The sequence below is a fragment of the Salmo trutta genome, chromosome 4, assembly GCF_901001165.1.
Source record: "Salmo trutta chromosome 4, fSalTru1.1, whole genome shotgun sequence".
Taxonomy (NCBI): domain Eukaryota; kingdom Metazoa; phylum Chordata; class Actinopteri; order Salmoniformes; family Salmonidae; genus Salmo; species Salmo trutta.
Window position 1 is genome coordinate 2,053,236 of NC_042960.1, and position 144,179 is coordinate 2,197,414.

General features: G+C 42.7%; 1 protein-coding gene across 4 annotated transcripts; it reads right to left on the reverse strand.

The window, feature by feature from the left end:
- Window positions 1-31,374: 31,374 nt before the first annotated feature.
- On the reverse strand, window positions 31,375-86,243 carry LOC115190777 (zinc finger protein 638). Of its 4 annotated transcripts, none has more exons than XM_029748828.1 (22): window positions 85,154-86,243; window positions 62,649-64,248; window positions 60,787-60,848; window positions 59,887-59,916; window positions 59,444-59,697; window positions 53,763-54,040; window positions 53,330-53,545; window positions 51,534-51,629; window positions 51,300-51,346; window positions 51,121-51,188; window positions 50,854-50,885; window positions 50,127-50,222; window positions 49,753-49,872; window positions 49,208-49,342; window positions 48,920-48,964; window positions 45,345-45,482; window positions 43,920-45,158; window positions 42,819-43,202; window positions 42,419-42,635; window positions 33,819-33,947; window positions 33,465-33,586; window positions 31,375-31,690 (listed from the first exon to the last, which is right to left on the reverse strand). In XM_029748828.1, exons 1-22 carry the CDS (start codon window positions 85,243-85,245, stop codon window positions 31,655-31,657), a joined length of 5,436 nt encoding a protein of 1,811 aa, XP_029604688.1. In that variant the 5' UTR covers window positions 85,246-86,243; the 3' UTR covers window positions 31,375-31,654. The 4 variants fall into 4 exon arrangements, with proteins under 4 accessions (XP_029604688.1, XP_029604708.1, XP_029604718.1 ...); XM_029748848.1 differs by lacking the exon at window positions 85,154-86,243 and adding an exon at window positions 73,617-73,731 and having other exon boundaries at window positions 62,649-64,460; XM_029748858.1 differs by lacking the exon at window positions 85,154-86,243 and adding an exon at window positions 73,385-73,595.
- Between the last annotated feature and the right edge of the window lie 57,936 nt (window positions 86,244-144,179).

The window sequence follows — 144,179 nt, forward strand, 5'->3', positions numbered from 1 at the left end:
GGAGACTGAAAGGATTTGTCATGGGTCCCCAGACCCTCAAAACGTTATACAGCTGCTCCATTGAGAGCATCCTGACCGGTTGCATCACCGCCTGGTATGGCAACTGCTCGGCATCTGACCGCAAGGAGCTACAGAGGGTAGTGTGTGAGGCCCAGTACATCACTGGGGCCAAGCTTCCTGCCATGCAGGACCTATATACCAGGCAGTGTCAGAGGAATCGCCCTAAAAATTGTCAAAGACTCCAGTTACTCAAGTCATAGACTGTTCTCTCTGCTATCGCACGGCAAGCGGTACTGGAGCGCAATGGCTAGGTCCAAAAGGCTCCTTAATTAATTAACAGCTTCAACCCCCAAGCTATAAGACTGCTTGAAATTTTATCAAATGGACACCCAGACTATTTAAATTGACCCCCCTTCCTCTTTGTTTTTACACTTCTGCTACTCGCTGCTTATTATCTATGCATACTTACTTTACACTTAATGTACAAATGACCTCGACTAAACTGTACCCCCGCACATTGACTCGATAACGGTACCCTCTGTATATATGTAATATCTGTCAACGACATACATGCTGTAACTAGTTTACAATTTAATTTTTATTTAACCTTTTTTACACCTCAATTACACAATTCACCCTTGGATTCTGGTGGACTACATCAAACCTATTATCTAGCCTCTATTATCTCTTAGAGAGCTCTGAAACAGGACAGTTTCCCAGCCCTGTGGAGGTAGAGGAGGGGCTGCACCAACCCAGTAATCACATTGATGGTCAAACAAATGTTTAAGGCTAACAAAAAGTCTCCAACATTCAAACAAGCTTTTAAAGGTAGAGTTACCTCATATGGAAGATAATTCACCACCATAGACAACATGATAATCAAAATGATCTTGAAGGCCCTCATTTTCATGTTATTTGTCCCCTCCCTCTCCCCTTCCCCCGGCCCGGGACATTTCAGAGTCCTGAGTACTGAGAGGCAACAGAATAGCTTCAACAAAAACAACATCAGAAGCTCACCCCAGTAAACATAAAATAAAAAATATGTTTCACTCCCAAACATAAGGAACAGACAGGACCCAAGCACCATAAGCCAGACAACACCACAACACCCCACCCTGTATCTCAGAGGTTTGTACTTCAGGTAGACAAGAGGGTGGACCACTGCCAGGTAGCGCTCCACACAGATACACCACTGGAACATGGGACGGCCTGTCATTAGAAAACCGAAAGAAAATACTATGATGTATGACACAACGATTGTGGGGTGGTGTAGCCAGATAAAATACAAGATTGAAAACAGGCTGAAGAGGATCTCAGACACAGCCAGGTTGAGAGCGAAGAACTCTGAAGTCATTGTCCCTCCCGCTCCGGTCAGTATCAGCCACAGAACGTAGATATTGGTGGGGAGACCCAGGATAAAGTTGATTGCATAGGAAGCAATGCTGAATGATTGGTCTTGGGACAAGTAGGCAGCAAATGGATATCCAGGCAGGGAAGAGTTTGCAGCTGAAGTTGAAGTATTCATCTCTTCGATTGGTGCAGTTCTGAAGTGTGATGGAAGCTGAGAGGAAGAGACAGACAGAGAGAAACAGAGAAGAAAAAAGAGAGAGAGAGAGAAATGCATTAACTGTCAACACCAGATCATACAAAACACATTTACATGGCCTTTTCATGTGTTTCATCAATAAACATTTCAAAGAAAATTCTTGTAAGGTTTTCCTTTCAAACATGCATGAATTATACAGTTATAATTATACCATGCAGACATTTTTTCTTCCATTAAATAATTTAGAATTTGGCTCCAGAGCGGTGCAGAGGTCTAAGGCACTGCATCTCAGTGCAAGAGGTGTCACTACAGTCCCTGGTTCGAATCCAGGCTGTATCACATACGGCTGTGATTGGGAGTCCCATAGGGCGGCGCACAATTGGTCCAGCGTCGTCTGCATTTGGCCCGGGGTAGGCCGTCATTGTAAATAAGAATTTAAATGTCTTCCCTAGTTAAATAAAGGTTTCACAACTGGGGAAAACTTCAGAAGTGAACAGAATACTTCTTCTTCAGAAACATTTCAGATTTTATGGAGGAAAATAACAATTTCAAACCTTGACTGATGGAGCTCTTCTCTCTCCTGGAAAGTCTGTGTCTGTTGCAAGAACTGAATGCTGGGTCATACACAACAGACACAACATAACAGGGGCAAAGCATATGGAATGGAGGAGGTACTTCCTAACCTTATCCAATGAGAATGCTCGACTTAGTTTTTTCCCTATTCAAATCATTTACTATTTGGTGTATGCTGAACTCAAGCTCAGTCTATTGGGCCCAACTTGTACACGTGTGAGTCACAAACAGGTGCAGCAGATCATTACACATATGAAAATTATTATGTTTGACAGGACCTCATGGCCATACACAGTCTATGATTGATTGAGGAGATTTTGTAAGTGACTGCATCTAGGGACAGTAGCTAGAGACAGGAGACTTACTAGCCATGTGACGTGGCCGTAAAAAAACACAACTCGAAACAGATATAGTTTATGAGGTGTATATACAACCAGGCAGATCAATAGGTTAGGATTAGGCATAGGGTAATTAGCTACATTTTGACCTAAAGTTAGGGGTTAGGGTTAGGCTTAGGGAGATGGGTGTTGCATAAGATGTTAACTTTAGGGCTACGTTTAGCGTTAGGTTTGGGTTTAAGGTTGGCGTTACGGTTAATGTTAGGCGTAGGGGGATTGTTGTAGCTAAAGGAGTTAACTTTAGAGCTAAGGTTAGGTTTGGGTTTAAAGTAAGATTAAGGGTTAAAGATAGGCTTATGTGGTTGGGTGTAGCATAAGGGGTTAACTTCAGGGCTAAGGTTAGGGTTAGTTTTGGATTTAAGTTTAGCTTAAGGATTAGGGTTAGGCAAAGCGTGGTTAGTGTAACCGCTATTTGGATCCATCCAAATCTACCAGTCATTAATATTCACTACCTACATTGTAGTTTAGTTATCTCTTTATTTCACATACTGTTAAGACTTGACATTATGTACAGTACACATTGGTACAAGTCCTATTGTTCTGGATCTTGAGGACTATTGTACACTGCTCAAAAAAATAAAGGGAACACTAAAATAACACATCCTATATCTGAATGAATGAAATAATCGTATTAAATACTTTTTTCTTTACATAGTTGAATGTGCTGACAACAAAATCACACAAAAATAATCAATGGAAATCCAATTTATCAACCCATGGTGGTCTGGATTTGGAGTCACACTCAAAATTAAAGTGGAAAACCACACTACAGGCTGATCCAACTTTGATGTAATGTCCTTAAAACAAGTCAAAATGAGGCTCAGTAGTGTGTGGCCTCCACGTGCCTGTATGACCTCCCTACAACGCCTGGGCCTGCTCCTGATGAGGTGGCGGATGGTCTACTGAGGGATCTCCTCCCAGACCTGGACTAAAGCATCCACCAACTCCTGGACAGTCTGTGGTGCAACGTGGCGTTGGTGGATGGAGCGAGACATGATGTCCCAGATGTGCTCAATTGGATTCAGGTCTGGGGAACGGGCGGGCCAGTCCATTGCATCAATGCCTTCCTCTTGCAGGAACTGCTGACACACTCCAGCCACATGAGGTCTAGCATTGTCTTGCATTAGGAGGAACCCAGGGCCAACCGCACCAGCATATGGTCTCACAAGGGGTCTGAGCATCTCATCTCGGTACCTAATGGCAGTCAGGCTACCTCTGGCGAGCACATGGAGGGCTGTGCGGCCCCCCAAAGAAATGCCACCCCACACCATGACTGACCCACCGCCAAACCGGTTATGCTGGAGGATGTTGCAGGCAGCAGAATGTTCCTCACGGCGTCTCCAGACTCTGTCACGTCTGTCACATGTGCCCAGTGTGAACCTGCTTTCATCTGTGAAGAGCACAGGGCGCCAGTGGCGAATTTGCCAATCTTGGTGTTCTCTGGCAAATGCCAAACGTCCTGCACGGTGTTGGGCTGTAAGCACAACCCCCACCTGTGGACGTCGGGCCCTCATACCACCCTCATGGAGTCTGTTTCTGACCGTTTGAGCAGACACATGCACATTTGCGGCCTGCTGGAGGTCATTTTGCAGGGCTCTGGCAGTGCTCCTCCTGCTCCTCCTTGCACAAAGGCGGAGGTAGCGGTCCTGCTGCTGGGTTGTTGCCCTCCTACGGCCTCCTTCACATCTCCTGATGTACTGGCCTGTCTCCTGGTAGCGCCTCCATGCTCTGGACACTACGCTGACAGACAGAGCAAACCTTCTTGCCACAGCTCGCATTGATGTGCCATCCTGGATGAGCTGCACTACCTGAGCCACTTATGTGGGTTGTAGACACCGTCTCACCGCCAGCATTCAAAAGTGACCAAAACATCAGCCAGGAAGCATAGGAAATGAGAAATGCTCTGTGGTCCCCACCTGCAGAACCACTCCTTTATTGGGGGTGACTTGCTAATTGCCTATAATTTCTACCTGTTGTCTATTCCATTTGCACAACAGCATGTGACAATTATTGTCAATCAGTGTTGCATCCTAAGTGGACAGTTTGATTTCACAGAAGTGTGATTGACTTGGAGTTACATTGTGTTGTTTAAGTGTTCCCTTTATTTTTTTGAACAGTATTTTAAGGTAAAGTGCAATATTCTGGCAATTAAGTCCTTTATTAAACCCCAGAGTTATATGAAGTCATGAATACCACTTTTATGTCTCTGCGTCCAGTATGAAGGAAAGTAAAATAAAATTAAAATATATATATATATATATATATTGTATTGTTCACACACGTGTTAACAATCTGATGGCCTTGAGATAGAAGTTTTTCAGTCTCTCGGTGCCAGCTTTGATGCACCTGACCTGACCTCGCCTTCTGGATGATAGCAGGGTGAACAGGCTGTGGCTCAGGTTGTTGATGTCTTTGATAATCGTTTTGGCCTCCCTGTGACATAGAGTGCTGTACGTATCCTGGAGGGCAGGTAGTTTGCCCCCGGTGATGCGTTGGGCAGACCGCACCACCCTCTGGAGAGCCCTGCAGTTGCGGGCGGTGCAGTTGCCATACCAAGTGGTGATACAGCCTGACAGGATGGTCTCAATTGTGCATCTGTAAAGGTTTGTGAGGGTTTTAGGTGACAAGCCAAATTTCTTAACTTGTTTGCTCTAGGGGGCAGAATTTGGAAGTTTGGATGAATGAGGTGCCCAAAGTAAACTGCCTGTTACTCAGGCCCAGAAGCTAGGATATGCATATAATTGGTAGTATTAGATAGAAAATACTCTAAAGTTTCCACAACTGTTAAAATAATGTCTGTGAGTATAACAGAACTGATATGGCAGGCGACAACCTGAGGAAAATCCATCCAGGAAGTGGGATATGTGTGTAGTTTTCAATTGAATGCCTATACAGTATGTAATGGGTTAGGGCCCAGATTGCAGTTCCTATGGCTTCCACTAGATGTCAACAGTCTTTAGACATTGTTTCAGGCTTGTATTCTGAACAATGAGGAAGAATGAGACCATTTTGTCAGTAGATTGTAGAATGAACCAGAGCTGGTTTGCGCGCATGACCTATTGCGCGCCCTTCGTTGTTTTTCCTTTCAATTGAATACGCTACTGTCCGGTTTAAATATTATCGATTATTTAGACAATAGACAACCTGAGGATTAATTATAAACATCATTTGACATGTTTCGACAAACTTTACCGGTATTATTAGGATGTATTCATCTGCCTGTTGTGACCGCCTTTAAGCCAGTGGATTACTGAACAAAACGCACCAGCAAAACTGAGTTTTTTGGATATAAAGAGGGACTTTATCAAACAAAACAAACATTTATTGTGTAACAGGGACTCTTGTGAGTGCAACCAGATGAAGACCATCAAAGGTAAGTGATTAATTTTATTGCTATTTCTGACTTTCGTGACTGCTCTACTTGGCTTGAAAATGTTTGTATGCTTTTGTAAGCGGGGCGCTGGCCTCAGATAATTGCATGGTATGCTTTCGTCGTAAAGCCTTTTTGAAATCTGATAAAGCGGCTGTATTAACAAGAAGATAATCTTTAAACCGATATATAACACTTGTATTTTCATGAAAGTTTATTATGACTAGTTCTGTCATTTGTATTTCGCACTCTGCAATTTCACTGGATGTTGGCCAGATGGGACGCTAGCGGGGCGAGAAAAGAGAAACTGGAAAAAGCAGGAAGTGAGACATAAAACGCTGGAAGGCTTGAACAAACAAGACAAACTGGCACAGACAGACAGAAAACACAGGTATAAATACTCAGAGGAAAGTGGGGATGATGGGCGACACCTGGAGGGGGAGGAAACAAGCACAAGGACAGGTGAAACAGATCAGGATCGTGACAGTGAACATGAAATACACTTTTTTTACCCATGTATAATTATGCCATTTATCCAGCGCTTGTACCAAAAGTGACTCACAGTGATGTGTGGTATCAGACAAAGTAAGTCTTATCATCTCATCTCACTACTAGATACAGACACAAAGGTGAAAGCTGAAGCAATAAAATTTATACGTAATCTTCACAGATAAGAGGGAATTAATCAAACCCAACAGTGTACAATTCTGGAATTCCTGCTTATACCCTCCTGATTCCAGGAGTCTTCGACCAGGATTTCTGGAAAACCTGGGAATTTGGGGATATTACCAGAATCGTGATGTTATTTGTCCCCTCCCTCTCCCTCTCCCCCGGCCCGGGACGTTTTAGATCCCTCATAACAGAGGCAGCAGAATAACATGCATTCAAATAAGAATTTCACCTAAAGATGCATAGTATTGCCAGCATAAAATTAAGACAAAACCCGATCACAACCAACCAGACCAACCCAGAACATGCCACCTTGTATCTGAGGAGTTTGTACTTCAGGAAGACCACAGGGTGGACCACCGCCAGGTAGCGGTCAAAACATATACAAAGATGAGAAAACCAATACAGAATGTTACTAGAGCAGGGAGAAAGGAAATAGGGAGGTGTATGTAGACATAGACTTAGACAGAAGACAGGCAGCATAGGATTTCAAATAGGTTGAGAGAGAAGAACTCTGAGTTCATAATCCCTCCGGCTCCGGTCACTATCAGCCAAAGGACTTACATTTTGGTGGGGAGACTGAGGATGAGGTTGACTGAATAGCAGGCTGTGCCGATAGAAGACCATGCTCCGCATAGAAAGAGAGGACAGGGGCCCCATTGTTGAGGATCAGCATGGCAGATGTGTTTTTGCTGTCAGCATATTTGTACTTAATAGTGAAATGGGCCGATAATACCCATATTGTACAAGGTTTTTTAAAAATGGTGTATACTACATGTTTACTTTGTGTTTTTCTTCTTTGGATACTCAATAAATAATTGTTCTGAATTCCACATGTATCCTTCTTTTACTTGTTGTAAAGCAAAGAAAACATTCAGACCTCATTACTATACTACTATAACGTTAGGAAGGTACAGCTAACAAAGAATGGCAAAATTTCAGAAGACACTGTCATTAATCTCTGCATACAAATGTTAGTCTCTTTACAATGTTTTGTCTACCAGTTAGCCTTGTATACGACTTGGTAAATTACATCCATTTCTTCTATTTCCATCCATTTCTTCTTCTAATCTAATTTTTTAATTGTTTTTGCTAGCATATTGCATTTCCCAACTCTGCATTTAACATCTAGACCTTTAGTAGCAACAGCAAAATCCTCATTGTTCATATTGGTAGTTGTTCCTCTCACACTAAGGAGAATATTTGCATGTCGTGTTGTCAATGGTTGTAGCTACAGAGGTTTGAAATGTTATGCCACACAGGTGTGTAGACAGGTGTTTGCTATAGATGCACCATCGAGAGCATCCTGAGAGCTTCCTGACCGGTTGCATCACCGCCTGGTATGGCAACTGCTCGGCATCTGACCGCAAGGCGCTACAGAGGGTATTACGTGAGGCCCAGTACATCACTGGGGCCAAGCTTCCTGCCATCCAGGACCTATATACTAGGCGGTGTCAGAGGAAGGCCCTAAAATTGTTAAAGACTCCAGTCACCCAAGGCATAGAGTGTTCTCTCTGCTACTGCACAGCAAACGGTACCAGAGCGCAAAGTCTAGGTCCAAAAGCCTCCTTAACAGCTTCTACCCACAAGCCATAAGACTGCTGAACAATTAATCAAATGGTCACCCGGACTATTTACAAACTCAGAAGTGAACTGAATACTTCTTCTTCAGCAACAGTTCAGATTGTTAAGAGAAAAATATATACATTTTAAACCTTGACAGATGGAACTCTTCTCTCTACTGGAAAGGCTGTGTCTGTTACAATAACTTAATGCTGGTTCTTATACAACAGACACAACATAACACGGTCAAAACATATGGAAATTGAGGAGGTAATTCCAAACCTTATCCAATGAGAATTCTCATCTTAGTTTTTTCCCTATTCAAAACATTTTCCATTTGGTGTGTCCTGAACTCAAGGTGGATCTATTGGGCCCAGCTTGTACATCTGTGAGTCACAAACAGGTGCATCGGGTCATTACACCTATGCAAAAGATTGTGTTTGTCAGGACCCAATGGCCATACACAGTCTATGATTGATTGATGAGGTTTTGTATGTGACTGCATCTAGGAACAGGAGACTTCCCAACCATGTCACTTGGACCTAAAAAACACATCAAAAACAGATATAGTTTAAGAAGTGTATATTCAATCAGGAAGATCCAAAGTTTAGGATTAGGCATGGGGATCAAAATGTGTTAAATTTAGGGCTAAGGTTAATGGTTAAGGTTAAGCATAGGGGGATGGGTGTAACATAAGGGGTACATTTTAGGGCTAAAGTTAGGTTTGGATTATGGTTAGCGTATAGGTTAAGGTTAGGTTTAGGGGGATTGCTGTAATGTAAGTTGTTAACTTTAGGGCTAAGGTTGGGTAAAGGTTTGTGTTTCAATTTAGCTTTAAGGTTCATGTTTGGCAAAGCACGGTTAGTGGAACCCCAATTCCGAACCACACAAAATCTGCCAGTCATATACATTATATTAACTACCTACAGTCTCTTCATTCCATATACTGTTAATAAGCTATGTATAGTACACATGGGTACACGTCCTGTTGTTCTGGATCTTGGGCGCTAATTGGACAGTGCAAGATTCTGGCCATTAAACAATATATTTAACCCCAGAGTCATATGAACTCATGAATACCATTTGTATGTCTCTGCTTCCTGTAGGAAGGAAATTACAGGTTGTTTGAGCGTTAGCCATTCTGTTTGACCTCCAGTCATTGCGATAACGCTAGTTAGCATTGGCTCAAAAAACTACCTCTAACTTCCTTCATACTGGATGCAGAGACATAAAAAATGGAATCCATGAGTTGCAGGGCAGTTTCCTGAGGCAGCAGGGCAGTTTCACAGCCCTGTGGAGGTAGACGAGCGACTGCACCAACCCACAGAACATCAGGAGGAACATCCTGAGGGCATCAGTCAAGCAGAATACTTCAGCTATGTTGCAGTCTTACAGCAAGTAAATGACCACTGTCGGACGAATGTTGATTAACATTAATGCCAGGGTGACTGAGACAATCGTGAACTCTCTCTTCTTCATGGCATTTATCCCTTTTTTCTCCATCTCCCCTCCTCTTCTCTCCATCTCTCCCTGCCTCAGTTGTGTGCGCTTCAGGACACAGATGATGGAGAGGCTACAGAATAGACTGACCAATAGGATGAGCAGGATGTAGCTGATGAAGCAGTGGATGGGGAACTGAGGTGCGTAGAGGGAAACAGCCGTCCCTGTGAACATCAGCGTGACACCCCAAGCCCCGGCCGCCCACCACACCCTGTACCTTGGGCGCCAGAGTGGCGCAGCATTCTAAGGCACCGCATTTCAATGCAAGAGTTGCACTACAGTCCTTGGTTCAAATCCAAGCTGATTCACATCCAGCTGTGATTGGGTGCACATTTGGCCAAGTGTCGTCTGGGTTTGGCTGGGGTAGGCCGTCATTGTAAATAAGAATTTGTTCTTAACAGACTTGCCTAGTTGAATAAAATAAAACCTTAAGGATTTGTACTTCATGTTGACCGCAGGGTGGACCACCATCAGGTGGCGCTACACACAGATGCTGCACTGGAACGGGCGGCTGAAGACGAGTAGATAGACTGAGTATATGATTACCGGGCAGTGTTTTTTCTTTAATCAAGTCATTTATGGTATCTATGTCTTTAGTTTTCCATGTGGACCAATTTATCTGTGACTTCTGAAAAGCTATCCAAGGATTGTTCCATAAGGTTGTGTTTTTAGGGACTGATTCATGTAGAATACGTTTAATTCGTCCGGCGGGCCACCAGTTGGTGAACTCTGTCCTATTCTTTACAAACATCTTGTCATCAGAGCCATTAACACTGAGTTCACAAAACATTAGGAACACCTGCTCTTTCCATGACATTGACTGACCAGGTGAACCCAGGTGAAAGCTATGATCTCTTATTGATGACACTTGTTAAATCTACTTCAGTCAGTGTAGATGAAGGGGAGGTGACAGGTTAAATAAATATTTTTAAGCCTTGAGACAATTGAGACGAACATTCTGCTTTTCAGAGGGTGAATGGGCAAGGAAAAATATTTAAGTGCCTTTGAACAGGGTATGGTAGAAAGTGCCAGGTGCACCGATTTCTGTCAAGAACTGCAACGCTGCTGGGCTTTTCACGCACAACAGTTTCCCGTATGTATCAAGAATGGTACACCACCCAAATGACATCCAGACAACTTGACACAACTGTGGAAAGGTTTGGAGTCAACATGGGCCAGCATCCCTGTGGAACGCTATTGACACCTTGTAGAATCCATGTCCGAAGCTGTTATAATGGCAAAAGCAATATTACGAAGGCGTTCTTAATGTTGTGTAATGTCAGTGTATAGGGTGCCATTTGGGATGCTGACCACAGCCCCGACAAGAGGACGGTCTGCTCCCTGTCTGTCCCCCTGCCTACCCCCCTGCCTGTCCCCCTGCCTGCCCCCCTGCATCCTGCCTGCCCCTCTGTCTGTGCCCTGCCTGTCCCCCTGCCTTCCTTCCTAAACACCTGTGTGCTGTTTCAGATTGCCTTCGACCTAACATTCAAACAGTGGCGTGTATTCATGTATGCCAAGAGAAGTTAGGCTTCCCCAAAACACTGAACAATAAACAATAAAAACATAATATAATTTATATTTTGTTCTCTTCTGTGTTTCATAATTTTCCTTCAATTCGCAAGGCTGAATGTAGCTCACTGGTGAAAGCATACGAGCAAGCGAAACTGGGCACCTGACTCTGTATTTATTTGTGTTTATTTATTTTATTTAACCTTCATTTAACTAGGCAAGTCAGTGAAAAACCTCTTAAGGATCGGACAATTTTTTTTCAAACTTCGCCTATAATGACATACCCAAATCTAACTGCCTGTAGTTTAAGACCTGAAGTAAGGTTATGCATATTCTTGATACCATTTCAAAGGATTAATTTTCTTTTTTTTTATCATCTTTGAAATTCATGAGAAAGACCAAAATGTAACATTCCAGGTTAGGCACAATTAGATGTTTGCCACTAGAAGGCAGCTGTGTATGTGCAAAGTTTTAGACTGATTCAAAGAACCATTGCATTTCTGTTTAAAATGTTGTATCAATACTGCCCAAATGTGCCTAATTGGTTAATTAATTACTTTTAAAGTTCATAACTGTGCACTCTCCTCAAACAATAGCATGGTATTATTTCACTGTAATAGCTACTGTAAATTGGACTCCTTGACTGGACCCAGACCCATCTAAGAGACCCAAATGTGTATGCACATTTTTTTTTTTACGTTTTCTGAATATATCACTGGTTGATTTTCTATGCCCTACATAAAGAAAAAAACAGCTACATGAGTCATTCTGCACACATATTTATTAAATGTGAAGGATTCAATTTTTTTTAATGTAGTAAACATGAAATACACAAGATTTAACTGTTGTTCAAAGTAAGTCTTATCGTTCCATCTCAACATTAAATAGTTTTCATACATAAAGCTGCGATGTGAAGCAAGAAGATCGATAGGTAATCTTCCCATATAAGAGGGAATAAATCGAACCAAGGCATGCAAAATTCAGGATTTCCTGCTGATTCCTTTCTCATGCCAGGAATATCCCAAACGGGATTTCAGGAAAACCTGGGAATTTAGGGGAAATTACCGTACTTTTGCAACCCTTATCAAAACACAAACATATTTTTGCTGGAGCATCAACAACTATCAACCTCTTTACAAGCTATCAATTAACAGGTGGAAACAAACAGGTTACAATTGACCATCTGTATCAGGTGAAACTTTGACTATCAACTCTTTTAAAGACCTCTGATACAGGGCAGTTTCCCAGCCCTGTGGAGGTAGAGGAGGGGCTGCACAATTCCACAGACCACACCGATGAAGACACAAACATACATGGCTGAAAGGAACTGCCCCAAATCTAATATTCCAATGAAAGGTAAAATCATTACCCATGGGAGGTAGTTCACCATCATAGCCACCATGATAATCAAAATGATCTTAAACGCCCTCATCTTCATGTTATTTGTCCCCTCCCTCTCCCCTTCACCCGGCCCTGGATGTTTCAGAGCCCTGAGAACTGAGAGGCAGCAGAATAACATGAATGAAATGAAGATCAGAATATCACCCAAAGCCACAAAATATATAACATTTAGGCTCTTTGCCAGCATAAAAGTAAGACAGAACCCGATCACAACCAACCAGACTAACCCAGAACATGCCACTTTGTATCTGAGGAGTTTGTATTTCAGGAAGACCACAGGGTGGACCACCGCCAGGTAGCGTTCAAAACATATACAGCACTGGAACAGGGTCCGACCATATATAAGAAAACCACCACAGAATGTTAATAGAGCTGGGAGAGGGGGGACAGGGAGGTGTATATGGACAAAGAAGAAGACAGAAGACAGGCAGTAGAGGATCTCAGATACGGCCAGGTTGAGAGCGAAGAACTCTGAGGCCATCGTTTCTCCCGCTCCAGTCACTATCAGCCACAGGACGTAGACATTGGTGGGGAGACTGAGGATGAGATTGACTGCATAGCAGGCAGTGCCGAAAGAGGAATCGGTTTCCACATAGCCAGAGAGGACAGAGGAATGGTTGGAAGAGTTCATTTTTTCAATTTTTACCAAGCTCAGTTTGGAAGTACCAGCTTTGATGTCCCAAGGATCACTGTGGAAGAAAGAGACAGATAGAAAGAGACAAAGAGAGAGAGAGAGAGAGAGGGGGGATAAATGCATTAAATGAACTGTCAACACCAGATCATACAATATGCATGTACATTTAAATAGCCTTTTAAGGTGTTTCCTCAATACAAACTGAAAATACAAAGTCATGTAAGATATTGATATCAAACATGCATAAATTATAGCATTCAGACATTATGAAATAATTCCGAATTCCAGAACAGTGGAAAACCTCAGAAGTGAACTGAATACTTCTTCAACATCAACAATTCAGATTTTGCAGAGGAAAAATAACAATTTCAAACCTTGACTGATGGAGTTCTTCTCTCTCCTGGAAAGTTTGTGTCCATCAAGAACTGATTGCTGGGTCATACACAACAGAAACAACGTAATAGGGGCAAAACATGTGGAAATGGAGGAGGTGATTCCTAACCTTATCCAATGAGAATGCTCATCTTAGTATTTTCCCTATTCAAAACATTTTCAATTTGGTGAGTCCTGAACTCAAGACAGATCTATTGGGCCAAGCTTGTACTCTGTGTCACAAACAGGTGCAACAGGTCATTACACCCATGCAAAAGATTGTGTTTGACAGGACCTAGTGGCCATACACAGTCTATGATTGATTGATGAGGTTTTGTAAGTGACTCCATCTAGGGACAGGAGACTTCCCAACCATGTGCCGTGGCTGGTTCAAAGCTGGTTTTTGATATGAATATGAACTTGATTGAACAAAACATGCATGTATTGTATAACATAATGTCCTAGGAGTGTCATCTGATGAAGATCATCAAAGGTTAGTGCTGCATTTAGCTGTGGTTTTGGTTTTTGTGACATTATATGCTAGCTTGAAAAATGGGTGTCTGATTATTTCTGGCTGGGTACTCTCCTGACATAATCTAATGTTTTGCTTTCGTTGTAAAGCCTTTTCGAAATCGGACAGTGTGGTTAGATAAAGGAGAGTCTTGTCTTTAAAATGGTGTAAAATAGTCATATGTTTGAAAAATGGAAGTTTTCGGATTTTCGAGGAGCTTGTATTTCGCGCCACGCCCTATCATTGGATATTGGAGCGGTGTTCCGCTAGCGGAACGTCTAGATGTAAGAGGTTTAAAACCTGTTAGGGCTAGGGGGCAGTATTTACACGGCCGGATAAAAAACGTACCTGATTTAATCTGGTTACTAGTCCTGCCCAGTAACTAGAATATGCATATAATTATTGGCTTTGGATAGAAAACACCCTAAAGTTTCTAAAACTGTTTGAATGGTGTCTGTGAGTATAACAGAACTCATATGGCAGGCAAAAACCTGAGAGGATTTCATGCAGGAAGTGGCCTGTCTGACAAGGTGTCGTTCTTCTTGTCTCTGTTTATTGAAGAGTCAGGATCTTAGCTGTAACGTGACACTTCCTACGGCTCCCATAGGCTCTCAGAGCCCGGGAAAAAGCTGAACGATATCGAGGCAGCCTCTGGCTGAAACACATTATCGCCTTTGCCAAGTGGCCGATCAGAGGACAAAGGACTTAGGCGCGTGCCCGAGTCGACCCAGTGATATATTTTCTTTCGTCTGTTTACCTAATTGCAGATTCCCGGTCGGAATATTATCGCTTTTTACGAGAAAAATGGCATAAAAATTGATTTTAAACAGCGGTTGACATGCTTCGAAGTACGGTAATGAAATATTTAGAAATCTTTTGTCACGAAATGCGCCGTGCGCGTGACCCTTATTTACCATTGGGATAGTGTCTTGAACTCATGAACAAAACGCCGCTGTTGGAACATAACTATGGATTATTTTGGACCAAACCAACATTTGTTATTGAAGTAGAAGTCCTGGGAGTGCATTCTGACGAAGAACAGGAAAGGTAATCAAACTTTTCTAATAGTAAATCAGAGTTTGGTGAAGGCTAAACTTGCTGGGTGTCTAAATAGCTAGCCCTGTGATGCCGGGCTATCTACTTAGAATATTGCAAAATGTGCTTTCACCGAAAAGCTATTTTAAAATCGGACATATCGAGTGCATAGAGGAGTTCTGTATCTATAATTCTTAAAATAATTGTTATGCTTTTTGTGAACGTTTATCGTGAGTAATTTAGTAAATTGTTAGTAAATTCGCCGGAAGTTTGAGGAGGGGGAATGCTAGTTTTGAACGTCACATGCTAATGTAAAAAGCTGGTTTTTGATATAAATATGAATTTGATTGAACAAAACATGCATGTATTGTATAACATAATGTCCTAGGTGTGTCATCTGATGAAGATCATCAAAGGTTAGTGCTGCATTTAGCTGTGGTTTTGGTTTTTGTGACATTATATGCTAGCTTGAAAAATGGGTGTCTGATTATTTCTGGCTGGGTACTCTGCTGACATAATCTAATGTTTTGCTTTCATTGTAAAGCCTTTTTGAAATCGGACAGTGTGGTTAGATTAATGAGAGTCTTGTCTTTAAATAGCTGTAAAATAGTCATATGTTTGAGAAATTGAAGTAATAGCATTTCTAAGGTATTTGAAAATCGCGCCACAGGATTCAACTGGCTGTTACGTAGGTGGGACGATAAATGTGCTTCTTCTTGAGCCACTCCTTTGTTGCCTTGGCCGTGTGTTTTGGGTCATTGTCATGCTGGAATACCCATCCACGACCCATTTTCAATGCCCTGGCTGAGGGAAGGAGGTTCTCACCCAAGATTTGACGGTCCATGGCCCCGTCCATCGTCCCTTTCATGCGGTGAAGTTGTCCTGTCCCCTAGGCAGAAAAACACCCCCAAAGCATAATGTTTCCACCTCCATGTTTGACAGTGGAGATGGTGTTCTTGGGGTCATAGGCAGCATTCCTCCTCCTCCAAACACGGCGAGTTAAGTTGATGTCAAAGAGCTCCATTTTGGTCTCATCTGACCACAACACTTTCACCAGTTGTCCTCTGAGTCATTCAGATGTTCATTGGCAGACTTCAGACGGGCCTGTATATGTATTCTTGAGCAGGGGGACCTTGTGGGCAATGCAGGATTTCAGTACTTCACGGCGTAGTGTGTTACCAATTGTTTTCTTGGTGACAATGGTCCCAGCTGCCTTGAGATCATTGACAAGATCCTCCCGTGTAGTTCTGGGCTGAATCCTCACCGTTCTCATGATCATTGCAACTCCACGAGGTGAGATCTTGCATGGATCATCAACTAGATTCAGCCGAGGGATATTGACAGTTATTTTGTGTTTCTTCCATTTGCGAATAATCGCACCAAATGTTGTCACCTCTCACCAAGCTGCTTGGCGATGGTCTTGTAGCCCATTCCAGCCTTGTGTAGGTCTACAATCTTGTCCCTGACATCCTTGGAGAGCTCTTTGGTCTAGGCCATGGTGGAGAGTTTGGAATCTGATTAATTGATTGATTCTGTGGACAGGTGTCTTTTTTACAGGTAACAAGCTGTGGTTAGGAGCACTCCCTTTAAGAGTGTGCTCCTAATCTCAGCTCGTTACCTGTATGAAAGACACCTGGGAGCCAGAAATCTTTCTGATTGAGAGGGGGTCAAATACTTATTTCCCTCATTAAAATGCAAATCAATTTATAACATTTTTGACATGCGTTTTTCTGGATATTTTTGTTGTTATTTTTGTTGTTTTGCAAGGCACTGTACATTTACATTTAAATAGCCTTTTAATGAATTTCATCAATCAACATTTCAAAGAAAATTCCTGTAAGATATTCCAAACATGCATAAATTATACCATACAGACATTTCTTCTGCTATGAATATATCGTAGAATTCCAGAAGTGGAAAATTCTGAAGTTTGTTCTTCTTCAACAACAATTCAGATTGTTAAGAGAAAACTTTGACGGATGGAACTCTTCTCTCTACTGGAAAGTCTGTGTCTGTTACAATAACTTAATGCTGGTTCATATACAACAGACACCACATAGCACGGTCAAAACATATGGAAATTGAGGAGGTACTTCCAAACCTTATCCAAGGAGAATTCTCATCTTAGTTTTTTCCCTATTTAAAACATTTTCCATTTGGTGTTTCCTGAACTCTTGTACAGCTTGTACATCTGTGAATCACAAATGGCAATAAATGGCAAATGCAATTTCCGTATATACGGGTTCACTGTAACACCTCGCAGGGCAAACAGAGAACTGAAAATGACATCATAAGTTCTTCATTAAATACTCTGACAGAGATAGTTCCAGCTCACTGCTGGCCTGTCAGAGGGAGGATGAGCGTGGTTTAAACTTACTCATCCTATCGTTGGCGTGCAGGCTGGTCCCAGCCTCTAGACGCATCTTTGTTGCCAAGCATAGTTGTCTTCTAGCTTATCTTCGTGTGTGTACCCGAGAGTCAGACACCCAAGGACAGTGCCTGTTCTTGTGCCACAGCCATTCTCCCCTCTATCAGTTCCTCACATACACCTGTCCATGAGCGGCCCCACAACCAGGCATTGTGTGTGTGTGTCACGAGTCTACTCAGCCTACACTCCTACTAGCCAGCAACCCTCCAGTTAGTCATGTCTATTATATGTTGCTCAATCTATGTTAATACAATATAAACCTATTAGTGCATTACAGTCCATTCATACTTAGGCCTACATCTACTGTAAATGGTAATGCATCATATCTAATAAGTGAAATAAAACCCAACAATACTTATTAGCTTAAAGGTATAGGTTAAACTTTAACACCCCATTATGCAGGGCCAAATCTCACAATCCCCCTTTTGACACCAACTAGGTGTCATTTATCAAAAGAATTGAAAAATAAAAACAGAATTAGTAGAAAACATAAAAAGAATGAGTAAAAACGTAAAAATGTAATAAAATTTTGAGATTCCCCCTTTTGACACCTGCAAGGTGTCACAACCAAAACAATTGCTCCATCCCTTTAACCTTTGTACAAATTGGGCTCGTTGCCAATCTGGAACTTAAATCCACCTATAGGGAGAGCACAATTTATTCATCAATTTCCTTCACTGCAAACCAGGGGTCATCCTCGGTCAGCCCCAAGGTTCTACGGAAGTGAGACTCCGTATCCTCTGGGGCTATCTCTGTTACACACACATCAGTAAAGAACTCAACCCAGCTTTAGGCGGCTGTATTTTTCCCACAGTACACATACATTCCTTATCAACCTTGCCACCTGTCTTCTAATCTCCTGCCCACAAGCCGTTCCCAGGCCGTTGTTACTCTCCCTAACTTAAGGAGGCTTCTTCTCCTGTTCTCTTCCCAAGGTCGTCTTATCAACTCTGCCCTGCTCATTCTGGTAACAGTGTCTTACTCACACAGTATTGGAATATAGTTTTTAACCCATTATTATAGCTGTATTTCGAATACATTTCAACAGGTTATAAGGTTTCTGAGTGAAATCTTTTAGTCAAACCTTTCATTACATCCACCCGATTGGCTAAATATTTCACATACACTATAACACATCTATTTTTATTGGATTCAGAAATTTCACACAAAATCAAACTAATTCAGGAAACTCTAAAGATAGTCTCATCTTATCATGGGCTCCTCATAATTGAATGAATCCTCCACCAGGCTCGGCGGTAGGTATTTGTCGTCCCATTGGTCTGAACATTGACTCGGTCCGTATCTCACCATCTGCTCTGTTATCGATCTCTCTAGAGTTCTGGAAATGAGACCTCTCGCACAAGGGACCAAACAACAACCACACAACACAAACACACTCATACAGGTGAAAGCAGCCCATAATACAGTTCTTACAACACTTTTCCATTTCCCAAACATGAGCTGTGTTATCAGGAATGTACGTACAGCAATGAACCTAATCATTCTACCTACACCATCCTCTTTTGCCAGTAACATATCGAGAGTCAGTCTATTTTACCAGGTCACGAGGGAGGTGGCGGATAATTGGTCAGAGAACCTCTTTACTGCATCCCCGGTTTCATTCATGAATCTCTGTTGATTATAAAAGATGTCATTAATCCCATCCACATTTTTATTTATTGTCAACCACCAAAATAATGTAGTGTTAAAGCCTTCACATATTTGATTCATAGCTTTGTATTCATCTGGAACTTCCCTGAGGATGCCAATAGCATCCATCTAGACAAAGCTACTCCCATCCTGGTCAAAACTCCTCCTGTGCCTACTTTAGCCTCCTATAACTGGCCTCTGATGACTCGAACTAGTTGGACCTATAACCCCAGGGCGCAAGTTAACCACCCTTCGTGGTCATTTCTGTCGTATGCGTCCTTTGCTGGTACTAGCCCACCCTTCATCAGTTATAGGTGCTGTGAGGTTAAACATTTTCTATTCATCTTTCAAACCTAAGTCAGTCACATTCACGATTACTTTCAGCCATTAAAGTCATCTAAGTTCTCTGTGCCATTCTTGTATCTATAACACTGGTACTCATCAGGAGTTAAGGTGAACCGAGGTGGGTTGGCTGAGCACTTCAATCTGGCCAACCCCAATTCCTGTACAGTTGTCTGCTTCCCCAGGAAATTGTTTAATGTTTACCTTAAATCCTACATCTTGATCTTCTTTGATTCCTTATTCTGTATGTCACTCATCAGTGTATTATATAGTTTATCTTCTACTTCTTCTCAATGACAACGGTATCGTATGATTAGTACCAGAAGGTGGTGGATCTGAATGTATCAGAAAGATTAGACTATGATGCAGCTCAGAGTCTCTACTCTTCCCAAAAACCACCAACCCCCTCCTGCCCTTAGTGTCTCTGCTAGGTACCACCCCATACTCACACCTCTAGGAGCACACACAGTGATGAACGGTCGGGATAGGAAATCTTCGTTAAGGAGGTAACCCCCGGACCCTGTTGGTATCGGTTCTTCTCCTAACTCTGTGTGTGTGATCAACAGTGGATATGTGTACATACCTCCTTGCAGTGGGTAAAGTGGACCCAAGTGACTCTCTCAGCTTTTCTAATGGAGAAGGCAGTGGTTTAACAGAACCTGGTATGGGCCTTCCCAACGGTGTTGCTTCCAGTTTTTTCTCCTCAGGGACTGGATCCACACCCAGTCTCCTGGTTGGATTGAGTGAATCACCTTCTCCTGTAATTCACCTGTTGGACACAAAATCCTGGACATACGGGTTTGGTTAACAAACAGTCTTCTCATGTGCTCTGCTAGTATTTCTTCAACTTCTATGTCTACCTGTTCTGGTATCTCTAACTCTGGCATTCTATAGGCTCTACCTGATTAGCTAAACTGTCATCCATCCTTTAAAGAGATGGCTCTAGTAAACCAACTCTAGGGATAATATCTTAACCTAATATTCTAGCTACCATAATCATGTCCACCAAGTAAGTTGGGAACGCTTCTACCCATTTGCTATACTTATCTGTTATTGTTAAACACCCCTTCTTCCCCTCAATTCGGAATAGTTCAATAAGTCCATTTCCAAATGTTGGAATGGATATTCTACAACAAACAATTTGTTTAAGTAATTATCCTAACCTGTCCTATCGCCTCTATCGCCTGCTCTACCATACTCCCCCTGTTTATACATGGCTCAAGCCATGTATAAATATTGCTGCATATCTAAACAAATTATCCTTATGTCAGCCCTTCTCTTGTAGGATTGCCGCCTTTCATTTTCCACATGTCCAATTCTCCCTTGGGCATTCATCCTTAGCTACCCTGTAACAATTCTCTGTCAAGTGTCTTATTTAAGATTTATCTGTGCTGCTTTGTATGGTTTTAAATGCCTATGTGCTTGTCTGTGTAAATAGTCATATCTCTTCTTAGCGAATTTACCAAACATAAACTTAAAATCAAAACTAAAATACATGCCAAATGGAGCCGATATTCTCTCCATGAATTAATATCCTAACTAAGCGAACCAAACTAAATTCTCTTCCTATCTTCTATTCTTATTATGTATTTTCTGTCTGTCCCAGTGTTATTTCTGTCCTCACCTGTTTATAATTGAACTATGCTGGTCTCCACTCACTAACCGTTATCTAATTCTTCTATGTTACTTTTATCTTCTCTTCCTGGCTTATGCTCTCCTCCTGCTACTTCCAACTCATCAAGGTCTCAGTAGTGCAGGGGAGTACTAAATGTCTCACTGTCTTATTCCATAGCTACTTAAATTTATCTCGATACCCTCAATGATGCTGGATCACCTACAGATGACATATATTCCTGTCCTGTTGACAAAAGTCTACCATTATTAAACTTATTCACAACAAAATATAATAATACTATTATGTCAATTCCACAGCCCTGTTGTGTTAAATCTCTTCCACTGCTTACAACCACAGCTGACTTCCTAAGGGAAAATAAACATCTGAACTACCATAAAGGAAAATGTATGTACCCTTATTGTTCTAGGAAAATAGACTTAAGAAAGCCTACCCTTATTCTAAGGCTTTGCCCTTTTAGTCTTCTCATTGGTTAAAATTATCAATTGTGTCTAAGAACTTTAACTCATCATAATTATCAGTTATACAAATTCCCTTAAAGTCAGTATCACAAATGACCTTAAATTCACTATCCAAATGGCTTTTCAATGTGGCTGATCAGACCACACAGGGAAGCCACCAGAGGGGTCACAAGTCATACCACCCTTTCAAAAATGTGTTTCTTACTACATTAGACACATGAAAGCTAAGAACTTTATCTACATTTTGTATCTCAAGTTCCCAGAACATTCCCTATCAAAAGAATTTCACGTGTTTAATTAAAACTCAGAAAACAAAACTTCAAAATGCCATGTGTGTATACCCCTTTAAGATATCCTGTCCCTAGGAATTTTTCCCAAAGACAGCTAAGCGCTCCTTTTTCCATAAAATAACCACTTGGTCAGCGTTTCATCATACTACACCGATTCAAAAACCCAAAAGTTAACTACAAACAAAACCTAATAATAACTCCACTGTACTTCCTCAAATCATTAATCATTTGTTTTAAACTTCCTCAACGGCTCTGTGTACTTTAATTGAACATACACTACCCTTGGATAAAATATTTTACTTCCAATCTATGAAACCCCATAATTTAACGTACTATTTGACTAATTTGACCCAAGATTGCTTAAAACCCCTTCAGTTTGTCTGCAAACCGGCCCATTCTGTTTGCTAGGAATACCCTGCCATTATACACAACTGTGTTTAATGTGCACAGTCCCTGTAAAAATGTAATTAACTCTACCTGTAATTCACTTTAATGACTTGATATTTTTCCATGCAATGTTCAATTCACTGGTGTTACTAAACAATCAATACCACGAATCAATAACCAGAATTTATCACAAAACTTTTACGATTCCATTATTCAGACCAGAACCGCTTCCAGCCACATACTCGTAGGAAAAAATATTACCTCTTTTCAAACAGCGTTCTGCCTTTCCTCTATCGCTAGATTAAAACCAATGTTCCAACTGTATCTCTCTTTCGGCTTCACACTTATGAAATGTCTATGACCTTAAATGTACCATGTAAATTGCCAAATGTATAAAATACTTAATACAACTTAATACAACTCCCTTCAAACCTATCCGCTCATTATAATTAATTAGATTTCGGTAACTGTCTCTTCAATTTAAACTAAACAAGGCATCAAAACGTTCGGTTTATATCTTAAACAACCACTAACAACCGTATCTTTCCAGGCAAAACATACCAACAGTTGAATAACAATCAGCACCTAAAATTTGTATCCACTGATGCATAGACTGAGAAGCGAACCCGAGTCTCTCGCATTGCAGGCGAGACTTCTATCACTGAACCACCAATGCAATATTGAACTGATGGACAGTCCTCGCAAATAACCCTATTTATCAATGTCTGTAGTCGTACAATTAGGCACGTACTCCTGTGACCGTTGACTCTGTCTCTCTCTCTTTCTGCTTTCTTACCATTAGTCCCAGCTTTTCCACATCCAAACTTCCATCAAATTCATACTTCCTTCTCCACATTGGACCGAAATAAATATTTATTTTATAACATTTAACTCCATGTATCTCTCATCTCCCGTTAATTCCTGCACCTCCTTTGAGGATTTACTACCCATGTTTGTTGAATTACCATCGTAGTTATTCTGCTCCTTTAATTGAGCCTTCTCCATTGCTTCTTTAAAGTTTCCTTTACGCGCTTCCCCCTCCTGCTTCCACTCGGAACAGGTTTTGTCTGTTTTTCGTTTTAGCGTTTCCAATATTCTACCGGGCTCCCCGTCGACTGGGAGTCCGTTACTCAATTTGGGCCATATCTTGAGCTCTAGTAATTTGTTTTGTAATACTAAATTAATGGTCTAGTTGTTGTTTTTTTTAATAATCCCTTGTGTGACTGTAAACACTTTCACTCACTCATAAAATTAATGATCTGGTTTTTATTTTAATAGTAATCCCTTGTGTGACTGTATACACTTTCACTCACTCATACAAGCTCGCATTCGCCCAGTGAACGTATCTTATGTCCAATACACCTTGTTTCAAACAGTAAACTTATCTTATCTCCAGAATATTGTCGTCAAACAACTAGCGCTAGTTACCCAACTTAAATACTCTGCCGTTTACTTGAGCGAAAAACTTAATTTATCCCCAGAGTATTGCCATTCAGTTAACGCAATTTCCTGAACTTATCTTATATCCAATACTCTGTCGTTTGCCGCGGATTGTATTGCCGTTCACTGTTTCTTATTATCGGTAAACTGTCCAATACGTTCACGATTGAACCCTTTTAATGTCCAGCACCCCTCTCTGTATGTTGCCGTTCAATACGTTCACGATTGAGCTTATCTTATATCCAACATACCGAGTTAAAATCCTGTGAACCCGGAATATTGCCGTTCAATACGATCACGATTGAATTTATCTTATTTCCAATATTCCATCGCGCACAGAGGTTGTGCTGCCGACTACCCTCACACACACATATTCATTTAACTGTTATTCTCCTTTTACAGTTATTGCATATCTCATACATACATACAGTCAGTCTTTTAATAACAATTCAATCGCACACACTTAATCATTCATTCTTATTGGCCAATTGAAAATGCATTCACCATTGTTCCTTTATATTTTCTATAGAATTTCCATATACATATATATATATATAATTATATTGTAGGTTGGTTTTACAATTTTTAGCGATTTATACCAGACTGGTAATCTCACAAAATAAATTTGGATAATGCCAATATGCAGAATTTCAGTTATCACAAAAGGTATCTGCTTACCTGTTATTTGAAGACCGGTCTTTTTGTGAGAGGACCCCGTCCGGCAACAGCCGTGCCCAAAAGGCTGGTGTTTCCAGCAAGTTCCTTCAGATCACGTCGGGGTCACCAAATTGTTAAGGCTGCATGTGTTCGAATCTGATATAGGAACAAAGAGTCAATTATATTTTATATTAATGTCAGTATTTATTCAGCAGTTAATAAATGGCAAATGCAATTTCCGTATATACGGGTTCACTGTAACACCTCGCAGGGCAAACAGAGAACTGAAAATGACATCATAAGTTCTTCATTAAATACTCTGACAGAGATAGTTCCCGCTCACTGCTGGCCTGTCAGAGGGAGGATGAGCGTGGTTTAAACTTACTCATCCTATCGTTGGCGTGCAGGCTGGTCCCAGCCTCTAGACGCATCTTTGTTGCCAACCATAGTTGTCTTCTAGCTTATCTTCATGTGTGTACCCGAGAGTCAGACACCCAAGGACAGTGCCTGTTCTTGTGCCACAGCCATTCTCCCCTCTATCAGTTCCTCACATACACCTGTCCATGAGCGGCCCCACAACCAGGCATTGTGTGTGTGTGTCACGAGTCTACTCAGCCTACACTCCTACTAGCCAGCAACCCTCCAGTTAGTCATGTCTATTATATGTTGCTCAATCTATGTTAATACAATATAAACCTATTAGTGCATTACAGTCCATTCATACTTAGGCCTACATCTACTGTAAATGGTAATGCATCATATCTAATAAGTGAAATAAAACCCAACAATACTTATTAGCTTAAAGGTATAGGTTAAACTTTAACACCCCATTATGCAGGGCCAAATCTCACAATGTTATAGAGCAAACAACACAATTATAACAAACAGGTTGTAATATGTCTTTTTTTCTGGCTTGGCTTCCCAAGTGATTTTATCCACTCACCTCTACTGCATGTAAATAACCTGTTTACACTCTGACTGCACCCAAACCCATCTAAGAAACCCAAATGTGTATGCACATTTCTTTTACGTTTTCTGACTGTATCACTGGTTGATTTTCTCTGCTCTACATAAAGAAAAAGCAGCTACATGAGTAGTTCTGCACACATATTTATTAAATGTGAAGGATAAAACATATAATAAAGATGTAGTGAACACGAAAACAAGTTTCAACCAAACAACGGAAGTCTTATCATTCCATCTCACTAACAAATAGCTTTCATACATAAAGGTGCAATGTGAAGCAAGAAGATTGATAGGTAATCTTCCTCCCAATTCCCACCTGGGAATTTAGGGGAAATTACCGTACTTTTGCAACCCTTATCAAAACACAAACATATTTTTGTCAGAGCATCAACAACTATCAACCTCTTTACAAGCTATCAATTAACAGGTGGAAACAAACAGGTTACAATTGACCATCTGTATCAGGTGAAACTTTGAGTATCAACTCTCTTAAAGACCTCTGATACAGGGCAGTTTCCCAGCCCTGTGGATGTAGAGGAGGGGCTGCACAAACCCACAGACCACACCGATGAAGACACAAACATACATGGCTGAAAGGAACTGTAATATTCCAATGAAAGGTAAAATCATTACCCATGGGAGGTAGTTCACCATCATAGCCACCATGATAATCAAAATGATCTTAAATGCCCTCATCTTCATGTTATTTGTCCCCTCCCTCTCCCCTTCACCCGGCCCTAGATGTTTCAGAGCCCTGAGAACTGAGAGGCAGCAGAATAACATGAATGAAATGAAGAACAAAATTTCACTCAGACACACATAATATACAACATTTAGGCTCTTTACCAGCATAAAAGTAAGACAGAACCCGATCACAACCAACCAGACTAACCCAGAACACACCACCTTGTATCTGAGGAGTTTGTACTTCAGGAAGACCACAGGGTGGACCACCGCCAGGTAGCGTTCAAAACATATACAGCACTGGAACAGGGTCCGACCAATGATGAGAAAACCACCACAGAATGATACTAGAGATAGGAGAGGGGGAATAGGGAGGTGTATGTAGACAAAGAAGAAGACAGAACACAGGCAGAAGAGGATCTCAGATACGGCCAGGTTGAGAGCGAAGAACTCCGAGGCCATCGTTTCTCCCGCTCCGGTCACTATCAGCCACAGGACGTAGACATTGGTGGGGAGACTGAGGATGAGATTGACTGTATAGCAGGCAGTGCCAATAGAGGAATTGATTTCCGCATAGCCAGAGAGGACAGAGGAATGGTTGGAAGAGTTCATATTTTTATTTTTTTACCAAGATCAGTTTGGAAGTACTAGCTTTGATGTCCCAAGGATCACTGTGAGAGAGAGAGAGAGACTCATCCACTCAAAACTTAGACAAAATATGTCTTTTAAATACCAATTGAAAATACTAATTCCTGTAAGATATTCTTAACAAACACGCCTAAACTATACCAAATGTCTCAGAATTCCAGATATTGTACAGAAAACAAAGGGGAAAACCTCAGAAGTGAACTGAATACTTCTTCTACAGCAACAATACTGATGTTAAAGAGGACAAATAACAATTTCAAACCTTGACTGATGGAGTTCTTCTCTGTATTGGAAAGTCTGTGTACATCAAGAACTGAATGCAGGTTCATACACAACAGGGGCAAAACGGATGGAAATGGAGGACGTGCTTCCTACCCTTATCCAATGGGAATGCTCATCTTTGTTGTTTAACACCATTCAAAACAATTTCCATTTGGTGTGACCTGAACACAAGTCAAGTCTATTGGTCCCAGTTTGTACACCTGTTGAGTCACAAACAGGTGCAGCAGGTCATTACACCTATGCAAATGATTGTGTTTGACAGGACCTAATGATACACAGTCTATGATTGATTGAGGAGGTTTAGGTTCAGACAGCAGTCATTTGCTGACATGGCTACACTCGTTGTCATAATAATGACTGGTGTGTGCACAGTGGTGTAGGCTGATTGGTGCTTGTGCTTCCTATATCTCAGAAGTTATGTAATAAACTAAGGTGACAATAATGCCTTCCATGGATTTTTCCCAGTTGCTTTGAATGTACAAACTCATAGTGTAAGAACACTTTTAAATTATCAAAGGAAAAGATGATCCAAAGCCACTATTGGTCTATTTATTCCCTTACCTCCTTACTTCATTTGCACACACTGTATACATATTTTTTTGGACGCACTGCTTTGCTTTATCTTGGCCAGGTCGCAGTTGTAAATGAGAACTTGTTCTCAACTGGCCTACCTGGTTAAATAAAGGTGAAATAAAAAACGTACAAATAAAAACTTACAAATAAAAAGATTTGGCTAGCCACAACAGTCAACTTTCTAGCACATTCACTAATTTGTTTGTAAACAATTAACAAGCCAGTTAGATACCACTGTTCTTGTCAAAGCTGTCAACAGAGTAGCTAGCAAGCAACTAGATATGCCAAATAACAGTAAAAAGTGTTACTTAAGGGCAACAAAATCTGATTTGACTGCAACACAAGTCAGAAGGCCAGGAATCAGATTTGTATCTGATTTCAAACCACCTAAGAAGGTCGTTTGAAATGTGGCTTGAAATATCTGATTACATGTTCATTTTGGCTGTTCAGACTGCAGTACAAAGATCAGATTTGATCAGCGTCTATAGAGCAGCGTCTATAGAGGGCTTGCAGTTGTGTCACAATTCACAGAGCAAACACACCAAACTTCGGGAAGATTTCCCATGATTTAGTTTTTCTAAGAACCCAGAAAGATGAGGCAGTGGGAAAACCTATTCAAGTAAGTAAATATACTTTGAAAATGATAACCTATGTAGCTATTATTAGCTAGCTTGCTTGCTACATTAACTTTTTGTGAAGGCTAACTCAAATGAGCTGGGAGATGCCACAGTAATAATGAAGATGGTTTGCGTAAGACTGCCACAACAACTACATTGTCTATACTAAATGTGTTTCAAATGTAAAATACATTAAAAAAAAGAGTTTGGCTACAAGCAATGCATTGTATTCAGTGGGTCAAGACAAAGCAGAGATGACACAAAGTACTTTTCATTCATTTCACCCATAAAACAAAATAGACTATTATTAAATGACAGTAAGTTTACAATATAAACAATAGTATTTTCCATGCTGCTGAACAAAAATATGCACGCAACATGTAGTGTTGGTGCCATGTCTCATGAGCTGAAATGAAACATCCCTTAAATTTTCCAGAAACACAAAAAGCGTTTTCTCTCAAATTTGTGCGCAAATGTGTTTATATCCCTGTTAGTGAGCATTATCTATTTGCCAAGATAATCCATCTACCTGACAGGTGTGGCATATCAAGAAGCTGATGAAACAGCATGATCATTACACAGGTGAACCTTGTACTGGGGACAATAAAAGGCCATTCTAAAATGTGCAGTTTTGTCACGCAACACAATGCCACAGATGTCTCAAGTTTTGAGGGAGCTTGAAATCAATCCAGAGAATTGAATGTTAATTTCTCTACTGTAAGCCGCCTGCAAAGTTGTTTTAGAGAATTTGGCAGTACGTCCAACCGGCCTCACAACCGCAGACCACGTGTATGGCGTTGTGTGGGCGAGCGGTTTGCTGATGTCAACGTTGTGAACAGAGTGACCCATGGTGACGGTGGGGATATGGTATGGGCAGGCATAAACTACGGACAATGAACACAATTGCATTTTATCGATGGCCATTTGAATGCACAGATACAGTGACAAGATGCTGAGGCTCAATGTAGTGCCATTCATCCGCTGCAATCACCTCATGTTTCAGCATGATATTGCATGGCCAAATGTCACAAGGATCTGTACACAAATCCTGGAAGCTGAAAATGTAAAATCTTTAAAATTGTTGCTTATTTTTGTTCAGTATATTTTTAAAGGGGGCATTTTTTTTGTCATGACAAGATGAAGGTGCTCTCTATTGAAACGGCACAACAGAATCATTCAGATGGACCAAACCATCTTGTAAAACTGAGGGGTGTCTCCTTTCAAATCTGGAACAAGACAAAGTAGTAGAAGTAGAAACTGATGTTGCTGCAGCATTGCTCATCTTCACAGTGGGAACACAGTCATTATTTGTGTCTTGATAGAGGTCAGCTGGCGAACCTACAGTACATAAACAAATGAAAAGCACACCTGATGTTAAAATATCACTGCTTCAGGTCACCTACACTGTCAAGGCTCTTAATTATTGGGCTGGAACAACCAATAGTCAACACAGCAGGTTGCCCTATCCCATTGAGGCCTTTGTCCTATGCTATAATGTCAATACATTGTCATAAACACAGTTGTCAACAAATTATCATTGGGTCAGTGCCACTGTTTTTTTGTGTGACAATAATTACCTCCTCCAGGCTATATGGACATCATATTGTACAATTTGTGTCTTCCCTTTTCATGGTCATGGCTAGAAGGGATTCAACTTTTGTCAAATGACTGTTATATTTGACTTTTCATAGCAGGTTGAGAATTAGGTTAAGGTTATGAAAAGGGTTTGGGGGGCTTAGCTATAATACAAAGAAATACTTTTGATAACATGGTTGCATTCAAGACAAGGTTGTTTTTATTGCTCTATTGTCAGTCAGCAGAGTAGGCCTAGGCTACAATCTTATTGAAACATTCTGTTAAGACATCAAAATTGAATTAATACAATTTGACTTGTCACATGCGCCGAATACAACAGGTGTAGACCTTACCGTGAAATGCTTACTTACAAACCTTTAATCAACAATGCAGTTCAATAAATAAATATTTTATTAAATAAACTGAAGTAAAAAAAAGAACTGTAACTGTAACACAAGAAATGTACATAACAATAACGAGGCTATATACAGGGGGGTACCGGTACCTCGTCAATGTGCAGTGGTATAGGTTAATCAAAGTCATTTGTAAAGAGACTGCATAGACAAACAGCGAGTAGCAGCATAAAAACAAAAGGTGGGGGGGTTCAATGTAAATAGTCCAGGTGGCCATTTGATTAGTTTAGTTGTTCAGCATTCTTATGGCTTGGGGGTAGAAGCTGTTAAGGAGCCTTTTAGTCCTATACCTGGCGCTCCGGTACAGCTTGCCATGCGGTAGCAGAGAAGTTTGGCGAGAGAGAACTGGAGGCTTTGCCAATTTTTTGTGCCTTCCTCTGACATCACCTAGTATATAGGTCCTGGATGGCAGGAAACTTGGTCCCAGTGATGTACTGGTCTGTTTGATCACTATCAGACAATGCAACCTGTCAGGATGTTCTCGATGGTGCAGCTGTAGAACTTTTTGTGGCTCTGGGGACCCATGCATAATCTTTTCAGTCCCCTGAGGGGGAAGAGGTGTTGCCGTGCCCTCTTCACAAATGTCTTGGTGTGTATAGACCACGATAGTTTGTTGGTGATGTGGACACCAAGGAACTTGAAACTCTCAACCCGCTCCAATTCAGACCCGTCAATGTTAATTAGGGCCTGTTCGTCCCTCCTTTTCTTATAGTCCACTATCAGCTCCTTGGTCTTGCTCACACAGAGAGAGATTGTCCTGGCACCACTGCCAGTTCTGACCTCCTCCCTATTGGCTGTCACATCGTTGTCAGTGATCAGATAAATACAAAACATGTATTGTTTGTTTTAATGCATTTATATTGACAGAAATCAACTGCTGCAGTGAAGCAGTCACTGGAATGTTTAGATTTGAAATAGCTACTGTATATAAAAGAGCACGATAACATAACTAAAGCCAAGTCTAATATATTTCCATGTTAACAGGAGGTTAGCCGTTTTAGCACAGTGGTTAGCTGTGCTATTGCTGGGAGAAGCTAATGGTCCATGCATGAGTTGAACATGGAAATCAGTACATTTCTCTTGGTGCGTATGGAGGCCTAGGGGAAACCACACTGCTGAACTAGCAGTATTCAAATCAGGATGCTGCATAAGTAGATAGACAGGAATGAAGTTGTATTGAATAAGGGTAAAAGATTACTCTGGTAAACATATGTCTTCAAAGGATGGTTTCAATTACAAAACAGACAGCGATTGAATAAAACACTTTATTTTCATTGTACACTGGTTTCTACTTTCATTTCTCTCTATTGAATCACTTCTCTTCTATATCATGGGAAAAGAACTAACACAATGAAACAGTTATAGTTGTGTGAGTGAGTGAGTGTGAGAGGGAGAGATTGGACCCATGGTGAAGAAAAACAAAAACAAGAAGTGGGAAAAGAGTTAAGACATGAATGAAGTCAGTCAGTCAGTCAGTGGTTGGGTCACATCCAGTCAATATTTAACTCATCATCTCATCATGGAGAGTCAGTCTTTCTTCACTCTCCACTTCTCCAGGGATTTCTGTAGAAGAATAAAAAGACAATCATGAGTATCTTTGTTACTAGATAATGTGGATTCATATGCGGAACATAAGGGTTCCACGAGAGAGAGCCACTGCTGCCAAACTTAACTTATCTAGGGTAGGGGGCAGTATTTTGACGTCCGGATGAAAGGCGTGCCCAAATTAAACTGCTCAGGCTCAGAAGGTAGGATATGCATATTATTAGTAGATTTGGATAGAAAACACTCTGAAGTTTCTAAAACTGTTTGAATGGTGTCTGTGAGTATAACAGAACTCATATGGCAGGCAAAAACCTGAGAAAAATCCAACCAGGAAGTGGGAAATCTGAGGTTTGTAGTTTTTTTTCAAATCATTGCCTATACAGTATACAGTGACTTAGGGTTCATTTTGCACTTCCTAAGGCTTCCACAAGATGTCAACAGTCTGTAGAACGTTGTTTCATGCTTCTACTGTGAATTTGAAGCGAACAAGAGCGCCTGGAGTCAGATGAGTGAGGAAATGACATGAGCTCAGAGGCACGCGCTCACGTGAGTGTGAGCTGTGTTCCTTTTCTGAAGACATTGGAATTGTCCGGTTGGAATATTTATGTTAAAAACATCCTAAAGATTGATGCTATACATCGTTTGACATATTTCTACGAACGTAAATATAACTTTTTTTAAACTTTTCGTTGTGACATTTGCACGCGCTTCCTGCATTTGGAGTAGTGGACTGAACGCGCGAACAAAATAAGGTATTTGGACATAAATTATGGACTTTATCGAACAAAACAAACATCTGTGGACCTGGGAGTGCATTCTGATTAAGATCAAAGGTAAGTGAATACTTATAATATTATATCTGAGTTTTGTTGACTCCACAAAATGGCGGGTTTGGTTTCGTGTCTGAACGCTGTACTCAGATTATTGCAAAGTGTGCTTTCGCTGTAAAGTTTAAAAAAAATCTGACACAGCGGTTGCATTAAGGAGAGGTGTATCTATAAATCTTTGAATAACAGTTTAATATTTTATCAACATTTATGATGAGTATTTCTGTAAATTGATGTGCTCATTCACCAGAAGTTTTGGGAGGCAAAACATGTAAAACGGGGTTTTTGGATATAAATATGAACTTTATCGAGTAAAACATACATGTATTGTGCAACATGAAGTCCTATGAGTGACATCTGATGAAGATCATCAAAGGTTAGTGATTCATTTTAGCTGTATTTCTGTTTTTTGTGACACTTCTTGCTTGGAAAATGGCTGTGTGGTTTTTCTTGCTAGGTGCTGTCCTAACATAATCTAATGTTATGCTTTCGCCGTAAAGCCTTTTTGAAAATCGGACAACGTAGTTGGATTAACGAGAAGTGTATCTTTAAAATGGGATATAGAGAAATTTGAATTATGAGATTTTTGTTGTTTTGAATTTGGCGCCCTGCTATTTCACTGGCTGTTGGCAGTGTGTCCCGCAGGTGGGACGCTAGCATCCCACATACCCTAGTGAGGTTAAGCCTGTCTGGGGATGGTTTCCATGACAGGACACATTCCTTCATCTCCTTCCCCACTCCTGAGTATCAATGTATTAATAATCAAACACGTAACACCTGGACAATAAAAGCAAAAAAAAAAAAATACATAAAAAGTTCAATTCCGGAAGCAAAATGAAATTCAAAATTTGTTTTGCCAACTGAATTTACTCAATGGAATTGACCCCATCCCTGATTGTCAAAATGTTCTTTCTGATTGGAGGTTGACTTTCAGTTGTGGCTGATTGGTTGTTTTTGGTTCTCACCTCCAGGTTCTGATGGTGTTTGAGGGTCTTGCAGTGGTTCTTCTCGGCCTCGTCAGTTCCGCTGTAGAACTTAGAACACACCTTGCAGAAGAAGCCTGACTTGGGGACCAGAAACTCCATTCCTGATAGTGACCAAACAGACCAGAAACAAAACAAGATTTAAAAATGACGTGATTATACTATGGGGCCTACGTAAACAACACACACACACACACACACACACACACACACACACACACACACACACACACACACTTCTGATAATAGATAAGCTTGACTAGTTTATCATTAGAACTACACTAATCAATTTCAACAATTAGTTAACTGTCAAAAGCAGCATCATTTGAGTCTCACCGACAGGTCTGTCAGGGTTGAAAGGAGGGATGCTGTAGTCCTTATAAAAGAGGGGTTCCATCTTCATCTTCCGCCTCACTGTCTCCTCCTCTCTGTCCTCCTGAGATGTCCTCCTTCGCTTAGACTCCACTGAGAGATGAAAGAGAAGATGGAGGAAGGAACACGGTCATCACTGAGACTTTAGCAATGTTTGTTTTAACTGTTCTGTTTGTTGGTGTTTGTGGGTTTTCCTAGACCTGATAAGTCACCAGAATGTCCTTACAAGGAAGGAAAACAATTACATGAATCACAAAAAAAAAAAAAAAAGACACCTTAAAAACAATCCAACTAATATGGTTTCAGGCTGTCAACCAACTATATTTTTCTACAACTTCGCAAAGAACCCAGCTTTTTATGCCATCATGCCATGACGAGGAGAAGCATAACAACGCAAAAACAGACTGGTAACCAGGTTAAAATGCACTTGCTACCACCATTGATTTGGCTGAGTTCACCTCTTTTATCATCTAGCCGTATAGTGGTTACCATAGCTACCATTGATCTACATACTAGGAGTGTAACGGTTCACCAAACCCACGGTTAGGTACGTATTGCAGTGTTGGGGGGGGGGGGGGTCACGGTTCAGTTTCAGTACAGCAGGAAAATTAAATGCCAAACGTTTCTGTTGTTAACTTTATTTTATTTTATAAAAATAGTGTTGGTATTCCAGATTCCATATCTGCCAGAGAAGCCAGTGTTGAGGATATATTTACACGGGTGTTGTTAGGCCCGTGTCAAGCACCAGCTTTGAGGGTATTATAACCTTTATAAAACGGGTTACCAACATATTCAAATAATGATTTACATATTTTCATGAATGTTATTTTGATGAATTTATTCATACTAATTTTCATTTTTCCACAAGATGTAGTCCCGACACAAATCTAGGGTTGCTACTAAAGCCGGCTGGTCGTTCGTTCTATTGGTTCGGTTCCAGAGAAGTGACCCAGTTGTTCAGTCTCTTTGTTCTGTATCTATGGACACAATCCAGTTGTTTGCTCTAAAATGTTCCATTGCCATACCTGCTGGCAACGTTCTTAGCCGTAGTTGGCTAGCTAGCTAGCAAGGGATAACTTACAGCCACGTCAAAAAGTGCAACCAGAAAAACAGCTGCAGTAAGTAGCCGCATTTGAATAAACTGATTTCTAGTGACATTTATTTAGATGCATTGATAACAATGAGCTAATGAGGCGCAATTTCACCTGGCATCGAAAATATGTTCACTCTTCAGGACACACTTGTTCAGGGAAGCTAGCTAAGACAATCACTTCAAACTGAAGCTGGAAAGATTGCAAACTAGCTGCATTTTGTTTCATTTGACCTTTTCCTCAATTACATTTCTGTATATTAAAACTCAGCAAAAAAAGAAACGTCCTCTCGCTGTCAACTGCATTTATTTTCAGCAAACGTAACATGTGTAAATATTTGTATGAACATAAGACTAAACAACAGACAAACTGAACAAGTTCCACAGACATGTGACTAACAGAAATGGAAGTGTCCCTGAACAAAGGGGGGGGGTCAAAATCAAAAAGTCAGTAAGTATCTGGCGTGGCCACCAGCTGCATTAAGTACTGCAGTGCAATCTCCTCCTCATGGACTGAACCAGATTTGCCAGTTCTTGCTGTTAGATGTTTCTCCACTCTTCCACCAAGGCACTTGCAAGTTCCCGGAAATTTCTGGGGGGGATAATTCTAGACCTCACACTCCGATCCAACAGGTCCCAGACGTGCTCAAATGGGATTGAGATCCAGGCACTTCGCTGGCCATGGCAGAACACTGATATTCCTGTTTTGCAGGAAGTCACACAGAACGAGCAGTATGGCTGGTGGCATTGTCATTCTGGAGGGTCATGTCAGGATGAGCCTGCAGTAAGGGTACCACATGAGGGAGGAGGTCTTCCCTGTAACGCACAGCGTTGAGATTGCCTGCAATGACAACAAGCTCAGTCCGAGAATGCTGTGACACAACGCCCCAGACCATGACGGACCCTCCACCTCCAAATCGATCCTGCTCCAGAGTACAGGCCTCGGTGTAACGCTCATTCCTTCGACGATAAACGCAAATCCGACCATCACCCCATGTCAGACAAAACCGCAACTCGTCAATAAAGAGCACTTTTTGTCAGTCCAGTCTGGTCCAGCGACGATGGATTTGTGCCCATAGGCAACATTGTTGCCGTTGATGTCTGGTGAGGACCTGCCTTACAACAGGCCTACAAGCCCTCAGTCCAGTCTCTCTTATCAAATTGTGAACAGTCTAAACACCGATGGAGGGATTGTGCGTTCCTGGTGTAACTCGGGCAGTTGTTGTTGCCATCCTGTACCTGTCCCACAGGTGTGATGCATGTTTTTGTTTGTTTCTCTTTTGCACATCTATCACGGCAGTGTTAATTTGCTAAATTGTAATTACTTCGCTACTATGGCCTATTTATTACCTTACCTCCTTACTCCATTTGCACACAGTGTATATAGATTTTTCTATTGTGTTATTGACTGTACTTTCGTTTATCCCATGTGTAATTGTGTTGTTTTTTGTCACACTGCTTTGCTTTATCTTGGCCAGGTCGCAGTTGTAAATGGGAACTTGTTCTCAACTGGCCTACCTGGTTAAATGAAGGTGAAAAAAAAATAAAAATGTAATGTTCGGATGTACCGATTCTGTGCAGGTGTTGTTACACATGGTATGCCACTGCGAGGACAATCAGCTGTCCGTCTCCCTGTATCGCTGTCTTAACCTGTTGGGGCTAGGGGGCAGTATTTGCACGGCCGGATAAAAAAACGTACCCGATTTAATCTGGTTACTACTCCTGCGCAGTAACTAGAATATGCATATAATTATTGGCTTTGGATAGAAAACACCCTAAAGTTTCTAAAACTGTTTGAATGGTGTCTGTGAGTATAACAGAACTCATTTGGCAGGTCAAAACCTGAGAAGATTCCTTACAGGAAGTGGCCTGTGACCATTTCTTGCCCTCCTTGATCATCTCTAACAAAAACAGGGGATCTCTGGCATGACGTGACACTTCCTACGGCTCCCATAGGCTCTCAGAACCCGGGAAAAAGCTGAATGACGTAATTCCAGGCCCAGGCTGAAACACACTAGCGCGTTTGGCAAGTGCTCTATCAGAGGGCCATCAGACTGAGGCTCGTGCATGAGGGGATAGCATGCTTTTACTTTCACTCTTTGTAATAAAAAACGATTTCCCGGTCGGAATATTATCGCTTTTTTATGAGAAAAATTGCATAAAAATTGATTTTAAACAGCGGTTGACATGCTTCGAAGTACGGTAATGGAATATTTAGAATTTTTTTGTCACAAAATGCGTCGTGCTCGTAACCCTTATTTACCCTTTCGGATAGTGTCTTGAACGCACGAACAAAACGCCGCTATTTGGATATAACAATGGATTATTTGGGACCAAACCAACATTTGTTATTGAAGTAGAAGTCCTGGGAGTGCATTCTGACAAAGACAGCAAAGGTAATAACATTTTTCTTATAGTAAATCTGACTTTGGTGAGTGCTAAACTTGCTGGGTGTCTAAATAGCTAGCCCTGTGATGCCGGGCTATCTACTTAGAATATTGCAAAATGTGCTTTCACCGAAAAGCTATTTTAAAATCGGACATAGAGTGCATAGAGGAGTTCTGTATCTATAATTCTTTAAATAATTATGTTTTTTGTGAACGTTTATCGTGAGTAATTTAGTAAATTCACCGGAAGTGTTCGGTGGGAATGCTAGTCACATGCTAGTCACCTGCTAATGTAAAAAGCTGGTTTTTGATATAAATATGAACTTGATTGAACAGACATGCATGTATTGTATAACATAATGTCCTAAGATTGTCATCTGATGAAGATCATCAAAGGTTAGTGCTGCATTTAGCTGTGGTTTGGGTTTATGTGACATTATATGCTAGCTTGAAAAATGGGTGTCTGATTATTTATGGCTGGGTACTCTGCTGACATAATCTAATGTTTTGCTTTCGTTGTAAAGCCTTTTTGAAATCGGACAGTGTGGTTAGATTAACGAGAGTCTTGTCTTTAAAATGGTGTAAAATAGTCATATGTTTGAGAAATTGAAGTAATAGCATTTCTAAGGTATTTGAATAACGCGCCACGGGATTCCACTGGCTGTTGAGTAGGTGGGACGCTTGAGGTTAAGCGTCTCACAGTACATTGCAATTTACTGCCCTGGCCACATCTGCAGTCCTCATGCCTTCTTGCAGCATGCCTAAGGCACTATATAAGCTTGCTTATATAGAGCGGGAACTACCTGTTTGGTGAAATGGGTGCGAGAGGGCGAAGTTCGGAAACGTGGCTCGAACACTTTGACGAGGTGCCGAAATCTATTATTCTTCTCAACCACCGAGAAGCGGCGCATATCCGCCTCTATAAACATACCCATCACTCTGGTCATTTCTTTGGCCCGTTCAGAATAAGCTGTGAAGGGCTACTTGAATGCAGAGGGGAGATGAAAGTTGTGTTGTTGCAGCGCCGATGTTAGGAATACTGGGGTGTTTTCTGAGTAAATGTGTCAACATGTTTGAGCTTTTAGCAGCTGCATAGGCTATTCTGGTTGAGAAGTGGCGACATCGCCGGGGAAAACAACATTTTCCCAAACTGGAGATTTAAATATCGATGGAGAATCCTTTTGGGTTTTTCCACCACTCGCAGAGAACTAGTTCCCTGCTGCGCCTCACAATGTTGATTACAACATGCACATAGGCTCTAGCTGTTTTAACCGAATAGACTGAATGTTTTTTTCAGCTCAGATTTACTGACGCAGCCTAGGCATTTAAATGAATATATACAGTACCAGTCAAAATTTGACACACACCTACTCAATCACACCTACTCATCCTACTTATTTCTATATTTTTACTATTTTCTACATTGTAGAATAATAGTGAAGACATCAAAACAATGAAATAACACATATGGAATCATGTAGTAACCAACAAAGTGGTAAACAAATCAAAATACGTGTTATATTCTTCAAAGTAGCCACCATTTGCCTTGACAGTTTTGCACACTTCGCATTCTCTCAACCAGCTTCACCTGGAATGGTTTTCCAAACAGTCTTGAAGGAGTTCCCACATATGCTGAGCACTTGTTGGCAGCTTTTCCTTCACTCTGCGGTCCAACTCATCCTAAACCATCTCAATTGGGGTCGGGTGATGGAGGCTAGGTCATCTGAATTCAAGCAGGACCACCCAGTTACTCTCCTTGGTCAAATAGCCCTTACACAGCCTGGAGGTGTGTTTTGGGTAATTGTCCTGTTGAACAACAAACGATAGTCCCACAAAGCGCAAACCAGATGGGATGGCATATCACTGCAGAATGCTGTGGTAGCCATGCTGGTTAAGTGCTCCCGAGTGGCGCAGGGGTCTAAGGCACTGCATCTCAGTGCAAGAGGCGTCACTCCAGTCCCTGGTTTGAATCCATGCTGTATCACATCCAGACATGATTGGGAGTCCCATAGGGCGGTGCACAATTGGCCCAGCGTCATCCGGGTTTGGCCGGGGTAGGCCGTCATTGTAAATACCACACATGCAGAGATCATCCGTTCACCTACTCAGCATCTCACAAAGACACGGCGGTTGGAACACAAAAAAAATCTCAAATTTGGACTCAAACCAAAGGACAGATTTCCACCGGTGTAATGTCCATTGCTCATGTTTCTTGGCCCAAGCAAGTCTCTTCTTATTGGTGTCCTATAGTAGTGGTTTCTTTGCATTGAACTTATCCTCTGCAGCAAAGGTAACTTTGGGTCTTCCTTTCCTGTGGCGGTCTTCCTTTCCTGTGGCGGTCTTCCTTTCCTGTGGCGGTCTTCCTTTCCTGTGGCGGTCCATATGAAAGCCAGTTTCATCATAGCGCTTGATGGTTTTTGCGACTGCATTTGAAGAAACTTTCAAAGTTCTTGACATCTGTATTGACTGACCTTCAGGTCTTAAAGTAATGACGCACTGCCGTTTCTCTTTGCTTATTTGAGCTGTTCTTTCCATAATATGGACTTGGTCTTTTACCAAATAAGGCTATCTTCTGTATACCACCTGTAATGACTGGCCTGTTCGGGTCAGGTTACCGTGGACCATAATCCCACAGAGATATCCCTCACACCCATCAGTGGGGGAAGAGATCAAGAGGTATGGAGGTGGGGGATTTATGACACCTCCTGCCCATTGCAAATCTTAAGGCAGCTGACAAAATCCCTTTGTCCTCTCAGTATGGAGGAATGGAATGTATGAATGGAATGTATGATGGGCCTATGGAGAACCTACCTCAGAACAGTAACATGCAATAAATGGACTTTTGGACAATATGTTTCATCAGACAAAACGGTAGTAATGACGACAGATGGAATATGAAAATGTTGTTTTTGTTATTAAAAGTTAAATGATGACGTTATAATGAAAACATAACTAGAAGAGTTCACACAACATGCACTTGATGTTTACATACTGTACGTTGTGTGGAAAAAGTCCAGATCAAAGAGAATGTTTTTTTTTTGTTTTTTTTAAGATAAAATGTGAAGTTAGTTGTCTAAATTGGATATGTGTAAAATCCAGACCTTGCCTTGTAACTAGTTACACCCAGAGAACTTGCCCTAAAGGCTGAAAGGCCCATTTCTGACCCGAGGCTATAAAACATGCGAGTTAAGAATCAACATAACTAAGTGACCACGAGCTGCAGCCAAGGTCCGAATTAGTTGTAAACCCAAAATGCAACACGAGGTTGAAGAAGACAAAGGAAACTTTTAACAATCTATGCTACGGATGAGTAGCTGTGTCTAACAGGGTGAATTCATGCTGGACCACACTGTTATTCTCTCCAAGGAACCATGTGTCTACACTGCTTTCATTCTCACGCTGGAACCCCCTATATGGCTGATTAGCCGTCCTCAGAAGACCACGCTTTCAGAACAAGGGCGAGGAAACAGACCACTAAGAGAAAAGGACACAGACATTGTGTGGACAATCAGAGGGTTACACAACAGAAGTTTCGCCATCAGAGGAGGAGGAACTCGGTCCACGAGGAGACACCCCATCAGAGACCTTCAACACGTAATTACATCATTATATTCTGACCCATAAGAGCGGCAGTTCGGGGCAATGTTAGGGTTAAAATAAGAATAGTTTACAAATGTACCCAAATGTGCTTTTCTCTCGTGCACTCTCTCTTTTGAAATCCCCATTTTGTGTAACACGCTAGTGTTGGCACGCTAGGGAACTGTTTCATTGCACTAAGTTCTAATCAATAGTCTAGACTGCATCTTATATTATAATTTTAGCTTGTTATTTACTAATCAACTCAATTGGTGTGGTACAGACTTTTTAGTGAGACTCGGGGTTGTGCAGATTCACAGATTGCGTGACGTTCAGAATGAGACTGTAGAGGAAATTAATTAGCAACTGTTGTAAAAACAATATTCTGATAGAGTTAATTTGGGAAATAGAAACTCAAAGCCAAAACTTTCCCATGGTGCCCCAGGTTAATGAGTTAATAATTACCTGACTCATTAAATCACCTAATTATAAATGGTTAATAATTCGATGAACAGCAGTCGTCACATTAATCAATACAAAGTTACAACACACCCCTAATTTGTCACAACACAACTGACTAGCTCAAACGCATTAAGGAAACGCATTCTACAAATTAACTTTTAACAAGGCACACCTGTTAATTGAAATGCATTCCAGGTGACAACCTCATGAAGCTGGTTGAGAGAATGCCAAGAGTGTACAAAGCTGTCATCAAGGCAAAGGGCGGCTACTTTGAAGAATCTCAAATATATTTTGATTTGTTTAACACTTTCTTGGGTACTACATGATTCTATATGCGTTATTTAATTGTTTTGATGACTTCACTAATATTCTACAATGTAGAAAATAATACAAATAAAGAAAAACCCTGGAATGAGTAGATGTGTAAACTTTTGACTGGTACTGTATATACACACACACAGATGTCTTATTTATCTACTCATTCGGGTTCACAGTGCGGACCGAACTGAGGTCCCCATACCGAACGGTTCAGTACTAATGCTTGTACAATTACACCTCTACTACATACGGTTGGTTATCTGACCTCACCACTACCACTCCTCTACAATGACCACAACCACTAATTTATGTAAACCAGGATGCCATTTTTTGACCACTTAACAAAATGCGGGTGGCCAGCTCAACCACTACTATGCATTCAGTGGGCTGGCTACCATATCTCAAACAACATTCTACCTGTAGTCTTTTTCCTCCTGTGGCAAACCAGAGGGTAGTTACCTCAGAAAAAAGGGCACATCAGGTAGGGACTACCTGAACTTGTCCAATAAATACTCATTTGTTTTCCATTTCAAAACGTTTCGCTACTGAACACAACCCAGTTGACTTAACATAAAGTTTGTTTCTTACCTCTACTGGCCCGTTTCCTACCATATCTTACATTTAAAAAAATTAAAAAACGTTATACAGGTAAGCAGAGCAGAACAGATTTTATTTACAACGACAGGCTTTCACGAGACGAGCATAGCAGTGATATACAGTATGTTTCTTACCCGTCTCAGCAGACCTCTTCTCCCCGTCCTCCTCCACCTGTCCCACCTCGTCCACCGTCAGAAACGTCCCAATGTTGAGATCCTCCACTCGCCCACCCTCCTTTTCCTCTTCTCCAGCGGCGGCAGGTGCGTCTGTGGGTGTGGCCTCATCGTGACCTTTCACCTCCGACTCCTCAGTGACCTCGTCGCAGGTCGTCTTCGGCACAGTGACCACAGGCTGAAGGAGAGTAACGTTAGAAAAGATTGGGGTCGTGTTCACACATTAGAAACACTTCATTTTCTCCTTCCTCAGTTGAAGTAGTCTTCTCACCGATCTGCTCGTTGTTTAATGCTATAGGGTTGAAGCCTTCCTTTTAGGAAAGGGATTAGTCAAATTAGGAATGTGACAAGACACACTGACCTCTTTGATGATGTCATCCTGACAGTCTGGAACTTTCTCCTCGGTCACCTCCCCAGTTCCCTCTGCAGTCTTCACTGACCCCTCCTCTGTGGTTGCTGGGGACAACCCCTCCTTCTGTTCTCGTTTGTCCAGAGCTTCCTCCTGTACCTTCGCTGCCCTAGGCTCACCCTCCACCTCCATCGGTGTAGTGTCATCTGGTGCCTGCCGCTCCGCCTTAGAGGCTGTGGTCGCAGGGTCGTTGACGGTCACCTCCATAACCTCAGTCACCTCTGTGGTAGTCTCGGGGAGAGGACGGGGCACCGCAGCTACTTCCCCCACCTCATCCACAGTCACAAAGTCCGCCATGTCGAAGGGGATGTGCTTCTCACCTAACTCCTCCTCTTCCTGAAAGAAGACAGGGCAGTTAACAGTTAACTATAAAACCACTGTTTTCCTCAAAATGGCAAGTCATTCCCCAAAATGGTTGAAAAGTTGATATTGGCATTCTATATTCATGATGGGTATACGACACTCTGGTTCAGTGGAGATTCTCTCTCCATCCATCCATCCATCCATCCATATATGCACTGAGTATACCAAACATTAGGATCACCTTCCTCATATTGAGTTGCGTGCCCCCCCCCCCCCCACCCCACACTCTACAAGGTGTTGAAAGCGTTCCACAGTGACGCTGGCCTGTTGACTCCAAAACGCTTCCCACAGTTGTGTCAAGTTGGCTGGATGTCCTTTGGGTGGTGGACCATTCTTGATACACACCGGGAAACTTTGAGCGTGAAAAGAACTGCCACGCTGCTGGGTTTGACACAAACCAGTACGCCTGGCACCTACTACCACACCCCGTTCAAAGGCACAAATATTTAGTCTTGCCCATTCACCCACTGAATGGCACAAATACACAATCCATGGCTCAATTGTCTCAAGCCTCGAAAATCATTATTTAACATGTCTCCTCCCCTTCATCTACTGATTGAAGTGGATTTAACAAGTGGCGTCAATAAGGGATCATAAATTTCACCTGGACAGTCTGTCATGGAAAGTGTTGCTAATGTTTTGTCCTCTCTGTATATAGAGTGAATACCAACACACTAGCCTCTCTCCTACCTGCTGTTTCTCCTCTCCGTTTCCTCTCCTGGACTCAGACCTGGCGCCGCTCTTCCCACTGCGCCGGCTCCCCTCATACCTCATAGAGGACCTGGACCCCGGTGATCCTGATGACCGTTCCCTGTGGGACCACCTCTTCTCTCTCTCCCTCCTTCCTTTCTCCCTCTCCTCCTCTTGGGCCTTCAGCCTCTTCTCCCTCTCCTTCTCCCTCTCCCTCCTCGCTTTCTCCCTCTCCTCCCTTTCCTCCTCGCGGGTCTTCCTCTTGGTGACCTGCTCTCTTCCAGACTCCCTGTCTCCACTGTGGCCTCTTCGGTTTTCAGTGGATGGCTTTTGGCCTGCAGGGGGTGCCAGGTCCTGTTCCTTCCTGGCCTGCTCAGCGCCGGCCCTACTGGAAGACCGGACCCTGCACTCCTCCAGCAGAACCTTCAGGATCTCTGGGGTCACTCTGGGTAGAGCGGGGGCAGCCTGAACATCTGGAGTCTCCTTATCTTTTGGTTGTTTACCTGGAGGATTCTCAGCTGCAGCCTGTTCGGTGGAAACCTTGGTAGAGGATCTGTTCCTGCTCTCCTGTCGTAAGGCCTCTATGATGGCCGCCATAACTTTTGGGGCTGGGGCGGAGGTGGCTGTTGTGGAACTGGAAACTGACATTTTCTCAGTCTCTGGTTTAGCAGCTTGAGGAGCGGAGGAAGCATCCGAGGAGACTGGTTCTTCAGTTTCTTCAGACTCCGTTGTTGAAATTTCTGCAACTTTCTCTGTGACCTCCTCTCCACCCTGACCTCCAGGTTGGTTTGTGTTGGGTTCTGTAGCTTCTCTCTGGTTCACTCCTGCTGGCTGTAAGGAAGATGCATTAGGCTCCTTCTCTTGATCCTTTCTTCCTAACACTGGAGACTCCTTTGTGGCTTGAACCTCTCCTTCAACCTTCATCCCTTCATTTCCTGGCTGAACCTCCTGTCCTTCAACCTTAGTATCAATCGCTGTTCCAGACTCCACCTTTAATCCTGACTGAGACAGTGAGTCCTCCTGGCCACCAGGGGGCATAGCAGTCTCTGCAGTCTGGGAGTCATTGCCACCAGTTGAAGCCGTTGAGCCGGCAGCGGAAATGTCGACTTTAGGTAGATCAGTCTTGGGATCAGGTTTCCAGGAGAAGGCGAGCTTGTTGTTCTGAACAATGCAGGGAAACTTTTGGAAGCGGTTGAAGACACTCTTGGCCATGTCTGCTGTTCCCATCTCAAAGATGATCTGCATGGGGTAAAGAAAACAGGATTGGATGGATGGTGTGGAATTCCTGTAGGCAGGGTAGATGCAAGACACTTGAACACACAAACACTTAAACCCCACAAAAACAAACGTTCCTCACTAAGATGTCCCTCCCCTTGACAGACACTTGAGCACAAAGACACCCCTCCCCACCTACAGGTCCCTCACCTTGTCCTTGAGTGCCAGAGTCTGTTGGACTGTGCCGAAGCGCTGGACCAGTTTCTGGATCTCTGTTGGGCCGGAGGGCGTTGCCGGGATGTTACTGACAACCAGGAGACGGTTCCAGTCATCATCACCTCCCACCTCCTGCAGGACGTATAGGAAACATTGAAATGTATTCATCAATTACAAACAACTTTACTTGTACCAATTCTTAGAAGAAGCTCAACTTTATAAATAGTTGTTAGAAATTGTAAAGGGACTCTGCAATAATATATGCTCTTGGGTGTGATTCATTTCATTAGGTTAAATCATGTTTTAACATGCAGGTCTTAATCAAACCAAAATCAAATCAAATGTATTTGTCACATACACATGGTTAACAGGTGTTAATGCAAGTGTAGCAAAATGCTTGTGATTCTAGTTCCGACCATGCAGTAATATCTAACAAGTAATATAACCTAACAAATTCACAACAACTATACTTATACACAAACAAGTGTAAAGGAATGAATACAAATATGTACATACAAATATATACTGCTCAAAAAAATAAAGGGAACACTTAAACAACACATCCTAGATCTGAATGAAAGAAATAATCTTATTAAATACTTTTTTCTTTACATAGTTGAATGTGCTGACAACAAAATCACACAAAAATAATCTATGGAAATCCAATTTATCAACCCATGGAGGTCTGGATTTGGAAACCACACTACAGGCTGATCCAACTTTGATGTAATGTCCTTAAAACAAGTCAAAATGAGGCTCAGTAGTGTGTGTGGCCTCCACGTGCCTGTATGACCTCCCTACAATGCCTGGGCATGCTCCTGATGAGGTGGCGGATGGTCTCCTGAGGGATCTCCTCCCAGACCCAGACCTGGACTAAAGCATCCGCCAACTCCTGGACAGTCTGTGGTGCAACGTGGCGTTGGTGGATGGAGCGAGACATGATGTCCCAGATGTGCTCAATTGGATTCAGGTCTGGGGAACGGGCGGGCCAGTCCAAAGCATCAATGCTTTCCTCTTGCAGGAACTCCTAATGCATTGTCTTGCATTAGGAGGAACCCAGGGCCAACCGCACCAGCATATGGTCTTACAAGGGGTCTGAGGATCTCATCTCGGTACCTAATAGCAGTCAGGCTACCTATGGCGAGCACATGGAGGGCTGTGCTGCCCCGCAAAGAAATGCCCCCCCACACCATGACTGACCCACCGCCAAACCGGTCATGCTGGAGGATGTTGCAGGCAGCAGAACGTTCTCCACGGCGTCTCCAGACTCTGTCACATCTGTCACGTGCTCAGTGTGAACCTGCTTTCATCTGTGAAGAGCACAGGGCGCCAGTGGCCAATTTGCCAATCTTGGTGTTCTCTGGCGAATGCTAAACGTCCTGCACGGTGTTGGGCTGTAAGCACAACCCCCACCTGTGGACGTCGGGCCCTCATACCACCCTCACGGAGTCTGTTTCTGACCGTTTGAGCAGACACATGCACATTTGTGGCCTGCTGGAGGTCATTTTGCAGGGCTCTGGCAGTGCTTCTCCTGCTCCTCCTTGCACAAAGGCGGAGGTAGCGGTCCTGCTGCTGGGTTGTTGCCCTCCTACGGCCTCCTCCACATCTCCTGATGTACTGGCCTGTCTCCTGGTAGCGCCTCCATGCTCTGGACACTACGCTGACAGACACAGCAAACCTTCTTGCCACAGCTCGCATTGATGTGCCATCCTGGATGAGCTGCACTACCTGAGCCACTTGTGTGGGTTGTAGACTCCGTCTCATGCTACCACTAGAGTGAAAGCACCGCCAGCATTCAAAAGTGACCAAAACATCAGCCAGGAAGCATAGGAACTGAGAAGTGGTCTGTGGTCCTCACCTGCAGAACCACTCCTTTATTGGGGGTCTTGCTAATTGCCTATAATTTCCATCTGTTGTCTATTCCATTTGCACAACAGCATGTGAAATTTATTGTCAATCAGTGTTGCTTCCTAAGTGGACAGTTTGATTTCACAGAAGTGTGATTGACTTGGAGTTACATTGTGTTGTTTAAGTGTTCCCTTTATTTTTTTGAGCAGTGTATAAATGAGTGATGGCCGAACAGCATAGGCAAGATGCAGTAGAGGGTATAGAGTACAGTATATACATATGAGATGAGTAATGTAGGGTAAGTAAACATATAATATAAAGTGGCTAGTGATAAATTGATTACATCAATTTTTCCATTATTAAAAGTGGCTGTTGTTGAGTCAGTATGTTGGCAGCAGCCACTCAATGTTTGTGATGGATGTTTAACAGTCTGATGGCCTTGAGATAGAAGCTGTTTTTCAGTCTCTCGGTCCCCGCTTTGATGCACCTGGCCTTCTGGATGATAGCGGTGTGAACAGGCAGTGGTTCGGGTGGTTGTTGTCGATGGTCTTTTTGGCCTTCCTGTGACATCAGGTGGTGTAGGTGTCCTGGAGGGCAGGTAGTTTGCACCCGGTGATGCGTTGTGCAGACCTCACTACCCTCTGGAGAGCCTTCCGGTTATGGGCGGAGCAGCTGCCGTACCTGGCGGTGATACAGCCCGCCAGGATGCTCTCGATTGTGCATCTGTAAAAGTTTGAGAGTGTTTTTGGTGACAAGCCAAATTTCTTCAGCCTACTGAGGTTGAAGAGGCGCTGCTCTGCCTTCTTCACCACGCTGTCTGTGTGGGTGGACCATTTCAGTTTGTCCGTGATGTGTACGCCGAGGAACTTAAAACTTTCCACCCTCTCCACTACTGTCCCGTCGATGTGGATAGGGGGCTGCTCCCTCTGCTGTTTCCTGAAGTCCACGATCATCTCCTTTGTTTTGTTGACATTGAGTGTGAGGTTATTTTCCTGACACCACACTCCGAGGACCCTTACCTCCTCCTTGTAGGCCGTCTTGTCGTTGGTAATCAAGCCTACCACTGTAGTGTTGTCTGCAAACTTGATGATTGAGTTGGAGGCGTGCATGGCCATGCAGTCGTGGGTGAACTGGGAATACAGGAGAGGGCTGAGAACGCACCCTTGTGGGGACCCAGTGTTGAGGATCAGTGGGGTGGAGATTTTGTTACCTACCCTCATCACCTGGGGGGCGGCCCGTCAGGAAGTCCAGGACCCAGTTGCACAGGGCGGGGTTGAGACCCAGGGTCTCGAGCTTAATGACAAGTTTGGAAGGTACTATGGTGCTAAATGCTGAGCTGTAATCGATGAACAGCATTCTTACATAGGTATTACTCTGGTCCAGATGGGTTAGGGCAGTGTGCAGGCGATTGCGTCGTCTGTGGACCTATTGGGGCGGTAAGCAAATTGGAGTTGGTCTAGGGTGTCAGGTAGGGTGGAGGTGATATGGTCCTTGACTAGTCTCTGTAAACACACCAGCCAGCTGGTCTGCGCATGCTCTGAGGACGCGGCCGGGGATGCCGTCAGGGCCAGCAGCCTTGCGAGGGTTAACGCGTTTAAATGTTTTACTCACATTGGCTACAGTGAAAGAGATTGTCTGTTTTTCTACCTTTTCCTTGGGGTAGTAACAACGCTATTATTAAGAGCCTTTTAGGTTAGCTGAGGAAACAGTAAAATACTCACACTAACAGGATTCCTGGGTCCCATCAATGAATGGAAAAGTGCCACCTGTGGTAATAAAATGGAATGAAAAGTTATTTATGTCATCACTGAATCAGATCAGTGAAAAATAAGTTGAAAGTGCATAAACACTCTTTTCATAGTGAACATTTATCATCATACCCTGCAGCAACCACCTGGAATTAACTGAAGAAAACTGCCCAGAACAGAGGACGCTGGAGATGCACAGTTCAGGCCCTGTGCTCCACTAGGAGCTAATAGGGATCAGTCAGTCAAGCCACAGTATCTTACCGGTCTGTTGAAGTCCACCAGGAGGTTTGGAAGCAGGCTCATGTTCAGAACAGAATCGTTGATGCAGACAGGCATGTCGTTGTAAACTTTCACCATCTCCTGGGCTGACTCCACATCCTGCATGGTGACCAGAGCCTGGACCACAAACAGACAAACGGTCAGCAACAGTGAGTCATATTGGGTATACAAGTTATATTGTTTAAAATCGGTGAAAATCATGATATCGCCATTATACTGACTATTTTACCCAAAGCATCTGACAGAACATTGACACTGCCAATATATACAGCAGGTCCTATGTGGGAATCAAATTCCCAAACCTGGTCCTTCAGTACCCCCAACAGACATTTTTGTTGTAGCCCTGGACAAACATACTTGGTTCAACTCATTGAGGGCCTGATGATTAGTTGACAAGTTGAATCAGGTGTGCTTGTCCAGGGTGTACAGTTGGGGTACTGGAGGACCAGGGTTGGGAAACACTGCCCTAAGCCACATAATGCAAATCAATGTGAAAGTGAGTGATGTATTGTGGATAGCGTGCCTACCTCACTGGGCTTGGTGATGAGGAGGATCTTGACAGGTGTTCCGAAGGGCTGGGCCAGCTTGGCGATATCAATCTCGGAGCAGCCGCTTTCAGGAAGTCCAGTAATCTTGACCATGCCCCTCTAAAAATGGTCAAACCACAGGAGACAAAGACCGTCATAATCAAGACGTGGAGTATTCAGTGAGGTAACAAAAGAAAACGGTCAGAACGTTGTATAGAAAGATATCATGAACAGAGCTGAGTCACACAATTTCCTATTCTACCTGTCCTGACGGGGCTAAATCAAGTCTAATCTACATGATAGATTTCTATCTAAACGTTCCATAATGTAGCATCCCCTGCCTGGGCCTATGAGATATCAGTTCAGTTCTGCACCTTGTTTTCCCTCTGCAGTCTTTTGAGTCTCTCGACCTGTCCCGCTCTACAGCCCCTCTTCCTCTTCCTTGTTGGTTTCACCTGCTCCCTGTGTATCTGTTGGGAAACCCATTTAAATCTTACAGCTCAGACACCGCTGGCTGGCTGGCTCCCTGTTTTCTATTGTTTAAAAGTGTTAAAGACGAACTGAAACACTAAACTTCCCGACACCCAGGACCTATATACTAGGTGGTGTCAGAGGAAGCACCCCGCCCCCAAAATCACCCAAGTCATAGACGGTTCTCTCTGCTACCGCACAGCAAGCGGTAATGAAGCGCCAAGTCAAGGAATAAAAGGCTCCTTAACAGCTTCTACCCACAAGCCACAAGACTGCTGAACAATTAATCAAATGGCCACCCAGACTATTTACATTGACCCCCCCCCCCCCCATTTGTTTTACACTGCTGCTACTCGCTGTTTATTATCTATTACGTAATTTTCTTCTGTTACTTTTTTGAAATGATTTTTTTTAACTTTCGTTTATTTAGTAAATATTTTCTTAACTATTTCTTGAACTGCATTGTTGGTTAAGGGCTTGTAAATAAGCATTTCACTGCTGTATTCGACACATGACAACCGTCACTTACTTGTATTTTTGTAGATGTGATATATAATATTGAAATACTTAATAAAAAAAAATTGTAATAGACATACTGGCAAATAAGAGACAGGAACAAAAATAAAGCACCTCATTTGAATTCTTCTGACCAACGCTGGCTTCTGTGGGGGGAAAAAATGTATAATATTCAATTTCACAACTTATTGATCAGGTCTATCAAACATCATTAGTTGTATATTAATCAAGACATCTAAGGCTGGCACCCTATTTGCTATTTAGTGCAATACTTTTGAGCAGAATACATAGGGCGTTGGTGAAACGTAACGCACTATATAGGGAATAGGGTGCCATTTGGGATGCATTCTAAAAGAACATTAATTGTATGTTTTTTTTTACCTGGGCCTTTGATGGTCAAGTTGGCCTCGGTGGGGGCTGCAGGTGTCTTGGGAGCACCGATCAGTTCTCTATGGAGAGTAGTGAAATGTGTGAAGAATTGCCTCCGTAATAACACACAAGTGGCAAAGTTCAGGGGTCAACGATAACCCTAGTATATATAGGTAATGCATAATACTTACCCTTTTATAATGACAGGTATCGAGGAAGTAAGCTCCTCCTCACCATTCTGTAAAACAAAGAAATAAACAGATTCAATTTGATCAATCATCACTTTTTTCTTAATATTTAATTTTCTCCTCTTTCTGTCATTACTAGCTTCCTCACTACAAGGGAAACATGATATACAGTACAGTGGATGAATATCCAGCTAGAAGCTGATGTGGCTTTGGTACGGTAAGCAGGGAGGGACAAACCTGGTCAGAGACAGAAATGGGGTGTTCCCGTATGTTGAGAGTGAGGCACTCAGCCAGCGCTTTAGCGTCCTGCTCTTTCTGCATGCAAACAGTGGCCTGGAGGAACAGACACACCAAGAGGGGCAGAGGTTACACAGATGGATCCAAAACTTGTTTTATCATGGCTCTCTCTTGTACCTTTGCAGCAGACATACCGTGAGCATTATGTTTGGAACATCGAATCGCAATACATTTCGTGAGGTCCCTGGCACAAGAGCATTAGTGAGTCAGGCACTGATGTTGGACGATTAGGCCTGGCTCACAGGGGGCGTTCCAATTCATACCAAAGGTGTTCGATAGAGTTAAGGGCAGGTCTCTGTGCAGGCCAGTCAAGTTCTACCACACCGATCTTGACAAACCATTTCTGTATGGACCTCGCATTGCGCACGGAGGTATTGTAATGCTGAAACAGTAAAGGGCCTTCCCCAAACTGTTGCCACAAAGCTGGAAACACAGAATAGTCTAGAATGTCATTGCGTTAAGATCTCCCTTCACTGGAACTAAGGGGCCTAGCTCGAACCATGAAAAACAGCCCCAGAACATACCTCCGCCACCAAATTTTACATGTGGCACTATGCATTGGGGCAGGTAGCGTTCTCCTGTCATCCGCCAAACGGTAAAACGTGATTCATCACTGCAGAGAACGCGTTTCCACTGCTCCAATGACGGCAAGCTTTACACCACCCCAGCCGACGCTTGGCATTACGCATGGTGTTCTTAGGCTCGTGTTCGGCTGTCGGCCATGGAAACCCATTTCATGAAGCTCCCAACGAAGAGTTCTTGTACTGACGTTGCTTCTAGAGGCAGTTTGAAACACGGTAATGTGTTGCAACCGAGGACAGACGATTTTTATGCGCTACGTGCTTCAGCACTCAGCAGTACCGTTCTGTGAGCTTGTGTGGCCTACCACGTCGCGGCTGAGCCGTTGTTGCTCCTAGACGTTTCCACTTCACGATAACACTACTTACAGTTGACCGGGGCAGCTCTAGCAGGGTAGAAATTTGACCAATTGACTTGTTGGAAAGGTGGCATCCTATGACAGTGCCATGTTGGTAGTCACTGAGCTCTTCAGGAAGGCCATTCTATTGACAAAGTTTGTCTATGGAGATTGCATAGCTTTGTGCTCAGTTTTATACACCTGTCAGCAACGGGTGTGGCAGCAACAGCCGAATCTACTCATTTGACGGGGTGTCCACATACTTTTCTATATATAGTGTATCAGTGTTTCCGCTGCAGTCAATTATATGTAGTGCTGTGCCATGACAAAACAACATGGTCGATTTCAGGAAGACTTCAAATGTTTCTGCCTGGTGCACTTTGAAGATGTTACAACAGTCCACATTTACTTTTTGGAAGCTAACCAGTTAAAAGATCACATCTGAGATAATAGAACAAATGCAGAGGGGCAACCCAATGCTTCAGCCTATTTATTGAGCCCTATAAAATCAGTTGAAGTTTTTCCCCCAAATTCCATTTTCTCTCGTTTAGTTTTCCCAGGTTTCCGGTTTCCCCTGTTTTTACAGGTTTTCACTCTCAAAAATCAAACTTTTATAACAGGAAAACAAATAAACTGGATGTTAAGTCCAGAACAATGCTTAAAACGGAGGGATTTTGATGGGGATTTTGATTATTATGCAGGGCATCGACTCTAAGGGGTAAACAAGATGTCTTCATATTTATCAAAAAGACACCACGCTTAACATTAAAGGGTAGGATTCTTAAACTTGACACACTCTCACACGGTTATCTATACTCACTTTACTGTATTGCGGCTGCCCCTGTTTCCCCTCCCCCTCCTCGTTCCTGATGATGAGGACATTGGTGACCTTGCCGAAGGCCTGCACCAGTGACACCACTTCCTGGTACTTGGTATCTACAGGAAGGCCCGTCAGATAGAGCAAGTAGGAACCTGGAGGATTCTTCTTCTGCAGCGTTGGATTCGGCTTCTTCTGTGGCGCATTGGAGGACTGGACCTAAAATCAAGGAAGGAAAATGTACAAGCACTGCTTGGATGGGAGTGTGAAGAAGCTGCTATCCTTATAAGTTATTTCCAATTCAATTTGTGAAATTTCCCTAATGATATTACTACTGAAAGTAAATATTACTGATAATGAGGTTAATCTTAAGAGCCCTAATTACACTGTGCCTAGCAAACAAAAGATTGAACCAAAAGCTCTGCGAAGGGCACACCTCTGAGTCCTGTCCTATGGCGGTCTCCTTCCCGGACGCTGGCTTGGTGCCCGGCTTCGAGGAAGCTGGACGATGTGGCTTCTCAGACATGGACGCCGGAAACTTGCTGGCGGACGACAAATAGGACTCGCGTTTCCCGGACTCGTGTTTCCCAGAAACCCCTGCTCTGTTGCCGTGGCCACCAAGTTTGGCAGCTGAGGAAGAGCCAGCTGCACACTTGGCGGGGTCATTTCTGGAACGCTTCAGGCCTTCTCGAGAGGAGCTCCCAGTAGATATCCCTGGAGGTAGGGGTAACAGATGTCAGGTTATAATGACGTAGATATATAACAGTAGATATCCCTGAAGGTAGGAGTAACATATGTCTGTAATATTAAGAACTGTAAAATCTTGTTTCACCGAGTCGTGGCTGAACGACGACAAGGACAATATAGGACTGGTGGGATTTTCCATGCACCGGCAGAACAGAGAAGCTACGTCTGGTAAGACGAGGGATGGGGGTGTGTGTCTTTTTGTCAATAATAGCTGGTGAACAATGTCTAATATTAAAGTCTTGAGGTAAGTCTTGAGGTATTGCTCGCCTGAGGTAGAATACCTTATGATAAGCTATAGATCACACTATCTACCAAGACAGTTCTCATCTTTATTATTCGTAGCCGTCTATTTACCACCACAGACCGATTCAGGCACTAAGACCGCTCTCAACCAACTCTATAAGGCCATAAGCAAACAGGAAAATGCTCATTCAGAAGCGGCGCTCCTAGTGGCCGGGGACTTTAATGCAGGCAAACTTAAATCAGTTTTACCAGCATGTCACATGTGCAACCAGAGAGAAAATAAATACATAAATCAAAAATTAACTCGACCACCTTTACTCCACACACAGAGATGCATACAGAGCTCTCTTCCACCCTCCATTTTGGCAAATCTGACCATAATTCTATCTTCCTGATTCCTGCTTACAAGCAAAAACTAAAACAGTAAGTACCAGTGACTCGCTCAACACAGAGGTGGTCAGAAGACCTGGATACTACGCTACAGGACTGTTTTGATAACACAGACTGGAATATGTTCTGGGATTCATCCAATGTCATTGAGGAGCATTCCACCTCAGTCATCTGCTTCATCCATAAGTGCGTTGACGACGTCGTCCCCACGTACATATTCCAACCAGAAGCCATAGACTAGAGGCAACATCCGCATAAAGGCTAGAGTTGCAAGGAGCGGGACACTAATCGGAACGCGTATAAGAAATAAGGAATGACCTCAGACGAACCATCAAACAAGCAAAGCGTCAATACAGGGTTAAGATTGAATTCTACTACACCAGCTCTGACGCCCGTCGGATGTGGCAGGGCTTGAAAACTATTACGGAATACAAAAGGAAACCCACACTCGAGCCTACCAGACGAGCTAAATGCCTTTTATGCTCGCTTCGAGGCAAGCAACACTGAAGCATGCACGAGAGCACCAGCTGTTCTGGATGACTGTGATAACGTTCTCGGTAGTCGATGTGAGCAAGACCTATAAACAGGTCAACATTCACAAAGCCGCAGGGCCAGACGGATTACCAGGACGTATACTCAAAGCATGCGCAGACCAACTGATATTCACTGATATTTTCAACCTCTCCCTGACCGATGCTGTAATACCGACATGTTTCAAGCAGAACACCATAGTCCCTGTGCCCAAAGAAGCGAAGGTAACCTGACTAAATGATTACCACCCTGTAGCACTCACGTCGACAGCCATGAAGTGCTTTGAAAGGCTGGTCATGGCTCACATCAACAGCATCCTCCCAGATACCCTAGACCCACTCCAATTCGCATACCACCCCAACAGATCCACAGATGATGCAATCTCAATCCACACTGCCCTTTCCCACCTAGACAAAAGGAACACCTATTGTGAGAATGCTGTTCATTGACTACAGCTCAGCATTCAATACCATAGTGCCTACAAAGCTCATCACTAAGCTAAGGACCCTGGGACTAAACACCACCTTCTGCAACTGTATCCTGGACTTCCTGATGGGCCGCCCCCAGGTGGTAAGGGTAGGCCATAATAGGCGGTGTCAGAGGAAAGCCCATAAAATTGTCAGAGACTCACTCCATTCACCCAAGTAGGGATGAAACAGTTACTGGTTTCACGATAAACCATGGTAAATTTCAAATGATCATTAAAACCGTATTTGATTACCAGTTTGAAAAACTCACGGTAAATATCAACCAAAGTTAGCAACAGTGACGCAGCATGCAATGTGGGTTTCGTGTGAAAACACGGCGGAAGGCATTGACAGCGCTCTGAAGATTTTTATGCCTTCCAAGAGAACCAAATCTGAAGTGTGGTCGTATTTTGGGTTTTACAAGAATGCTGAGGGAAACTTAATCGAAGATGGTCAACCTGTCTGCAGAACATGCTAACTTTAAAAAAAAAAAAATGTATTGCTGCAAAAGGGGACAACACTTCAAATCTCTCGAGGCATCTTCGTGACCACCACCCACTACTTTATAGCGAATGCATGATGTGGGAAAATGTCATGGTTTGTCTGTCTAACTTGCTAATAGCTTCTCAATAATGTAAACTGAAGCATTCCCTGTTAACCACTCTTGTAAAAACACAACTGCTGCTGTATGCGTCGTGTGTCTGCAGACTCTATTCGCCCATTGCACATGATAACACGTTATATAGTTTAGTCGCCCAACCAACATATTTCATTCATTTAAAATCCGTCAGTCGTCGACTTGTTTGTAAGTGTTCCAACAGGAGAAACACTATATATTCCTATACAAGACTCCTGTATTTATGTCAATTGTTGGGCTCATTGCAATTACTATCACTGTCTTAAGACTCATTTGAAATTCTGTAAATTGTGCACGGGGTCATTGCATATACTCAAATGCAACACAGAAGATTGTGTGTGAATAATAATTATAACGTACCAATAATAATAATACATTTGCTATTCCCTTGTTTACAGAGTGGGTGTACAGCAGGCAAACCCACTGATGCTAATGGTCACTCCTCTACAGTTGTGACAGACACTCGAGCATGCATTTAAAAAAAGGCAGGCTGCTTATGCGCCCACATAAAAAAAATGGTCAAGATCTCACTGCAGCCCTTGCATATTACATTGAAAAGGACATGATGCCATTTCAAATTGTTGAGAGGCCTGGCTTTCTGAGGCCGATGAAGGTTGCCGTGCCTCACTGCAAAGTGACAAACATTTTCTACGAGTGAAATCCCAAACCTGTACAACCAGGTTTAAGCTGATGTTGTAAAAAGTTTGGCTTTAGGCACATGGTTAGCTACAACTACTGACCTCTGGACTGCTGAAAGCAGGAGTGGTCAACCCTACATCAGCTTCACTATCCATTACCTCACCCCAGACTAGCAACTGGAATCAAACTGCCTGGAAACACAGTTCTTCCCAGAAGATCACTCAGCTCACAACAGAGTGGGGGAATCAACAAGAAAGACCTAGTCTGCATAACCACAGACAACACAACAAACATGATCAAGGCTTTTGAAGAGTTCCCAGATCTGTGGCTTGGGTGCTTTTGGCCATCATTTGAACCTGACCATCTCAAAGGCTCTGAAAATTCAGAGAGGTGACAGCAGTCAAGGCCTGCCGTCATCTGGTCCAAGGCTTCTCACGGAGCTGGAAGAGAAGGGGATAACTGAGAGAAAAGCAAGCTGCCCTCAACATGCCACAGAAGGCTCTGATCCATGATGCGGTGACCCGATGGGGATCTACATACAAGATGCTTGAGCGTTTCCTCAGCCAACAGCAGCCAGTCTGTGTGACACTGGCTGGAGAAAGAGGAACACGGCATCTGATGTCCAAGGATGACGACATAAGTGTCATGGAGCAACTGTGACAGCTCCTTGAACCTCTGAGCAGGTTTACAGATGTGATGTTTTGGTGGAAAAGGATACGGAGCCATCCCTGACCAAGGAGATGAAAAGGGTAATGAGAGAAGACCTTAACAACAGATACACAGAGAAGGCAAAGAGATTCATGCACATGGCTTGTTTCATTGACCTCCGCTTCAAAAGGAGCTTTTTAGATGAGCCTGAGGCTGCAAAAGTTGACACTGACAGCTGTGTCCAGGAGGCCTTGAAGCTGGCAGCTGCACAAGTCAGGGAACAACCACAAAGCACCAGCAGCACCTCCACCACCAACACAGCAGCGTCGGCGGGGAAAGGCCTGGCTGGGTTGCTGAGAAAGATTCTCTCAACAAGGCAGCAGAGAGGTGAAGAGAGTCAGATTCTGACTACCCCAGAAGACAGAGTGAAAGAAAAGATCAAGTTCTACCCGTCTCTGCCACCTATTCCAGCAGAAGAGGATCCACTGGTGTGGTGGAGGGGCCATGCATCAGAGCTGCCTCACCTTGCCAGGGTTTCCTGGAAGCTTTTGTGCATCCCGGCAACCAGCGTGCCATCAGAGTGTTCAGTGCCAGCGGGCATATTGTCTCCAATCGCAGATCACTTGAGATTGAAATGTAAAAATGTCAGCATATTTACTTTGTCCGGTTTAAGTAGCGAACAAAGATGCATACATACAGGATGATAGGCCAGCAGCACCTTATTTCTTTATGAAGGAGAGAACAGACATACAATCAGTGGTGTTCATTTGATTTGTTTACATATTTTGTGTTATTTTAATGTCAACACCTGCACATTGGGTGTGTTTACATATGGTTGTACTGTTCTTACAAGCACATTGCTTTACTTGTGTTGCTTTTATATGCACATTTGATTTGCTTACTTAAGGTTGTGTTCATTAAAACCTGCACTAGGGAAACTTTTACCTCTCATGGCCACATGGTGCCATCTTTAATGTTCATGTTTTTATTTTAATGTTACAGCACACAAAAAGTGTCAAGTGCTGCTAATTTTACTTTTTATTTGTTGGTTTTCAATATAAAACTTGGTGAAATGATTTCAGTGTGTTTTAACATTTCCAGCACATCATAACAATACCGCAATAATACTGATAACCGTGATAATTTTTGTCACTATAATCGTGAAATGAAATTTTCATACCGTTTCATCTCTACACCCAAGTCAGACTGTTTTCTCTGCTACCACACGGCAAGCAGTACCGGAGCGCCAAGTCTAGGACCAAAAGGCTCCTGACCAGCTTCCAAGCCATAAGACTGCTGAACAATTGATCAAATGTCCACTAGACTATTACATTGACCCCCCCCCATTTGTTTTGTACACTGCTACTGTTACACTGCTGTTTATTATCTATGCAGTCACCTCACCCCTACCTACATGTACAAATTAACTCAACTAACCTGTACTCCCGCACACTGACTCGGTAACCTCTGTATATTGCCTCGTTATTGTATTGTGTTATTTTTTACTTTAGTTTATTTGGTAAATATTTTCTTTACTCTTCTTGAACGGCACTGTTGGTTAAGGGCTTGTAAGTAAGCATTTCACGGTAACGTCTGCACTTGCTGTATTTGGCGCATGCGACAAAAAAAGTTTGATATATTACAGTAGATATCCCTGGAGGTAGGGGTAACAAATAATGTCTGGGTTATGACGATGCAGCACAGGGCAGATATATTACAGTGCCAACAGACTAGCACTCCAGGAATACGCTTCATCTGGGTCTGGGAAACCGTGTCAACCACTAGCTCAGATTAGCATCTAGCCAAGAGGCTTACCTGAGGATTCGCTGGTTCTCTTCTCCGGCCTGTGAGCGCTGGAGGCAGAACCCCGATGGGACTGGGAGGGGCTGTGCCGGCCAGAGGTGTGGGGGGCGTGTCCATGGGAGGTGGGCGGAGAGATCCTTCTGCTTCGGTCCGGAGGGGGGGTGGGAGAGGGGGACCAGGACAGGGAACGGGAGACTGAGCGGGAGGGAGAGCGTTCTAGGGAATGCCAGGTGGCACAGGCATCCTGACCTTGAGACGGGTCCCTCCTGGTTTGGGGCAAAGAGGGGAGAGAGGAGTCAGAAGAACAATATGACATTATATGTGATTCAAAAACCCAGTGACATACAACACCAGAGGAAAATGATAGGTGGTTTGTCAGTTGCAATCCCAAAAAGGCACCATTGGACAATCAAGGTGAAAAATAGGTAGTCCTACATTTTGGGAACATCTCTCACCTTGGGACATTTGGATTCCAGTCTGGATACCTTTGGGGGGGAAAGAAGAGACATGAGTACATTGTCCTACACATTATTAATGGGTTATTGCTGAGTATTAATGGGTTAGTTAACCGTTGTGGAGGAGGGGTACTAAGCTAACATATGGAATTGTTTTAAGATGGTCATTCCATGGATCATTTAGCTATTTGATTCCGAATTTCTCATACCCCTTTAAGTATCCCAAAAAGCCTCCTATAGCCCACAGAAATGCATTGAATAACACATTCATAAATGGCAAAAAAAGGCAGTTAAAAAATGAATTGTAAAGAATACGGTTTTGAAGTGACTGTCCTATATCTAGAATATAAGAAAGCTCAGGAAATGTTTTGTTTTACTTAACCCCTTATTTTTGTTGGAACAAAACGAACTCCTTACTTCATTTGTTTGTAAGGGTTAGCTTCAGAAGGTCATGGAGCAAAACGGAGAACACCATCGTGTTCGTGAGTCACCCCTTTTCATAGTGGGCTCATAATATGTAGCTCAAATGGTTCAGACGCTACAGACAGTAGTTGGCACATCAGCGTTACCGACTTCAGACGAGTCACATGACACTTCTCAAACCGTTCGGACGCTAGACATTTTCGTGAGAAGACCGATTTTCGGGATGTCTCATGGTCTGATAAACAATGCTGTAGCTCGGCCACCTATCACGGATGCGGAAGGCTGACAGGCGGATGTGATGGATTGAGACACAGCCCATGCAACAACAAAAAAAACTGATATTTGATATCTTAAACTGATGGATTTTGATGGGATTTATTTTTTTTACTTAGACTGATGTACGGGTTCTTCAATAGACATAAGAATTTTAACTGCCAGCATAGTTTTAGCAATTCTTTTCTTTTTCTTAACACCCACTTGTTGCGCAGATCTCTGCAGCTAGCTGTGTGGTTGACTGTGTTCACGTGATCAATCCAGTCCTGTGAAGAAAAAAACAAAAGAAAATAAAGAAATAATGGTTAGATATCTACCAGAGTCCAGCAGAGAGATGTGATTGGTAGGATCACATTTACACCACCATAGTGCCTATGCTTATGTATGCATTAAGGAGAGTGGGGGAAATGTATTATGTATATTTAGGGGTATTGTTGATATGTATAGGTCTTCCACATCTTGAATGCATTCCTCAACAAGCTATCACAAATATATGTATTGATACTACTTGATCATGTACTAAAGAAAGTTTCAAATAGACACATTTTGGCAACAACCTGTAAAAAAACAAAAATGTAAATGCCAAAATTGTGTTTCTTGCAATATAACAGCATTGATAATGTTTTTGTACACTGCAGAAGAGTGAATATTGGGTAAAGTTAGTCCTCTTCACCACAAATAAGATTCAACTTTTGCAGTTATATCCATGTCTTCTGCAATCTTCATCTTCTTCATCTTCGACATTAGCAGTTTGGGTTAGGCTACTTTTTCGGGAGCAAATGTTTTTAAAATTTGTATTCTCCTTTAGTGTTTAGTTGTTGAACACCTCAACAGTAACACCAATCATACATGGATTTGCAAAATAATGGATTGAAAGGAGAAGACACTGTGTACGGTTAGATGCACACAATAATGTGATTATTGTGGATAGTCAGATCAATAAAATAGTTTAATAAAAATGTTTACATGCTTTGCAAGAAGAACGATTTCCCTAATAGTGCTGTTTACATGGACACATCTGGAATCAGGCTACCTGATGGCACTGATAAATGCAGAAAATTGCCAATCAAAATATACATTCTACCACAGCGACCATGTTATTTTTGGGAAGTATATTTGATTCTGATTTGGGACATATAAAGTTTGGATGTGAAAACTATTTGTAAAGATGCATACATTGTTGTTCCGAACTCACTTCACTCTCGCTAAAGACGGCGGCTCGCTCAGCTGGTGCTAGCACAACTGCAGATCACCGCTGGAATGCCGATTAAGGTATTTACATGTCCAGCTAATTTGAAAAATTGCTCAGAAAACCTGGTGTTTTAATCAGTGTAAGCTCACCAAATGTACAAACTGTTTAACCATTGCTTAAAATATGTCTGTTTTTGTAAGTAGAATCAAATATTATGTGATGTATTTCACTGTGTTTTATAAGTGGTTATGGTGTTTAAAGTAAAAATCCACCCTAAAAAACGTTTTTTTTCCCTTTCTTCATTAGTCCATTGTTGATACAGTCCCAAAAGGTTTTGCATCATCATGACAATGTGGCAAGAGACAATTTGCTTCTTGTAAGTCCAATATCTTGAAAACTTGACTGCTGACATTCAAAACACTGTGGTACTGTATCAACAGAGAACTAATGGAAACAAATACCAAAATATAGTTTGAGTGGATTTTTCCTTTAACTGCATTGGGCCTTTATAAAAGCTTAAAGGGATACTTTGTGATTTTGGCAATGAAGCTCTTTATCTACTTCCCAAGAGCCAGAGGAACTCATTGATACCATTTCTCTGTATCCAGTATGATGAAAGTTAGAAGTAGCTTTGCGAGCCAAAGACAACTAGCATTAGCACAACAACTGGAAGTCTATGGTACCTACTAGCATGCTAGCAGTTGCCAAAAACTTCACTATTGCGCTAACGCTAATTAGCAACTTCCTAACTGGACGCAGAGACAACAAATGGTATCCACGAGTTCATCGGACTCCAAAATCCTGAAGTATCCATTTAACAAAAATAAAATCTCTGCTTGGCGAACAACGTGTGCGGTACAGGTACGGTACTCACCTTAGCCCGTTCACATTGCATGTCGCACAGGGAGCAGGTGTGGGGATACAACTTCGGAGGGTCCGCCAAGAAATCACCTATCATGGTGGGTGTTGGGAGCCTCTTGGTGGCGCTAGAGCTGCGTTTGGCACCGGAGGGTCTGGTTGATTTTGACGACTCACTCCTGGCTTCGAACTGTGGCCTTGTTCTGGACCCTTCGCGCTCCGACCGAGATCTCGATGGCGGCTCTCTGACGGGCGTTCTTTTGTGCTTCTGAGCGTCGGGGATTGGGGCACGCCTCCTGTAGTCTTTGTCTTTCTTTGAGTCGGAGGAGTCGTCGTGCGAGTGGTGCCGCCTTGGGGATTCAGCTTTACGTTTCAAAGACGAACCGGTGGGCTTTGACTCTGGTTTAGTCACTCTCTCCTTAGGCGGTAGCTCGCGTTTGTAAGAGTCTCTACCCTCGTCCGCCGCCCTACTCGCGTGGCCGTAGTCGATAACTTTACCCGCCGTTTGCGTCACACTCAGAAAACTTGGGATGTTGGTCGTACATGAATGTGCAGGATGCCGCTGTGGTGGAGAAAGACTAGGCGGTGGCGGCAGGTTAGGAATAGCAGGGAGAGTTTGAGAGAACGCAGGAGGGCCTGTGTTTCTGTTTGTTTTGTGTATCTGTATGTCACGTAGGATGAAGGGCAGAGTGTCTGGAGTTAGTTGGTCATCAGGGTAGTGGCTGAGAACCTCCAGGTCATCGTTTGACAAGCCGAAGCCGGCCAGGATACTGCCTGCGCTCTCGGGTACGTACAGACCCTGCATGTTTCCACCCTGTGGACGACCCGGTTCAGAAACAGGAGCATTCCAACTTTGCATGCCCCCTCCTGAATGCCCACTGTTGGGGTTAGCATGAGAGTGGGAGGACTGCTGGAGGTGCTGCTGCTGATTGAGACCAAAGAGTTTACTGGGAGTCTGGTAGTTAGACCAGTCCACATCTTGCATCTGATTCTGCTGGTCATCGCAGGAGAGCGAGACAAGGTTGTTGCTGTTAGAATAGCCAGTCTCTGAACTCTCACCCTGACCATCCCCATGCAGGCGGGGGTCTACAAAATGCTGCCGGGAGATATGGGTATTCTGGTTGAGTAGTCGGTGGTCCTCGTCCCTCCCGCCCTGAACGCGGACAGAGATCGCCGACTCCAGCTCCTTGGGTAGCCGTGTTTGCGGCGGGAACTGACCCGCTTGGTAGCTGTTCATCTGGGCCATGTTGTTGCCATCCGTAGAGTGCCCCGGTTGTTGTTGTTGGTATGGCATGATCCTGGGCCTGTTGAAGGGCGCCCCCCGTTGCTGAGGCTGGTACATGATGGGGGCGAGCGGCTGAGCGATGTTGTTGGCAGCTGCTTGCTGGAGAAGGTTGAGCAGGGCCAGTTGCTGGTTGCCGTGGTTACTGGCAGCGGCGATGATGCTCAGTTGGTGCAGAGCTAGCTGGGCTTCGATCTGGGCCAGGCTGATAGCCGCGGCCGGTCCGAAGAGGAACGGGGTTCCCCGGCCTATGGTACCGAAGGCGCTGGCTGCCCTATCTGCCCAAGCTGATAGAGGGTAGAGCTGGGATCGACTTTCTGTGAGCAATGCGATACTGAGAGGTGGAAAGCAGAAACAGGATTACAGATGCTGGGCCTCCTTAAATTTGATTTACTTGTATTATTTCTTCTTTTAGTTCTCTTACAGGAGGCGGTCCCTACGTAGTGAGAAATGTCTATGATTTCACTGTTTTTGTTTCCTTTTAAATTGAGTGGTTAGGGGAGGGAAAATTCCATCATCTTCTCTTAAACATCTTGCAGTCATGCTCTTTTTCAGGGTGGAAAAGCAAAGCAATGTTAACTATTCAACACCATTAGACTTACCATCAATTTGATACAAAGGCCAATAAAAGAATAACATGTGTAAGTACAAAAATAAGTACAACAATGCCATTGGGTACCTTTCACTTGTTTCAGGCCCACCACACTGACAATTATCTGGGAGAATGTCTAAACTGAGCTGAAGGGTATGTTAAGATGTCCTAGAAGAATGGACCCGTAGCTACTTGTATTAGGTGTCACAGAAAACAGGCCATTACTTACACAATTCAATCTCCTAAAAAAAAATATATATATACACACACGCACACTTTGTGGCCTGCAAATGAATTATTTTGAATTGGATAAAAGACCAGCAACCTACTATAAAAAAATCAGTGGTATTATGAGATATTTAAAAGGCTGCCACTGGAGAAAACAAATTCCATACTTTAGAACAAAGACGGGGGAAATATGGGACCCCTTCATGCCATCTTTCCCTTAATCTTGCAGATACCCTGAGAAGTGTCATGGGTAATAAGAAAGAATGTTTATTTTTGTTCATGTAATAAAAACGTAATCATGTTATGTAATGTACAGGTAACTGTCAAAATAAAGTAAATTCCAACATAAAGTGTCTTAATAGGGCGGTGGACCACCACGAGCCGTCAGAACAACTTCAACACCATTCTTCAACAAGAAATTCCATCATTTGGTGTTTTGTTGATGGTGGTATAGAATTGGGTTGAGATCTGGTGACAGATGGCCATAGCATATGGTTTACATCGTTTTCATTCAACAAACCATTTAGTGACCAGTCGTGCCCTGTGGATGGGGACATAGTCATCTTGGAAGAGACCACTCCCACCAGGATATAAATTCTTCACCATAGGTTGACGGTGATCACTCACTCAGAATGGCTGTGTATTTATTGGCATTTACCTTGCCCCCATAACCTGTCTGGGCTAGGGGGCAGTATTTTCACGGCCGGATGAAAAACGTTCCCAATTTAAACAGGTTACTACTCTGGCCCAGAAACTAGAATATGCATATTATTAGTAGATTTGGATAGAAAACACTGAAGTTTCTAAAACTGTTTGAATGGTGTCTGTGAGTATAACAGAACTCATATGGCAGGCAAAAACCTGAGAAAAAGTCAACCAGGAAGTGGAGGATCTGAGAATTGTAGTTCTTCTTTCAAGTCCCTTTCGAAACTACAGTATCCGTGGGGTTACGTTGCACTTCCTAAGGCTTCCATTGGCTGTCAAAAGCCTTCAGAAAGTTGTTTCAGCCTTTTCCTGTTACTGGGCAGATAATAGGAGCTCAGTTACTAAGTGGACTGCCTGTGGACATGCGTGGTCACGCGAGCGCGCCGTTCCTTCTTTTTCTCCTTGAATGAATACGCTATAGTCCGGTTGGAATATTATCGCAATTTTACATAAAAAATACCATAAAGATTGATTTTAAACAGCGTTTGACATGCTTCTAAGTACGGTAATGGAACATTTTGACTTTGTCTCTGGTACCGCGCTCGCACGTTATGCCTTTGGATAGTGCTCTGAACGCACGAACAAAACGGAGGTATTTGGACATAAATATGGATTATTTCGAACAAAAACATTTCTTGTGGAAGTAGCAGTCCTGGGAGTGCATTCTGACGAAGATCAGCAAAGGTAAGAGAATATTTCTAATACTAATTCTGACTTTAGGTTGCCCCGAACTTGGCGGGTGTCTGTATAGCTTGCTGTGATGGCGAGCTATGTACTCAGCACATTTTTCAATATTCTATCTCTGTAAAGCCATTTTAAAATCTGACAAAGCGGTTGCATCCAGGAGTAGTCTATCTATAATTCTTTAAATAATTGTTATATATTTTGTCAACATTTATGATAAGTATTTTTGTAAATTGATGTGCACATTCACCGGACGTTTTGGTGGGAATACATTTTCTGAACATCACGCGCCAATGTAAAATGCTGTTTTTCGATATAAATATGAACTTTATCGAACAAAACATACATGTATTGTGTAACATAATGTCCTATGAGTGTCATCTGATGAAGATCGTCAAAGGTTAGTGCTTCATTTAGCTGTGTTTTGGGTTTTATTGACACATATCGTTGCTTGGAAAATGGCTGTGTGATTATTTTTGTCTATGTACTCTCCTAACATAATCGAATGTTTTGCTTTCGCTGTAAAGCCTTTTTGAAATCGGACAATGTGGTTACATCAAGGAGAAGTGCATCTTTAAAATGTTGTAAAATAGTTGTATGTTTGAGAAAGTTGAATTATGACATTTTGTTGTTTTTGAATTTGCCGCCCTGATATTTCACTGGCTGTGTCCCGCACGTGGGCCCACGTAGCCCATAGAAGTTAAGGGACTGTGTGGACCTAAACAAAACGTTCACGTCGGTGAACTGTTGGAATCATGGAAATGTATTATTCAAATTCTATAATTAGAATATAATAGCGGACACATTGAATACAGTGTTGGATGACATGGAAATTAACAAAAATGCCAGGGACGAGACAGGGTAGCAACCAAAGTGTTGATAAGTGTTTCCTAGGGGACCCTATAAATCTTTGGCTACATTTAATATTCTCTTACCTACTGCATTTAGCTAGCATACTCAGGCTTCACGTATCCCTCTGATTTAGAAGATACTGTTGCACAAACATTCTGATTTAGGTCTACACCATCACTGTTATTATCAGGCTGTATAGCTAGTTACATTTTCACTGACTCAGTACATTTATTAGCTAGCGGGGCTATGTCTGTGTGGAAAGCAGCACAGAGAGTGGAAAGAGATGACTCAAGTAGTGGAGTAAACTATAAAATGGACATTACACATGACGTATCAGATTTAACAAACCAAACATCGTTATAGAAGGTAATGTAAAAACGCAAACCGGTCCGTACACCAAATACCGGTATATTTGAGCAATAAGGGAAGAGGGGGTGTGGTGTATGGCCAATATACCATGGCTAAGGGCTGTTCTTAAGCGCGACACAACACGGAGTCCCTGGATACAGGCCTTAGCCATGGTACATTGGCCATATACCACAACCCCCAGACATGCCTTATTCTTGTGATATACCACGGCTGTCAACCAATCAACATTCAGGCCTCGAACCACCCAGTTTCTAATGTAAAATATGGTATACCAACCAGCCCTGTCACGTTTGTTTTCTGTTGCTTACGTTATGTTTTATGTAATCTTGATTCTTGCTTGTATTCAAAAATATGTACAATTTGATATGATGATAACCTGAAACAAGGAATATTAAGGGAAAAATTACTATACATAAATTCTATAGAACGCCAACCAGCATTATTTTTTACACCGATTTCAGATGATTCAATTGTAAAGGCGTCCGCATGCTTCTCAGCCGAAACAGTTCAGAAGAGTTTGTGCATGTATTATGATGACATTGACGTTTTTGTTAGTTTTGGACTTCAGTACAGTTCTCCGGTTGTTCGGGCACAGCCGAACAAGCCGAAGTCGGTTGTAGCCAAAGTCCACACTAGAGATCGACCGATTAATCGGAATGGCCGATTAATTAGGGCCGATTTCACAACAATCGCTAAATCTGTATTTTTGGCCACTGATTTGCCAATTTTTTTTTTTTTTTTACGCCTTTATTTAGCTGGGCAAGTCAGATTAACCTCTCTGGCGCATGTGGGACGAACTCGTCCCACCTACGTAACAGCCACTGAAATCCAGTGGCGCGATTTTTGAATCGTTAGAAATACTATTACTTCAATTTCTCAAACATATGACTATTTTACAGCTATTTAAAGACAAGAATCTCGTTAATCTAACCCCACTGTCCGATTTCAAAAAGGCTTTACAACGAAAGCAAAACATTAGATTATGTCAGCTGAGTACCCAGCCAGAAATAATCAGACCCCCATTTTTCAAGCTAGCATATCATGTCACATAAACCCAAACCACAGCTAAATGCAGCACTAACCTTTTATGATCTTCATCAGATGACACACCTAGGACATTGTGTTATACATTACATGCATGTCTGTTCAATCAAGTTCATATATCAAAAAACAGCTTTTTACATTAGCATGTGACGTTCAGAAAAAGCATAACCCCCGCAAACTTCCGGGGAATTTACTAACAGTTTGCTAAATTACTCACGATAAACGTTCACAAAAAGCATAACAATTATTTTAAGAATTATAGATACATTACTCCTCTATGCACTCGATATGTCCGATTTTAAAATAGCTTTTCGGATGAAGCACATTTTGCAATAATCTAAGTACATAGCCCGGCATCACAGGGCTAGCTATTTAGACACCCACCCAGGTCAGCCTCCACCAAAATCACATTTCCTATAAGAAAAATGTTCTTACCTTGCTTGTTCTTCGTCAGAATACACTGCCAGGACTTCTACTTCAATAACAAATGTTGGTTTGGTCCCAAATAATCCATCGTTATATCCAAACAGCGACGTTTTGTTCGTGAGTTCTAGACACTATCAGAATGCAACATCACGGCATGGCGCATTGTCGTGACAAAAAAATTCTAAATATTCCATTACCGTACTTCGAAGCATGTCAACCGCTGTTTAAAACCAATTTTTATGCCATTTATCTCGTAGAAAAGCGATAATATTCCGACCGGGATTATGCATTGTGCCTAAACAGCCGAATTAAATTTCTCCTCAGGAGCGAATCGTGCACGCGCCTCATTCAAAGGTCCTCTGATCCGCCACTTACCAAAGGCGATAATGTGTTTCAGCCTGAGGCTGCCTCGTCAACCTTCAGGTATTTCCCGGGTTCTGAGAGCCTATCGGAGCCCTGGGAATTGTCACGTTACAGCTAAGATCCTTACTTTTCAATAAACAGATGCAAGACGCACGACTCCTTGTCAGACAGGGTACTTCCTGCATGAAACCTTGTCAGGTTTTTGCCTGCCATAGGAGTTCTGTTATACTCACAGACACCATTCAAACAGTTTTAGAAACTTTAGGGTGTTTTCTATCCAAACCTGAACAATAATATGCATATTCTAGCTTCTGAGTTGGTGTAGGAGGCAGTTAAAAATGGGCACATATTTTTTCCAAAATTCTCAATACTGCCCCCTATCCCAAAGAGGTTTTAAGAACACATTATTTTCAATGACGGCCTAGGAACGGGGGTTAACTCCCTTGTTCAGAGTAACCTTCGGGTTACTAGTCCAACACTCTAACCACCTGCCTTACATTGCACTCCACGAGGAGCCTGCATGGCAGGCTGACTACCTGTTACGCGAGGGCAGTAAGAAGCCAAGGTAAGTTGCTAGCTAGCATTAAACTTATCTTATAAAAAACTATCAATCTTAACATAATCACTAGTTAACTACACATGGTTGATGATATTACTAGTTTATCTAACGTGTCCTGCATTGCATATAATCGATGCGGTGCCTGTTCATTTGTCATCGAATCACAGCCTACTTCGACAAACGGGTGATGATTTAACAAGCGCATTTGCGAAAAAAGCACTGTCGTTGCACCAATGTACCTAACCATAAACATCAATGCCTTTCTTTAAAATCAATACACAACTATATTTTTTAAAACCTGCATATTTAGTTAATATTGCCTGCTAACATTAAATTGTGTCACTTCTCTTGCGTTCATTGCACGCAGAGTCAGGGTATATGCAACAGTTTGGGCCGCCTGGCTCGTTGCGAACTAATTTGCCAGAATGTTACGTAATTATGACATAACATTGAAGGTTGTGCAATGTAACAGGAATATTTAGACTTAGGGATGCAACCCGTTAGATAAAATACGTAACGGTTCCGTATTTCACTGAAAGAAAAAACGGTTTGTTTTCGAGATGATAATTTCCGGATTCGACCATATTAATGACCTAAGGCTCGTATTTCTGTGTGTTTATTATATTATAATTAGGTCTATGATTTGATAGAGCAGTCTGACTGAGCAATGGTAGGCACCAGCAGGCTCGTAAGCATTCATTCAAACAGCACTTTCATGCATTTTGCCAGCAGCTCTACGCAATGTTTCAAGCATTGCGCTGTTTATGACTTCAAGCCTATCAACTCCCAAGATTAGGCTGGTGTAACTGATGTGAAATGGCTAGCTAGTTAGCGGGGTGCGCGCTAATAGCGTTTCAAACGTCACTCGCTCTGAGACTTGGAGTAGTTGTTCCCCTTGCTCTGCATGGGTAACGCTGCTTCGAGGGTGGCTGTTGTCGATGTGTTCCTGATTCGAGCCCAGGTAGGAGCGAGGAGAGGGACGGAAGCTATACTGTCACACTGGCAATACTAAAGTGCCTATAAGAACATCTAATAGTCAAAGGTATATGAAATACAAATCGTATAGAGAGAAATAGTCCTATAATTCCTATAATAACTACAACCTAAAACATCTTACCTGGAAATATTGAAGACTCATGTTAAAAGGAACCACCAGCTTTCATATGTTCTCATGTTCTGAGCAAGGAACTTAAACGTTAGCTTTTTTACATGGCACATATTGCACTTTTACTTTCTTCTCCAACACTTTGTTTTTGCATTATTTAAACCAAATTGAACATGTTTCATTATTTATTTGAGGCTAAATTGATTTTATTGATGTATTATATTAAGATAAAATAAGTGTTCATTCAGTATTGTTGTAATTGTCATTATTTCAAAAAATAATAATAATAAAACATTAAAAAAAAGCTGATTAATTGGTATCGGCTTTTTTTGGTCCTCCAATAAATCGGTATCGGCGTTGAAAAATCCTAATCGGTCGACACCCCTTTCATTTGTGCCTGGTCAACAGTAGGGATTTTTCAATAAAGTCTTTGTTGTCATTCAACTCATTTTCATGCACATTTTTTCATTGAAAGATACTGCACCAAACATCTTAGTTAGATGTAAAATTGGGCGACTAAGATCTTCTCTGCAAAAAGACTACAATTAATGACCGATTTCTTGAGTTATCTTAGATTAATTCTGACTATTTTGAGAAAGTGTATACTGGCTCCGGCGTCTCAAAAAATGGACGGAGTGCTATTGCCGCCCTTTTCAAATTTTTCAATAGAAAGGTATTTTAAGGGAGTATGTGAGCACACTCGTTCGGTTTGCATAGACGCCAGTCGAACTGAAGCACACTGACACCTTAAGCACACTGACACCTTTTTTTTTCTTCTACTGCATCATTGATTGTATGTTGTTTTACTCCATGTGTAACTCTGTGTTTTTGTATGTTGTCGAACTGCTTTGCTTTATCTTGGCCAGGTCGCAATTGTAAATGAGAACTTGTTCTCAACTTGCCTACCTGGTTAAATAAAGGTGAAATAAATAAATAAATAAATAAAAAGGAGTCAATGAGTAAACTCCATTTTGCCATTAGAGTCTGATGATAGTCTATCTTGTAATTGAGAAGTCCATCAGCATCCTGCACAGATTTAGTCCACTGATCAAGCAAGCTTGTGTGGATATTAGGGATAGGTTAATTTGAAGCTAATCTGGGTTGGAATCATGCATCAGTCTCAAAGAGGAGAAGTTCTATGCATAAGAAAGGACAAGTATATAGGATTCTGATCAAATGATGATGGGTGCAGTAACTAGGAACATACTCCATTGCTAGAGGCCAACTACCTTTAAGGACGGGCTCATTACAATGGCTAGAATGAAATAAATGCAACGGTATCAAGCACAAACATATGGAAACCACATTTGACTATGTTCCATTAATTTAATTCCAGCCATTACAATGAGTGTCCTCCTATAGCTCCTCCCACCAGCCTCCACTGGATGATCATATGTCTGGCCATAAAAGCCCACTTTTTCTAAACTTTAACATGCATCACTTGCAGTACAGTTTTGGAAACATACAGAACGTATCTTTCATATCAACGAGAAATAATGTTCATAAAACAAAAAGGTAAAAGTACTACACACCTTTATAGGGTTTGGTTTCCCACACTGCCATATTTCCACGTTACAGTGCTCATTTACTGTAAACGCCAGAGTCAACTCTGTGCTAATTAGCCATCTGCATCTCCGAACACCTGAGTATTAACAGAAGACGGACGCCACAAACCTGTTGTCCCTGAAAGATACTTTCACCTGCAACTGCGTTAACCCGGTCCAACTCCGCCCCTTTTCTCAATTTTCAAAAGAGAAATGGGGTGTGCCTTGTGGTTAATATTGCGTCATTCTGGTCATGCGCACCGAAACCGACGAAGCTAGTTCGTTAGCTAAGCTAGCCAGTAACTACATATGTGTTGACGTCATTTCAAAGGATTTGTTTTTGAAGAAATGGCACTTTGGTCAAATATCTCATTAATCCAGTTTTGTTTTTAAGCATTAAAAGACCTGGTATGATGGTGCATTGATCAGTTATACCGTTTGAATACGTTATTTTTGCCCAAAGCCGATCTTTGAACCAGTAACTGCATATGTTCCTTTTGTGAAATTGTTTTGATGTGTTATGAAAGTACAAAGATGTATGTTTCTATAACCATACCGCAATTGACAATCGATTCACATTTAGATGGATTATTTGGCTGCCAGAGCCAATTCGCCTCTAAATAGAACATGTAACGCTAAGGCCCTTGCACTATAAGGTCGGAGTAACGTTAGCTTCTAGTCCATTGGGCTACTAGCAACATGGCTGTAGACGGCCGGTGATTAATTTACATGAGTTAGATCGCTAATATAAAACACGACTTTCTCTAGCTGTACTGTAAAGTTAGCCTATACATTATATACAAACTGCACCAGATGTCAAATGCCGCTTAAATACAAACGCCTTGGTTCGATCTGATGCTAACCAGTTGAAATGAGGACATTTAGTTACAATGCTAGTTAGCTAACCTAATCAGCAAGCTCCTGTAATGTCCATTTTATTGGCTAGTACCAACCAGCTGTGCACTCGTGCAAATACATTCCTGTCGTTTTATAACTTACGTTTGCGGATAAATACGTTCCACATTGACTAGCTGCAGTGTCTGACTAAACGCAGCTTTCCAGGCCTAACGTTAGGTTAGCTAGCTAGCAGCATTGTAAAGCCATTTTGTTTTTTGCTGCGATGCCAGCAGCAGAACGAGGAAGCATGCATGGTATTTTCTCCCTGAATGAACGGTGATTGATATCCGTGAAGATGCTATTTTTGGAAAATAATATGTTTAGACATAGCTACCTGTCATACAATACCGGGTGTGGTTCTTTGTGGGACCTGTTGAAATCGGCTCTTCTCTCCCCTGTGATGAAGGATATAACCGCTTGCGCAAAAAGCACTACAATGAAAAGAGGCTGACTAATCGAGAGCAGAACCAATGATTAAATCTTAGGCATTGAATCGAATGTTATTGCGCTTTTTCTGCTAAAAAAAGATCTACGCCACACATACAGTATATAATTTTCTATCAAAATGTGTAAATTATAGTTTATTCATCACTATAATTTATGTAAACTACAAACAACGTTTCTACCACACTACCAGGATAAATCAGAGTTATTTAGTGCTCCTATTTGCAATTGTTTTGTGAAGTTATGACAGATTGCATATTTGGTCAATATTGAGATATTAGACATTTGTTATGGGAAACTTTTGTTACATGCTTCTGTATTAGATACCTATTGTTATGTTAGTGTCATGTACTGTACACATTTTTTTTTTTAAAACAGTACACAAAATAAGGATGAGGCTAAATTAGGATTTGAGACTGCATCAACCTCAACACTATGTCTTTCTCTTAACAATGCAAACATGTCTAAAATGATTTTTAAAGTCACTCCTGATGGGAATAAATAAAGTTATATGGAATTGACTGTGTCCTGTGATTGGCTGTTCCCAACATTCCGGTGTGTCTGTGGCCAAAGCTCCCATGACCCTCTCATTAACTCGTCGCTTGACACTTTATCAGGCTTGTAACGGCAACTGCCTTCATTCCCCCTGGGTCCTATTAAACTGTTGTCATCCACACATTGATAGAGAGAGGGATAGACAGGCTGTGTACGTGTGAGAAAGAGAGATTGTGTGTTTGTGAGATATAGGCCTAGGTCCTAGAGAATGTGCACTTTGTGTGTGTGCGTGTGTTTATGAGAGATAGAAGCTGTATGTTTAAGAGACAGAGGGAATGATGGTGAGAAGGGGGAACGAGAGAGAGAGAGAGAAGGAATGAGAGACAGCGTTCCGGTGTATTTAAACATGCCACAGACATCTGATCCAAGCGCTGTATTCGATACCAGAAACATTTAAAAACAGACACAGAAATACATGATCCATCCATGCCGGCCTGGTAATCGATACGGGGATGAACTATCTGACAACATTATGTACTGTATGCGCTATGCATACGTCTCTCTCAGTGGGTTTGGTGGTGGTGGGGGTCCGAATGACTTGCCTCTAAATTTCCTGTCATAACTGGTCGCTGTTTGCGTCACCAAAGTGCACCTGTGGGCAATGTCCCCCGTACCCCACAGCGGCCGATGCTAGATTTGGAGACATGTCGGGGGGATGAAAACACACAACTCCTGCCTTTGGAATCCACCTCTGAACTCTGAGTCAGATTATAGATTTTTTTTCTTCATTATGCAAATTCCCATCACCCAACCTGCCTGACTCCCTTGCTGTGTCCCATCTCTCTCTCTATCTCTTACTCCACTCCCCCCTTTCTTTCTCGTCTCCCCCCTACTCCTCGCCACCGCCCCAGGGCCCCTACCCCTCGCCACCGCACCTGTTCGCAGAGTTCTTTGGAGTCACTCACGTTTCATGATCAATGAGGTGAAAGATACATTTGGCTGTCGTAAATTTACCTCTTAGCCCCGCGCCTCACCCTTCAGCCTCATGACAATCATTATTTATTGGACAGAGAGGCACATTATTCAAACACCCGTCTGAATGGATAAACCAGTGCTCACAATGTTGACAGGATAGGGTAAGGAACGGACAGGACGGCTAGCAAGCGTAGGCAGGGAGATATGTGGATAATGGGCAGGCAGCATTAGCTAATGGAGATGTACGTATGCCATCTTGTATGTGTACAAAAAAAATACCAATCATATGGACAAGATGACAAGATGTAGGTATTGCATGAGCATGTGAAGACAAGCCAGTGACTACTGTCCGTCCATGACGGTGGAGGGTGTGTTCAGTAACTTTCCCATTCTAAGGGAAAAGAAGAAGATGGTGATGCATGTGACATGTTATTTTCACAGGTAATAATATGGTTATTGTTGGGGGGGGGGGACAGAACATGTCTGTAAATAACCTGTGACTACGATTTCAAATCAAATAGGGGCCTACCATTTTTATTATGTCCAGGCTATTTCTGTGGCATAGTACATTTATATAATAATCATATCTAATTGATAATCAAACCTCGTGACTGACCACACTGAGAAAATAACATCTCTATTTTGCCAGTCTCAACTAAATAAGATGATCATATGCTCTTGCTACCAGAATATCCCTAACAAGTATACTCTCACTGCCCATCTTGTTCCATAGACCCAACACTCTCTTATATCAGCCACCCGCGTCCTCAGATTACAGAGCTCCAACTACTACTGCTGATGCATGGTGTGTGGTTGTCGTTGCTGTCGTAAGCCTACCCTAGGTGCTGGGACAAAGGTGGCGGGTTGTGGGGGGAGTCGGGTTGTGAAGGCACGTGCGTGGGGTTTCAAATCAACCTCGGAACGATGAGAGGAGACACTGAAGTGATTTGGTGCAGACAGGATGAAAATGATACGGGTGCCCCAGGTGGGACAGACAGAGCTGTATGGGGTGTTTCTCACTTCCCCCCATGGGGTTTGCATCATCAGCAGTCTAAGCGAGGGGAAGACTGGGTGTTAACAGTGCTGCATAATGGATTGGCTTCCAGTCTGGCTTGTGATATCATTAATGTGTAATACAGTACTACAGTGTAGGACTAATTAAGAGCAGGTGGTGGACTGGAGAGGATTCAGGCCAACTGAATTCAGAAGTTAGACTTCCATGCTAGAGAAAATCTCTCCTACGGACCCCCAGCCGCTCCATGTATTTGATGTATTCCAAAGCTAACACACATGACTCAACTTGTCAACTATATAATTATCAAGCCCTTGAATAGGTGAATCAGGTGAAAGAGTTCAGGGGTACAACTAAATTGTGAAACTACTGGGGTCCCAGAGGAGAGGTTTGAAAACCTCTGTGCTAGAGAGGTATCTCAGCAATCCACCTTGAGGATGAACTGGCTCCTAAACACAGACCTAAGATCAGATGTCCTCAGCCTAAATCCTCATTAGGATAGAACATATCTGACCCTGGAACCAGCGGTTAAGGTCAACTTCTATCAACTCCTACAACAGAACATAGTTAGACCAAGTAACAACACAATCAATAGGGAATTGTAGCTTTGTTTGCACATCGTGAATTCTCCTCAGTAGATTAACTGAATCTGCCCACACTGTTGCCTAGACGACCGCTAACGTATCTATTACACCCAAGGGGATTGGATTGGATGAATCACTCAATGTAACACCCCTGAACTGCCCTGTTGGTCCCCCATCCCGATCCCTCTTTGCAGTGTGGCAGTAATGCATGACAGGTGTAGGCTTCATGACTTTGAGCGGAACGCAGTAGTCGGGGGTGTAAATTAACAGCATCGCCAGCCGTTCCGTTCCACGCCCTCAAACATCCCATTACTGGGCAATAGAAATGCATAATGGAGATTCAATGAGAGAATGTCGCACTGTAGCAATTAAAATGTTTCATAGTGTTTAAGTGCTGACTTGGCTGCAGAATGCCAGTAGTTAGGAGGAGACCTAAAAAACAAACCACCAACTAAACCATATGCTCTCTCTCTCTCTCTCTCTCTCTCTCTCTCTCTCTCTCTCTCTCTCTCTCTCTCTCTCTCTCTCTCTCTCTCTCTCTCTCTCTCTCTCTCTCTCTCTCTCTCTCTCTCTCTCTCTCTCTCTCTCTCTCTCTCTCTCTCTCTCTCTCTCTCTCTCTCTCTCTCTCTCTCTCTCTCTCTCCTCTCTCTCTCTCTCTCTCTCTCTCCCCCTCTCTTGCTCACTAGCAGTTCATTTAGCTCACACTCTCTCGCTCTCTGACACCATCTCTCTCAAGTGCCCATCACGAGTGCTTAGGACATAAATCTTTTTTAGGACTCCTCTTATTTTTAGACCCAGGCGTGGTGGGTAAAGGCTAGTGGCAATCAATCTAAGGCAACGTCGCAAATGGCAGCCTTTTTGCACACAGTGCATTACTTTTGACCAGGGCCCACTGGGATGCCCACAGGGTTCTGGACAAAAGTAGTACACTATTTAAGGAATAGGGTGCTATTCGGGATGCAGCCTAAGACTCTTCTCGCTCCCAAGAGTGAAGGAGGTCACTGCTGAGACTGCAACAGTCAGAACCTACCTACTGAACCACAAAGTTTCCCAGTTGTGTGAAAACATTCTGTCACGGCCATACACTGTGTCCCTTAAGCTAAAAGTGCCTGAGCTAAAGCTTTATAAATGGATGATATGCAATCCTAATAACTAGGTTACGTAGTGCCTGTTGGGCAGTGGCCAGTTCCAAGTGATTTACTGCCGGCAAATACAATGATTTACGATATCGCCTTCCCCTTTAACCGATCTGCTAGAGCATTGCTAATGGACGGTGGCCATATACATTTACATTTACATTTTAGTCATTTAGCAGACGCTCTTATCCAGAGCGACTTACAGTAGTATCTTGTCCGTCTAGCACATTGCTAATTTGTGCTAATCAGGTACACGGTGTGACATTTCTGTGCAGAGGGGCACAACACCAAATAAAACTGAACCCAGAACAACCTGATGATAAGGTGCATTAGCATGACTTTATGTTCATACAGGCAATGGTATATAGGCAATTCATGTTTAATAAGCACCTCAAAATAGGTTTGGTGCATTTCAGCTAAGCCTCTACTAAGGGACAACATTATAGACTGACGGTTCCCAACTCCGGTCCTTGAGTACCCTCAACAGCACCCATTTTTGTTGTAGCTGCGGACAAACATACCTGATTCAACTCATTGCGGGCCTGATGATTAGTTGACAAGTTGAATCAGATGTGCTTGTCAACAAGAAAAATGTCCACTGTTGGTGGTATTCGAGGACCAGACTTAAGAACCACTGTTATAGACCATCACGGATTTTGACACTTTATTCTCTGCTGTATCTATAATATGATTTAGTTATACCGTCCTACGTGCCGTCCCATTGCATGTGGGCATCGTAAAGGCCATGCAGACTGTGTTTCATTGACAAGCATCTTGTGATTATGATGTATTCAGATTCAGTTACATCTAATTTCAGTCACACAGAGAATTTTGTTTCCTCTGAGCATGACACATTCAAAGCGATGTCCTACAGCAGGGATGGCCAACTTCAGTCTTCAGGGACCTGATCGGTGTCCCACTTTTGCCCCAACCCCAGCTAACACACCTGACTCCAATAATCAACTAATCATGATATTCAGTTTAGAATGCAATTAGTTTAATCAGCTGTGTTTGCTAGGGATGAGGAAAAAGTGTAACACCACTCCGGCCCGCGAGGACTGGAATTGCCCATCCCTGTCCTACAGTGCGTTGGTCCAGTGTGTCTTGCTGTGTGATTAATGAGAGGAATAGGGGAGGAGGGACGTCCTCTCAGCCTCTGTTACTTGGCAGACTCCAGAACCCTTACCCAGACCTAGAGTGCCCCACTCAGATCCCCCTTGGCATAAACTGACCCTTCAAACTACTTCCAACACATGAGATCAGTAATCGTGAGGTGTGATATGAATCTCCTCAAGTAACTGAAGGGCTGAAATAGTCTCAGTTAGGTATATCTACGCACAAAGGCAATGGACTGCAGCACAACAGCACACGTGTAATAACAATGAAGAGACATTTGGTGTTATGGTTCAGTCGGTAGAGCATGGAACTTGCAACGCCATGGGTTGTGGATTTAATTCCAGCTGTGGCCACATATAATTAAGGTTTATCTGGATATTTCACTCATAATCTGGTGACTTTTGTCCTGGCATAAAAGTCACCAGTCTTGACCTTTTAACAAGCGCAATGGAAACTTTACTGCCATGCCTTGTGATGTTTTGTGGGGCACGGGTGTTTGTCAGGCATTGATTAATTGATTCCCTGACTCACAAAGCAGTCAAACAACGTGCTTGAAAGACGGCGTTGCCACTGTATTAAACGCTTTGATTTGCACCTTTAGTTTACAAGCCCACCGTTGTGAAAAGCTGCAGGCCGGGTTCTAGCTGCTTTAGACAGTTAAAGGACATTTATAAGGCCCCCTTGACCCACAGTGGCCACCTGTGACTCTGTCACGTTGCATGTGTATAAATGTATTTTATTGTTTTCTCTCGCACGGCTCTGACATGGCCGCCCTTTTTAGAGTTTTTATTTTAGATCCTCGGCAACCCGTGGCGCAATGTGTCAGTGGAATGCCACGCAGTTTGATGAGGTATAGGTTATGCGCGTACGTACTGTGGTGTTTTCACAATCTTTCTGAGAGATCATTCAGAGAGATCATTCTCAGAGAGCATTCTGACTGCGGTGAAATAGACAATTGGCCAAATTAGGAGAAGATCACACCCACACGTCATGATCTGATCATTTGGCTTATTTAAGACCCTGTCTGAACCTCTAATCAAGCAGGTTTTATAGACTCTTACAAGTCCTAGAACTAGGTTAATGTGAGGGTTAAAGGGTCACCCACAGAGAGTAGGGAAACAGTCCTTGAACTAGGTTAATGTGAGGGTTAAAGGGTCACCCACAGACAGTAGGGAAGTGAGACAGTGTAATTAGGTAAAACAGTGTTAGCAGGGAAAACATTGGAAACCCAGGGGGTGTTAGCAGGGAAACAATGGATTGAAGGGCTCAGCAAGCTCCAACTTGTGTCAAGCACCATCTTGTATCAAGTGCAAACCTGTGTCAAGTGCCAACCTGTGTCAAGCCAGAACAGTCACTATCACAGCCATGGCAAACCCTATCAACTCTACTTTGTTCTTACAGGCCTCTACAAACTTGAACATGTTATTGTACGTATGTAGCAAACAAATCCAAGGCCAAAGCCACAAGACCAGACAGTGGTTTAAAAAAAAGGAATGCGACAGGTGAGACTGCTCTCTGACCAGTGCCTGTGAGTGACTCAGGCAGCTAGTGCGGCTGCCAATCGTAAAACTCGCGGCTGCCAGTCGTAAAACTTTTATCCCCCATATCCAACTCAGAGAGTCTGCCAGATCAAGACGATGCACCATACGTTTCCAACTTAGCATACTCAACTCACACCTCCCACCGGACCCAGTACACTAAAGAGCTGATTTATTTAAGCTTAAACCTTCGTTAGTTAGTATTCAACCCCAGGATGATAGGATGATACATTGGATGCCATGAGTCTTTGTCTTAATGAGTTACAGTATTGTGCTTGCGGTCTTTAGAGACTGCTGTACAGGAATCAATCCCTAATACCTCGCTAACGCTGCTAACGTTTACATGGTCTTTAGAGACTGCTATACAGGAATCAATCCCTAACACCTTGCTAACACTGCTAATGTTTACATGGTATTTAGAGACTGCTATACAAGAATCAATCCCTAACACCTCGCTAACGCTGCTAATGTTTACATGGACTTTAGAGACTGCAGTACAGAAATCAATCCCTAACACCTCGCTAACGCTACTAATGTTTACATGGTATTTAGAGAGTGCTATACAGGAATCAATCCCTAACACCTCACTAACTCTGCTAATGTTTCCATGTTGTTTAGAGACTGCTATACAGGAATCAATCCCTAATACCTCGCTAACACTGCTCATGTGTACGTGGTATTTAGAGACTACTATACATATGTGTTATTTCATAGTTTTGATGTCTTCATTATTATTAGCCTTCCCTGTAGCTCAGTTGGTAGAGCATGGTGTTTGCAACTCCAGGGTTGTGGGTTCGATTCCCACGGGGGGCCAGCACAGAAAGAAATTGTATGAAATGTATGCATTCACTACTGTAAGTCGCTCTGGATAAGAGCGTCTGCTAAAATGACTAAAAATGTAAAAAAAAAAAATTCTACAATGTAGAAAATAGTAAAAATAAAGCTAAACACTTTTGACTGGTACTGTAAGAATACTTGGAAGTCAATAGTAAATGATCTGTCCTTAATTAGACTTATCACTATAGGGTGACCACATGTAGTCCCAGATTGTGCTGGACAGTCCCATATTTTGTCCCATATCCCGCAACCAAACAATCATGTCTAGCATTTGATCAACAATATACAAACATCACTCATTTAGATTTTATTTATAGATTTTTCCAGATTTTCAGTCAGTCATTCCAGCCTGTCTCTTGCAGTCACGTTGTGCTTATGAAAATATTCAGAAAATATTCAGATCCCTTCCACTTTTGCACATTTTGTTACGGTACAGCCTTATTCTAAAATTGAGTGAATTATTTTCTTTCCTCATCAATCTACACACAATACCCCATAATGAAAATGCAAAAACAGGTTTTTAGACATTTTTGCTAACTTTTATATATACAGTTGATGTTGGAAGGTTACATACACCTTAGCCAAATACGTATAAACTACGTTTTTCACAATTCCTGACATTTAATCCCAGTAAAAATTCTCTGTCTTCCGTCAGTTAGGATCACCACTTTATTTTAAGAATGTAACATGTCAGAATAATAGTAGAGATAATTATTTACTTCAGCTTTTATTTCTTTCATCACATTCCCAGTGGATCAGAAGCTTACATACACTCAATTAATATTTGGTAGCATTGCCTTTAAATTGTTTAACTTTGGTCAAACATTTTGTGAATTTTGGCCCATTCCTCCTGACAGAGCTGGTGTAACTGAGTCAGGTTTGTAGGCCTCCTTGCTTGCACACGCTTTTTCAGTTCTGTCCACACATTTTCTAATGGATTGAGGTCAGGGCTTGTGATGGCCACTAAAATACCTTGACTTTGTTGTCCTTAAGCCATTTTGCCACAACTTTGGCAGTATGCTTGGGGTCATTGTCCATTTGGAAGACCCATTTGTGACCAAGCTTTAACTTCCTGACTGATGTCTTGAGATGTTGCTTCAATATATCCACATAATTTTCTTCCCTCATGATGCCATCTATTTTGTGAAGTGCACCAGTCCCCCCTGCAGCAAAGCACCCCCACAACATGATGCTGCCATGGTGTTCTTCAGCTTGCAAGCCTCCCCCTTTTTCCTCCAAACATAACGATGGTCATTAGGGCCAAACTGTTCTATTTTTGTTTCATCAGACCAGAGGACATTTCTCCAAAAAGTACGATCTTTGTCCCCATGTGCAGTTGCAAACCGTAGTCTGACTTTTTTTTATGGCAGTGTTGGACCAGTGTCTTCTTCCTTGCTGAGCGGCCTTTCAGGTTATGTCGATATAGGACTCGTTTTACTGTGGATATAGATACTTTTGTGCCTGTTTCCTCCAGCATCTTCACAGGGTCCTTTGCTGTTGTTCTGGGATTGATTTGCACTTTTCGCACCAAATTATGTTCATCTCTAGGAGACAGAACGTGTCTCCTTCCTGAGCGGTATGATGGCTGCGTGGTCCCATGGTGTTTATACTTGCGTACTATTGTTTGTACAGATGAACGTAGTACCTTCAGGCGTTTGGAAATTGCTCCCAAGGATGATCCAGACTTGTGGATGTCTACAATTGTTTTTCTGAGGTCTTGGCTGATTTCTTTTGATTTTCCCATGATGTCAAGCAAAGAGGCACTGAGTTTGAAGGTAGACCTTGAAATACATCCACAGGTACACCTCCAATTGACTCAGATTAGAATAAGGCTGTCACGTAACAAAATGTGGAAAAAGTCAAGGGGTCTGAATACTTTCCGAATGCACTCTGCATGACAAGGATGTGGTAATGGTAATGATAAACACTTCTCCAGTTGTTGTTGAGATCTCAAATTCTGCGCAAGACCAGACGCTGGGCCAATGTCATATACCTATCGTCAACCAATCACATTTCTCAAATTCTTTTGGGCTAAATTCCAGCAAATCTTGGAGAGGACAGTTATGCCAACTACTTACAAAAAGTGTGCTACCGATGAAGAGCTACAAAAGTAAGTAAATAGCTGTATTAGACTGGAAGTTAGGATATAAGGTCATTTCAAATTTGTGTTGTTCTTTCATATTTACTGCTACTTAACTCAATCCCGTTTTACATTCCCTGAGACCACCCAGAATGGTTACCTAGGCCACATATTGCCAGATTTTCATAAAACACCCACACATGTGGTCTCTCGTTTCTGTATCACCACATTTTGCTTGAGGCAAAATAGTAGACTAGCTGCACTTCAATTAGCTCGTTTGGTGCAGGGCTGTAATGCTGCCTGAGTACACCAGAGTGTTGCTCCACCACGTCTCACAATGGTGCTGAATTAGTCAAGTTGAATCAAAGCTGAATCAATGTCTTGGAAGATCACAAAATGATTAATAATATTTTACATAACACAAACAAATATAATAGTCACACCAAGCACACTACCTAATGTCTTATGAGATTTTAGTATTGTTTGCTGAATAGTCAAAAAAAGAAACAATTTCATGCGACCAAAACTGTGAATGACCAGCAAAATCATCCTGTTGTCCCACATTTGGATATTTTAAATGTGGTCACCGTACTAAAACTGTTAACCTGCCAGTCTGTTTATTTTTTTACCTCCCTTTCCTTCATCACCGACTGACTGGGTTAGCATCAGTGGTCTTATTTACTGTGATGTGATGCGCATCTGACTGTGCACTAAGCATTTATTGATTTAAGCTGTTGGATGGGGCAACATTAGAGACTTACTGTGTGTCGGACTTACAATAAAAGAGTGATGACAAGTTGGAGCCTATGGGGACTGCTCCTCGGCTTGCAGCTGTCTGCAGCAAATAAAAACATCTAGTTCACGACATACCGCCCTAAAACTTTTCAAAACAGACCAATGTTTTTATTACAGTTATGACATATATATATACACACTGTATATATACAGTATATTTAGAATTTCTAAACAGAAACAAGAAAATACTCAATTTTGCACAGTACATTAAAAAAAATGATTTAAAAAGTTGGTAATAAACCACCTCGTCAGCACTTTACACCACTTTTTGGCAAAAGGTTTGGGCTAAATTTGATGGAAGACTAAATTTTACCTGATCACTTTGATAGAAGATTCAGCAAGAATTCTACAAAGTATTACTCTAGTAGTTGGGATAAAGCCTTGCGCCTCGACAATCATTGAGTATAGAATTACTAGCTGAGTCACAGTATGCCGACCCGGCACTGTTAGCCAAGTCACTGTATTAAACACTCCATTCATTTATGGCTGAATTAGCGACTGTGCAAACTTCATTCTTTCAAGGATCAGAAATGAATCAAGTACCAGTTGTGATTGGTAGTAAAGGTAGCAATAAAAGTAGAGTGGTACTGGTAGTGTTTCATTCTAGACCACAAACAAACATGATAGAAGACCATCTAAAAAGCTGTGCTGGTATTTAGCACAAATGCCATCCCACAAGAAACACGTATACACACACCTAAAGCAAACGGATGCCTGCATTATTTACAGAGTGCACCCCCCCCCCCCCCCCCCCCCCCCCGATACCTTTACAATGCACTTCACCCATTTGACCCTGAGTCCCTATACCCTTCACCCCCTGTACTATACCCTCTGACCCTTGAACCCTGACCCAACTCACTTGTTGCTTGGTTTGGTCAAGGACGTGCAGGCTAGAGCTCTCTGCTGCTGGCCCATGTTCTGGACTCGGTTCTTCTTATTGTTCTTCTGCATCTCCTTGCCGGACTGTCTGCGACTCACAGACGAATGAGGCCAGATCCCAGTGAACAGCTGCAGTTAACACTTGTCTATAATGACTACAGGCTGATCCTGAACAAGTCCAGTTAACACTGGTCTATAATGACTACAGGCCAATCCAGGACAGGCACAGATAACACTGCTCTATGATGACTACAGGCAGATCCAGGACAGGTCCAGTTAACACTGATCTATAATGACTACAGGTCGATCCAGAACAGGTCAAGTTAACATTGGTATTTAATGACTACAGGCTGATCCAGGACAGGTCCAGTTAACACTGATCTATAATGACTACAGGCCGATCCAGAACAGGTCAAGTTAACATTGGTCTTTAATGACTACATGCTGATCCAGGACAGGTCCAGTTAAGACCGATCTATAATGACTACAGAACGATCCAGGACAGGTCCAGTTAACACTGGTCTTTAATGACTACAGGCTGATCCAGGACAGGTCCAGTTAACACTGATCTACAATGACTACAGAACGATCCAGGACAGGTCCAGTTAACACTGGTCTTTAATGACTACAGGCTGATCCAGGACAGGTCCAGTTAAGACCGATCTATAATGACTACAAGCCGATCCAGGAGAGGTCCAGTTAACACTGATCTATAATGACTGCAGGCCGATCCAGGACAGCTGTAGATCCAGGCAGATCAAAGTAGTAGTAATCCGAATAGCTGTCTTCAGAATCTTGAGTCTTCAGAATCTTGAGTCTTCAGAATCTTGAGACAGAATTAAAGTATTCGAGAATACAGGTTCGTCTTGTTGTGGTTGAATTGTCCAGCTTCTGAGGACATTTAGAGCCAAAAGTGGTAAAATGAGAGCAAACAATTTGAATTAATGGATGGAGAAGAGAGATTTCCGTCTGCAACATTTCCTTTAAGGAACATCGATGTGCAACCATAACAGTTCATGTTGAAGTGGTCATGGTTTGCTGTTCATTCCGCTTGCTGTTCATTCCGTCTCTCTCACTCGCTCTGTTAATGTCCCTCTCTCACTGGCACTCATTCACTCCCTCTCCCTCTTTCTCCCCCTCTCTCTCATTCCTCACTATGTCACTCAGTTTTCTCATCTTCTGTCAGTCATTCTTTCTGCCCCATGTTTCCTCACCCACAACTGTCTCCACTCTGTTTCTCTCTTCATTCCCTCCCTCTCTCTCTCCCTCCCTCCCTCCCTCCCTCCCTCCCTCAGCCCCCAGCTGTTTTATGTAGCTCTGTTGACACAACCATACGTACGATACAGAGCTCGATGGAACCTGATAAAGACCCAATGCTGACCCCGTGTGTAAGCTTTGTATCAGGGAACCTACCCAGACCATTCTAGACCCTCTGTCTACTGCATTCCCAATCTCTAATCACAGACACATAGCCATACCGTATGTCCTCACGTGACAAAAAGCTACTGTCCTGTACAAACCGCAGCTGGACTGGTGGCTACAAAGGGGCAGCCCTTGTGGTTATGTTGAGTGGATTCCAGGCCAAGCAGAGGGCTAGGGGACCTTAATCATGTGAAAGTGAAGTCTCGTCTTCCAGCCAGACAGCTGATTAAGAGGTACAAGCGCATCAGTCTGACAGAGCATGAAGGAAGAGAGTGCCTCACACCAGCCAGGGGAGGAATGTCCTTATGCACTTCCTTGGTTTGGGTGTGGGAGGGTGGGATGCGGGGCATTGGGAGGAAGGGGGCATGTGGAGGAAGACAGGTGGGGCTATTGGGGGCTTCTTTGGAGTAGTCAGCTGTCACAGTGTTGGGTTGAGAGACAGGGAGGGGGTGAAAGGGAGATGGTTGTCCTAGCTAAGGTCTTCCCCTCACTTACTGTGTAGAAGCAATTACCAACACACATTAACACTTTCTACATAGGCTACATAGTATTAACACTTTCCATATAGGCTACATACTATTAACACTTTCTATATAGACTACATAGTATTAACACTTTCCATATAGGCTACATAGTACCAACACTGTCTATATAGGCTACATAGTATTACCACTTTCTATAAAGCTACATAGTACTAACACTTTCTATATAGGCTACATAGTATTAACACTTTCTATATAGGCTACATAGTATTAACACTTTCTTTATAGGCTACATAGTATTAACACTGTCTATAAAGGCTACATAGCATTAACACTTTCTATATAGTCTACATAGTACTAACACTTTCTATATAGGCTACATAATATTAACACTGTCTTTATAGGCTACATAGTATTAACACTGTCTATAAAGGCTACATAGTATTAACACTTTCTACATAGGCTACATAGTATTACCATTTTCTTTATAAGCTCCATAGTATTAACACTTTCTTTATAAGCTACATAGTATTAATACTTTCTTTATAGGCTACATAGTATTAACATTTTCTTTATAAGCTACATAGTATTAACACTTTCTTTATAAGCTACATAGTATTAATACTTTCTATATAGGCTACATAGTATTAACACTTTCTATATAGGCTACATAGTACTAACACTTTCTTTATAGGCTACATAGTATTAACACTTTCTTTATAGGCTACATAGTTTTAAGACTTTCTATATCGGCTACATCGTATTAACACTTTCTTTATAGGCTACATAGTGTTAAGACTTTCTATATAGGCTACAAAATAAACTCAGCAAAAAAATAAATGTCCCTTTTAAGGACCCTGTCTTTCAAAGGTAATTTGTAAAAATCCAAATAACTACATAGATCTTCATTGTAAAGGGTTTAAACACTGTTTCCCATGCATGTTCAATGAACCATAAACAATTAATGAACATACACCTGTGGAATGGTCATTAAGACACTAACAGCCAACAGACAGTAGGCAATTAAGGTCACAGTTAAGAAAACTTTTACTGACTCTGAAAATCACCAAAAGAAAGATGCCCAGGGTCCCTGCTAATCTGCGTGAACATGCTTTAGGCATGTTGCAAGGAGGCATGGGTACTGCAGACGTGGCCAGGGCAATACATTGCAATGTCTGTACTGTGCGACGCCTAAGACAGCACTACAGGCAGTGGCGGTTCTAGACAATTTCAAGTGGGGGGGCCAAGCTGGGGCCAGTTGTACTGTTAGAGGGGCCAGTTACATTAGACGTTATTGTTGTCATATCGTTTTCTTTACTGCATTGCAGACATTAGCAGGCAAAATACCATGTTCATAATCATCATCGTTGCCACTGTCTAATAACGGATGTAAAAAAAGAACGATAGCAAAAATTAGTTATGTAACAATTATTTGATACTCCACATTTGGACCACAAGGGGGAAGACATCCTCTTCCCTCATGTGGTACCCTTCCTGCAGGCTCATCCTAACATGACCCTCCAGCATGACAATGCCACCAGCCATACTGCTCGTTCTGTGCGTGATTTCCTGCAAGACAGGAATGTCAGTGTTCTGCCATGACCAGCGAAGATCCCGGATCTTAATCCCATTGAGCATGTCTGGGACCTGTTAGATCGGTGAGGGTTAGGGCCATTCCCCCTAGAAATGTCCGGGAACTTGCAGGTGCCTTGGTGGAAGAGTGAGGTAACATCTCACAGCAAGAAATAGCAAATCTGGTGCAGTCCATGAAGAGGAGAGGCACTGCAGTACTTAATGCAGCTGGTGGGCACACCAGAGACTGACTGTTACTTTTGACCCCCCCCCCCCCCTTTTTCAGGGACAAATGATTCAATTTCTGTTAGTCACATGTCTGTGGAACTATTTCAGTCTCAGTTGACGAATCTTATGTTCATACAAATATTTACACATGTTAAGTTTGCTGAAAATAAACGCAGTTGACAGTGAGAGGAGGTTTATTGTTTGTTGAGTTTATTAACACTTTCTATATAGGCTACATAGTATTAACACTACTATTATCTTTAAAGATGTTATTTTTTCATGATAAATAATTACATAAAAATTGTTTCACTTGTTTCAGAAATTATGTGTGTTTAAATGTAGAATGTATGTTTGACCTGTACTGTAAGTACAAACCTATACTATATTCACTATGCAATTAGAGAGAGATCAGAATCCAAACAACAGACTAAGTTTGTATGTCTGAAGCCCATATGATTTGATTATGTAAGGTGAAAGAGTCTGGCTGGGCTAACCTGTGGCTGGGACAGACAGGTGCTGAGTGATATGAGTGACGTTGCTTCCATTCCTGCTCAGGCTAAAATGCAAATCACTGAGCAAGTTGAAATTGCGTGTGTGTGTGTGTGTGTGTGTGTGTGTGTGTGTGTGTGTGTGTGTGTGTGTGTGTGTGTGTGTGTGTGTGTGTGTGTGTGTGTGTGTGTGTGTGTGTGTGTGTGTATGTGGGTGTGTGTGCCTCTTATGCCTTTTGGTTAATCTGTATTTTGTTCATGATATGTCTTGATAGGATTTCTAGTCAAATAAAATGACCTGCTGTAAACTAGTCATACAATGGTGCTCAATTTATAAACGCCCACAGGTGTGTGTATTTAAATAACACGTGACTTGTTAAGAAGAATACAGGACAAGTGGCTTAGGCTAAAATCACTCATGCATGTTTTGTTCCATCAGGTTGGACTCAGCCTTCTGCAGGAGAGAGAACCACAAATATCATAAGGAAAGCTCTGATTTACTTAAACAACAAGGGTAGGTTTATATTATAACATGTTTCCTTCGGCTAACCGTTTTACATCTCATGTGTTCATTCAGACTTTCTGAGGCATTGCACAGTGCTTTGACTGATATAACAGTAGACCTACGTATATCTAAAAATTGTAATGTATGTTTACATCATTGTATTGCATCAGTATTTTGCATCAGTATGTTGCCAACAATATATTAAAACATAAAGTCATGAAACTTGTCATCTGCCCTCTCTCATATCTCAGTGGGATCGGATATTGTTCTACAAGGATGAATGCCTCTTCAGGAAACCACACTTACTTCAGCTGGAATGTTTGTCTTAACAAAGGCTATGTTGGGCCAGTGCTTACTGGTGCTGTCCAGTCCATGTGCTTCCTCCTGGGGACACCAGCTCTGGTCTGGTGCCTCTGGCTCTCTCTGAGTGGAAGTCTCACTGGAGGTCTCAAACCAACCCAGGTTTTCCCTATTAACCTGTTTGCAGTGGAGCTGGTGTTCTGTGTGGAGGGTTTCTTTGAGGTGATCAGCTACCTCGTACAGAACATCATGTTAACACAGGCTGTGTATTTCCTCTATATTCTCTCCTGGACCTGCAGGCCCCTGCTCCAGATCTGCATCTGTGTGGAGCGATACCTGGCGGTGGCTCAACCTGTGGCTTTCCTCAAGTATAGACTCCGGAGGTACAGGGTGGCGTGTTCAACTGTGGTCTGGCTGCTGTCGCTCACTTTTGCATGTTTTGCTATCCCTTTAATGGGTAATGAAGAGATCGCAGCTCATGTGCTAATTGGTGTCTATTGCCTTGGGGGGGCCGTCATTTCTCTCTGCTGCTTCTTCATCCTGCGTGTGCTGAAGCAGCCTGGTCCAGGAGAGGTAGAGGGAGGCAGAGAGGGAGAGAAGAACCAGGGGATGACAGATCCACATAAGATGAGAGCTTTTGGGATAATCTTAACCAACCTGGTGATCATCTTGGCGAGCTCCATCCCGGTGGTTGTTGGTTACGCCACCCTTTCATCCAGTCTTGACTACAACTGCAATGTCACCAACATTTTGGTGACTGTTATCATCTTCAGTGTCTTGTTCTCACCTCTGATTCACCTCTACAGAGAGGGAAGGCTGCCATGCCGAAGAGGGACAGAGACACATTAGACTTACAGGTCTGGGCACTATCGCTAGGAGACGATAGAGCGTTTTGTTAAATACACATTGAATCAAAATTGTTCTGTCAATACCGCAGCGCAGCCTAACTTCTAAGTGCCTGCAACTGAAGTTTAAGCATACATAGACATGGCAAAGATGTAGAAGGATTTGTGTAATATTTATTTGATAAATAGTTTGGATTTTTTTAGTTTGGTGGCCTGTTGAAATAGAATGTTCTTAGTTACAGCATATAAGCTTAATAATTGTTGTTCAAGGGGCAATAAAACAACAAAGTGAGAGAGTCCCTACCATTGTTTTTGTAATTCATAGACAGAGCTAGGGATGCAAAGACTGATCAGCCATGATATCAAAATGATTGTTGTGATCAAGTTTTTAGACTATACATTGTTTGTTTACATTGATGGATTTTATTTTCAAACAAAGGAGTTAAACAAGCTCTTATTATATTTTTTGGGTTCTGATAGGGTATGACAGTTGAACTAAGCTCATGAGGCATTTATAAGTAATATCTTTCAAGAACCAATGGGCATATATCATTCATTTGAAAGTCCGAGAATGGATGTCCCAAATGCAGATTGCCCCTTTAACTAAAGCGTCATCACTTGTTTATCACTTATGGTGAATGTTGGTTTGTTTCATTAGTTATACAATTAGTATCAGGACGGGGTGGCTAGATAGGAGATTAGGCCTATTCATTTAGCATTATTACTGGTCCAGGGGATGGAGGGATGGAGGAAAGGGTAAAAAAGAGGAGGGAGGGCACAGATCATCCTGCTGACCTTGATGCTTAACTACTCTCCTACGATCATCAGGGAAATTCTTCAGGATCATATTTCTTTGAGCTCATTCAAGTGTATTCTGACCCACATTACTTTCTCCTTCAGCGTGTTGGGTAGCTTTACTCAGCCCCTCTACCTCCACAGGGCTGGGAAACTGTCCTGCATCAGGGTTTAAAGAGAAGGATAACTGCACTGTAGGGGAAAGGTTGTCTTGCATTTCTCAGGTTATCATTCTGTTCCATTCCCTTTAATCATATTGTTCATGCTATTTAGAGGTTTTGACATTTTTAGTAAGTTAGTCTTAGTTCAACTATGTAGTATGTGTGTGGGGGGGAGGGTCTGCCATTTTATTTGTCTTGTATAGCTGTTCATCTAAGTGAAATTAGGGAGATACATTGTGAGATTTTACTATCACCTCATGCTCACAATTCCAACCTATTCCTGACAGTTTTGCTTGGTTTGAAAATAAATTACTACAAAAATATATACTATTTAACTTAGCAAAATCATATTTTAGCTTGTATTGCATCCTGTATTGCAGTTGCTTTTCTACTTCTGAGTGATGTTCAATTTAAACTGAATAAAAATGTAAACGTAACATGTAAAGTGTTGGTCCCATATTTCATGAGCTGAAATTTCTATACATATGCCGTCTACAATGTCGTTTTAGAGAATTTGGTAGTACGGCCAACCGGCCTCACAACGTTGTGAACAGAGTGCGTCATGGTGGCTGTGGGGTTATGGTATGGGCAGGCATAAGATACGGACAACGAACACAATAGCATTTTAGCTACAGAAATTGTAATACACAAAAAGACTGTGACTAGATCCTGAGGCCCATAGTGAGTCTCATTTTTTTAAGGTGTCTGTGATCAAGAGATCCATAAGCTACAAACAACTAACACAATTGCATTTTATTGATGGAAATTGTATCTGTATACTCAGTCATGTACAATCCATAGATTAGGGCCTAATTTACATATTTCAATTGACTGAATTCCTCATATGAAATGTAACACAGTAAAATCTATGAAACTCTTGCATATTGCGTCATATTTTTGTTCAGTATAGAAATGTATCACTGGACTTTTTTAAAGAAAGGTATAATGAAGCAAATCTGATTGATTCAACAGTTCAGGTCTCTGTCTGTCTGTCAATTATGATTACAGCATGTCATCAAATATGTATCCCCCTTCACTGATGAATGCACATGTCTTGGCTAATTGTATACACATGACTAAACATGAGAACCCAGACAGGGCCACTGGAAGAAAAATATTAGCTTCCATGAACACAGAGACCTGCCATAGTGTTTTCATTGGCTATTTGCATGACAGCCAACATTTGTCACAATGGGTGGCTTGTGGATTCCGAAGTGTCAGGCGCAGGAGACAGAAAGATTCCGTTAAACCTGTTAGGGCTAGGGGGCAGTATTTGCACGGCCGGATAAAAAAACGTACCCGATTTAATCTGGTTACTACTCCTGCCCAGTAACTAGAATATGCATATAATTATTGGCTTTGGATAGAAAACACCCTAAAGTTTCTAAAACTGTTTGAATGGTGTCTGTGAGTATAACAGAACTCATATGGCAGTCAAAACCCTGAGACAAATCCAGACAGGAAACTGAAATCTGATGTGTGGATATCACTTCAAACATTTGCCATTGAAACACACAGGGGCTTGCGATTCATTTCGCACTTCCTATGGCTTCCACTAGATGTCCCCAGTCTTTACAAAGTGTTTTGAGCATCCTACCATCAAAATTGACTGAAAGAGAGGATGTTTACCTTGGTCACAGGAAATGGGCCATCACCATTGTGACGTCGGCGCCCATGGGTACTCTCCCTTTTCGAAATGTTTTGAAAGACAATGCAACCATCCCAATGGAATATTATTGAAGCCCTGGTTGAAAAAGCCCCTAAAGATTTATGTTATACAACGTTTGACATGTTTGAACAAACTTAAATATTTTTTTTTGCTCATTCCTGACGACAAGTCAGACGCATACGGTATATTTTCACTAGCCTTCAGAGCTCGCTAACACTATTGGGACATAAATTATTAACTTTTTTGAACAAAACTACATTTGTTATGGACCTGGGATTCCCAGAAGTGCCTTCTGATAAAGATAATCAAAGGTAAGGGATTATTTACAATAGTATTTTTGATGGTTGATCGTTCCAAGATGGCTCAAAACATGTATAGCCTAGACTATTTTTCTGGGCATACCACGTCGTTTATTGCAAAGTGTGATTTCCCAGTAAAGTTATTTTTAAATCTGGCAAGGAGATGGCATTCAAGACATGTTAATCTATAAGTCTTTGAATGACAATATTACATTTTAACAATGTTTTCGAATAGTAATTTTGTAAATTGTAGCGCTAATAAACCGGAAGCGTTTGAGGCAAAAGATTTTCTGAACGTCATGCTCCGATGTAAAATGCTGTTTTTATATATGAATATGAACTTTATCGAACAAAAAATGCATGTGTTGTGTAACATGATGTCCTAGGAGTGTCATCTGATGAAGGTTGTCAAAGGTTAGTGCTGCATTTAGCTGTGTTTTGGGTATTTGTGATGCATGCTAGTTGCTTTGAAAATGGCTGTGTGATTATTTCTGGCTGGGTACTCTGCTAACATAATCTAACGTTTTGCTTTTGCTGTAAAGCCTTTTTGAAATCGGACAACGTGGTTCGATTCAGGAGTGGTGTATCTATAAAACGGTGTAAAATAGTCATATGTTTTGAGAAATTAAAGTTATAGCATTTATGAGGTTTTGCATTTAGCGCGACGCGATTCCACTGGCTGTTGATTAGGGTGGGACGCAAGCGTTCCACTGGCCCAGAGAGGTTAATGAATTTAATAAAATTATCCACACCGAAAATATGCAAGGTATGGAGTGCAAGGTGTGCAAAAGTAACGCACCACCTTTAAAAGAACGTAACCAGGGACGCAGCCCAAAAGGAATAGCGTAACTCCACAATATACAGAACCACATGAAACACACCCTGACAAACGAACAATCCCGCACAAACAACAAACCTAACTAACTAGCCTAAATACCCCTCCCCACTAACAACTAACACAAAACAGGTGCGCAACTAACCTAGGCCTAACTAACAGAACGTGAAACATAAATCGATGGCAGCTAGTAGGCCGGCGACGACGACCGCCGAGCGCCGCCCGGGAGAGGAGGGGTGCCACCTTCCGTAGGTGTCGTGACAACATTGTCTTTTATCTGTTGTACGCCTCTGTTTAGGAGACAGGCCAAATGGTGAAGTTCATTATGATCTTCTATATATTTGTGTTTGAAAAGTAAACTACTGTCACGTCCTGATCCTAGTAAGATGTCATTTTCAATAGTAGAGTAGGTCAGGGCGTGACAGGGGGTGTTTTGGGATGTTCTATGTTTTCTATTTCTATGTTTAAGTTCTAGTTTTTCTATTTCTATTTTGGGATTGTTTGGGTTGATCTCTAATTGAAGGCAGCAGATCCTCGTTGCCTCTGATTAGAGATCATATTTAAGTAGGGGTTTTTCATCCTGGGTTTTGTGGGTAATTGTTTTCTGTTTAGTGTATGTCACCTGATGGAGCTGTTGTCGGTCGTTTTTGTTGTTTTGTTTAAGTATATTCATTAAAAGTAAATATGAGCACTCTACACGCTGCGCCTTGGTCCCCTTTATACAACCCGCATTACAACTACACATACACGTGCACACACACATAACATAGATTTTACTTAACATGTTGGTGTTTTTGAGATCCTTCGAACTCTAATGGATGTGGTTGTCAGAATTTCAAACCTAAAGCTTGTCTCTATCTACTGGCAACTCCTTATGCATGTCTATAAACATATGAATATTTTTCCATATACATTACCATGACTGAATGACAAGCTACTACTACTGGAAAAGGCAGGCCGAACCAGCCCCCATTAACATCGACAGGGCTGTAGTGGAGCGGGTCGAGAGTTTCAAGTTCCTTGGTGTCCACATCACCAACGAACTCTCATGGTCCAAACATACCAATACAGTTGAGAAGAGGGCATGACAAAACCTTTTCCCCCTCAGGAGACTGAAAAGATTTGGCATAGGTCCCCAGATCCTCAAAAGGTTCTACAGCTGTACCATCGAGAGCATCCTGACCGGTTGCATCACTGCCTGGTATGGCAACTGCTCGGCATCTGACCGTAAGGCGCTACAGAGGGTAGTGCGAACGGCCCAGTACATCACTGGGGCCAAGCTTCCTTCCATCCAGGACCTATATAATGGGCGGTGTCAGAGGAAAGACCATAAAATTGTAAGAGCCTCCAGTCACCCAAGTTAAAGACTGTTTTCTCTGCTACCGCTTGCCGGAGTACCGGAGTGCCAAGTCTAGGTCCAAAAGGCTCCTCAACAGCTTCCACCCCCAAGCCAGTAGACTGCTGAACAATTCATAAAAATCGCCCCCGTACACTACATAAACCCCCCCCTCCCCCCCGTACACTGCTGCTACTGGCTGTTTGTTTGTTACCTATGCATAGTCACTTCGCCCCCACCTACATGTACAGATTACCTCAACTAGCCTGTACCCCTGCACACTGACTCGGTACCGGTGCCCCCTGAACATAGCCTCGTTACTGTTATTCTTATTTTGTTACTTTTTGTTATACATTTTTATTATAGCTTATTTGATAAATATTTTCTTCGTTTTGAACTGCACTGTTGGTTAAGGGCTTGTAAGTAAGCATTTCACGGTAAAGTACGATTGTATTCTGCGCATGTGGCAAATAAAGTTTGATTTGAATTGATTTTTACGTACTAGCCTACATAATATTACTTCATTACTGAATTATAACATAATACCATACTATTATAACTAACCACACATTTCACACGTTAACATCCTATATAGTATTTGCACAATTCTATTATTAACACTACAAACGTTAACTTCTATTGAGTTTTTAAACATACAATGATTGTTACGTTATTTAAGATATCACAAACGGTTTAATCGTAAGTACAAACCTATACTGTATTCACTATGCAATTAGAGAGAGATCCTGAATCCAAACAACAGACTAGTATTGTGTATATCTGAAGTCCATGTGAATGATTATGGAAGGTGAAAGAGTCAGACCTTGCAGGTGGCTGGGCTAACCTGTGGCTGTGACAGACAGGTGCAGACTGATGATGCCTGGCCAAAATGCAAATCCTTGAGCAGGTTGAAATTCCATCTGTGTGTGTGTGTGTGTGTATGTGTGTGTGTGTGTGTGTGTGTGTGTGTGTGTGTGTGTGCAAGCATCTGCATTTTGTTAATCTGTGCTTTGTTCCTTCCTGATAAGTTTAGATTTTTAGTCAAATAAAATACAAAGGTGTTCAATTCACCCACACGTGACTTGTTGTGAAGAACACAGGACAGAGAGCATTGGATGAAATCACTCATACATGTAGGTTTTGTACCATCGGGTTGGACTCAGCCTTCTCCAGGAGAAAGAACTACGAATATTGCGCATGAAAGTTCGAGTTACCAAAAAACTAAGGTATGTTATTTTACATTTTAACATCACTGAGTATATTATCTCCTATTCATGTTTTAATTCAGACTTTCTGAGACAATGCACAATGTTGTTACAGACAACAGTACAGCTATCTATATCAAAGTATTTTTTATGAATGTTTGCATCAGTATATTGTATCAGTATTTTGCCAACAATATATTAAAACATAAAGTGATGAATTGTGTAATCTCCCCTCTCTCACATCTCAGTGGGCTCTGACATTTTTAACAAGGATGAATGGGTCTTCAGGAAACCACACTTACCTTGACAACTGGGATGTTTGCTTTGACCATGGCTATGTTGGGATAGTGCTGTTCGTCGGTGCCCAGGCCCCGTGCTTCCTCCTGGGGACGCCATCTCTGGTCTGGTGCCTCTGGCTCTCTCTGAGTGGAAGTCTCACTGGAAGTCTCAAACCCAACCAGGTCTTCCCTATCAACCTGTTTGCAGTGGAGCTGGTGTTCTGTGTCCAGGGTCTCCTTAATGTGGTCAGCTTCCTATTCAACCAGAATGTCATTTTACGACAGGCTGTTTATGTCCTCTATATCGTCTCCTGGACCTGCATGCCCCTGATCCAGAGCTGCATCTGTGTGGCGTGTTCAAACATGGTCTGGGTGTTGCTGTTAGCTTATGCATGTTCTCCTATCCCTTTAATAATGGGTTATCAAAAAAATCACAGCTTATGTTCTCATTAGTGTCTATTGCCTTGGGGGGGCCATCATTTCGCTCTGCTGCTTCTTCATCCTGCGTGTGCTGAAGCAGCCTGGTCCAGGAGAGGTAGAGGGTGGCAGAGGGGGAGAGAAGAAACAGGACAACAGACCCACATAAGATGGCAGCTTTTGGGATCATCTTAACCAACCTTGTTATCATCTTGGCAAGCTCTATCCCAGTTGTCGTTGGTTATGCCACTGTGTCATCCAATCTTTACTACAACTGCAATGTCATCCCTGTGTTGCTCATTGTTAACAACTTCAGTGTCATGGTCTCACCCCTGATACACCTCAGAGAGAGAAGGCTGCCATGCCGCAGAGGGCCAGAGACACGTTAGACTTACGGTTGTGGGCACTAAAAGTACAGGTTTTTGTGACAAACTAATGCTAGGAGACAATAAGGCCGTGTGTTAATCCCCCAAAAATCTGCCTGTACTGCAGCGCAGCCTAACGTCTTAGTACCTGCAACTGTAATTTAAACATAGACAAGGCATAGGCACTTAAAATAGTTTGGATTGTTTTAATTTGGTGGCATGTAGCAATAACATTTTGTGAGATAGATGTTAGCATTAGAGTTCTTGTTAAAGGGGCAATCAAACAACACACTAAAGCTGCATCACTTGTTTCGCATTATAGTGAATGTTGGTTTGTTTAATCAATTGTACAGTTAATATTAGGATGGGGTGGCTAGATAGGGGATTAGACCTATTCATTTAACATCAGCATTCACTAATGGATTGTCTTCTTCATTTTATGTTCTGCTTTGAACCTTTGTCTGTCACTAAGGTTGCATTATGATATTAAATGTATGGGGACCAACTGCGCATGACACTTGGCTAATGCTCAAATCAAATCAAACTTTATTGGTCACATACACATGGTTAACGCTGTTATTGATACGCAACATTCTTGCCCTGACAGTGCACACTCCTACAAAGTTATTAGACTCCATCCACACTGGGAAAGAACATGGACACACTTGACGTTAAAGGGATGGTTCAGGATTTTCGTGGTGATGCCCTTTATATACTTATCGAGAGTCAGAGGAACCCGTGGATACCATTGTTATGTACATATCTGCGTCCTGTATGAAGGAATTTACAGGCATGTAGCTTGAGAGCTGCACCCAAAGACTTAATACTTAGCATTGGATTGTTGGATTGCGAAACTACCTCTACCAATCTTCTCAGGACTGCACACTGTTGCCGGATACTCTGGACTGCACACTATTGCCGAATTCTCGAGGCTGACGCACTGGAAGCCTGATGCGTGGTACTGGTACTGGATGTGCCAGTCTGGGGACACGCACCTCAGGGCTAGTGCGGGGAGCGGGAACAGGCCGAGTCGGACTGGGTTGATGCACTGGAAGCCTGATGCGTGGTGCTGGTACTGGAGGTATCAGCCTGGGAACACGCACCTCAGGGCTAGTGCGGGGAGCGGGAACAGGCCGAGTCGGACTGAGTTGACGCACTGGAAGCCTGATGCGTGGTGCTGGTACTGGAGGTATCAGCCTGGGAACACCCACCTCAGGGCTAGTGCGGGGAACGGGAACAGGCCGAGTCGGACTGGGTTGACGCACTGGAAGCCTGATGCGTGGTGCTGGTACTGGAGGTATCAGCCTGGGAACATGCACCTCAGGGCTAGTGCGGGGAGCGGGAACAGGACGAGTCGGACTGGGCTGACGCACTGGAAGCCTGATGCGTGGTGCTGGTACTGGAGGTATCAGCCTGGGAACACGCACCTCAGGGCTAGTGCAGGGAGTGGGAACAGGACGAGTTGGACAGGGCTGACGCACTGGACCGTAGAGGCGTACTGGCGGTCTCGAGCGCAGAACTGGCATCGCTCTTACTGGCTGGATGCCCACTTCCCCCTGGCAAATGCGGGGCGCTGGTACTGCGCGTACCGGCCTAAAAACACTTGGCCTCGCCACAGTACCCATTACCCCAAAGCACGGGACCTGTCCAGTCACTGGTTGCCCAGAAATGGTACAAGGATTTGGCCTAGGGCTCAATCCTCGCCCAGCCAAACTACCCCTGTGCCCCCCCCAAAAAAATTATTGGGGCTGCCTCTCGGGCTTAAACGCCAGTCATGTTCCCCTGTAGCGTTCCCTGTCTTCGCTCCACTTCCTCCATGGACCTTCTCCGGCCATAATCTCCTCCCACGTCCACTTCTCACGATCGTCCCTCCGTTGCTCCTTCCTCCGCTGCTTGGTCCTTATTTGGTGGGAGATTCTGTAACGGTTGTTGTCGGGGATAGAGGACCAAAACGCAGCAGGAATGTGGATACTCATCTTGTATTTTATTTTAAATCAAGAGAACACCAAAAATAACAAAACGAAAAAACGCACGAACAAAAAAACAGTCTTGTCAGGCTCACACAGGCAAAACAAGAAACAATCTCCCACAACACTACACCAAACAATTACCCAAATATAGGACTCTCAATCAGAGGCAACGAGAAAGCACCTGCCTCCAATTGAGAGTCCAACCCCCCATTAACCTACACATAGAAATACCATAAACCAGAAAGAACATAGAAATGAAAAACATAGAACATAGACCAAAACCCAGAAATAATAAATCAAACACCCTACTACATAAATCACCACCCCGAACCACATAAACGAAATACCCTCTGCCACGTCCTGACCAAACTCGATAACAGATAACCCTTATACTGGTCAGGACGTGACAAACATTGTGCGGGTTCCCACAAGACATTGTGTAGTTTCACATCCTACAGAAGGTAAAGACTGCAAGAAAAGTTGGAGAAAGGCAGACAGGCAGGGAGTCAGACAGATTATTGGTGCTATGTTGAAATAGCAGGCCCAGGGAGGAGGAAGACAGAGTGAATGCGCACAGCAAACCTTTTTGTTTCATATTTGCTTGTTTTCAACTACACACTTTTCCACACTTGCGATAACCCTCTGTGGTTCTAAATCAACAGTTGTTTAGTGGACCGAAAATGTGGAAAAAAATGAACTTGCTTGACTATGCTGTAGGACATGGAATTGTCTGTTACTGTACATGCAAAACAATACATTTGGAAAGTATTCATATCCCTTGACTTTTTCCACATTTTGTTACGTTTCAGCCTTATTCTAAAATGGATTCAATATTTTTCCCCCCTAATCATTCTACCCACAATACCCCAAAATGACGAAGAAAAAACATGTTTTTATACAATTCTGCAAAAATAAAACTGAAATATCACATTTATATAAGTATTCAGACCCTTTACTCAGTGCTTTTTTGAAGAACCTTTGGCAACGATTACAGCCTTGAATCTAATTGGGTATGATGCTACAAGTTTGGCACACATGTATTTGGGGAGTTTCTCCCATTCTTCTCTGCGGATCCTCTCAAACTCTGCCATGTTGGATGGGGAACGTCGCTGCAAGTACAGCTATTTTCAGGTCTCTCCGGAGTTGAAGTACGGGCTATGGCTGGGCAACTCAAGGATATTGAGAAACTTGTCCCGAATCCATTCTTGCGTTGTATTGTTTGTGTGCTTAGGGTCATTGCCCTGTTGGAAGGTTAACCTTCGCCACAGTCTGAGGTCCTGAGTACTCTGGAACAGGTTTTCATCAATGATCTCTCTGTACTTTGTTCTGTTCATCTTTCCCTCGATCCTGACTAGTTTTCCAGTCCCTGTCGCTGAAAACATCCCCACAGCATGATGCTGATTGGTGGAGTGCTGCAGAGATGGTTGTCCTTGCTCAGTTTGGCTGGGCAGCCAGCTCTAGGAAGACAATTGGTGGTTCCAATCTTCTTCCATTTAAGAATGATGCAGGCCACTGTGTTCTCAGGGACCTTCAATGCTGCAGACATTTTTTGGTACCCTTCCCCAGATCTGTGCCTTGACACAATCCTGTCTTGGAGCTCTAAGGACAAATCCTTCGACCTCATGGCTTGGTTTTTGCTCTGACATGCACTGTCAACTGTGGGACTTTAAATAGAAAGGTGTATGCCTTTCCAAATCATGTCCAATCAATTCAATCTTGAGTCTCATAGCAAAATGTCTGTATACTTATGTATATAAGGTATTTCTGTTTTTTTGTTTTTCTAAATTACCCAATTACCCATTAACCACTACTGCTTTCAATACTGCCCACCTGTGGTCCAGTAAATTATGGCCTGCAGATGGTGCAGCACGGACCCTAGGGTCCCTCTCCTCCATTTTTGGGATACTACTCAGCACCTGGTGGTACTGCATCCCCAACAACCCAGCGTGTGGATTATTCTTCTACGTTGGTGTACCAGGGAGTTGCAGCACTGTGAACATCGCTGCATATATCATATATGCAGCATACTCCACTGTAGTACGTAGAGTGCAGAATATACAGAGCCTTATGTACACTATGCAACAGAAGACCAGATCCTGGGCTTCCTCCTTTCAGTGGAGCCCTCTCCAACAGGTTGCGTGGAAACCATGGGACAGTCATATGGAGGAATAGCAGCAATAAGTTGTCTCTTGGACCCCCCCCCCCGGCACCATTGCCAGGTGTTACTGTGACCATTCGGTGTGAGTATATTGCCGCTCCAGCCACGGCACCTTTGTCGGGGACGGCTGTGACTGAGACCTCGGCCCCTGCTGGACCTCAGGAGTTGTCTGCTACAGAGACTGAGCCCACACCAGATGTCATTCCTGATTCCCCTTCCACTGCTGTGGAATCTGGGGGACCCCCTCCCCGGCTCGGGTGGCCTATGCGATTCCAGCAGCAACTCCATGCGGTAGTGAGCCTATGTTGCTGACTGGACCGCCAGATCATAACTAGCCAGAGCTACCTGGCGAGCCATAGGCAGCGACAGAAGCCCTGTCTACCTTTGACTCTCAGCCTGTCTCTGCACTAGAAGACCCTCTAGCAGGACCGGACCGGTATGCAGCTACCTCCGATGATTGGTCCAGCCTTGATCTGGGCCCACAACACTGTCACCAGCTACTGACAGTACATCTTCAACTGACCCAGCCACAGACCTGGTTCCCATTTGGGGTGTCCAGGATACCTCTCTCCAGCATGCACCACCTGACCCAGTTCCAGTCCTGGTCCTGCTGCTGCTGGACTCAACCCACGACGTGACTGTGGTCTGACACAGTGACCTCACCAGGGCTGACCACACAGAATTCACCACCCAGTGTCATGTCCCAGGTGCACTACCTATTCCTGCTCTGTGGTCCAAGCTGATCCACCATCTTCCCTGGACTCACCAACACCTCCTGATCTGGCTCTGACCCTGGGGGACTTGCCCGCCTCAGTTGGGGACCCGCCACAGCCATGCCTGCTCTCCTCTGCTTGGGCACAGCCAGCCTCTGTGAGGGAGCCACAGCCATGCCTGCTCTCCTCTGCTTGGGCACAGCCTGCCTCTGTGAGGGAACCACAGCCAGGCCTGCTCTCCGCTGCTGGGGCCTTCATTAGTATGGGAACAACAACCGCCATGCCTGCTCTCCTCTGCTCGAGTAACGGCCCGCTTCAGTAGGAGAGTTTATGCCAACAGGTCTTCTCTACTTACAAGGTTTGCAATGCACTTCCTTTCACAACATAATGTTCTAACACAATACATGTAATTCTAGGGAAGGCTGCCATGTCAAAGAGGGCCAGAGACACGTTAGACTTACAGGTTTTTGTGACAAACTATCGCTAGAAGACGATAGAGGGTCTTTAAATATACATTTACTTAAAATTGTTCTGCCTATACCATGGCACAGCCTAACTTCTTTAGTGCCTGGAACTGTAGTTTAAACACATGTAGAACAATGTGTAGAACAATGTGTAATTTTCTTTTGATATATAGTTTATTGTTTTAATTTTATTGCATGTAGCAATAGCATTTTGTGAGATGCATCACATTAGCGTTAGAGTTGTTGTTAACTTAAGCTCCATCACTTGTTTAGTATTATAGTAAATGTTGGTTTGTTTTATTAATTATGCAATTAATATTAGGATGGGTTGGCTAGATAGGGGATTATACCTATTTATTTCGCATTACTTCATGGATTGCCTTCTTCATGTTATGTTGTCATTTGAATTTAGGGTCCTTGTCTGTCACTAACATGTCATAATGTTATTCAAACGTATGGGGACTGACTGCCCATGAGACTTGGCTAATGGTGTCATCATTACTCAACATTCTAACTCTAACCCAGACAGTGAACACCTCTGGAAAGCCATTAAGCTTCATACACTGGAAAAAATATAACATGAGCTATTTTAATGGCAGATGCGCTTAATTTCAATTGGCAATACATTAGTCAAATAAAGGCTAGTCTAGATGAGTGTCATCTTGTATTGAGAACTCTTCTCAGCATACTGTAGGAACCAAACCGTTACCCCTGGACAGCGGTACAGCCACATTCTTCTCCGATAAGAACAAGCCACAGCAGGTACAGTGATGCTGTCTTAAAAACGTTGTCTTAAAAAAACACAGTAATTTCAATCAATTTGTAATCTCTCACTATTTAAGCTTACTCCGCTTCAGATCCACTAATGATTTCTCCTCTTGTTTTTCTCTCTCCCTCTTTAACTTGGAACACAGCTCTTCCTATTATTCAGAGACTAAAGTAACAGAGGACGTTCAACAATAAAGGAACCAAACTCATCTTTTCCTGATCCCGTCAGGTTTAACCACACCTGGAGGTTTGACTATTATGACTTCTGGTGCTGGGTGCTGCCCAGATGTCTGCCAGTCCACCTGGGAATGAAGGTGTTCAACTGCCTCCTGAGCCCGGTCACCAACACCTAGTACATGTGGCTGGTGGGGGGTGGCCCCTTCGGTCCAGGTGAAACAGGAGATCTTCACCATTAACCAGTCTGTCATGGAGATTCTCTACTTCCTCTACTGGTTATAGTTCAGCTAAGTAGTGTGTGTGTGGGGGGGGAGGGTCTGCCATTTTATATGTCTTGTATAGCTGTTCATCTAAGTGAAATTAGGGAGATGCATGTTGATGTTTTACTATCACCTCATGCTCACAATTACCACTTATTCCTGACTGTTTTGCTTGTTTTGACAAAATACATCCTGATATTTCTATGTAGCAAACAATCTTTTAATGCAGTAATCTCAGTTTTCATTTGAAGCATCATTTTATAAGTCGCTTATTTGTATCAATTACAAAGACATTGGCAACTTTTTCTGAAGTTATCGGAGGTCACATAGAGACAGACAAACCATGTGATTCTATGTTTAACAGAGATTATTTTGTATAAAGTGCTGTTGGAGGGCGAAAAAACATCTAACCAAGCGCTTAGCTGTTCTACGAGTGGTCTGAAGCAGGTGTTAGATTACGAGCGTTTGAGTGCTACGCTAAAAACGACAATTTTGGGAAACTGCTCGGAGATTTAATGATGCTCCTATGAAGGTTCTAACGGTGAACTTAGCCTTAAGATGCTTTTGGGAAACCAGGCCCACGCCTGGTGAGTCTATGTCAAGGAAAGAGCAAGTGCTCCTAATGTTTTGTACACTCAATGTATGCTAACATTTTTAAATTTGCAAAGACATCTTTCAACTTATATTACATGCTGTATAGCCAGCCTGGTATCATAGACTAGACGTAACAAAGTAAACATAAACAAGGGACACTCAAATTAGTATAATATGTTACGTATGATATGGTTACATAAAACAGAAGGTTAATTAAGGCAAAAATGAAATGAGGGTGTTTGGCCGGGATGGATGGTTGAGCATCTAGGAACCCAAAGGTTGCATTTTCTAATCTTATCACGGACAGGACTCCTAACACTAACCCCTAGCGTAGCTAATGTTAGACACCTGCCACCTAGCTAACGTTACCAACAACAAATTAGAATTCACAACGTATTAAACATATTCAAAATGTGTTCAAAATATCATATGAATATCACCAGAAATTAATACCTACCGTGCGAAACGTAACATATACTAAATGGAGGGGAGACAGACTTACATTTACTATGTTACGTCTACGCCTGAGTCCAGGTTTGTATAGCAGTTGCTTCTCAACTTTTGAGTGTGTGGTGGATGAATCAGAATTAGTTGGGTAACAGATAATTAAGATGTTTTATTTGCATAATATGCTTATGTGAGATACTTGTCATTAGAATGTATCCCTTTGGACTTTGGTGTTGGCAGATGTACGTCTTCCCTCAGCTGGGGCTCAGTCACTTGGGGCCCAGAGAGGGGAGAGATCAGAATGGAACATTGTCTTCATATGTAAATGTGTCTTTACCTATTCTTAAACCATGTGAAGGGATGGCGTGATTAATGGGGAACCAATTACTTGTCTCCACAATGTCTGTGCACAAGTCACTCCATCCTTTTCTATTTTGTGGGGAGGTGTATGGCAGTATCTGGAACCATGTATGTGTGTGTCCTCTTTTAGATCTTGCACTTATCCTGGGATAGTGTATGACCTAGAGCGTCACTCACCTCAGTGAGCTTGTCCAGGAGTGGGGTCAAGAGGGGGCTGCTTGAGATGGGAGTATCTAGAGTTGACAACTGATATATGCCATTGGATGAGTAGGTGTTTTTGTACTATGAAGTACCAGGAACGAGATTAGAACCTCGTCAAGGGGACCAAACTGAACGATAATTTATAGCGAATGCTATCTGGCTGTGGATACTCCTCTCTCAAGTAAAAGTCTTTCTTTGGGAACAGTTCCTAAATATCAGTGGTTTGTCATGTCAAAGGGGGGTGGATCTTTGCTATAAAAGATCTCAGTAGTCATTGTGTTGACACTCTCAACGGTTCATTAGAAATGGCGAATCGTTCAAATTCAAGTGCTAATGCAAAGCTCTTATAATTAAAGATGTAGTTTAAGTATAACTCTGACTGGTCTGTGAAGTTTGTCTCTCCTCATTTGGTAATACAGAAATTAGCAACCACAAGTGTTGTTGTATTCAAATGAATTGTTCTGTTTTAAAAGAAGTGTGGAATAAAGCAAATCTGATTGATTTAAAAGGCTCCCAAGTGGCACAGCGGTCTAAGGCACTGCATCTGTGCAAGAGGTGTCACTACAGTCCCTGGCTCAAGTCCAGGTTGTATCACATCCAGCTGTGATTGGGAGTCCCATAGGGCGGCACACAATTGGCCCAGGTTTGGCCGGGGTAGACTGTCATTGTAAATAAGAATTTGTTCTTAACTGACTTGTATAGTTAAATAATTACAGCATGTCAAATATGTATCCCCCTTCACTGATGAATGCACATCTTGGATAATTGTATCAACATTCTGAAACATGCAAACTCAGAGGCCACTGGAAACAATATAATTAGCCTCCATCAGGACCCACCTGATGTTTTCATTAGCTATTTACATGACAGCTAACAGTGTATTTTAGCTGTTGTCACTGCCTCTGTTAAGGAGTAAGGCATAATTCTGGAGTTGATTCTGATCTTCATTTTTTCCGTGTTTTAAAGACACATACACACAAAGAAAGAGATCCTTGGAACCCTAAATGTGGTTGTCAGAATTTCAAACCTTATGCCTGTCTCTCTATCTATTGGCAGCTCCTCGTGGATGTCTACAAACATGAATATTATTCAATATTTATTACAACTTAAATTATATTATAATAGTATATGCCATTTAGCAAATTCTTTGCAAATTAGTAATTGTGTGCATGCATGTTATGATAAGCTCCTACTTACTAGCCCACATATTATTACTTAATTAATGAATTAGAACATAGTACCATGCTATTAAAACTCACTACACATTTCAAACATCAACACTTTGTTTATACACTACCGTTCAAAAGTTTGGGGTCACTTAGAAATGTCCTTGTTTTTGAAAGAAAAGCAATTTTTTTGTCCATTAAAATACGCCGTAGATAACGTTAATGTTGTAAATGACTATTGTAGCTGGAAAAGGCAGTTTTTCTTTATGGAATAGGCGTACAGAGGCCCATTTCTAGCAACCATCGCTTCTGTGTTGCAATGGCACATTGTGTTAGCCAATCCAAGTGTATCATTTTAAAATACTAATTGATCATTAGAAAACCATTTTGCAATTATGTTAACATAGCTGAAAACTGTTGTCCTGATTAAAGAAGCAATATAACTGGCCTACACTATATTTCTGATCAATTATGTTTTTTTTTATGGACAAGAAAATGTGCTTTTCTTTCAAAAACAAGGACATTTCTAAGTGACCCGAAACTTTTGAATGGTAGTGTATATATAAACTCAGCAAAAAAAGAAACTTCCCTTTTTCAAGACACTGTCTTTAAAAGATAATTCGTAAAAATATAAACTTCACAGATCTTCATTGTAAAGGATTTAACCTGTCTGGGCTAGGGGGCAGTATTTTCACGGCCGGATGAAAAACGTACCCAATTTAAACAGGTTACTACTCTGGCCCAGAAACTAGAATATGCATATTAGTAGATGTGGATAGAAAACACTCTGAAGTTTCTAAAACTGTTTGAATGGTGTCTGTGAGTATAACAGAACTCATATGGCAGGCAAAAACCTGAGAAAAAGTCAACCAGGAAGTGGAGGATCTGAGAATTGTAGTTCTTCTTTCTAGTCCCTTTCAAAACTACAGTATCCGTGGGGTTACGTTGCACTTCCTAAGGCTTCCATTGGCTGTCTAAAGCCTTCAGAAAGTGGTTTGAGCATTCTCCTGTCACTGGGCAGATAATAGGAGCTCAGTTTCTGAGTGGACTGCCTGGCAACAAAGGGATTGGATATGCGCAGTCACGCAAGCGCGCCGTTCCTTCTTTTTCTCATTGAATGAATATGCTATTGTCCGGTTGGAATATTATCGCAATTTTATGTTAAAAATACCATAAAGATTGACTTTAAACAGCGTTTGACAAGCTTCTAAGTACGGTAATGGAACATTTGCATGCCTGTTTCCGGTCACAACTTGCAGACTTGTTTATGTGCTGCTGTGCGTTTTGTTGCCAAACTTACTTTGCTATCTGACAACTTTACGGTTTTTACTTTTTGATTAACGTTTATATTTTTAGTTTTTCCCTCACCCAACTTTTTTCATTCAACTTTTTCACTCCGGAGATTTTATCTGGACATGGTTCGTCAGGAGTTCCAACAGCTGAAGCTAAGTAGTAACATTAACATGATGCCTTCTAATTGCAGTCGTTGTACTCATAATATACAGGAGAACGATCGCCTTACGGCGAGGATAGCTGTGTTGCAAGCCCAGCTTCAGACGCAATCATTAGGCAAGGGCAATTTCAGTGTAGGAAAGGATGAAACAGCGTCTGTGCCACCAGTAAGTACAGATAGTAGCGTTAGTATAAACCCCCTCGCACGGTCCCCGCAGCCGGACAACTTTCTCATGGCTTCTGGAGGGAAACACTGTTGGAATGCTCAACCGGTGTCGCTTATTCAGCCGACAGAAACTTTCAGTCGGAGTCAGAGGCCGAGACTTCTCTGGGCTCTACTCCTCCCGTTATTAGGTCTGAGACGCCGAAGCCTCCCACCATTAGCTCTGACAAATTGAAAACCCTAGTAATTGGTCGACTCCATTACCCGCAGTATTAGACTTAAAACAAATCATCCAGCGATCATACACTTTACCAGGGGGCAGGGCTACCGACGTTAAGGCTAATCTAAAGACGGTGCTGGCTAAAGCTAAAACTGGCGAGTGTAGAGAGTATAGAGATATTGTTATCCACGTCGGCACCAACGATGTTAGGATGAAACAGTCAGAGGTCACCAAGCGCAACATAGCTTCAGCGTGTAAATCAGCTAGAAAGATGTGTCGGCATCGAGTAATTGTCTCTGGCCCTCTCCCAGTTAGGGGGAGTGATGAGCTCTACAGCAGAGTCTCACAACTCAATCGCTGGTTGAAAACGGTTTTCTGCCCCTCCCAAAAGATGAATTTGTAGATAATTGGCCCTCTTTCTGGGATTCACCCACAAACAGGACCAAGCCTGCCCTGTTGAGGAGTGACGGACTCCATCCTAGCTGGAGGGGTGCTCTCATGTTATCTACGAACATAGACAGAGCTCTAACTCCTCTAGCTCCACAATGAATAGGGTGCAGGCCAGGCAGCTGGCTGTTAGCCAGCCTGCCAGCTTAGTGGAGTCAGCTCAGCTATCCCCATTGAGACCGTGTCTGTGCCTCGACCTAGGTTGGCAAAATTAAAGATGGCGGTGTTCGCCTTAAGAATGCTCACTAGAATAAAGACCTCCTCCATCCCTGCCATTATTGAAAGAGATTGTGATACCTCACATCTCAAAATAGGGCTACTTAATGTTAGATCCCTCACTTCAAAGGCAGTTATAGTCAATGAACTTATCACTGATCATAATCTTGATGTGATTGGCCTGACTGAAACATGGCTTAAGCCTGATGAATTTACTGTGTTAAATGAGGCCTCACCCCCTGGTTACACTAGTGACCATATCCCCCGTGCATCCCGCAAAGGCGGAGGTGTTGCTAACATTTACGATAGCAAATTTCAATTTACACAAAAAACAACAATGACGTTTTCATCTTTTGAGCTTCTAGTCATGAAATCTATGCAGCCTACTCAATCACTTTTTATAGCTACTGTTTACAGGCCTCCTGGGCCATATGCAGCGTTCCACACTGAGTTCCCTGAATTCCTATCGGACCTTGTAGTCATAGCAGATAATATTCAAATTTTTGGTGACTTTAATATTCACATGGAAAAGTCCACAGACCCACTCCAAAAGGCTTTCGGAGCCATCATCGACTCAGTGGGTTTTGTTCAACATGTCTCTGGACCTACTCACTGCCACAGTCATACTCTGGACCTAGTTTTGTCCCATGGAATAAATGTTGTGGATCTTAATGTTTTTCCTCATAATCCTGGACTATCGGACCACCATTTTATTACGTTTGCAATCGCAACAAATAATCTGCTCAGACCCCAACCAAGGAGCATTAAGAGTCGTACTATACATTCTCAGACAACCCAAAGATTCCTTGATGCCCTTCCAGACTCCCTCTGCCTGCCCACAGATGTCAGAGGACAAAAATCAGTTAACCACCTAACTGAGGAACTCAATTTAATATTGCGCAATACCCTAGATGCAGTTGCACCCCTAAAAACTAAAAACATTTGTCATAAGAAACTAGCTCCCTGGTATACAGAAAATACACGAGCTGTGAAGCAAGCTTCCAGAAAATTGGAACGGAAATGGCGCCACACCAAACTGGAAGTCTTCCGACTAGGTTGGAAAGACAGTACCGTGCAGTATCGAAGAGCCCTCACTGCTGCTCGATCATCCTATTTTTCCAACTTAATTGAGGAAAATAAGAACAATCCGAAATTTCTTTTTGATACTGTCGCAAAGCTAACTAAAAAGCAGCATTCCCCAAGAGAGGATGGCTTTCACTTCAGCAGTAATAAATTCATGAACTTCTTTGAGGAAAAGATCATGATCATTAGAAAGCAAATTACGGACTCCTCTTTAAATCTGCGTATTCCTCCAAAGCTCCGTTGTCCTGAGTCTGCACAACTCTGCCAGGACCTAGGATCAAGGGAGACACTAAAGTATTTTAGTACTATATCTCTTGACACAATGACGAAAATAATCATGGCCTCCAAACCCTCAAGCTGCATACTGGACCCTATTCCAACTAAACTACTGAAAGAGCTGCTTCCTGTGCTTGGCCCTCCTATGTTGAACATAATAAACGGCTCTCTATCCACCGGATGTGTACCAAACTCACTAAAAGTGGCAGTAATAAAGCCTCTCTTGAAAAAGCCAAATCTTGACCCAGAAATTATAAAAAACTATCGGGCTATATCGAATCTTCCATTCCTCTCAAAAAAATTGAAAAAGCTGTTGCGCAGCAACTCACTGCCTTCCTGAAGACAAACAATGTATACAAAACGCTTCAGTCTGGTTTTAGACCCCATCATAGCACTGAGACTGCACTTGTGAAGGTGGTAAATGACCTTTTAATGACGTCAGACCGAGGCTCTGCATCTGTCCTCGTGCTCCTAGATCTTAGTGCTGCTTTTGATACCATTGATCACCACATTCTTTTGGAGAGATTGGAAACCCACATTGGTCTACATGGACAAGTTCTGGCCTGGTTTAGGTCTTATCTGTTGGAAAGATATCAGTTTGTCTCTGTGAATGGTTTGTCCTCTGACAAATCAACTGTACATTTCGGTGTTCCTCAAGGTTCCGTTTTAGGACCACTATTGTTTTCACTATATATTTTACCTCTTGGGGATGTCATTCGAAAACATAATGTTAAATTTCACTGCTATGCAGATGACAAACAGCTGTACATTTCAATGAAACATGGTGAAACCCCAAAATTGCCCTCGCTAGAAGCCTGTGTTTTAGACATAAGGAAGTGGATGGCTGCAAACTTTCACTTTTAAACTCGGACAAAACAGAGATGCTTGTTCTAGGTCCCAAGAAACAAAGAGATCTTCTGTTGAATCTGACAATTAATCTGGATGGTTGTACAGTCGTCTCAAATAAAACTGTGAAGGACCTCGGCGTTACTCTGGACCCTGATCTCTCTTTTGAAGAACATATCAAGACTGTTTCAAGGACAGCTTTTTTCCATCTACGTAACATTGCAAAAATCAGAAACTCTCTGTCCAAAAATGATGCAGAAAAATTAATCCATGCTTTTGTTACTTCTAGGTTGGACTACTGCAATGCTCTACTTTCCGGCTACCCGGATAAAGCACTAAATAAACTTCAGTTAGTGCTAAATATGGCTGCTAGAATGCTGACTAGAACCCAAAAATTTGATCATATTACTCCAGTGCTAGCCTCCCTACACTGGCTTCCTGTTAAGGCAAGGGCTGATTTCAAGGTTTTACTGCTAACCTACAAAGCATTACATGGGCTTGCTCCTACCTATCTTACCGATTTGGTCCTGCCGTACATACCTACACGTACGCTACGGTCACAAGATGCAGGCCTCCTAATTGTCCCTAGAATTTCTAAGCAAACAGCTGGAGGCAGGGCTTTCTCCTATAGAGCTCCATTTTTATGGAATGGTCTGCCTACCCATGTGATTGACGCAGACTCAGTCTCAACCTTTAAGTCTTTACTGAAGACTCATCTCTTCAGTAGGTCCTATGATTAAGTGTAGTCTGGCCCAGGAGTGTGAGGGTGAACAGAAAGGCTGGAGCAACGAACCGCCCTTGCTGTCTCTGCCTGGCCGGTTCCCCTCTCTCCACTGGGATTCTCTGCCTCTAACCCTATTACAGGGGCTGAGTCACTGGCTTACTTCTGTTCTTCCATGCCGTCCCTAGGAGGGGTGCGTCACCTGAGTGGGTTGAGTCACTGATGTGGTCTTCCTGTCTGGGTTGGCGCCCACCCTTGGGTTGTGCCGTGGCAGAGATCTTTGTGGGCTATACTCGGCCTTGTCTCAGGATGGTAAGTTGGTGGTTGGAGATACCCCTCCAGTGGTGTGGGGGCTGTGCTTTGGCAAAGTAGGTGGGGTTATATCCTGCCTGTTTGGCCCTGTCCGGGGGTATCATCGGATGGGGCCACAGTGTCTCCTGACCCCTCCTGTCTCAGCCTCCAGTATTTATGTTGCAGTAGTTTATGTGTCAGGGGGCTAGGGTCAGTCTGTTACATCTGGAGTATTTCTCTTGTCTTATCCGGTGTCCTGTGTGAATTTCAATATGCTCTCTCTAATTCTCTCTTCTTTCTTTCTTTCTTTCTTTCTTTCTTTCTTTCTTTCTTTCTTTCTTTCTTTCTTTCTTTCTTTCTTTCTTTCTTTCTTTCTCTCTCTCGGAGGACCTGAGCCCTAGGACCATGCTTCAGGACTACCTGGCACGATGACTCCTTGCTGTCCCCAGTCCACCTGGCCGTGCTGCTGCTCCAGTTTCAACTGTTCTGCCTGCGGCTATGGAACCCTGACCTGTTCACCGGACGTGCTACCTGTCCCAGACCTGCTGGAACCCTGACCTGTTCACCGGACGTGCAATCTGTCCCAGACCTGCTGTTTTCAACTCTCTAGAGACAGCAGGAGCGGTAGAGATACTCTCAAAGATTGGCTATGAAAAAGCCAACTGACACTTACTCTTGAGTTGCTGACTTGTTGCACCCTCGACAACTACTATGATTATTATTATTTGACCATGCTGGTCATTTATGAACATTTGAACATCTTGGCCATGTTCTGTTATAATCTCCACTCCGGCACAGCCAGAAGAGGACTGGCCACCCCTCATAGCCTGGTTCCTCTCTAGGTTTCTTCCTAGGTTTTGGCCTTTGTAGGGAGTTTTTCCTAGCCACTGTGATTCTACACCTGCATTGCTTGCTGTTTGGGGTTTTAGGCTGGGTTTCTGTACAGCACTTTGAGATATCAGCTGATGTAAGAAGGGCTATATAAATACATTTGATTTGATTTTGAGTTTGTCACTGGTTCCGTGCTCGCGCATTATGCCTTTGGATAAGTGATCTGTACGCACGAACAAAACGGAGGTATTTGTACATAAATATGGATTATTTTGTACAAAAACATTTCTTGTCGAAGTAGCAGGTGCACGTAACGATGGTGGCAGGTGTGCGTAATGATAAGTAAACAATGACGTTGAGTCCCGGAAAGGGGGAGAGACGCACGGCTCCCTGACGCACGGTTCCAGCCGCAGAACGACACCACCCAGAGAGATTGTCCTGAGGACCAGGAGCAGGCTGGTAGCTTCTGCTGAGGCGCGGGAACCTGTAGAGCTTGCTGAGGCGTGGGAACCTGTAGAGTCTGCTGAGGCGTGGGAACCTGTAGAGTCTGCTGAGGCGCGGGAACCTGTCGAGTCTGCTGAGGCGCGGGAACCTGTCGAGTCTGCTGAGGCGCGGGAGCCTGTCGAGCCAGTAGAGGCGCGGGAGCCTGTCGAGCCAGCAGAGGCGCGGGAGCCTGTCGAGCCAGCCGAGGCGCGGGAGCCTGTCGAGCCAGCCGAGGCGCGGGAGCCTGTCGAGCCAGCCGAGGCGCGGGAGCCTGTCGAGCCAGCAGAGGCGCGGGAGCCTGTCGAGTCAGCAGAGGCGCGGGAGCCTGTCGAGTCAGCAGAGGCGCGGGAGCCTGTCGAGCCAGCCGAGGCGCGGGAGCCTGTCGAGCCAGCCGAGGCGTGATTGGCGGTTTCGGCTTTGGAATTTGGACCCGAAGTCACCAGAAAATCCCTGTTGCTTCCATTTGTTGAGGCAGTTTTCTGTAACGCAGATGCTGGGAGTTGAAAAGCAAGTATAGAACTTAATAATTCAATAAACATGGAACAATACAAAACAAGGGTAGCGTCTGGACATGCAAACATAACTAATAATGCCTGGGGAATGAACCAAAGGGAGTGACAGATATAGGGGAGGTAATCATAGAAGTAATGGAGTCTAGGTGAGTCTCATGAGGCACAGGTGTGCGTAACGAAAGTAAACTGGCAACAACCGCTTGAGAGGGAGAATAAGAGGGGACGTAACAATATGCCACACCTGTCATGTGGATGGATGAACTTGGGAAAGGAGAAATGCTCACTAACAGGGGTGTAAACAAATTTGATCACAACATTTGAGAGAAATAAGATTTTTGTGCATCTGGGATCTTTTATTTCAGCTCATGAAACATGGGACCGAAACTTTACATGTTGCGTTTACAGCACTACAGATATGTGACTCTATTTTAGATCATGATAAATTAATGAAATAAATTAAAGTAAATGCTGTGTTTAAACATAGAATATATATATATATATATTTTAATTTAAGATTTCACATGTTTTACCTGTAAGTACAAATCTATACTGTAGGCACTATGCAATTAGAGAGAGATCTACAATCCAAACAACAGACCAGTACTGTGTATGTCTAAAGCCCATGATTTGATTTTGGAAGGTAAAAGAGTCAGCCCTTCCATGTGGCTGGGCTAACCTGTGGCTGGGACAGACAGGTCCTGAGTGATATGAGTGATGATGCTTCCATTTCTGCTCAGGCCAAAATGCAAATACCTGAGCAGGTTGAAATTGCATCGTTGTCTTTCTGTGTGTGTGTGTGTTTGCGTGTGTGTGGGTGTGTGTGTGTTTTCTTGTGTGCATGTGCGTTCATGCAGCATATGCATTTTGTACATCTGTGTTTTGATAGGATTTGCAGTCAAATAAACTAGAATGGTGCTCAATTCATCAATGCCCACAGGTGTGTCTATGTAAATAACACAACACGTGACTTGTTAGGAAGAACACAGGACAGAGAGATTTGGTTAAAGTCACTCATACATGTTGGTGTTATTCCATCAGGTTGGACTCAGCTTTCAGAAGGAGAGAGAACCACGAATACTGTGAATTAAGGTCTGAGTTACCAAAACAATTAAGGTAGGTTATTTTATATTTTAACTGAGTATATCAGGCTAATTGTTTTAACGCTCCTCTTCATGTTTTCATTCACACTTTGAGACAATGCACAATGTTTTGTAGACATATGTATATAAAAGCATTGTTAATGTATAATTGCATCAGTTTATTGTTTAAGCATATTGCCAACAATACATTAAAACATAATGTCATGAATCGTGTAATATTCTTTCTTATCTCAGTGGCCTCGGAGATTGTTCCACAAGGATGAATGACTCATCAGGAAACCACACTTACTTTGACAACTGGGATGTTTGCTTGGACCAGGGCTATGTTGTGCCAAAGCTTTACCATGTTGCCCAGGTCCTGTGCTTCCTTGTGGGGATGCCAGCTCTTGTCTGGTGCCTTTGGCTGTCTCTGAGTGGAAGTCACTCTGGAGGTCTCAAACCCACCCAGGTCTTCTCTATAAACCTGTTCACAGTGGAGCTGGTGTTCTGCGTGGAGGTTGTCTTTGACTTGGTCAGCTACCTACTCAGCCAGAATGTCATTTTACGACACACTATTTATTTCCTCTATCAGCTCTGCTGGATCTGCAGGCCCCTGATCCAGACCTGCATCTGTGTGGAGCGCTACCTGGCGGTGGCCCAACCTGTCGCTTTCCTCAAGTACAGGCTCCGGAGGTACAGGGTGGCCTGTTCAACCATGGTCTGGGTGTTATCGCTCACAAATGCATGTTTTGTAATCCTTTTTATGAGTAATGTAAAAACCACAGTTTATGTGCTCATTAGTGTCTATTGCCTTGGGGTGGCTGTCATTTCTATCTGCTGCTTCTTTATCCTGCGTGTGTTGAAGCAGCCTGGTCCAGGAGAGGTAGAGGGGGGTAGAGGGGGAGAGAAGAAACAGGGGACGACAGACCCACATAAGATGAGAGCTTTTGGGATCGTCTTAACCAATTTGGTGATTATCTTGGCAAGCTCCATCCCTGTTGTTAGTTATGCCACCCTGTCATCCAGTCTTGACTACAACTGCAATGTCATTCCCATGATGCTGATTCTTAACAACTTCAGTGTCATGGTTTCACCCCTGATGCACCTCCACAGAGAGGGAAGGCTGCCATGCCGAAGAGGGCCAGAGACGCGTTAAACTCAGAGTTGCTGGCACTAAAGTACCAATTTTTTTTTTTTTTACAAACGTGTTATGCACTGTCAAAGATTGTCATGCACAGTCAGTCCCCTTTACAGGAGACGATAGAGCGTTGTGTTAAGTACACATTGAAAAACAAAATTATCTGCCAGTTCCGCAGTGCAGTCTAGATATGGCCTTAGCACACATTTCATTTTATAAATAGTTTTGATTGTTTTAATTTGGAGCATTGTAGCAATAGCATTTTGTGAGAGAAATCATGTTAGCATTAGAGTTGTTGTTAACTAAAGCTACATCACTTGTTTAGCATTATAGTCAATGTTGGTTTGTTTTGCAAATTATACAATTAGTATTAGGACAGGGTGGCTAGATAGGGGATTAGGCCAATTCATTTAACAATAGCATTAAGTAATGGGTTGTCTTTTTCTTCGTGTTATGTTGTAATTTGAATTTAGGTCGTTGTCTGTCACTTAGATCAGGGTTTCCCAAACACGTTTTGGGCCCTCCGCTGGCAGCACGTTGTGGTCCTGGGAGCACTCTAGCGCTCCCAGGACCGAGGTTGTGAAACCCTGATTTAGATGACATAATGTTATTCAAATATATGGGGACTGACTGTGCATGAGACTTGGCTAATGGTGTTATCTTTACTGAACATTCTAGACCTGACAGTGAACACTCATAGAAAGCCATTAGGCTTTATCCACACTGGAAGAAACATGGACTCCTCTGAATGGCAGATGCAAGTTAAACGTTGGCTATTTGAATAGCAGATGTAAAGTGCATTTGGAAATTATTCAGACCACTTACATTTTTCCACATTTTGTTATGTTACAGCCTTATTCTAAAATGTATTCAACTGTTTTTTTCCCCTCATCAAGCTAAACACAGTACCCCATAATGACAATGCAAACAGTTTTTTTTATTTTTTATATTTGCAAATGATATGATATTAAATGAAATTATTATTAAACATAAAACCCTGAAATGTGACATTTACATTAGTATTCAACACCTTTGTCAGCGATTACAGCCTCGAGTCTTCTTGGGTATGACTCTACAAGCTTGGCACACCTGTACTTGGGGAGTTTCTCCCATTTTTCTCTGCAGATCCTCGATGAAAACCTGTTTGGTTCACTCAAGGACATTCAGAGACTTGTCACAAAACCCCTCCTGCATTGTCTTGGCTGTATGCTCAGGGTCGTTGTCCTGTTGCAAGGTGAATCTTTGCCCCAGTCAGAAGTCCTGAGCACTCTGGAGCAGGTTTTCATCAAGGATTTCTCGGTACTTTGCTCTGTTCATCTTTCCGTCCATCCTGAAAAGTCTCACAGTCCCTGCTGCTGAAAAACATCCCCACAGTATGATGCTGCCACCACCATGCTTCATCTTAGGGATGGTGCCCGGTTTCCTCCAGACGTGACTCTTGGCATTCAGTCAAGGAGTTCGATCTTGGTTTTATCAGACCAGAGAATCTTCTTTGTGATGGTCTGAGTCTTTAGGTGCCTTTTTGGCAAACTCCAAGCGGGCTGTCATGTGCCTTTTACTGAGGGGTGGCTTCCGTCTGGCCGCTCTACCATAAAGGCCTGATTGGTGTAGTGCTGCAGAGATGGTTGTCCTTCCGGAAGGTTCTCCCATCTCCACAAAGGAACTCTGGTGCTCTGTCAGAGTGACCATCTGGTTATTGGTCACCTCACTGACGAAGGCCCTTCTCCCCTGATTGCTCAGTTTGGCCTGGCGACCAGATCTAGTAAGAGTCTTTCGTGGTTCCAAACTTCTTCCATTTAAGAATGATGGAGGCCACTGGGTTCATGGGACCTTCAATGCAGCAGACATTTTTTGGTAACCTTCCCCAGATCTGTGCCTCGACACAATCCTGTCTTGGATCTCTGCGGATAATTCTTTCAACCTCATGTCTTGGTTTTTGTTCTGACATGCAATGTCAACTTTGGGACCTTATACAGACAGGTGCGTGCCTTTCCAAATCATATCCAATCAACTTAATTTACCACAGGTGGACTCCAATCAAGTTGTAGAAGCATCTCTAGGATGATCAATGGAAACAGGATGTGCCTGAGCTCAATTTTTAGCTCAGGGTCTAAATCCTTATGTGGATTAGTTATTTCTGTTTAGAATTTTTCTAAATTAAATAAAAACTGTTTTCACTTGTATTGTTATGGAGTATTGTGTTTAGATTGACAAGGATTTTTATTCAATCCATTTTAGAATAAGGCACAAAATGTGGAAAAAGGGAAGGGGTCTGAATACTTTCTGAATGCACTGTTAGCTAGTCTATATGATTGTCATCTTGGTTTGAACACTCTTCACAGCATACCATACGTTCTAAATTATAACCCCTGGACAGATTTATTGAAGCTCATTCTTCCCCGATAAGATCAAACCACAGAAGGTACAGTGAAAACTCAATGTATTACCCTGTCTTGAAAAAACACAGTAACTTGAACACATTTGTAATACTAACATTGTCTATCTCTGTGTATTTAAACTTAATTCCTTGTGATGATAAAACTAGCCTTTTACAGTGTTACTCCTCTTCAGATTCACAAATAATTAATCCTCTTGTTTTTTTTTAGAACACAGCACTTCCTATTCTTTAGAGATTAAAGTAACAGAGGACAGAGGCAGCAATGAGGCAGCAATGAAGGAACCAAACTCCTCTTTCCCCCATCCTGTCAGGTTTAACCACACCAGGGGTTTTGACTATTATGACTCCTGGTGCTGGGTGTGTCCCACCTGTCTGCCAGTCTACCTGGGAACAGAGGTGTTCAAGTGCCTCCTGGGCCTGGTCACCAACAGCTGGTAAATGTGGCGGGTGGCCCTTTGGGCAAGATGAACCAGGATATCTTCACCATAAACCAGTCTGTCATGGAGCTTCTCTACTGCATCTACTCACCTCTATTGGTCACAAACGTCCTTTTCATCAAAAGTTTTTGATTCTGCCAGTGGGTACATTTTTGGCTTGGTCGGGGTCGGACGGCCCCTGTTCCTGTGCTGCATCTGGCGGTGCTCCAACCTTTCGTCTTCGTGTGATCGTGGCATGGTTTCTGACACTCTGCCTCCTTTTGTCAATGAGTGTTACCCGAGGCGCCATCTGATTCAATGCCGGATCTTTGCTCTGGTCGTGTTCATCGACTTGTTCTGCAGTGTCTTTGTACTGAGGGTTCTGAGCAGGTCCGGTCCAGGAGATGGAGGGAAGGAGAGAAAGCTGCCCTGCATCGGGGGTTGAAGAAAGGATAACTCCACTGTACAGTCTTAGAAACAAAAGTTATTTGGCTCTCCCATAGGTGAACCCTTTGAAGAAACCCCTTTTTTTCCATGTAGAATAACTTTGTGTTTCTTGTAGAATCCTTACCACAGAGGGCTGTACAATGATCGCCCCCCCAACAACAAAAAATGTATACCTGTAACCAAAAATGGTTATCCTATGTGGACAGCTGCAGAACCCTTTAGGGGAATGTTTGTCTTGCATATCTCTGTTTATCATTCTGTTCCATTCCTTTTAATCATATTGGACATGCTGATAATAGGTTTTGACATTTTTAATAAGTGGTTTATGATTCAACTAAATATTGTTTGTGTGTGTGTGTGTGTGAGAGAGTGGGGGGGGGCTGATTTTGTGTGTGTGAAATTTCCATTATATTTGTCCTTTTATTGCTGTTAATATAAGGGTGGTATACATGGTGGTATTTTACTATGTTACGTTTACCCATGGTTGGTATATCAATTTATTATTTACTTCTGAGTGGTATTCTATATTGAAATGTTTTGCTGTGTGTTTTAAAAGACGTGTAGATTAAAGCAAATCTGATTTAACAGTTCAGGTCACTGTCTATCTTTCACTTATGATTACAGCATCTAATCAAGTATATATCCCTCTTCAGTGATTAATGCATGTCTTTCCTAGTTGTATGACCAACACAAAACATGCCAGTCCGGACAGGGCCTAGATTCCATGAACATTGAGAACTGCCTGATGTTTTTATTGGCTACTAAATGACAGCCAACATTGTATTTTAGCTATTGTAACTTCCTCTTTAGGAGTAAAAGGCCTAATTGTGTTGATTCTGATATTAAATATTTGTGTTTTAACATAAAACTACACACACACACACACACACACACACACACACACACACACACACACACACACACACACACACACACTGACACAAAAAAATAAAAAATATTTTACTTCAAATGATAGTGCTTCTGGGATTGTTGAAACCCTAAAGGATGTGATTGTCAGAATTTCGAACCTTATGCCTGTCACACTATCCTAGGGCAACTCCTTATGTCTATAAGTATATGACTATTATTTAATATTGCGGGGTCTAGCATGCCATTCACCCTGCTGTCAGCCAATCAAAGGATCAATGTTTCAGTTATAAGACCAGGCTTTCCCTTTGTTCTCTCTCTATTCTTGTCCTGACAGTGTGTGTTACTTCTTGCGGTTTCTTTAGGGTTTTGTTTGGGGTGGGCTATGGCCAGACAGTAGCTTGTGAGAGTTCAGGTTCAATAAACCATTTTTATATGAGAACTCAAGAACTGTTGTGGACATTTTCTCATTTATGATTTATCGAGGTCATTACATTGGTGTCAGAAGTAAAAACAGAAATTGAGCTAGCTTGCTGATTACGTTGACTAGATACGTGGATTAGCCTAGCAGTAAAAGTCAAATGAAAATGCTTTGAGGTGGCCCGAGAGTGAAAGAGGAGGCAGAAGATGATCACAGCGATGGAGTTGCTTGTGGATGACATCCGAGGATCTGGCTGAGGAGTTCGTGAGGACATGGGGGCACCAGTCCTGCTTGAGAAAGACCGCTAGGTGGATGGCGGCTGAAGTGGGCAAGGGTGCATCTTCGTCTGCTCTTCACGCGGAAACTGGTGAGCGGACCATAGGTCTGACGTCGACACTGCAATGACGGGAAGGCTTGGGCTCAGAATGTAAACAAACATGTCGGCCCAGTCCCTGGTCACATCCGTAGCTGTTGTTAACCCAAAGGACTCTGGTAAGGTGGATTAGGATGTTTTTCTTGCCAAGTTTGAACTGTTAGCTCATTCACTGAGGTGGTCGAATGAAGATAAGGCACTTCAGCTAGCTTTGTGGCTCATGGATTTGAAATTGATTAGCACTGAGGACAGATGTCATTATAGGGGTTTAGTTGGAGCACTGGACATTGCTTACAACACGAACTTCGGCACTCTGAACTGAGTAATAGATGCAGGCAGCCAGGGAAACCCCTACGGGTGCTAGCTAATAACATTGAGAGCCTCACTCGGCCGGTATAATCTCACAGGCCCCCTCCATGCAGAGCGAGCTATCATGCGGCCAGTTCAGGAGCTCTCAACTACGGCGCTTTGCACACAGACCCAGATGGCTCATCTCGAGTCATTACACTGTGCACGCTGTGACGAAGAGCAGACCATTGCTGGAAGAGCCTGCATGGGTGGCTGAAAGAACTGAACTCATTCGTGCTGTAGCACCACAGACAGCATGTAGCATTACAGACAGCATGTAGCACTGCGGACAGCATGTAGCACTACAGACAGCATGTTTCACTACACAAAGCATATAGCACTACAGACAGCATATAGCACTACAGACAGCATGTAGCACTACAGACAACATGTAGCACTACAGACAGCATGTTTCATTACAGACAGCATATAGTACTACAGACAGCATGTAGCACTACAGACAACATATCACACTGCAGACAGCATATAGCACTACAGACAGTATGTTTCACTACAGAAAACATATAGCGCTACAGACAGCATATAGCACTACAGACAGCATATAGCACTACAGACAGCATGTATCACTACAGACAGCATGTAGCTCTACAGACAGCATGTTTCACTACAGAAAGCATATCACACTGCAGACAGCATATCGCACTACGGACAGCATGTTTCACTACAGAAAGCATATAGCACTACAGACAGCATGTAGCACTACAGACAGCATGTAGCACTTCAGACAGCATGTAGCACTACAGACAGCATGTCACACTACAGACAGTATGTAGCTCTATAGCCAGCATGTATCACTACAGATAACATATAACACTATAGACAACATGTAGCACTACAGACAGCATGTTGCACTACAGAAAGCATATAGCACTACAGACAGCATGTTTCACTACAGAAAGCATATAGCACTACAGACAGCATGTAGCTCTACAGACAGCATATAGCACAACTACCGATACAAAGCAACACACACTCTGGCCACATGGTCTGCCGGGGATGTGGCCAGCTAGGCCATCTGGGCAGGGCTGGCCCCATGTCTCCCAGAGCTCAGGGAAACGGCTCAGGTTCCACATAGATGGGGCGGTGTGGACATTTGGCTCTCTTTCCCAAACCCCACCATTGCCAGGAGGAGCCCAGTGGCACAGACGTTGGAGCAAGGCTCTACTTCCCAAAGGAGAAGATGACAGCATGCGGATAGAGCCTGTTGTTGTGGTGGGGCCAGACCTGTGTTGGGGACTTTTGTCATGTCGCTGTGGAGGTGGTGCCCTGGTCTGCCCTGAAAGACACTTGGTCCATAGTTAACCCTGCTGAGGGCAGATATTGCACTAGGTTGGACTCAGTTTGAGCCCACAACTGTGCAGTTCCGCACAATCACAGGTGAACTTTCAACCATGAAAGGGAAGAGGATAATGACTCATACAGTAAGGGGCAGGACTGTTCATCATCCTCTGAGGGTGGCGTCTGTGCAGAAGTCTGTATATTCTGGGATTGGACTTCCTTAGGAGCACACGCTGTCAGCTAGTCCTAGACGGGTGCACCCTGAGCTTCCATTGATGGCCTGCAGCCCAACAACACCCTTACTCAGGCTGTCAAGGCAGCAGAGACCCATGGCTGTGTCATGACTGTCCTGATCAGGTCAGGTTACAGGAGACCACAATCCTACAGAGTATCTCTCAACCGCCAACAGAGGAGGAGAGATCTAGGGTTCTGAAGATGTGGGGGTTTTATGACCCCTCACGCCCATGATAGTCTTAGGCCACAGAGAAATTCCTTTGTCCTCACTACGGAGAACTGGCCTCAGAACATTAAACATGCAATAAAGGGACTTTGGAACAATGGTTTCCGTTAGCCACAATGGTGGTCATAACGATAGATGGAATATGAAAATGTATGTAATTTTTGTTTTATTATTAATTAAAGGTTAACAGATGACGTTATTATGAAAACTTTGTACCTTTAAGAGTTTTCCCAGTATATGCCTGATGTTTATACATTGTACGTTGTGTGGAAAATATCCAAATCAAAGAGAATGTTTTGGTAGGGATGATCTGCCTGTAGGGATCATCCATGGCCTGGAGCCTGTAGAGATGATCCAGGGCACGAAGCCTCCAGTGATAATCCATGGCCCGGAGCCTCCAGTGATGATCCATGGCACAAAGCTTCCAGTGATGATCCATGGCGCGGAACCTGTAGTGACGACCCATGGCACGGAGCCTCCAGCGATGCTCCCCAGTCCGGAGCCTCCAGCGACGCTCCCCAGTCCAGAGTCTTCAGCGACGGCCCGCAGCCCAGAGTCTTCAGTGGCGGCCCGCAGCCCGAGTCTTCAGCGACGGCCTGCAGCCCAGAGTCTTCAGCGGCGGTCGGTAGTTCAGAGCCTCCGGCGATGATCCACAGTCTGGTTCCTTCAGCGACACAGAAGCGGTGGGATCAGCAAGCGGTGTGGGGGCTACGCCCCGAACCAGAGCCGCCGCCAAGTATAGATGCCCACCTCCGCTATAGGTTCAGGTTTGCGGCCGGGAGTCTGCACCTTTGGGGGGGTACTGTCACGCCCTGACCTGAGAGAGACAGTTTATTTCTCTATGTTGTTAGGTCAGGGTGTGGGGTGGGCATTCTATGGTTTATATTTCTATGTTTTGGCCAGGTATGGTTTCCAATCAGAGGCAGCTGCCTATCGTTGTCTCTGATTGGGAACCATACTTAGGCAGCCCTTTTCCTTCCTTGAGTTGTGGGATCTTATTTTTGTACTGCTGTGTAAAGCCTGCAAGATGTGACGGTCGTGTTCCATTGTTTATTATTTTGTTTAAGTGTTCAGAGTTCTAATAAATATCAAGATGAACACATACCACGCTGCACCTTGGTCTACTCCTTTTGACAATCGTTACAAGAAGATTAAGTGTATTTTTTTTATTTGATAAATGGTTTTTATTGTTTTAATTTGGTGAGATACAACACGTTAGAATTATAGTTGTTTTTAAAGAAAGCTGCATTACTTGTTCAGCATTATATTGAAAGTTGGTTTGTTTTAATGATTATACAATGAGTATTAGGATCGGGTGGTTAGTTAGAGGATTAGACTTATTCATTTAGCATCAGCATTAATTAATGGATTACTTTTTCGTCATGTTATGTTGTACATTGAATTGAGGCCCATGTCTGTTATTTTGGCTTTTGTAATGGCAGATGCTTAACATAAGTCAAATAAAGTCTAGATGAGTGTCATCTTGTTCTGAGCACTCTTCACAGCATACTGTAGGTTCTAAACCCTAACCCCTGGACAGAGGTATAGACACTCATTCTTCCCTGATAAGAATAAGCCACAGCAGGTACAGTGGAAACTCAATGTATATCCTTGTCTTAAAAAACCACATTAACTTCAATACGTTTCACTATTACACCTCTCCATACCCACTAATTACCTCTCCTGTTGATTTCCGCTCCCTCTTTGTCTTAGAACTCAGTTCCTCCTATTCTTCTGAGACTAAAGCAGAGACCGTGCAGAAATGAAGGAACCAAACTCTTCTTTTCCCCATCCCATCAGGTTGAACCACACCGGAGGGTTGACTATTATGACTCCTGTTGCTGGGTGTGTCCCACCTGTGTGCCAGTCTACCTTGGAATTAACATGTTCAACTGCCTCCTGGGCCTGGTCATCTACACCTGGTACAGGTGGCTAGTGGCTGACGGCCCTTCGGTGCAGGTGAACATGGAGATCATCACCATCAACCTAAGTCTGTCATGGAGCTTCTCTGTATAAGCCTCTACTCACCTCCATTGGTAACCAACGTCCTCTTCATCGAAGTTTAACCCTTCAATCTGCAAGGATATACATTTCTGGCTTGTTCGAGGTCGGACGGCCCATGTTGCAATGATGCGTCTGTGTGGATCGCTGCCTGGCGGTGTTCCATCCTGTGGTCTTCCTCAAGTACAGACCTGATGTATAGGGCAGTACGTGAGATTGTGGCATTGTTGCTGAAACTGTCTCGTGTCAATGGGTACTACAAGGCCGGTATATCGCCACGGTTCTGTTCATCAACATCTTCTGCAGTGTTTTCATACTCAGAGGGCTGATCCGGTCCGGTCCAGTGGAATAAGGGAATGAGAGAAAGGATGAAAAAGAGAAGGGAGGGAACCTGATGAAGAAGACTGCCTCCCGTACAGTCCAGATCATCCTGCGGATCTTGATGCTGAACTACTCTCCTACGATCATTGGGGAAATCCTTCAGGATTATATTTCTTTGAGATCATTCAGGTGTATTCTGACCCCCATTACTTTCTCCTTCAGGGTGTTGGGTAGCTTTACTCAGCCTCTCCTCTACCTCCACAGGGCTGGGAAACTGTCCTGCATCTGGGGATAAAGAGAAGGATACCTCCACTGTAGGGGAAAGGTTGTCTTGCATTTCTTTGGTTATCATTCTGTTCCATTCCCTTTAATCATATTGTTCATGCTATGTAGATGTTTTAACCTTTTTTTCTGGTTCATTGTTCAACTAAACAGTGTGTGTGTGCGGGGTTAGGTGTTATTTTGCTATCACCTCATGCTCACAATTCCAACCTATTCTTAACTGTTTTGCTTAGTTTGACAAAATGTAACCCCAAAAAATATACACTACTATTTTAACTTTGCTGAATAATATTTAACTTGTTTTACTTAATGTATAGCAGTTGCTTGTCTACTATTGAGTGATGTTCTATATTGAAATGGTTTGATGTATGTTTTAAAAGAAGTGTTGAATAAAGCAAATCAAATTGATTCAACAGTTCAGGTCCCTGTCTGTCAGTCACTTACAGTATGATTACAGCATGTCATCAAATATGTATCCCACTTGAGTGGTGAATGCACATGTATTGGCTAATTGTATCACCATCAGTAAACATGCAAACCCAGACAGGGCCTACTGGAAGGGCTTTTGCTTCCATGAACATGGGGACCTGCCCTGATGTTTTCAATGGCTATTTGCATTACAGCCAAAATGGTCTTTTAGCTGTTGTAACTGCCTCTGTTTAGGAATAAGGCTTGATTCTGGAGTTGAGTCTTGAAGTCTTCAAAATAAAAAAAATAAAACAAACAAACAAAATAGATTTTACTTGACATGTTTGTGTTTTTGGAAAAATATAAACTGATGTGAGTGTCAGAATTTGAAACCTTATGCTTGTCTGAAAGCCTACTTTCAACTCCGACCGGCTCGATTCGATCTTACGTAGCAAAATTTGAAATTGGGATTTAAAAAAAAAAAGCAAAGACCCCGAGCTAGAACATGGTATATCATACTACAGCTGAGGAACAATGGGAAGTAATTCTGCTTTGAAAGATGACAAACCTATAACCACACTTTTGAGAAAATGGCCCTTGAATGTTATGGTACACCTACAGGAGAGCTCTTCTTTGTCTACACCCATTCAGCATTGTTCACACCTTCTTAAGACTTAGCCCAACTCATCTCTTTAAGGATTCACATGTGAGGCCATGTGCTAAAGTGAGTACGGTAGTGTAGTAAACAACCAAATATTTCAAGACTAAAGGCTGGTTCATACTACGTCTATCAACATGTGTGTAGACAGTTGTCGCAGCGACATGAACATTCTATTGTCATCTGTCATCAAACGTGGTTTGTATTTTGAATTTATTATGGATCCCCTTTAGCTGTTGCCAAGGCAGCAGCTACTCTTCCTGGGTTCCAGCAAAATTAAGTCAGTTTCTACAGATAAAAAATATTAAAATACATTCACAGATTTCCCAACATACTGTGTGCCCTCAGGCCCCTACTCCACCACTACCACCTACAAATTAAGTTGGAAGTTTACATACACTTACAGTTGAAGTCGGAAGTTTACATACACTTAAACAGCTTGGAAAATTCCAGAAAATGATGTCATTGCTTTATAAGCTTCTGATAAGCTAATTGACATAATTTTAGTCAATTCGATGTGTACATGTGGATGTATTTCGAACCCTACCTTCGAACTCAGTGCCTCTTTGCTTGACATCATGGGAAAATCAAAAGTAATCAGCCAAACCTCAGAAAAAAATTGTAGAACTCCGCAAGTCTGGTTCATCCTTGGGAGCAATTTACAAACACCTGAAGGTACCACGTTCATCTGAACAAACAATAGTTGTCACACCCTGGCCATAGAGAGGGATTTATTCTCTATTTTTGGTTAGGCCAGGGTGTGACTAGGGTGGGCATTCTATGTCCTTTTTTCTATGTTTTTGTATTTCTTTGTTTTGGCCTGGTATGGCTCTCAATCAAGGACAGCTGTACATCGTTGTCACTGATTGGGAGCCATACTTAGGTAGCCTGTTTTTCCGTTGGGGTTTGCGGGTAGTTATTTTCCTGTTTAGTTCTTGATAACCTGATAGAACTGTTGCTAGTCGTTTTTGTTTATTTTGTAAAGTGTTCATTCTTTCTATTAAAAGTCAAGATGAATACATTCTCCGCTGCACCTTGGTCCCATCCTTTCAACGGCTGTTACAATAGTACGCAAGTATAAACACCATGGGACCACGCAGCCGTCATACTGCTCAGGAAGGAGACACATTCTGTCTCCTAGAGATTAACGTACTTTGGTGCGAGAAGTGCAAATCAATCCCAGAACATCAGCAAAGGACCGTGTGAAGATGCTGGAGGAAACAGGTACAGAAATATCGATACTCACAGTAAAACGAGTCCTATATCGACATAACCTGAAAGGCCCCTCAGCAAGGAAGAAGCCACTGCTCCAAAACAGACAAACAGGCAGTATATACATGAAGGGAGCGATTTGGAATTTCCCATATGATTGATGAGGATCTCCATATGGCATATGTACGGTACCTTACTAGACGTCTGCAAGTGTTATTAAAATAGGCCGATGGCCTTGGGTCGTTCGCTCTTCCGGGAAGTAATCAAATGAAGTCTCTCAGACATTTGGTTTCCGTTTAAAACATTTTTTTAAACATTTGGTCATTTTTCCTCTGTAGCGGAAAATTACACCAGATGTTGACTGGCTGCTTATTGCAAAAGGACAAAACATCACCAAAGTGACATGGCCATTTCGCCTAAACAGAAAAGACTTTGAAGACAAAACTCGGTGAGCACGGGTTTGGCCAAATGGGCTTTTAGCCCAGAAACACGATGGCGTCGAGGCCTCAACGTTTTTTGAGTTAATTCCCATTTTCTGGGATTAAATGTCAAAAACGGTATTAGAGCGTTAATTTGACCGCTTCACGTCAAAGTACATGAACCTACAGTGTAAGGAAAAAAGAACCAGCCATTTATCTATCGTAACCTACGAGAAATCGTACAATGTGCAATTGGTGATGGTTAACCTCTCTAGGGTATGTGGGATGAAATTGTCCCACCTACGCAACAGCCAGTGTAAACTCGTGGCGCGAAATTCAAATACCTTAGAAACGCTATTATTTCAATTTCTCAAACATATGACTATTTTACACCATTTTAAAGACAAGACTCTCGTTAATCTAACCACACTGTCCGATTTCAAAAAGGCTTTACAACGAAAGCAAAACATTAGATTATGTCAGCAGAGTACCCAGCCATAAATAATCAGACACCCATTTTTCAAGCTAGCATATAATGTCACATAAACCCAAACCACAGCTAAATGCAACACTAACCTTTGATGATCATCAGATGACAACCCTAGGAAATTATGTTATACAATACATGCATGTTTTGTTCAATCAAGTTCATATTTATATCAAAAACCAGCTTTTTACATTAGCATGTGACGTTCAGAACTAGCATACCCCCCGCAAACTTCCGGTGAATTTATTAATAATTTACTAAATTACTCACGATAAACGTTCACAAAAGCATATAAATTATTTTAAGAATTATAGATACAGAACTCCTCTATGCACTCGATATGTCCGATTTTAAAATAGCTTTTTGGTGAAAGCACATTTTGCAATATTCTAAGTACATAGCCCAGCCATCACTGGCTAGCTATTTAGACACCCAGCAAGTTTAGCCTTCACCAAAATCAGATTTACTATTACAAAAATGTTATTACCTTTGCTGTTCTTCGTCAGAATGCACTCCCAGGACTTCTACTTCAATAACAAATGTTGGTTTGGTCCCAAATAATCCATCGTTATATCCAAACAGCGGCGTTTTGTTCGTGCGTTCAAGACACTATCCGAAATGGTAAATAAGGGTTACGAGCATGGCGCATTTCGTGACAAAAAATGTCTAAATATTCCATTACCGTACTTCGAAGCATGTCAACCGCTGTTTAAAATAAATTTTTATGCCATTTTTCTCGTAAAAAAGCGATAATATTCCGACCGGGAATCTGCGTTTAGGTAAATAGAGGAAAGAAAATAAAGACGGGGGCGACTAGTGCACGCGCCTAATGCCCATTGTCCCCTGATCGGCCACTTGACAAAGGCGATAATGTGTTTCAGCCTGGGGCTGGAATGACGACATTCAGCTTTTTCCCGGGCTCTGAGAGCCTATGGGAGCCGTGGGAAGTGTCACGTTACCGCAGAGATCCTTTGTTGTGGAAAGAGATGTCAAAGAAGGCCAATAAATGGTCAGAGAGGGCGCTTCCTGTAAAGGAATCTCTCAGGTTTTTGCCTGCCATATGAGTTCTGTTATACTCACAGACACCATTGAAACAGTTTTAGAAACTTTAGGGTGTTTTCTATCCAAAGCCAATAATTATATGCATATTATAGTTACTGGGTAGGAGTAGTAAGCAGATTAAATCGGGTACGTTTTTTATCCGGCCGTGTAAATACTGCCCCCTAGCCCTAACAGGTTAAAGGAATGTACTTTTATTTAAAAAAAAAGTTATAGATCCAGTTGTGGCGTGTTCAGATGAATCCGTTAAGGAGGGTTTTGGAGCTCTATGATGATTTCTGTGATTTTTTGAACTCACACACACAGTCAATGTGGAGTGACACAGTGTGATGATTAGACACACAGAACCTGCAATAGTTACATGCTTTTGAACTACCAAAGAACCGTCAGACCTAGAGCTCTGAAACGTTATATGTTCTAGAGCTTAAGTTGATAGTGCACGGTGAGTTATGTGGCTCTAGAAGGTTCTCAGGCCGAGAAACAACCTCGTACATTTGCAATGACTTTAATTCATTTTGACCTTTGTAAAAATGATGAAATTTAGAAAAGTCCCAGTCACAAGACTAGGTGTATTGATACCGGCTCGGCCCATAGAGATGGACTCGAAAGTTTCTGTCCGATAGCTCATTCAGGGACCCGTAGCAACGCCCCATAAAAGTGAATTTTCCGCACTAAATAAGGTTGCTGCTCGGGCACCGAATGACCTATCAAGCCGAAACTCGTGATTCTGGGTCGCCTCAGCTAGGCCTACACATAATATCAGAACTGGACCCGCAGTTAGAACATAACTACATGTTTTAAGTTTTATTATGGTTTAAACAGAAGGCGCTGTGAATTTTGAGCCTGCTCTGAAATATGTGATAGTTGGCTTCTAAACGTGTTGGACAAAGTGGGTTTGGTGTCAGTATGGAAAAAGAACAAAGAGGGCACATGAGTCACACGCGTAAACCAGTAGTGCATGACTTCCCAGTCCCCTGACAGAAAGGTCTCATTCTTCAGAAAACAAGCCTGAAACCATGTCTAAAGACTGGTGACATCTAGAGGAAGCCATAGGAACTGCAATCTGGGCCCTAACCCATTACATAGACGATAGGCTGTCAATTGAAAACCACTCACATCAAAAAAATCCCACCTCCTGGATGGATTTTCCTAGAGTTTTCACCTGTCATATCAGTTCTGTTATACTCACAGACATTATTTTAACAGTTTTGGAAACTAGGGAGTGTTTCCTATCCAATACTACCAATTATATGCATATCCTAGCTTCTGGGCCTGAGTAACAGGCAGCTTACTTTGGGCACCTCATTCATCCAAACTTCCGAATACTGCCCCTTAGACCGAACAAGTTAAACATATGAAGATACGGCAAAAGCATAGAATAATTAAATTATTTAAAAAAAAATTGGTGGCATGTAGCGGTAGCATTTTGTAAGTTACATACAATTTTTTTTAAAGGGCAATCTGTAGTTCAAACAATAGCAAAGCTGAATCCCCACCGCTGTTTTTGTAAAAAAACTGAGAGATTGGGTTGAAGAAACTCTTAAATTCATAGCTAGGGTTACAATGACTGAACATCCATGATATCGACATTACAGTTTTATCCATGTTTTGAGGCTTCACAGCGTTTGTTTACATGTATGTTGTTTACAAATAAAGGAGTTCATCATTCTCTTATTGACAGCTGAACTAAACTCATGAGGTATTTATAAGTAATAACAGATATAACTTGGGATACATAATCTGGAAATTACTTAGTCTTTACTTAGTTAGGTAAATCAGCTTTTAGTGTTCTTGCATCTATGGAACAATCTTCAAAATGTTCTTAAATGTGATGTTTTGATGCCTCTGGGGCCATTCAGAAAGCTGATTGGGCACCTTATTACTGATGAATTTGTTTTTTTTTTATGACTGTGTTTTTCTTTCTGCTTGCATTTTGGATTTATATTTTGATCTGTATATTTTCTGAAATGTATTCAGGGCTCATCTGTAAAAAAGACAGTGGTCTCAGTATGACTCCCTGATAAAATAAAGTCTATATTAAATTAAATGTCCAAGAATGGATGTAGCAATTGCATATTGCCCATTTTACTAAAGCTGCCTCACTGGCTTAGCATTTTTTGTGAATTTTGGTTCGATTTTTATTTATACAATTAGTATTAGGACAGTGGGGCTAGATAGGGGATTGGGCATTTTGATTTAAATAAAAAATATGTGTTGTATTGTCACATACAGAGACGAGGTACAGTAAATTGTGTTGTTTTACAGGGTCAGCTAGAGAAGTACTGCAACCCTGTAGCAAATTAGGGTTAGTTCCTTGCTCAAGGGCAAATCGACAGATTTCTCACCTTGTCGGCTCAGGTATTCGAACAACTTCAGTTAATGGCCCAACACTCTAAACGCTCTAAATAAATTCCAAGATGGTGTAGCAGTGCAGATGTGGTTTGTCGTCCTCTTGTTTACTTTTAGAATTTTTCGTATCTTTTGTATATATTTCAATTTATTTTTCAATCTCTTTTCCATTTTTTAATTAAATATACCTTCCGGTAACCTGCCTCACTCAATGTGACACGGATCCGCAATAATTTTTTTAGACCTAGCCAGAACCTCCATCAGAAGCTAGCCATCAGAAGCTAACCATCTAATTAGCTACTAGTTATTTAGTCATTGTTAGCCACTGCTAGCGGCCTATACCTTCTGCACCAGCCATTTTTTTTTGCCCAGATAACACCTGCCAGCCTCGGACTGTTTTTCTCCACTACAACGCCGGATTCCTGCCGTAAACCCTGGACCATTACTCCTGATCATCACAGCTAGCTAGCTGCCACCGAGTGACCCAGCCCTGAAGCCAGCGCTGAGCCTCCCGGCCTACTCTGTGATCACCCGGCTACTCAGCCGATGCCTCCCGGACCCTACCCCTAACATGGCTAGAATCCACTACTCCACCGGATACTTGCCGTAAGCTCTGGACCTTTGCATCAGATCATCGCTGCTAGCTATCTGCTACCGAGTGGCTATAGTGGGTAATGCCCCTGCCCCGAAGCTAGCACCAGTTAGCCGTGAGCCAGGCGCATCTTCCGGCTAGCACATGAAATGACTACAACTACAATACCTCTTTCGCCATCTGGCCTGGACCCTTTGTCGACACGGCGTCCCGCTGTACCACCACGACTGATCCGCAGACGTAATTCCATCCGCTGTGCCCTCAACCGGCCTTTGTTGGAGCAGCCGGTTCTACTTACCCCGGCCTGCTAACCTAAAACGCTGTGTCTCCCGCGTGCTAGCGCAGCAACGACTACCCCGCTGCTTCCTGTTTCTATCTATTGCTGTTCACTGGACCCTATGATCACTTGGCTAAATAGCTGATGCCTGCGGTACTGTTCATTTATCACGGTACTCCACTTTGTTTATTTTGTTTATCTGTCGGCCCTAGCCCCGAACTCAGGCCCTGTGTGTAGTTAACCGACCCTCTCTGCCCATTCATCGCCATTTTACCTGTTGTTGTCTTAGCTGATTAGCTGTTGTTGTCTTACCCGTTGTTGTCCTAGCTAGCTCTCCCAATCAACACCTGTGCTTGCTTTATGCCTCGCTTTATATCTCTCTCAAATGTCAATGTGCCTTGTATACTCTTGTTTAGGATAGTTATCATTGTTTTAGTTTACTGCGGAGCCCCTAGTCCCACTCTAGATGCCTCAGATACCTCCTTTGTCCCACCTCCCACACATGCAGTGACCTCACCCAGCCAGCGTGTCCAGAGATGCAAACTCTCTTATCATCACTCAGTGCCTGGGCTTACCTTCACTGTACCCGCACCCCACCATACCCCTGTCTGCACATTATGCCCCGAATCTATTCTACCATGCCCAGAAATCTGCTCCTTTTATTCTCTGTCTTTGATAGCCTTTAACCGTACCTTCATCCTACTCCTCCTCTGTTCCTCGGGTGATATGGAGGTTAACACAGGCCATGCGTGTCCCCAGGCACTCTCATTTGTTGACTTCTGCAATCGAAAAAGCCTTTTTTTCATGCATGTTAACATCAGAAGCCTCATCCCTAAATTTGTTTTACTCACTGCTTTAGCACACTCCGCCATCAGGGTTGTCCTTGCCGTTTCTCAATCCTGGCTTAGGAAGGCCACCAACAATTCTGATATTTCCATACCCAACTACAACATTTTCCATCAAGATAGAACTGCCAAAGGGGGAGGAGTTGCAATCTACTGCAGAGATAGATTGCAAAATTATGTCATACTTTCCAGGTCTATGCCCAAACAGTTTCAGCTTCTAATTTGAAAAATGAAGTTCTCCAGAAGTACTCACTATATTTACTCTCACTGTTGCAGCCTGTTATAGACCCCCTCAGCTCAGTTCGTTCTGTTAGGTGACCTAAACTGGGATATGCTTAACACCCCGGCAGTCCTACAATCTAAGCTAGATGCCCTCAATCTCACACAAATTATCAAGGAACCCACCAGGTACAACCCCAAATCCGTAAACATGGGCACCCTCATAGATATCATCCTGACCAACTTGCCCTTCAAATACACCTCTGCTGTTTTCAATCAGGATCTCAGCGATCACTGCCTCATTGCCTGCATCCGCTATGGGTTCGTGGTCAAACGACCACCCCTCATCACTGTCAAACCCTCCCTAAAACACTTCTGTGAGCAAACCTTTCTAATTGGCCTGGCACAGGTATCCTGGAAGGATATTGACCTCATCCCGTCAGTCGAGGATGCCTGGTCGTAATTTAAATAAGCATGACCCTTTCAAAAAATGTAGAACTAAGAACAGATATAGCCCTTGGTTCACTCCAGACCTGACTGCCCTTGACCAGCACAAAAACATCCTGTGGCGGACTGCAATAGCATCGAATAGTCCCCGCGATATGCAACTGTTCAGGGAAGTCAGGAACCAATAAACGCAGTCAGTCAGGAAAGCAAAGGATAGCTTTTTCAAGCAGAAATGTGTATCCTGTAGCTCTAACTCCAAAAAGCTTTGGGACACTGTAAATTCCATGGAGAACAAGAGCACCTCCTCCCAGCTGCCCACTGCACTGAGGCCAGGTAACACGGTCACCACCGATAAATCCATGATAATCGAAAATTTCAACAAGCATTTCTCTTCGGCTGGCCTTGCTTTCCTCCTGGCTACCCCAACCCCGGGAAACAGCTCCGCACCCCCTGCAGCTACTTGCCCGAGCCTCCCCAGCTTCTCCTTCACCCAAATCCAGATAGCAGATGTTCTGAAAGAGCTGCAAAACCTGGACCCATATAAATCAGCAGGGCTAGACAATCTGGACCCTCTCTTTCTAAAATTTTCCGCCGCCATTGTTGCAACCCCACTGTACAACCTCTCTTTCGTAGTGTCCAAGATCCCTAAAGATTGGAAAGCTGCCGCGGTCATCCCCCTCTTCAAAGGGGGTGACACTCTCAACCCAAACTGTTATAGACCTATATCCATCCTGCCCTGCCTTTCTAAAGTCTTTGAAAGCCAAGTTAATAAATAAACAGATCACTGACCATTTCGAATCCCACCGTACCTTCTCCGCTGAGGAATCCAGTTTCCGGGCTGGTCACGGGTGCACCTCAGCCACACTCAAGGTACTAACGATATCATAACCGCCATTGATAAAATACAGTACTGTGCAGCTGTCTTCATCGACCTGGCCAAGGCTTTCGACTCTGTCAACCACCTTATTTTTATCGGCAGACTCAATAGCCTTGGTTTCTCAAATGACTGCCTCGCCTGGTTCAACAACTACTTTGCAGACAGAGTTCAGTGTGTCAAATCGGAGGGCCTGTTGTCCTGACCTCTGGCAGTCTCTATGGTGGTACCATAGGGTTCAATTCTCAGGCCGACTCTTTTCTCTGTATATATCAACGATGTTGCTCTTGATGCGGGTGATTCTCTGATCCACCTCTACACAGATGACACCATTCTGTATACATCTGGCCCTTCTTTGGGCTCTGTGTTAACTTGTTTAAGCTAGGGGGCAGTATTCAGAAGTTTGGATGAATAAGGTGCCCAAAGTAAACTGCCTGTCACTCAGGCCCAGAAGCTAGAATATGCATATTGGTAGTATTGGATAGAAAACCCTCTAAAGTTTCCAAAACTGTTAAAATAATGTCTGTGAGTATAACAGAACTGATATGGCAGGCGAAAACCCGAAGAAAATCTGACCAGAAAAAAAAAGAAATCAATCACAGGCTTTTATTTTGTAAAGCTATATAAAACAACTATGTCCGTCAAACCAGATTGCACATGATATAGCTTCCACTAGCTCTCAACAGTATTTATACAAGGATTTGAGGATTTTATTTTGTAAAATGAGTAAGTATTTTGACTTACAGTGTGGTGACTGCTAGTGAGATTTTGCGCGTAATGGAGAGGGCGTGTGCTTGCGAATTTGATGTTTATATTGAACACAGTCCTTTCCGAATGAAATATTATAGTTTATTTACATTTTAGACAACCCGAGGATGAAATAGACACGTTGTTTCACTTGTTTCAACGAAGTTTGCCGGTAGCTTTTAGAACTTCTTTGTCTGCCTTTTTCAACAAGGGAAAATGGTGAATTACTGAATGAATCGCGCCAGCTAAACATCCTTTTTTTATATAAAGAAGGACTTTATCAAACAAAAGGACCATTTGTAATGTAACTGGGACCTTTTGGAGCGCCAACAGAAGAAGATCTTCAAAGGTAAGGCATTTATTATATTGCTATTTCTGACTTTCGTGTCGCACCTGCCTGGTTCAAAAATGTTTTTCATGCTTTTGTATGTGGGGCGTTTTCCTCAGATAATCGCATGGTGTGCTTTCGCTGTAAAGGTTTTTTGAAATCTGACACAGCGGCTGGATTAACAAGAAGTTAAGCTTCATTTTGATGTATTACACTTGATTTTCATGAAAGTTAAATATTTATATTTCTGTAATTTCAATTTCACGCTCAGCAATTTCACCGGATGTTGGCCAGATGGGAAGCTAGCGTCCCACCTTGCGTAGAGAGGTTAACTAACCTCCAAACGAGCTTCAATGCCATACAACACTCATTCCGTGGCCTCCAACTGCTCTTAAACGCTAGTAAAACCAAATGCATGCTTTTCAAAGGTTCGCTGCCCGCACCCGCCCGCCCGACTAGCATCACTACTCTGGACAGTTCTTACCTAGAATATGTGGACAACTACAAATACCTAGGTGTCTGGCTAGATTGTAAACTCTCCTTCCAGACTCATATTAAACATCTCCAATCCAAAATCAAATCTAGAATCGGCTTTCTATTTCGCAACAAAACCTCCTTTACTCACGCCACCAAACGTACCCTAGTAAAACTGACTATGCTACCGATCCTACCGACTTCAGCGTTGTCATCTACAAAATAGCTTCCAATACTCTACTAAGGAAAATGGATGTAGTTTATCACAGTGCCATCCGTTTTGTTACCAAAGCCCCTTATACGACCCACCACTGCGACCTGTATGCTCTTGTCGGCTGGCCCTCGCTACATATTCGTCGCCAGACCTGGCTCCAGGTCCTTTATAAGTCTATGCTAGGTAAAGCTCCGCCTTATCTCAGCTCATTGGTCACGATAACAACACCTCCTTTGGCCACGTTTCCTTCCAGTTCTCTGCTGAGAGTGACTGGAACGAATTTGAAAAATCGCTGAAGCTGGAGACTTATATTTCCCTCACTAATTTTAAAAATCAGCTATCTGAGCAGCTAACCGATCGCTGCAGCTGTACATAGTCCATCTGTAAATAGCCCACCCAATCTACCTACCTCATCCCCATATTGTTTTTATTTACTTTTCTGCTATTTTGCACACCAGTATCTCCACTTGCACATCATCATCTGCTCATCTATCACTCCAGTCTTAATCTGCGAGACAGTCATAAACCCCTCCTCAGACCTTTTGGCAGAACGCCCAGAATATGTTCCATAAGTTAAGATAGGAGACGATGCCAGTCATGCAGGAACCAACTCTATGATCCATGCCTATTTAGTTTGTTTGTGTAAGCAGAATATAGGAGAACTAATGGGACTGCCCCGGAAGGGCTCCCAACCGACGTGTACTATGGTGGATTAAGTTTGTTGGAACCTCTCCAGCTTGCTGATAATAAAGAATGACATGCAACAATGAAGGAACCAGACTCCTCTTTTCCTGACCCCGTCAGGTCTAACCACACCGGGGGCTTTGACTATTATGACTCCTGGTGCTGGGTGTGTTCCACCTGTCTGGCAGTCTACCTGGGAACAGACATGTTAAACTGCCTCCTGGGCCTGTACACCAACACCTGGTACCTGTGGCTTGTGGCGGGCGGCCCTTTGGTCCAGGTGAACCAGAAGATCTTCACAATCATCCATTTTGTCATGGAGCTTCTACTTACCTCCTTTGGTGACTGAAAATAGCTGTGCAGCGACACTCCCCATCCAACCTGACAGAGCTTGAGAGGATCTGCAGAGAAGAATGGGAGAAACTCACCAAATACAGGTGTACCAAGCTTGTTGTGTCATACCCAAGAAGACTCAAGGCTGTAATCGCTGCCAAAGATGCTTGAACATGATACTGAGTAAACAGTCTGAATACTAACATAAATGTGATATTTAAAAACAAAAAATATCTATCTATCTATCTATCTATATATATATATATATATATATATATATATATACACATACATATATACACATACATATATATATACACATACATATATACATACACACACATTTTCTAAAGTAAAAACGTTTTTTTTTTTGCTTGTAGTTATGGGATATTGTGTGTAGATTGAGGAGGGGGGAAAAAACGACTGAATCCATCTTAGAATAAGGCTGTAACGTAACAAAATGTGGAAATAGTCAAGAGGTCTGAATACTTTACGAATGTACTGTATATAGAGTGTGCGACTCACTTTATTTTTATCGCTTACGAAAAAGATATACAAAATAAAATAATATTTGTAAAGAATTTGGCCCACCAAAAAATATCCTGCGGGCCTCGTATTGATGAAACCCAGTCTGCAATTTAAGATCATTAATCCAAACAATAGAATAATACTGTATTTATTTTATTTTATTTATTTTTATTTCACCTTTATTTAACCAGGTAGGCAAGTTGAGAACAAGTTCTCATTTACAATTGCGACCTGGCCAAGATAAAGCAAAGCAGTTCGACAACATACAACAACACAGAGTTACACATGGAGTAAAACAACATACAATCAATGATGCAGTAGAAAAAATAAAAATAAGACTATATACAATGTGAGCAAATGATGTGAGATAAGGGAGGTAAAGGCAAAAAAATGCCATGGTGGCAAAGTAAATAAAGTATAGCAAGAAAAACACTGGAATGGTAGATTTGTAGTTTGAAGAAAGTTCAAAGTTCAAATATAAATAATATGGTGCAAAGGAGCAAAATAAATAAAAATAAATAAATACAGTAAGGGAAGAGGTAGTAGTTTGGGCTAAATTATAGATGGGCTATGTACAGGTACAGTGATCTGTGAGCTGCTCTGACAGCTGGTGCTTAAAGCTAGTGAGGGAGATAAGTGTTTCCAGTTTCAGAGATTTTTGTAGTTCGTTCCAGTCATTGGCAGCAGAGAACTGGAAGGAGAGACGACCAAAGGAGGAGTTGGCTTTAGGGGTGACCAGAGAGATATACCTGCTGGAGCGTGTGCTACAGGTGGGTGCTGCTATGGTGACCAGTGAGCGGAGATAAGGGGGGACTTTACCTAGCAGGGTCTTGTAGATGACCTGGAGCCAATGTGTTTGGCGACGATTATGAAGTGAAGGCCAGCCAACGAGAGCGTACAGGTCACAGTGGTGGGTTGTATATGGGGCTTTGGTGACAAAACGGATGGCACTGTGATAGACTGCATCCAGCTTGTTGAGTAGGGTATTGGAGGCTATTTTGTAAATGACATCGCCAAAGTCGAGGATTGGTAGGATGGTCAGTTTTACGAGGGTATGTTTGGCAGCATGAGTGAAGGATGCTTTGTTGCGAAATAGGAAGCCAATTCTAGATTTCACTTTGGATTGGAGATGATTGATGTGAGTCTGGAAGGAGAGTTTACAGTCTAACCAGACACCTAGGTATTTGTAGTTGTCCACAAATTCTAAGTTAGAACCGTCCAGAGAAGTTATGCTGGATGGGCGGGCAGGTGCAGGCAGCGATCGGTTGAAGAGCATGCATTTAGTTTTACTTGTGTTTAGGAGCAGTTGGAGACCACGGAAGGAGAGTTGAATGGCATTGAAGCTTGTCTGGAGGGTTGTTAACACAGTGTCCAAAGAAGGGCCAGAAGTATACAGAATGGTGTCGTCTGCGTAGAGGTGGATCAGAGATTCACCAGCAGCAAGAGCGACATCATTTATGTATACAGAGAAAAGAGTTGGCCCAAGAATTGAACCCTGTGGTACCCCCATAGAGACTGCCAGAGGTCCAGACAGTAGGCCCTCCGATCTGACACACTGAACTCTGTCAGAGAAGTAGTTGGTGAACCAGGCGACGCAATCGTTTGAGAAACCAAGGCTACTTAGTCTGCCGATGAGGATGTGGTGATTAACAGAGTCAAAAGCTTTGGCCAGGTCAATGAATACGGCAGCACAGTATTGTTTCTTATCGATGGCGGTTACGATGTCGTTTAGGACCTTGAGCGTGGCTGAGGTGCACCCATAGCCAGCTCTGAAACCAGATTGCATAGCGGAGAGGGTGCGGTGGGATTCGAAATAGTCGGTAATCTGTTTGTTGACTTGGCTTTCGAAGACCTTAGAAAGGCAGGGTAGGATGGATATAGGTCTGTAGCAATTTGGGTCAAGAGTGTCACCTCCTTTGAAGAGGGGGATGACAGCAGCTGCTTTCCAATCTATGGGAATGTCAGACGGCACGAAAGAGAGGTTGAACAGGCTAGTAATAGCGGTTGCAATAATTTCGGCAGATAATTTTAGAAAGAAAGGGTCCAGATTGTCAAGCCCAGCTGATTTGTAGGGGTCCAGATTTTGCAGCTCTTTCAGAACATCAGCTGAATGGATTTGGGAGAAGGAGAAATGGGGGAGGCTTGGGCGAGTAGCTGTGGGGGTGCAGTGCTGTTGAATGCAGTAGGGGTAGTTAGGTGGAAAGCATGGCCAGCTGTAGAAAAATGCTTATTGAAATTCTCAATTATAGTGGGCTTATCGGTGGTGACAGAGTTTCCTATCCTCAGTGCAGTGGGCAGTTGGGAGGAGGTGTTCTTATTCTCCATGGACTTTACAATGTCCCAGAACTTTTTAGAGTTGGAGTTGCACGAAGCAAATTTCTGTTTGAAAAAGCTAGCCTTGGCGTTTCTAACTGCCTGTGTGTATTGGTTTCTAACTTCCCTAAAAAGTTGCATATCGCGGGGGCAGTTCGATGCTAATGCAGAACGCCACAGGATATTTTTGTGTTGGTTAAGGGCAGTCAGGTCTGGGGAGAACCAAGGTCTATATCTGTTCCTGGTTCTAAATTTCTTGAAAGGGGCATGCTTATTTAAGATGGAGAGGAAGGCATTTAAAAAAAATAACCAGGCATCCTCTACTGACGGGATGAGGTCAATATCCTTCCAGGATACCAGGATATGTATGTCTGGAGTGTGTGTGTTTAAGTGCTAGTGTGTATGTGCGTCTGTGTGCATGCTTGTGTGCATGTGCATTTTGTTAATCTGTGTTTTGTTAATCTGTTTTGATAGGATTTCTAGTCAAATAAAATGACTTGCTGTAAACAAATGATACAATGGTGCTGAATTCAACAACGTCGACAGGGGTGTGTTTATGTAAATAATGCAACTTGTGACTTGTTAGGAAGAACAAAGGGCAGAAAGCTTTGGCTAAAATCATTCATACATGTAGGTGTTGTACCATCGATTGGGACACAGCCTTCTGCAGGAAAGAAAAACACAAAAATCTGAACTTAAGGTCAGAGTTACCAAAACAACAAGGGTAGGTTACTTTACATTTGAACATCATTGACTGTGACCTACGGCTAATCATGTTACAACTCATGTTTTCATTCAGACTTTGAGACAATGCACAATGCTTTGACTGACAAAACAGTAGGCCAACCTACCGTATATCAAAGTAATTGTTTTACGTAGGTCTGCATTAGTATATTGCATCAGTATTTTGCAAACAATATATTAAAGTCAATATTTGTGTAATCTCCCCTCTCTCATATCTCAGTGTGCTCAGATATTGTTCCACAAGGATGAATGACTCTTCAGGAAATCACTCTGCCCTTGACAGATGGGAGGTTTGCTTGGACCAGAGATATGTTGTGCCAGTGCTTTGCCATGCTGTCCAGGCCTTGTGCTTCCTCCTGGGGACACCAGCTCTGGTCTGGTGCCTCTGGCTCCCTCTCAGTGGAATTCTCTCTGGAGGTCTCAAACCTACCCAGGTCTTCCCTATCAACCTGTTTGCAGTGGAGCTGGTGTTCTGTGTCCACGGTCTCCTTGAGATGGTCAGCTACCTAATCAGCCAGAATATCATGTTACGGCAGGCTATTTCACTCCCATTTTCACTTGCCTGGACCTGCAGGCCCCTGCTCCAGAGCTGCATCTGTGTGGAGCGATACCTGGCGGTGGCCCAACCTGTGGCTTTCCTCAAGTACAGACTCCGAAGGTACAGGGTGGCGTGTTCAACCGTGGTCTGGCTGTTGTCACTCGTTTTTGCATGTTCTCCTATCAATCCAATGAGTTATGAAAAAAACACAGCTTACGTGCTCATTAGTGTCTATTGCCTTGGGGGGGCCATCATTTCTCTCTGCTGCTTCTTCATCCTGCGTGTGCTGAAGCAGCCTGGTCCAGGAAAGGTAGAAGCGGGCAGAAGGGGAGAGAAGAAACAGGGGACGACAGACCCACATAAGATGAGAGCTTTTGGGATCATCT

Excerpts from the sequence above, each read along its gene's own strand:
- LOC115190777 (XM_029748828.1), bottom strand. The coding sequence starts at position 85,245 with ATGCAGAAGAACAATAAGAAGAACCGAGTCCAGAACATGGGCCAGCAG. Across the intron at positions 50,886-51,120 it reads CTTGACCATCAAAGGCCCAG|AAGCCAGCGTTGGTCAGAAG; the intron begins GTAAAAAAAAAC and ends TTCCCCCCACAG. Across the intron at positions 45,159-45,344 it reads CTCTGGCACTCAAGGACAAG|ATCATCTTTGAGATGGGAAC; the intron begins GTGAGGGACCTG and ends TACCCCATGCAG.